General features: G+C 42.3%; 1 protein-coding gene and 3 non-coding genes across 5 annotated transcripts in view; 1 reads left to right on the top strand and 3 right to left on the bottom strand.

Moving 5' to 3' along the window:
- The first annotated feature begins 35,201 nt into the window (after positions 1-35,201).
- Positions 35,202-91,641, top strand: LOC142385515 (NLR family CARD domain-containing protein 3-like). Of its 2 annotated transcripts, XM_075472127.1 has the most exons (15): positions 35,202-35,285; positions 41,617-41,736; positions 43,195-43,314; positions 44,519-44,638; positions 45,824-45,943; positions 50,994-51,232; positions 51,948-53,778; positions 55,429-55,602; positions 61,105-61,278; positions 74,536-74,709; positions 82,001-82,174; positions 89,287-89,460; positions 89,604-89,777; positions 89,921-90,094; positions 90,241-91,641. In XM_075472127.1, the coding sequence occupies exons 1-15, from the start codon at positions 35,212-35,214 to the stop codon at positions 90,260-90,262; spliced, it is 3,864 nt and encodes a 1,287-aa protein (XP_075328242.1). In that variant the 5' UTR covers positions 35,202-35,211; the 3' UTR covers positions 90,263-91,641. The 2 variants fall into 2 exon arrangements, with proteins under 2 accessions (XP_075328242.1, XP_075328241.1); XM_075472126.1 differs by lacking the exons at positions 74,536-74,709; positions 82,001-82,174; positions 89,287-89,460; ... (1 more) ...; positions 89,921-90,094; positions 90,241-91,641 and adding exons at positions 56,482-56,655; positions 58,469-58,642 and having other exon boundaries at positions 61,105-61,297.
- Positions 91,642-142,731: 51,090 nt separating this feature from the next.
- Positions 142,732-142,803, bottom strand: trnah-gug (transfer RNA histidin (anticodon GUG)). Its single transcript has one exon. It is a non-coding gene; the product is annotated as a tRNA-His (tRNA).
- Positions 142,804-143,307: 504 nt separating this feature from the next.
- trnay-gua (transfer RNA tyrosine (anticodon GUA)) lies at positions 143,308-143,396 on the bottom strand. Its single transcript is given in 2 exon segments — positions 143,308-143,343; positions 143,360-143,396. It is a non-coding gene; the product is annotated as a tRNA-Tyr (tRNA).
- Positions 143,397-144,112: 716 nt separating this feature from the next.
- trnah-gug (transfer RNA histidin (anticodon GUG)) overlaps positions 144,113-144,179 on the bottom strand; it is a 72-nt gene continuing 5 nt past the window's right edge. Inside the window, exon 1 of the tRNA in view lies at positions 144,113-144,179. This exon is cut by the window's right edge and continues 5 nt beyond it. This is a non-coding gene — a tRNA (tRNA-His).

The raw sequence follows: 144,179 nt of genomic DNA, 5'->3' as shown, positions 1-144,179 counted from the left end.
CCACAGCTTGCAGGCAACTAAACGTCTCTTTAGCCCTTTAATGCATAGAGGTCACTACAGTGTACAACTGTTTAAAAGTGTTTTTTCTCTATATATGCCTGCAATTTTGGGCACTGCTGCATATAGTCCACTCTAGTGGAAGCTATTGCATCATCCCATACAAAAAAATCCCATTGGCTGGTCATTGCAATGGGAAAAAGTAGTCAGTGAAATCAAGATGGCCGACAGACAGGGAGAAAGACAAAACACCTCAGCTATTTCGGCTTCTACCTTCTACAAAAAGATACCAGTGCAGGTAAAAAAAATATAATTACATCAAGTAACATCTAAGGTGACATATTATGTAAATATTTTCCAAGTTTTGATTTTATATTTGGAGGAAATACAGATTAATCATCTGTCCACTCAATTGTACATCATGCATCACTAGCTATGTTTCAACTTGAATGCAATGTCAATTACTACCAACTTTGTTCTTGAAAATAATTCATATCCTAAAATGTTTTGGCTGTAAATGAACTTTATAATGTAATTTGAGGTTTTTCTATACATCCTTATATTTTTGTAGAGCTCAAAAAGACAGGCATGCAGGGTAATAGAGGAGTTTCCAGACTCAAGTGAGGAAGGCTGTGCTTCAGGTAGCAGTGATGAGGAATGGCTGCCAGTACAGACAGGTGCAAGCAGAGAAGTAGGATCAAGCAGTGATAGTAAAGGTGAGGAGTCTGGAAATGTTGCTGAGGGAGTTGAGGCTGAGGAAGGAGATGAAGCTGATGAAGGAGATGAGGCTGTTGAACCTGAGGGAGCACCACCTCCCAGAGCTCAGGGGAAAAAAGCAAAAGAAAAGAGTGTCAGAAATGTCTGGAAAGCTAAGGATAACCAGTTTGAGGGAGACCTGCCTCCTTTCTTAGGAGAGAGCAAGATGAATGTTGAGGGAGCAACATAGATAGATTTCTTCATGCATCTTTTCACTCAGGATATGATCGATGACATTGTATACAATACAAACCTGTACGCTGTCCAGAAAGGAAAAGACAAGCTGGCATTGACCTCAGAAGAGTTCAAAACATTTCTTGGAATTAATATGGTAATGTCATATGTCAGATATCCTAGATCCAGAATGTACTGGTCATCAGAGACAGGACTTCGTCTTGAACTGATAGTCAATGCAATGCCAGTGAAGAGATTCGAGCAAATTCTCAGTTACATGCACTTTGTTGACAACTACTCACTGGACCCTGAAAATGCTGACAGGTTTGTCAAAATCAGACCAGTCTTGGATGCACTCAAGGAAACCTTCCGCTCAGCACTTGATCCAGAAGAATTTCAGTCGGTCGATGAGATGATGATTCCCTACAAGGGACGCCTGTCTATCAAACAATATGTCCCCAAAAAACCCAAGCCCTGGGGAATTAAAGTGTGGGTGCGAGCAGGATCCTCTGGGTACATGTACAACTTTGAACCCTATCAAGGTTCAGCTGGGGGACGAGGTGAGATCAGTCAGCTGGGAATGGCTGGAGATGTAGTCATGCGCCTTTGTGAAGACATTCAAGACAAGAATCACAAGGTGTTTTTTGACAATTTCTTTTGCACCATTCCCCTCCTTCAGGCACTGGAACACCAAGGGATCTATAGCACTGGCACATGTAGAAGCAACAGGCTCCATGGAGCACAAGAAAAGCTGAAAAGAGAAAAGCAAATCAAGCAAGAAGGGAGAGGATCTGTCTCTGTCGTGACCAATGCGCGAAACATCACTGTCACACGCTGGTTGGATAGTTCAGTGATTCACATGGCCTCTTCCTGCACCGGCCTGTCCCCAACAGATGTGGCACAGAGATGGAGCAAGAAAGAGAAGCAAATGCTCAACATCCAAAGGCCATTTTCCGTGAAGCTGTACAATCAGCATATGGGTGGAGTAGATCTCATGGATCAATGTGTTGCCATGTATCCCCACCGACGCAGAAACAAACGGTGGTACATCAGAGTGTTCTTTCACTTCCTTGATGTCACAACTGTGAATGCCTGGCTCCTTTATAGAATGTCTGGAAATGAAGCGAAAGATCTGCTGCACTTCAAGGCGTCAATAGCTCGTGCTCTCATCAATTCAGGATCCGTGAAGATACACACCAGAGGCAGACCCAGTGCCACTCCACCACCGGCAAAACGGAGAGCAGTGTCTAAGGCCACCCCTGAGATCCGGTATGCCCCTGGAAACCACTGGCCCCAGCTCAAGGAAGCAAAAAACGCCAGCAGATACCAAGATGCTGCGTGCACACGAAGAACCAAGTACATCTGCATGCAGTGTCTTGTAGCTTTGTGCCCCGGATGCTTTGGCAACTACCATAGAAAATAGTCTCAGAAATGAGCAACAAGCATGATTTGACAGGAAATAGATACTATGAGAGAATATGCTCAGTTCAGAGACTTAACAGTTCAGAGACTTGACAAGAATACAGTATGATAAACACCAGTTACAGTCAAGATTCTGAATTTGTACAGTTCAGAGACTGTTACTTGTGTCACACTATCCTCCTCAGTTCAGAGAGAATATGTCTTTATTTCATAACCTTGTTTTACATCCCTAAAGATAAATAAAAACGCCTAGTGAAAAAAAAGTTTTATGTTTATGTTAACTTTTACGTTTATCAATAGAGCTCAAATAGAGAGGCCTACAGAGTAGTGGAGTAACCACCATTCCAACAGAATACCATATTACAACTGTATAACTAAATTACAACTATACCTATATAACTACCATGTTATTACATTGATATTTTTTTACAGTACAAAATGCATTAAGTACACTTGAGTGGACAGATAAATATTTCTTTATAGAATAAAGATAGAATTTTTTTTTTTTTCAAACCTTGTTTTACATCCCTAAGGATGTATAAAAACACTTAGTGAAAAAATCCTGACTGAGTTTATCATAATTCATGCATGAGAGGGTTAATGCGGCAACTATCACAATTAAGCAGATTATACCAATGAAGCAAATTATGACCATAAAGCCAGTTATAATAATGAAGCAAATCTGAGTGTAAATTAAAATACTACGAATACTCAAAAGTCAAGGGATGATATGAGTCAGAACCTTTTTTCTTTTCTTCTCTTTCTTGATTCACACAAACATCAGATTTCACACACACATTGACAGACAACAGAGACCGGTCCCACACACTCAAGTCAGTCGATAAAAGTTTTGTCAGTCACCGTTCAAATCTTCACATTTTTAAATTATCAATTTCTTTCATTTAGACTTTTAATTTTTCAGGAGATGTGGGTGTCGGCAATATATGGAATACAAAATGTGTTTTCCCTACAAGCCTTGTGATATGGTTTCTTGACCAAAGCAACAGATGCTGACGTGTACTTTACCAGCTTCGCTGTGACCTCTCAATAATAATCTCCTGTGGCCAATTACATAAACGAATTTGAATTTTCTTCTCAAAATGTCTTTATACTGAGGTCTCGGATAACTCCAAAGAGTTCTAAGCAGATATATAAAATGATATAAACATATATACTTAAAATGTGCTCCTCATAGAACTGGATTTTTTCATTTCAGAGTTTTTTTTGAAAGCCTGATTGATTCAATCGTTGAACTTTAATGTTCGCCAGTCAATCAATTATCAGTATTCGTTTTACTCCTTGACTAGTGAAAATAATTTTCACGTATGTTTAATGCGTCTAGTGTACCCCGTACTCCCGTCAGTGTTCCTCCCCCCCATGCATTGAAGGATGACTGATAGAATGCAAGAGCTACTATTGGTGGTCGCTCAACGACCTACCCGCTTCTTTACAGCTATTAATTAATCCAGTTTGAATTCATCCGATTCACAATTGGCCGGAGCGCAGCGACTATAGTCCTTCTTAATTACCAACAAAAAAAATACAATACAACACAATAGCCCGACCAGCTGCTCACAGCTGTCTGCTTTACAACTCACATCAGCTGCTGTTTACCCAATTTTATCTCAATTAAAACACTTGGCTCCCCTTGGCCCACAATTTCAACAATTTCAGCAGCCCCTCTGCGCAGAAGTAAACAATGGAAGGGCTTACCGTGTGCAGGATCCGTCTCTCTCCTGTGTTCTTTTAAATTTGGGGAAGCCGGAAGAAGCCGTCAGCTGTGCTCCACTAACCGAGATCAACTGCGTAATGGTAGGAACAAAATCCCACCTGCCGGCTTGTTACAGCCGATGTCGGTTGTCGGGGCACAGAGGACACGCTCCGCCGGGATCCAGATGCAAACTCTCACGAATTCGGGGTCACCATTATGTTGTGGAGAAATTAGAGTCGAATCCCGCGTTGGTCAGCCGTCCATTGGGGAGTTTATTGAACAAACCGTCACAGCAAAACGTGCATACAGAATGTACAAAATGTCCACCGTCTTCATTTTGTGACACCCCTTTTATACCGTTTTATCATAACAAGTGTACGTGGCCCTCTCTGGAGGCGCCTAGCTTTCGCAGTTTATCATAAACACGCTCATTCTAACTATCAACAATATTCTGAACCAGTCAACAAGGCACAGGATGTAACTAGGCCAGAAGTCATGAACAGGTCATGACATCCTTCTCCCACACAATCTCTTCAGTATATACCCAAATGTGGAAGGCAAATGAGGTCAAATTATAAAGGGCTTGCTTTCCAGGTAAAATGTGGCGGGATTTATGTCCACACTCCTCAGAAATCTTTTAGGTGCTCTTCTGGTGAGAGGCCTTAAACATATCACAGAAAATAATAATGGACTTACTGTGCTTTGTATGTTAAAATTCTCAGAATATTCCTTCCCTATTCTCACTTGTATTTTTCTTCCTTCTAAAATTTTTTTAATCCATTTAAACATGCAACCATTTATACCCATTCTTCTAATTTTAACTAATAACCCTTCTCTCCACATCATATCATACGCTCCTTCAATATAAAAAAATACTGCTACAACACTCTTTATTTACTTGAGCCTTTCTTATTTCATTCTCTAGACATATTACTGGATCCATTGTACTCCTCCCTCTCCTAAATCCACTTTGATACTTTGATATAAGTCCTTTACTTTCTATATAATATAACAATCTTTCATTTATCATTCTCTCCATTATTTTACATATATTGGATGTTAAAGCTCTTGGTCTACCATTTTTTATTTTTGGTTTTGATTCATCTTTTCCTGGCTTTCTAATTGGTATAACCACAGCTTCTTTCCAACTTTTTGGTAATTCTCCCTCCTCCCAAATTCTATTATACAATTCCAATCAAATATTTTTAGAAAATTCACTTAAATTACTTATCATTACATAACAAATCTGATCTTTCCTGGAGCTGATAATTTATATTTTTAAACTGCCCTATTCAATTCCATTATTGTAAATGACATATTCAATAAATCATTCGATTCGACCATTTTCTCCAATAACTCCTTATTTTCCAGAATTGTCTTTTCTCGCCCTACTACACTGATATTTTCAGAACTATGAATTCTAACAAACACTTTTCTCAACATCTCTGCCTTATCTTTATTTTTCACTGCTGTTGTTTCTCCATTATTTAATATTGGATATCCATTCACTCTTTTAATTCCTTTCATTCTTTTAATCACTTTTAACAGTTCCTATTACCTTCACTTGCAATTTTTTGTATTCATTCAAATTCTGAGGGCTATGATTTCTTTTTAATACTTTAAAGGCTTTATTTTGTTTCTTCAATAGCTGCAGTACATTCTAATGTCCACCATGGTACCAACTTCCTTTCCTTTTTCCCACCTTTTATCCTTATAGTTTGACTAGCCACTTCTACAATAGCATTACATATATAAAGATTAAAATCCTCAATACTACAATTTAAATCCACTTTTGGTATTTTTAATTCACTATTATCTGAATGAGCCCTGAATCTTCTAAATCTAATTATACCTGATGAGCAACAGCTGTGTCACCTCCACGAGGAGCTGATTTAAACCTCACAGGTGGGTTGGGATGTTGTTTGCTGACTGGAACAATGGGAGCTGTTGGAGTCCTGCTGATTTCTGTGCTGACGGCTTGGCTGGCCAAAGGTTTTGCATTTTGTCTGCTGTTTTTGGTGTTAAGTCCTAAAACTGGATTGTGTCTGTTGTTCTGTCTCACGATTAACATTTGTGCAAAATATGCTCTCTCCATAGGATCATGTTGGCCAATAGTTGGGATGAATCATGGAGCTGCCAGTGAGGTTCAGAAAAAGCAAAGCGGTAAGGACAGCTGTAATGTTTTAAAGCTGTAGGTTTTCATAGTAACTCAATGCCTTTTGTGTCATAGACTTGTCTTCAAGGAAACCCCTTGAACTTGTCCAGCCAATGGATTCCATGTTGGGGAAGAACTCAAAAGAAGGTATGCAAAATGAGTTTGAGTCTTCCTTGGGTGGTGAAACTTTATAAACTGCGTTTGAGCATTGACTGGAAAATGGTTTTCAGAAGACTTCTGTTTGAACAGTGACCCGTTTCAATCTGCTGCTGTCTACTTGACTTCTGCATAGTTGTATAGTACGTGTCAGGATATGGTAAAGCCCTTTAAAGCTTTGTCACACTGCAAGAAAAGTAACTAAACTGAGTTTAATGCCATATATTGGGGCAGGTCTGAAGTGTTTGCATTTTCTGTTTATGGCTAACTTGTCTATATTTCTTAATCCACTTTTGAACTTCTTTGCAGTCTTAATGGAAAGCAAAGAAGTTAAAGCTGCTGCATCCATTGGCGACATGAAATATAAGCAAGCTGAAATCTCACAAGTAAATCAGAAGGCTAAAAGAGAAGTGAATGTTTCTCTGGCTGTCGCCGCCAATCCGACAGAAGCTGCCGCAGCAGTGGCGGTCGCGGCCGCCAATCCGACAGAACCTGCAGTGGCGGTTGCGGCCGCCAATCCGACAGAACCTGCAGTGGCGGTTGCGGCCGCCAATCCGACAGAACCTGCCACAGCGGTGGCCGCCGCCAATCCGACGGAAGAAGCTGCCGCAGCAGTGGCGGTGGCCGCCGCCAATCCGACGGAAGAAGCTGCCGCAGCAGTGGCGGTCGCCGCCGCCAATCCGACGGAAGAACCTGCCGCAGCAGTGGCGGTTGCGGCCGCCAATCCGACGGAAGAACCTGCCGTGGTGGTTGCGGCCGCCAATCCGACAGAACCTGCGGTGGCGGTCGCCGCTGCCAATCCGACGGAAGAAGCTGCCGCGGCAGTCGCCAATCCGACGGAAGAAGCTGCAGTGGCCAATCCGACGGAAGAAGCTGCCGCAGTAGTGGCGGTCGCCGCCGCCAATCCGACAGAAGAAGCTGTCGTCTGAGGCGGCTGTCATGAAGCTGTCTAACTTGCCAGCCTGAACCTCTTTTTAAATAAAACGGTGGTATTGTATAATGTGTGCTGCTGAAACCAATTCTTTGGCTCCAAATAATTTATTTATTCGTCTCGATGGAAGGGTGGCTGTCGAAGGCCTAAGGAAGGGAACCAGGGAGAAACATCTGATGTTTGGAAATGGATTTAATTTGGAGGGAACTATTTGGAGCTGCACATTCATAGATGCAGCTACTCAAAATGATGGCTCTGTACAGCCAGTTGCCAGCAGGGTCCTATCCAGTTTTCAGCCAAGTAACACCACCCCCAGCCATAACAAAGTAGTAATGTCCTTAATCAAGGAAGTGAGCTGCAATGCCTTTTCTCCACATGGGGAGGAGCAGTGACTGAAGCTAAAACTGTGTACAGCTGTCTCTGTATTTTTAGTTTGTCTCATGGAGTCATCTGAAAGTAAAATATTATGCCAGAACTCCTTTTTAAATGGTGATGAAGATGTAGGCGCCTGCAATGGTTTTTACTTCTTGCTTCTGAAGAGTGCAGACGTCTCTGCTTCCTCCTGCTGCTTACAGCTTTATTCACTTTTAAATCATTCTACTTCTTTCCACAAGTCTTGGATATAATTTTATGAGGTACAATGTGATCGACACCTCCACCTCTCGGTGTCTAATGAATGAGTTAATGCAATAATAACAAGTTGACTCGCCCAGCCCTGTTTAAAATAATGGATGAAAGTAAACTAAACCCAAATTAATGAAATAAAATACAGCTAAAAGGTAGGTATTGAGCCTCTTTTTAAAAACAGCAGCCCTGAGGTTCTGTGGCAGGTCCATAATAATGGAAGGACGTCTCAACATAAGTTTTTGTTCCAACTTTAGGAACAACTAAAAGGCCGGTACCAGAGGACTTCAGGGTCCACGAGGGCCAATAATTTAAAAGCAGATCAGAAAAACAAGATCATTAAGACATAAACAACTGAAAGAACCTTAAAATCAATCCTCAAACGGACGGGGAGCCAATGCAGCGGTTTTAAACCTGGTGTCATGTGTTCCCGCCCTCTGGTCCTCGTCAGCACATGTGTAGCTGATTCTGTAGTAATTGTCGGTAAGAAATACTTTTTTTTTGGAAGACAAGAGAGCAGGGCATTGCAATCTATTCTACTAGAAATAAAAGCATGCATCAGCACCTCCGTGCTGGCAAGAGAGAGAAATGGGTGAACTCTGGCAATATTTTTAAGATGATTAAATCCTGTCTTACATTTCTATTACATTCTATTTCTGTGGGCTACAGAGATAATTGGCAATCTTTCTGGAGAAAACCTGGTCTGATGAGGAGAGACGGCATCCATCCCACTTTGGAAGGAGCAGCTCTCATTTCTAGAAATATGAATTTATTTGCCACCCTAAAACATGACAACCCAGGGCTCAGACCAGGATGCAGAGTTGTAGTCTTACACACTTCTCTGCAGCTTCCCACCTGCTGCTACCCACCCAATCAATTAACACAAAAGGAGCAAATCCTCTTGGGAAAAAAAAAATTATTAAAACAAAAACTTTAACTGAACAAAAACATCAAACTATTAAATGTGGTTTGCTGAATATCAGATCTCTCCTTTCCAAGTCTCTGTTAGTGAATGAGTTGATTTGTGATCATCATATTGATATATTTTGTCTTACAGAAACCTGGCTGCAGCAGGAGGATCATGTTAGCATTAATGAAGCAACTCCCTCTGACTGTTTAAATGTTCACGTTCCTGGAACCACAGGCAGAGGAGGAGGAGTGGCAGCTATCTTCACACCCTTGATCTTGTGCTGACTTATGGCATTGAGAGTGAACAGTTAACAGTGTTCCCTCATAACCCTGTCTTATCTGACCATTTTCTGATAACCTTTGAGTTTACATTACTTGACTATACAGTTTCTGAGAAGAAATTTACATATAGAAGGTGCCTATCAGAGGATGCTGTAACCAGATTTAAAGAATTAATTCCATCATCCTTTTCTTCACTGCCATGTGCAGATATGACAGAGGACGACTACCTAAACTTTACTCCAGCAGCACTTGACTCTCTTGTTGACGATGCGTACAGCACTGGACAATGTTGCCCCTCTGAAAAGGAAGGTAATCAGTCAGAAGAGGTTGGCTCCTTGGTATAATTCACAGCTGCGTGCTTTAAAGCAGACTGCAAGAAAGCTGGAGAGACAGTGGCGTTCCTCTAATTTAGAAGAGTCTCAGTTAGTCTGGAAAGATAGTTTAATAACGTATAAGAAAGCCCTTCGTAAAGCTAGAACTGCTTATTATTCATCATTGATAGAAGAGAATAAGAATAATCCCAGGTTTCTCTTCAGCGCTGTAGCCAGTCTGACTAAGAGTCCGAGCTCTGCTGAGCCAGGTATTCCTTTAACTCTCAGCAGTGATGATTTCATGATCTTCTTTATCAATAAAATTGTTTGTATCAAAGAGGAGATTGATGGAGTCCTTCCCACTATTATCAGTGATGTATCATCAAGTACAGCAGCTTTAGAAGTATCTTTAGAACCTGATTTATATTTAGACGGCTTCTGCCCAGTTGATCTCTCTGAACTAACAACAGCAATAGTCTCTTCTAAACCATAAACTTGTGTTTTAGACCCAATCCCAACCAGACTGTTCAAGGAGATATCTATAAAACCAGATGAACCCAATAGGTTGGTCAGACTACAAGCATGTCTTAAAGACATAAAGACCTGGATGACTCAGAACTGTCTGCTTCTAAATTCAGACAAAACTGAAGTCGTTATCTTTGGACCTGAGCGCTTCAGGGATAAATTGTCTAGCTATATAGTTACTCTAGATGGTATTTCCTTTGCTTCTAGGGCCCCATCCACACGTAGCCGGGTATCTGCTAAAACTAATATATTTTTCTACGTGTGGACCTGTCATCCACATGAAAACGCATAAAAACGCATCGTAAACGAATGTTTTTAAAAACTCCGGGCAAAGTGAAGATTTTTGAAAACTCCGTTTATGCAGCTGCGTGTAGACAGAGATAACCGGAGTTTTGCGTTTTCGAACGTCACAATATGCGCCAAAACAACAACAAATCTGCTTTAAAGTCTAAAGTGCGACCTTTGTTTACTGAAGAAGCATGGATGCCTTGAGAATTGTAGTGGTTATTATTGTGCAGGCGCTGTTTGCTGCCTTGATTTTACACGCCCAAGTCGTACTCCCAGAGGAATGGCGTGACAATTTTGCATGTCCCGGTCCTCACTCCTGTCGCTGTCGGGATTATTACGTCCTCATATCGAGGAGCAGTCCACTGTCATGCGATCACCTGTCAGTGTGCTCAAAAAAGTTGCGTGCACACTTTATTATTTAGCTGACGAGGGCAGATTGCGCAAAACAGCAAATGCATTTGGGTTGTCAAGACAGGTGAAAACGCAGATGTTCGGTTATGTGTGGAAGGTGTTTTTTTCGAAAACGAGGTAATGTGGATACAAATTATTTTATAAACGGAAGGGGGGGGAATATTCGGTTTTAAAAATACCCAGCTATGTGTGTACATAGCCTAGTTCTACAGTGAGGAACCTTGGAGTTATTTTTGACCAGAATTTATCATTTGACTCGCATATAAAACAGGCTTCTAGGACTGCCTTCTTTCATCTTCGTAATATTGTTAAAATCAGGAACATCTTGTCTCAGAGTGATGCAGAAAAACTAGTCCATGCATTTGTTACTTCAAGATTGGACTACTGTAATTCTTTATTATTGGGCTGTCCCACATATTCTCTAAAAAGCCTTCAGCTGATCCAAAATGCTGCAGCCAGAGTTCTGATGAGAACTAACAGGAGAGATCATATTTCTCCAGTTTTAGCTTCTCTTTATTGGCTCCCTGTTAAATTCAGAATAGAATTTAAGATTTTTCTCCTTACATATAAAGCTCTTAATGACCGAGCTCCATCATTTCTTAAAGATCTCATTGTAAGATATTTTCCTAACAGAGCACTTCGTTCCCAAACTGCAGGTTTACTTGAGGTTCCCAGAGTTTCTAAAAGTAGAATGGGAGGCAGAGCCTTCAGTTATCAGGCCCCTCTCTTGTGGAATAAGCTGCCAGTAAATGTCCGGGAAGCAGACACCCTTTCCACTTTTAAGACCAGGCTTAAAACTTTCCTTTTTTATAAAGCTTATAGTTAGGGATGGCTCAGGTGATCCTGAAACATCCCATAGTTAAGCTGCTATAGGCCCAGACTGCTGGGGGGCCTCATCTGTCACACCTTTCCTCACTTTACTCTCTTTATGTATATGTGACATTATTGTGGTCATTAACTCGTGTTTCCCTGTTCCAACAGATATCCTTTTAATGGTGTTACAGTGCCGCTGCCGCCCCCCCTTTCTGTCTTCTCAAACCCCAGCTGGTCGAGGCGGATGGCCACCCTTCCTGAGTCTGGTTCTGCCAGAGGTTTCTTCCTGTTAAAAGGGAGTCGTTTCTCTCCACAGTCGCCTCAGGCACGCTCAGGACGGGAGATTGGACCGAAAACAAAAAGTTTTCAGTTCAATCTGTTGGTTTCCTTAGCTAGGAAATTGTTTTTGAATTGGCTCTATATGAACGAATTGGATTATTTTATGAATAATTATGATTACAATTAATTGAATTCCAATTGGCTTGAATTGGACTTTATTATCTAAGTGCCTTGAGATGACATTTGTTGTATTTGGCGCTATATAAATAAAAATGAATTGAAAATGAAAATGAATTAAACCCAATGTACCGTCTTCTAAGTGTGCAGCACTGCTTCAACACAGAACTCTTAGAAATAAACTTCCTAATAATTCCAAGTCGGTCTGTGAATTCGTATGTGTAGTCCACTGATAGTGGATTTATGGCATAGCTTCAGGTATAAAACCCTGGATTATACTCAAGGGCAATACCAAAGCTGTCTATGTATACAGTATATGACTATATAATGAGGTAGAAGCAGTCAGCTGTGGTGTAGCTCACAGTATGTATAGCTACAGTACAAAATAAAACCTAAACATAACTAGTAGTTACCTTAAAGTTTACTGCTCTCACACCAGAGGTACTCTTACAGTACATGATAACAGGATTTATACTCTCGAAAGATCTATTTGTTGTACTAAATCACGGGACAGTATGACAAATGCGTACTTTTAATGCAAAACAGGATATCACCAAAAATGAAAACTTCAGACAAAACTAGACATCGAGCAGAGCTGGAACACAAAACTGACAAAAAACTCACAAGAAGGGAACAACAACAATGAGGCTCTGGCTATGAAAAAAGGAAACTGAGAGGATTCATATTGAGGAGGCTGATGATTAACACAGGACAGGTGGTGGTCTTTGGCTAACTTAAGCCAGTTTTACAGGCTGAGCAGAAAACAAGAGTATAACTGAGTAAATGGAAGAAGACAAAAGGACACGAAACAGAGATCCAGCATGACCCAAACGGAACTAACCCAGATTCCTGAAATCAAAATGACCAAGTATGACAAATGGAAGCAAAAACCCACAGGCTGTGACATACAGGGTATATTTTAGAAATACACTAAAACTTTTTTCTTGAGTCCACTTAGTAAAATTTGTTTAAAAATTAACGTTCTTTTATTTTGCCAAGGCTTTCCCAGCTTTCTTATCTTACCAATCAGCTGCAGGTTTGACTGAAAGATCTGCAGGAACACACACCAACACACGAGTTTGCCCGCGTGTGGTGGTTGTAGGCCGTTGTGAGTGTGTGAGTGTGTGTGTCTGTGCACGCGTGTGTACGTGTTTGTGTGTGTGTGTGTGTGTGTGTGTGTGTGTGTGTGTCTGTGCACGCCTGTGTAAGTGTTTGTGAATTTATGAGCGCACGATATTATAAGTGAATGTGTTTACGTGCACGCGCATGTGCTACAAATACTGAACCATTGATATTTAGCAGCTCCTCAACAGACAAAAGAGGAAATACAGAATGTTCCACATGTTTCTAAATCTCAGCTCTGATATTAATCTGAGCATTAAACATCTCAGAGTGCACAAAAGGCAATACGCTTGACTTTAGTAAGAATACACCCTCTGCTATGTTACAAACACATGCATGATTGTAGATCCTCTGGATGAGAGAGCTGCAGAGATATTCCTGCCGAGGAGTTAAAATTATTTTAGAGTTATTTCCAAGACTCAGCAGGTTAACTTAATACTTGAACCCGATCTCAGTTTTTCCCCCTTTAAAACCTACTAGCAGGTCCCACTAGTGAAGTGGACAAGTGATGTGTTGGACCCGTGATGATTTGGTTTCGTTTCCTTGCCATGGAAAAGTGAGACCAGCTGTTGTGATGGAGGCTAATAATGCACGGCAGTGACAGCGGGCACTGCTGTAGCCTCAGATGATTGTGTTTGGAATTAACACAAAAGACGTACTCAGGGGGACCAGAAGGACATGAGAGGACCGAGACCAAGACGCAACCAATTCCGGGGGCTCCCGTCCACAACACAAGCCTGACTTGCGAGTGGCGGAGCAGACGCTTCCAGCCACAGCCTCATACTGTACGCATGGAAAGAGCCTGACTGCTGTCCCGGCAGCCGAGACTCAACGCCCATCTGCCATCAGCCTCTCAGCCTGCTCCCTGAGGGAGGGGAGCCACAACCTCCCAACACAAAGCTGTTGATATCTCTGGGTCCTATTTATAAACTTTTGCCTCTGACGTTTAATGAGTGTTATGACGTATAAATCACGTGTCATGCACGTGTTTTACATTGACGTGCATTGACGTGTGTCGTTGAGGCATTATCATCGTGAGCTCTTTGTGACGTATTAGAACCGAGGTTACCATGGAGACCTTCAGACCAAATCTCTGTCACACCCTTCACACTCCCAAGCGAGAGAGGAGGGGCCCACAGTGACACCCATCCCGAGTGCTTCACTGCGCAGCAAATGTGTCAGTGTTATTTTTTTTAGTGTTGGTGTAAATTAACAGGGGTTACTATTCATTTTACTCAGAATTGATCAAAATGAACTTCCCCTGCAGTTCTTTCCTGATAGTGAAAGAACTCCGTCGTTCTGAGAATCACTCTGGATTTACACTCAGAGTCAGCACTCAGACTGCAGTCACACTTGTCTTCCAAGTCTCTTCTTTCTACGGTAAGTTAAGTTTCGGTCGATAAAACGTTCTCTTTTTTAATGATTTTAGCGATTTTTTTTGTTTGTTTTATGTGGTTGACTTTGGCCTCTAGCTACCTAGCGAAGTTGTCTAGCTAGCTAACGTTAGCTTAGCTCGCTAGCCCTGGCCAACACTGCGCTGGACCAAGGTTTAGCTAACATTAGTTCCTCAAATTATTAAAAGTATCTTGAAAGGAAAGGCTTTTTGAAACAGCATTTCACCTTCCTTCATCACGTCAGTGTCATGTGCGTTCCCCCTCTCTCGGCCCCTGCTTCCTGTCTGTCTGAACTTTCCTATCCATTAAAGGCACAAAAGAACTCAAAAAATTTCTTTAAAAATAATAAAACGTGTTAATGCGCGACAAAATATTTAACGGCGTTAAATAATTAATACGGTAACGCGATAATAACAAGTTAACTTGCCCAGCCCTAGTTTTTATTTTGAGGAATTGACTAGTTTTTATTTGGTCTCAGTCTTAGCTTTTCAGGTTTTAGGAGAAGGCCTCTGTGAGACCTCTGAAGATGACATTTTTCCCCTTTTAGTTGCATCCCATAATGTTCCCATCAGTCCTCATCACGTTTCCATTCACTCTTATCTACCTGAGGGTCATTTGTACCATATTGAGCTGAGGCCTTTTCTTCCTGCAACTTTAACATCTCTAACTAAAACTAAGCTGATGTTATCTGACATTCACTTTAATTTTAGTTTTTGTATTATTATTGTAGTTTTTATTTAGCTCTCATTTTTGGAAATAATATCATTTTTATTTTAAGTTTCTGTTTCTTAAATTATTTTTTTCCCTGCTAGTTTTAGTGAACTGTAATAACCCAAGTGCACATAAATACAATTTGCAGTTTTTGGAGGAATGACCTTTCTCTTTTTTCAGGAGGGTCCCTCCGGTGAATGTGCGAATCCTCTACGCACTTGGGATTACAACACTGTTCCCTAAATTGAAGGACCCTGATTCCAAGAAAGGCTATGTGAGTATAAACAGTAATGCATCCCCACAGGGCCGCTGACAGGTTTGGCTGGGCCCGGGACAAAATTCTCTGAATGCCCCCCCCCCCCCCCCCCCCGTAGCAACCCACCCACCTCTACTTTCCCAGTCTCTCATTTATTGCGGATAAACCAAAAGGATTTTTTACCACTTTGCCTGGATATGGATATGGACTGAGTGGAGTTATGGCTTTCAAAATCCTACCACAATAAAACTCACGCTATTTTATTCATTTAGAGCTCATAAACTGCACATTTCATCAACCATTTTTCACTTGACCAAGGGAGTCATGTTAAGGGTACTTTTATTTATTGCCAGACCCGCGTGTATGTCCGCTGAACTTTCTGAGAATGTTCGGGGAACAAGGCGGAGCCCATTCATCTGGCGAGTGTCAAGTTAAATCAGTCTAAACGAAAGTTACAGGCTACCCCAAAACGTCACGTTTATAACCCATTCGTTACATTCAACTCTATCTAAATGGCAATTTCACACGTTGCCATGTCTATACTGGCTTATTTGAAACAAAATAAGGTTAAACCAGAGCCGCGTTACACTGGCTGTCATTCAGCTGACCGGGGATGATTCTCAAATCAATTCAGCCTGATTGGAGTGCGTGCCTGAAACATTTGGACATATTTGCAGACTAATGCATATTAGCATACTATCGCATATTCCTTTTTTTAATTTATTTTTTGGGCCCCCCCCCATTCCTGGGCCCGGGACAAAATACCCGTTTGTCCCCCCCTATCGGCGGGCCTGCATCCCCATACATTATGTGTTGTAAACTGTTTTTGTCTGTATATAACATCTATTGCAAGTCTGCCAGTCCTGGGTGAGGGATCCCTCCTCTGTTGCTCACCCCGAGGTTTCTCCAATTTTTTTCCCTATTAAAGGGTTTTCCTGGAGTTTTTCCTCAGTTGATGTGAGTCAATGTGCTTTTCTTTTTCAACAGGAACATTTCTATGGTCACCAGAGTGGTTCCGCCTATCTAGCGTGGAGGTTGAAAACTGTTCAGCGGAACTCTGCTCAAGACAGCAAGAAATCCAGGTCCACTTTCCAAGAGGGCCCCAAGACTCCACGCCGTATCCGTTCAGATGAGAAGCAGCTGGCTGGTGATGATTGCAGGGAGCCATATCGCTGATGAAACACTCAAGTGATACGACCCTTGTCAAAAATAAGATGAAGGCAACATTCCATCATACGGTGCGGTGCAGTTACATTGTTTTTAAAAATTCATCCATCCATTCATCACACAAAAATAAATGAATGTTGTGTACATTGATAGATCCATCCCTGAATTCATTACTTGTGTACATCTATCTATCAAGCTGCGCACATCCATTCATACAATCAGCAGTGTTGTGCCAGTTCACAGCTTTTCTGAACTAGTTCAAGTTCAGTTCATTTTACTTTTTTTGTGAGATATTCAAATAAATACTTTTTTCACACTACGAGCTAGAAATCACTATATGTTCTTTGAAACTGCTCATTGTAGACATTTGCTCATGACACTGCAATTGTGGGTTTCTTACCAGGTGATGAAACTTGCAGCAGTACAGACCAGGTAGACCAGTTGGCAGTGTCATTTGCGTTTGGGGTTGGCATGGGGTCTTTTTTCCCTTTCCTCCCTTATGACCCTCGAGGGCGTGCATATATGCATTCACACTGGATGGGATGTTTTAACTCAATGTGCCGTTTCAAATTCGAGAAGGACGTTGTTGATGTCCTAACTTGTTTTTGCTGCGCAGGTGGACATATCTTACACAGAAAAGTAAGATTTTTGCCGTCGGGGTTTTGGTTTGCAAGAGTGTAAAATTGTTTTAAATGTTCATAAGGAGAATCGGTGTCTGTCTCCGTGCCATCACTTCCACTAGTCTTTTTTTTTTAATTGCAGCGCTTTCACTCACTCTCGTCAATTCTCTCTCTCTCTCTCTCTCTCTCTCTCTCTCTCTCTCTCTCTCTCTCTCTCTCTCTCTCTCTCTCTCAGGTGGGGTTAAGTATGGAGACCTTCCTTAAAGAAACTGGTCCCAAACAGCCCTTTCTTCTCGGTGTTGAAGAAAGAAGCAACAGTATCCAGGATTTCTACATCATCCTGGACCAGAAGGCCATTCCCTGCAGGATGCAGACCCCAGTCGCTGCCTTTGATGAGCTCTTCAAGGCGCATTATGCTTTTGCCGTGTCGTATGATGATCGGCTGTCCAGCTTCTTCATCTTCATCCAAACCACCGTGTATGGCATCGACGTCGGCAAAGTGACAGAGAGTCCTCGGCTAAAAGAAATCAGAGCGGAGCTTCTTCACTGTGAAGTTTGAAGACCGGTACATTTTGACCAGAAATGCACACGTTACATTTGCAAGGTGCACCACACCAGTTGTTCAATGTTATTTAGACATTTGAAGTTTGAGCATGGATTGTATCCGGGAAGGTCTCTGCGCTTGAACTGTGGAGAGCCTGGTTGTTCATTTGTTTTTTGCACATATTCTGGTTACCAACGTCACCTATCTCGAGCACATAAAGACCGTGTTGATCCAGATCCCGTCAGCAGTTTTGAATTTGAGCCTGCAGCTGGACCTTCCACACCAGTGAATGTGGATCCTCCTGTGACGGTCACTACACAGGTTCAAGTTGAAAAGAAGAATATACTGGACATGTGCAGCTCTGTTATTGCTCAGGTTCAGCCTCAGGTGTTCCAGAGAGTCCTGTGCAGCGTTTAGTTGGCTCACTGGAGGAACTGCTTAATGACATCCATGCTCACACAAAGGAAGCTGTTGTTATTTTGTATTCTGATGCATCTAGAGAAACTTTGGATAGAGTTGAGAGAACCCTAAAAGGATGAGACCTTTAGAAAAGAAATGGAATATAGTAGAACCTGTAGAGCATGTTCTGGGTGTCCGTTTTGATGTAAGAAGAGATCGAATAACAGGCACGTATAGGCAAGTTCCGGTCAATGATAAGTTCATGTATGTACCTATTCAAGGGTCTCTCTCATCTATGTTTAGAATAGAAAAGAAAAGAAAAATACTTTATTCATCCCCCAATGGGGGAAATTCAAATTTGTCAAGTAGCTCAAAAAAATTATCAATATTTACAATGATTGTATATTAACAACAATAATAATAATACAATAATAAACAATTCTTATAAAAAGTACTACTACTAACTAATAATAATACAGTGGAAACCGCTTATAGTGGTCACGGATATCGTAATCAACCGCTTATATAGATCAAAAGGCTTGGGACAGAATCATTTCTATACAAATGCTGTTTAAATCATTTGTTTTATAGTAATCAAGAAATCCGCTTATAATGTTAATTTTTGGCCATTTTATGAATGTAAATGTGCAAAAATAATTTTAAAACTACGTGTAGCTATTTTATTTTTTACTCCCTTGATTCCTTCCTGGACGTCTGCTTCTGCCTCGCTAGCTAACGTAACGAGTTGACAGCGGGCAGCAAGCGTGCGAATCATGGCTGGAAAAAGGAAGTCATTTTCTCTGAATGAAAAACGTAGTCTCCTCGAGGCGTATGACAAATTACCAAAAACGAGCCAACGAGACGCTGCGGCGAAGCTTGGCATTCCTCAGGTGCTTTTCCCGGGCGCCGTCGTTTTCTTTCTCCGTCGTTAGCATTCATGACTGTCTCTCGTTGCTTAATTAGACTACACAAGGTAGCCTGAGGAATGCCAAGCTTCGCCGCAGCATCTCGGCTTGCTGCCCGGTGTCAACTTGTTACGTTAGCTAGCGAGGCAGAAGCAGACGTCCAGAAAGGAATCAAGGGAGTAAAAAATAAAATAGCAAAAAAAATAAAATAATACAAATTCGGTTTTAGTAATCAACCGCTTATAGTGTTCAAATTGGCTCTGGACCAACGTGATCACTATAAGCGGTTTCCACTGTACAGCCAATGTCCTCTGGGTGTGCTGTTCTATACACTGGGATACACTCAAAATCAGGTCAAGCGGTAAAGAAGGACTTTCAAAAAAAAGAGAGGACATGTTATTTAGACACTACTGAATGCAGATACACTGTTTGGTTTAGGCGGACTTTGGCATTGTCCTTGTAATATCCTACTGTCCGCGTAATGTCGGCACGTATTCAGGTGTAAAGTCCGTCCATACCATATAACCAAACACACACACACACACACACAGAGGGAGAGAGACTAGAAGCTCTACAGTTAGGACTTACTGTACTGTACATAAATGGATGCTAAAAAAGTTTCATTTTTGCCTATGAAATGTTTACAGTGTTTCTAATGATGTTTTGCCTTTAGTTGTGCCCTGCTGGGGGGTGGGGGTGGGGGGCACGCACATAAGCACTTTACCTTTGAAAAAATGTTTATTGTTATGTATCTGCTACAGCTTACATGTACATGTAAATGAACTGTTCAGTTTTCCAAGAATCTTTGAAATGTACCTACATGGTTGTAATAATAAATTTGTATTTTTATATTTATAAAAAATGTTGTCAGTGTTATTTTTGGTGCATTATACAATAGGATGACTTTTCATGGTGTTTGAGATGACACTGAAGCCAAAATAATTATGATCGAAGACATTTTCTGCTTGAAATGTTGCTTGTCACAAAAAGCCGATTTTCTCAGCTTTTTGTCAGAAATCAGCATTTTTAGTGATGCCCACCCATGTTCTGGAGACAATTACTAAAGAATGGAAATAGGTAGAAAACAAACGTTTTTTTCTGATGATAAAGGAAAGTCTGAAGTTTCTTTTGGTATGTTTGTTTTTGACATGGACATAGAACTCAATTTTCTATGGGTCTTGAAAAAACCCTCAAATGCTGAAAAAATCCTGGCACTGGGATGTTCTGAATTTGAAAATGGCTGGCACTCAATGAGTTAATAAAGACAACAACTGTTGCCTGGGCGTAGTCAACTCAAAAAACAAGTCTTCATCTGAACATGGCGATACAATTATAAGAACAACTATAGCCTATAAGAACAGCCTATACGTCCAATTTAACAACAGTGAGCCGCTTCACATGGCAAAAGTCCTCCGTTGTTTTAACACCACAAGAGGAACAGTCTATGTGGCATCATGCAGAAAAAGAATAGCATCCACCGTTTCAGGGGCAAGTCCAGTCCTCCTTTCTTCTATCACTCTTCCAGCTGCGCTAAAAGCGCGCTCGCTACTGCTACTGCTGGCCGGGACACTGAAGACAACGCGGGCCAGTTACGGCAATGTGGTCTCGTGTTGCTTCCACCAGCTCAGTAGATCCCTTCCATCAGCTTCCATGGTGGGGTTGAGGCTGAGGTAGACCTGGATTTCATCAGTATCCTGGTTCTCCTCTCTGACATTTTCCCACGCGTCCTCAAACTCTGCCAGTGCTCTCCTCTTTGGTGCGGGACCAGCAGCTGCCACTCGCACTGCGCCGGCCCTGCGTAAATCATAACACAATTAGGCTATTTATAAGGCCAAGGCCTATAGCTACATTAATAGGCTACAGGGAAAGTAGTTTGTTGGTCACGCCGGAGCGAAAAGTAAAAAGACAAATAGGCCAAATGTAATGGGCAATAATAGGCTAATAAAACAAAAATACCTGATTGTGTAGACTGCTCCTGCCGACGCGCATCCTCTCCCTCCCTGAAGCGCTTTATCTGGATTCTCACCTGTTGCTGGATGTCGGTCCTCTCAGCGAGAGAAAACATTCGTAGTTGGTTGAACTTTGGCCATAAAAAGATGGCAATTTTATGAAGTGGCTGGATTTAGATTTTTTTCATTAACCAGTCAAGGTGTCGTTGGCGGATGACAGCCTGGGAAGGAGTATCAATCACGTCTGGTTGGCAGTGGCTTTTCAGCTTGTTGGCCCAGAGAACGACAAGGTGCAGTGTTGGGTATTTGTCCCCTTCTAGCTCCTTTTGCGCGTCGCTAAATGGGCGCAGAAATTCCACCAGGAAGGCTAGAACATCTGGGGAGACATCACGCAATCGTGCGCTCTCACCACGGCTCTGAAGAAGCTCCTGCAGCTCTGCATGGACTGACTGAGTTGACTCCAGTGTGAGGAAGACTGTGCTATACCTGGTCTCTGCCATTTGTTCAACAGTTCTTGGCAGCTGACTGACCAGGCCTGACTGTTTTAGGTAGCGGACTAAAGCCTTGGCCGCCAACAAGGTCTCTGCTACTTCTGGGACTACTTCAGCCAGCTCATCTGTGTTTAAGGCATGTCGGAGGACTGTGTTATACAGGTGATCTTGACAGCAGGTGCCTGTATGGACGGAGAGCGGCCAACACGTTTGCGCCCTGGTCGGTTACCCAGACAACACGTTTGCGCCCTGGTCCGTTACCCAGACAACATCGTTCATAACTGATGCATCAAAGCCGAGGACTGTGACTAACTGCTGTTGAAGCTCTTTTCGGATATTATCTCCTGTTTCAGCATGGTTTGGGAAGCTTGTTGTGGTGAGTAGCTTGCTCCTGAGTTCAAATGTCGGTGTTACATAGTGACATGTGATAGCCATGTAGCTCATCTTACGGAAATCATCCGTCCACATAGCTGTAGTCATGCCAATATTTATGAGTGACATCATCTCCTTTATCTCCTCAACTGTCCCTCCTCTCCTTTCACTCGCCATAATTTTGCACCTTCGGGAGATTGTAGTGGGGTCGGGGAGAACTTCACTGGCTGAAATGCGGCCATATGTTGCACCGACATTTATAAAGTCTCTGAAACCTACTCCCGCAATAGTTTCAAATGGCCGAATGTCCATGCAACAGAAGTTCACACATTTTCTTGTGACCTCTGTTATGGTAAATTCGATGTCTGCTAACCACTTGTCTTTTAAATGACACCTTGTTGTAGACCCAATGTCTGCAGACCATGGGTCTGTTGATTAACACAGAGAGGGGGGGGGGGGGGGTAAGGTGATGGTTGAAGGATACACATCTGAAAATACAGAAACCCCTCCTCCTGTATAAATGCTTTTGATTGTCTCTGCCGGACGTCTTTCTTCACCATGAACGCTGACTGGTGCTGACTGACCCTTCTGCAGAAGAAAATAAACACGTGGCCGACCGGCAAAAACGACAGAGATCTCTATATTTCATTTCTCATCAGAGGTATTAGGAAACAAGGGAAGATTTTTCCACGACAAGATTCAAAGTCCCTGTTACTGAGTGGCATCAGAGTGCAGTTACCCAAACGTTTGCTCCATGTGCTCCATCCATCCATCCAAACAGCTGCAGGCTGACAAACAGAGTGAAAACAGAGATTAAATACACACACCAATAAATACAGAGTAAAAGAACTGAAGCAAAACAACCAGCTGACTGTCAGAGGAAGACATGATGAGGGGAGAAGAAGAAAAGCTCGAGTTAGCAGCTGTTAGCTGCTGTTTATTTCTATAATGAATATTTTTCATTGAAAAAAACAAAATAACCAAAATCATGACTCAGCATATGGGAACAGGGAATATTTTTAAATAAAAAAAATATCACATTTCTGAAGAAAAATACATTATTATACCCATAAATATAGGATGAAATTTACCTCCATTAATAGAAATGTAGAGTATTATGGTAATATATTCTGTTCCAGCACTTAGACTGATCCACTGGAGGAGTTTACTCATATTAAAATAAAACTAACAAACATAAATCATTAAAAATGTATCTGATACTTTGGGAGTCTTTGCTTGTTTGTCTTTGACGATTAATTCTTTGGGAAGCTTTTATTTTCTGTCCTCACCGGAAGTGATATCTAACTGCGTCTCTGCCAACTTAACAGCCTCTTTGCATCTGTCTCTATGCTTCCCTCTGGTGGCCATAAGCTGTAACTACACCCTCAGTCAGGATGAACATTGAAATGTGGGAAATCTTTCTAAAATGAGGTTTTATGATGGAAGAGAGCAGTCATATTAATACTTTAACAACACTGTCATATTTAGTTAATGCTGGAGTTTTACCACAGCTCACATTTCTCATCATTACTCAGTGAAGATGGAAAGTAGGAGCAGTTTCAAACCTGCACAGTAACTGGTAAAAACCTTTAAGGATGAAACTTCTCCTAAAGATTGTTGTACTTTGTCAGTTTGAATGTTTTACTGACAGCATTGTTGTCCCGTTGTGTCTGAAATGGAGGGAAATCTGTTCCAAAGTCATTTTGTTCATATGATGAAGGCAGCCAGCTGCAGTCTGCAGATTCAGTCTTTATGCTGTGAGCAGGGCGTTTCTGCCCTCTAGTGGCCACAGGTGGTATCTACAGAAAAGGTAAAGCTGGAGATGTTACAAATGACTGGCTACAAAGAGACTTAACGCTATTCGGTAGAACCATGTTAACCAAGGTTGATTCATTATCCAGATTAATTTATCCAGCATACTCCCTCGCCATCCCACCTAGAATTATAAAAGAAATCAATAGAATAAACTTTAATTTCATATGGAAAAATAAGGATCACTACATAAAAAATGGAAATTTGATAAAGGATTATGAGGATGCTGGTTTAAAAGCAATTGATTTTGAAATTATGAATAGTATATTGAAGATCAAATGGCTTCGTTCTTTCTTAAGAAATGATGATGAGATATGGTTCTCGCTACCTTCTCTTGTTTTTAACAAAGTTGGAGGTATTGATTTTCTGTTAATATGTGATTTTGAAATTTCAAAACTGCCCATAAAATTATCCAAATTTCATCAACAGCTTTTGTTAAATTGGAAATTGATGTTCAGGCATAATTTCAGCCCTCATGATGTACCGTTGTGGAATAATCGGGTAATATTGAATGGAAGGAAGTCTATGTTTATGGAAGACTGGATGACTAAACAAATCTGGTCTGTTAGACACATAATGGATGATAATGGAAACATACTTGAATTGAATGATTTTAATGCTAAATATAGCACAAGTTGCTCCAGTGAGACTTATAGGAAAGTCATACAGAATATCCCACAAGTCCTTATCCAATCAATAAAGAACAATATCTTGACCATTCCAACTCCAGATTTACATCAAATAAAGTTAGATGATTTGGACCTAGTAACTGAAAACTGTAACAATACATTTTTAAGACAGTATTCAGTAAACACCTTATATCCAGGTATAGCAAGAAGCTCATTCATTCTTAGAGATGATAACAAATCTGAAAAATCAACTATTCAGACAAAATACTTAAAATTCCCCCAAAATGTAAAGAAGTTCATTTCAAAAATATAAACAACATCTATCCCTCAAATGAATTTTTTTAAAAGAAGATTTAAATTTGTTGTAGAAAACTGTTATAATTGCAAAACAAATCTGGAAACAACAGAACACCTATTTTATGAATGTGAGACTGTCCAAAATCTGTGGAAATCTCTCCGTGATTTATTATCGTCCAGTTCCATAAACACGGATTTCTGCTCTTTTCAAAACATCCAAGTAGGTGTAATCCTCAAAGATAAAATGACAGAGTTCTTGGTAAATAATCTCATCATCATCATCACTAAATATTATATTCACAAGTGTCGATATGCCAAATCCCCACCTTCATGGCTTGCATTAAAAAAATGATATATTCTCCTTCCAAAAATGTCTGAAACATGTAAATAATCCCCATGCAGATAAATTATACACACTCATAGCAAATCGTAACCTGTCCTAACCCCCTGTAACTGTTTAGAATGGACTTACCTTTTCTTTACTCCTTGTTTTTTATTATTTATTATCCCCTTTTTTATTTTGTGCATTTAAGATCTTTCAATACTTATTTTTCTATAAGAGATAGCCCACACTACAATAATTTATTTTCTTTCAATTTTTACTATATGTGGAGGTGTGAACATGTGAAGTTAAAATAACACAAACTGTTTACTTTTGAGTATGTCATTGTTCTGTCTATGTGACATGTTTAAATAAATAAATACAATTTAAAAATTAAATAAAAAAACTTTGTCAGTTTGAATGTTTTACTGACAGCATTGTTGTCCCGTTGTGTCTGAAATGGAGGGAAATCTGTTCCAAAGTCATTTTGTTCATATGATGAAGGCAGCCAGCTGCAGTCTGCAGATTCAGTCTTTATGCTGTGAGCAGGGCGTTTCTGCCCTCTAGTGGCCACAGATGGTATCTACAGAAATGGTAAAGCTAGAGATGTTACAAATGACTGATACTTCCGGTGAGACCTTTCACAATAAAACGCTGTTAACGCTGTGCTGCACCTCACAGACGTAATATAAAGCTGTTTGATCTGTTAACAGCGGAAACTTGTTTTACTCAGGAGTGACTGAATGTAAATAAGTTGGTGGCCTCTTTGTGTAAAAGGCGCAGGTTTTTTCTTCAAGTGTATAAAAAGCTACAGTTAACGCTAGCTAGTTAGCAGCAGTTAGCTAGCATCTTTGTTAGCTCCGGTTATATTTAGTTTAAAGGTAGAATGAGTGAATGTGCTGCTAAAACGTGGCTACTTCATGTGACAGTAAATCTAAACAGAGCAGACTTTATAGTTCTCGCTGTAGCCTACCGTGGTACTGGTGATCTGACTTCCGGTTAAATCATGAAGCATTGATTGATGTAGCTGTGCGGTTTAACCGCTAGAGGGCAGTAATAACGGCCGTTTCATTTCCCAGCGCTTCTTCATGGCAGATATGAATGAATAAACACACACAATAAGGTCTGTGGAACACAAACATGATGCATGATGAACTTCTCCACTGTAACATGTGTTTAGGTAGAATTAAGACTCTTCTGAGGCTCCAACAACTTTCTGCTTTCAGCCTTTCTGCTGCACAGGATGCAGAAGCTGCAAACTCTCCTGAAAAACCTTGTTTTTAAAATGGAATTATTATTTTTCAGTGCTTTTGACAGTTCGGACTCTTTGAATATAAGGTGACTCAGACATATTGCATCATAATCAGACCTCTACGTGATGAAGGACACTGCTTGGCCACAGAGTTGGAAACATGGCTGCTGATGGAAACTGAAGTCTCAGCTTTTAACTCAACATGACACTTTTCTTTGGACACATTTCCCCTCCTGTGGGCTCATTCACTCCTTCAGCCATTAAGCTGCTGCGCTGCCAACATTTGGACACAATATAGATGCAGATGACTCTGAGAGCGTGTCCGACGGCTCAAATGAAAAGTTGATCTGTATGGATGGGGAATATTTTGCTCAGTTTAACTGAACGCTCACATGTAAAGTAGAAACACACAGTCTCATGTGAGGGAAAGTCAATAAGTGTCCCAGTTAGAATTCATTTGGACAAATAAAAATCATGGTATGAATGAATAAGCACTAAAGGCGTTGATCTGATACGTGATTGATAACAGTCGAGACTGATGGACAATCCCTGCACTTACACACATCTCAAGTAGTTTGTAAAAGGGGAATAAAAGGAACTTTAATCCTTTTCAATTCTCATATTGTTATGTTTTCATGTTGTTGTAGTGGCTCAGGTTTCTAGCATCTAATAATTAAGCTTTTAACTTTATTTCTCCCTGTCTCCAGCCTGTGAGCTTGTATTTGGGCCCTTCATTTCTCTTCCTTCACTCCTGAGTAAAACAAGTTTCCGCTGTTATCAGATCAAACAGCTTTATATTACGTCTGTGAGGTGCAGCACAGCGTTAATAGCGTTTTATTGTGAAAGGTCTCACCGGAAGTGTCAGTCATTTGTAACATCTCCAGCTTGACCTTTTCTGTAGATACCACCTGTGGCCACTTGAGGGCAGAAACGCCCTGCTCACAGCAGAGCCGTATATAGAGAGAGTTTGGCCAACTATGGGTTTGAACGTTTGAGCTATCCCGCTATGCTGATTGGTTCTGGGCTGGTCACGTGTTTCGTGGACGCCATGTTTGCTACCAATATTCATAGTTCATACAGCGATCCCCACAGTGAGCTATATCAGAACACTTCAAATACATTATTAAATTATTATTAGTTGTTATGCCAATATAATGCCACGCTGCAGTGCATATGGCTGTAGTGTAAGACCGGGTCAGGGGAAACAACTACACCGTTTCCCCCGTGACAAAAAACGGAGGAAATGATGGGAGATTAAGGTCAGAAGGAAGAACGCGACAGATTTCTCCGTGTTGTGTGAGGTAAATGTCATTTTTTTCTCTGACTTTTGTTAACAATTACTTAAAAAAATAAAGTCATAATAGCATTAATATATACCATGCTCTCAAAAACTCCTGACACCGCTTAAGAAATTAATTAAGTTTGAAGTTAGTCAAGCCTTATGCTAACCTGTAGCTAGTTAGAAAATTAGCAGCTACTGTCATAACATCAGTAATATAACTCGGATGCAATATAACACCTACTGTGAAAACGACGTGTGCATTTAATTCATGTCGATGTAGACAGCCACATTTCGGTAACACATAACTTTGCCTCAGTTACTAAGTTATTACTGTTATTCAGTAGTTAGTCATGAACATTTTGGATGTATTGAACTTGTGTGTATTTGGCCAATTTAGAAATGAGAGTTTTATTCATGCATGTGTTTGTGAAATAAGAGATGTCTGGTTAAGAATACATGATAACTTATTGATAGCTTTTGTAAATAAATTAGCATTTTTCTTTTATCTGCAATTCATTTACTTCCATTAAAAAGTCACTGTCATTTTCCTTTTAGGAGCACTTTGATGAAAAACAGTATGAGAGTGGCAGAGCAGATGGCCTGAGGAGACTCAAACCGAATGCCGTCCCAACCAAGTTCATCTTCACACCACCAGAGTGCCCCGAGAGACCCACCAAGCGCAGCAGGACAGAAGATGAACTGTGTCCCGGTGCACAGGAACACATACATGTTGACCGTTCCTATTGTTCTACGCAAAGCCATACATCTGTTGAAGTTCAAACAGGTAAATATGTTCAAGGTGTTCAAAGTGAGAACTGATTGAAGTTAGTCTATTTGAAAATGAGGTATCCCCATAAGGACAGGAGTGCAAAATGCAGCCACAAAGTTAATGTAACATGTACATAAATATCAATTTATTGGATGTTATAAATTCTTGCTTTATTTTATATGTAGGTATTTATTTCCACTAAAAGTGACAATGCTTTTGGCTAATCAAAATAATAATTGACACCATTATTATTCATTTTGGTAATGTTTACTAATGTTTATAATTGCAAACGTGAAGTCTGACCATGACTGATATTATACCATTAAATCTTTCTCACTCTCTGTGCAGTCTGAAAACAATTATACTGAATTGATAGTGTCCAATTCAACCCATGTCTAGTTAGCTTGCATACATGTTTCCACATTTAACGAGTGTGTGTGTTCTTTTCTTCTGATTCTTTTTCAGATATTAGAGTTGACCATGACCAGTTGGATCTGATGGACAATGCATGCACTGATAAGGCTGTAAGCGGGTACTGAAGAAGGCCAAAGACATTGGGCTACATGTGACAGCAATAACATCAGACATGGGTGCTTCAAATCGTGCACTTTGGCTAAGTTTTGGCATTGTTTGCTCTAAATTCAGTAGGACAGTAAACAAAGTTTCCCGTCCCATGGAAGAGGGCAGGTTTCTGCATTTCATTGCTGATGTTCCCCACATCATCAAAAATATGAAAGCGGCACTTGTCAATGGAAATGACATCATTTTAGGGAAGGAGGTTGTTGAGAAGTTTAATTTAACATCAAACACAGTCACTGTCAAGCATGTCAAAATGCTCCACGATTTTCAGCAAGACAAAGACCTGAAGCTTGCCCCAAAACTGAAGGAACACACACTGACACCATCCCACTTTGGTAAAATGAAGGTGTCCAATGCCTTACACTGTTTCAGTCATTCAGTGAGTTCCACACTGCGCTACTTAGTGCATTCAGAAGGATTTGACACAGATCTTCTTACCACAGCGTGGTTCTTAGATTTTTTCAACAGATGGTTTGATCTCATGTCAGGTAAACGCCCTGTCTGGCACTGAGCCAGGTCAACCAGGATTCATACCAAGCTGCACTGTCACATCTGCGCTCGGCCATATGGGGGATGAAGAACATATCTATCGGGGCAAAAGGCCATTGGAAACCCGTACTCGTACTTTCCGCATCATCAATTCTGGATATTCAGGCTGAGCTTCTCTCGCAGGGCTTTCCATTCGTCCTGACATCTCGGTTCTCCCAGGACTGCCTGGAAAACCTCTTTGGCTTATTAGGATGAGAAACCCAACACCTACCGCTCTTGAATTTAAGCAAGCACTCAAAATCATAACCGTTGCACAGTTTTTGAAATGCCCCTCAAAAGGTAGTTACCAAGAAGATGGTGGTGCTTTTCTTGCTGAGTTCCTTGATCAGCCAGGAAATCATGCCATTACTCTGCCTGTAGATCTGGAGCTGCAGCACCTTCCATCATTTTCAGGGCTAGTAGATGCAGAGAGGAGCAGCCTGCATGATGCTGGCGGGTACTGTATCAATAAAGTGGTAAAACTGAAAAAACTGTCTTCAGTGTGTGTGAATGCTGTGAAGGATTCTGCGTCAGGTTCAGAGGCTCACAGCTCTGAAAGAATTCAAGGAAGGCTGCTTGGTGTTCTGCACAGATGTCTGCTGGGAGCTATTTGAAAAGGCAGAACAGCTGTTTAGGGCCAGTGAAGACCACTTTGCTGGTAAAGAGAATCTTCTACTGACACTTGTAAGTCAAACAGAGCATCTCATGCAGCACATCCATTTACCAACCTGTCATGGTATCAAACACCATCTTTTAGTCCAGTTTTCCACTACACGGTTACACTTTCATGCTCGGAAGCAGCAGGGACGAATCCCTAAAGCTAAACTGAACAAGTCAACGGGAGCACTAGGGAGCAAAAGCATGGCAAAGCTGAGATGATAAAGTGTGAAGTGAACAGCTTGTTTCTGATTGTTGATTATTACATTGCACTTTCACATTGACCCTCCAGGAGAAGAACATATTTACTTGTTTGTGTGTGTTAGTGTTTTTGAATTTAGTCTAATGATTTATCTGCACATGTAAGCATAATATAGCCTACTGTAGCCATCAAAACTAGAACATATTGAACTGATTTCATATTGCACTGGATGTTAGTGATTGTTTGAACTCAATCTAATGAGTTATCTGCATTTGTAAGCATAATATGGCTATCAAAAAATAACAAATTGATCTGTTTTTTATATTGTACTGGATGTTAGTATTTGTTTAAATTAAATCTAATGATTTATCTGCACTTTTAGGCCCAACAGCCTAAATATATATATATATATATATATTATCTTTTATATATCTACTTGTATAGGTCTGTTAGGCCTAATGACTCCCATTATTTTATATAGCACTTTGCATGCCTTATGTTTCAATGAATGTGTAAATATGTGAGAATTCTATTGCACTCGCTCCCTGCAGAACAAACAAAACTTTCATCAATTTTGATACATTTGATACAACTGTGTGTGTGTGTTTTTTTTGGGGGGGAGGGGTGTGTGTGAATAATACTAATGATCATAATGATCACAAACAGTAACACAAGTTTTATTTGTATTATTTCTATTTCTATTATAATTATAATTCAATGAATAATTATTCTATATATTCTAATTCTAGATATTAATAATTCCTCTGTTACGGATGGAGATGTGACTAAGCTGACTACAATGCATGTACAGTACTTTTAAGATATTTAAGGTAAGTAGAGGCTGGGATATTAAATGTGACCTGTTTTAGAGATATTGCTATGTCAAATTTGCAGTAACTACAATATCCAACCTAATACCAAGGCATTGAAGGCATTTTTCTCAGTTTCAACACAGACGTAGTTACTACACTTTGCCTTTGTAGGGCAGTATAGGCCTATCACATTTTCTTCAATTGCCTTTTTGAATGCACTGCCTTACTTAAGGCAACAACACGGAAGGCAACGCGAGTTAGGTCCTGTGTTAACAAGAACCTCTTTTAAGCTAACTCCTTGTATACGAACGATGTTCTTAATGTTTGAGTTCATATGTAGGGATCTTGATAATACTACAAGCGAAGTTTGATGATATATCGAGCCTTAGTTGTATTTTAAAATCAGCAATTCTGACATATGCGGCCCATAGGCTTACGCTGTGGAATCTTCGCCGTTGGTAGCGAACATGGCGCCCATGATTCGAGTTGATCGAACTCTCTCTATATACGGCTCTGGCTCACATTATAAAGACTGAACCTGCAGACTGCAGCTGGCTGCCTTCATCATATGAACAAAATGACTTTGGAACAGATTTCCCTCCATTTCAGACACAACGGGACAACAATGCTGTCAGTAAAACATTCAAACCGACAAAGTACAACAATCTTTAGGAGAAGTTTCATCCTGAAAGGTTTTTAGCAGTTACTGTGCAGGTTTGAAACTGCTCCTACTTTCCATCTTCACTGAGTAATGATGAGAAATGTGAGCTGTGGTAAAACTCCAGCATTAACTAAATATGACAGTGTTGTTAAAGTATTAATATGACTGCTCTCTTCCATCATAAAACCTCATTTTAGAAAGATTTCCCACATTTCAATGTTCATCCTGACTGAGGGTGTAGTTACAGCTTATGGCCACCAGAGGGAAGCATAGAGACAGATGCAAAGAGGTTGTTAAGTTACCAGAGACGCTATTAGATATCACTTCCGGTGAGGACATAAAATAAAAGCTTCACAAAGAATTAATCGTCAAAGACCAACAAGCAGTGGCATAGTCTACGTTGAACGCAGGTATACGGTTTATACCCACCTCTTTTTTGGGGGGATTTCCGTATACCCACTTAAAATTCGTTTTTCAATATTTAGAATAGCACAGCCACGTTTCATCAACTACCACTTCTCATGGAAGCCTTGTTATAATTTAACAATACAATGACAACACTTCAGAATAGCATTCATTCGGAAATTGCGGCAGTCAGTCAATCTCCCAGGGATTCACTATCAGTTGTTTGACAATAACGTCCCATAGAAACTCTTCTTCTTTGTATTAGTTGAAAGCGGTGATTCTCTAACGCACAACAGCGCCCCCTATAGGAGTGGAAGGTGGAAAACTAAAATGGATGTGTGTGTATATATATATTAGTAGTAAATATCACGATGCAATTTTGAAATTAAATTGACTGATTGGATTCATCATAGCATATAATTGTCTATTTTTCCAGGCTGCCATGTTTTGCCCTTTCTGCAGCCAAGATCTGGGGACAGTTCAAGTGTGCTGTCACTCATGTGGCAAAAATGTCCTGTTCTGGATGGACCTGATGAATCATCTGAGAGAGAAAGACATCTCTTCAGTGGGAGCCATTGGATACTTTGATCAGTTCATTTTTGGGGGGAAATCTCTTTATAAAGATGTGGAATGGAAAAAATGTGTTTGATCAGGAATAAATTCTGTCTAAACAATAAGATCAAGGAAGTGTCTTTCAAAATTAAACACAAAATATATCCATCAAAAATTGTTTTAATTTTAGGTCAATTTCATATCCACAAAAAGGAAATGGACTGACAGAAAACCAAATTTTACACTTTTTTTTAAATAACTATATCAATGCAGCACAGACATTAATGGTGTAGAAATTCCCAAGACTGTAAAAACTTATTGAATTAATATGTTTTTCTTTACAGTGATGCAATTTCTATACATGATGCTTCTATACTCTTTGTACATTTATACTTTTATATTGTTTTCTTCCCCCGGCTAAAAAAGAGAAAGTTTGTGCTCTTCCTGTCGCTGCAAATAAATAATCAGTTAATGTGGAGAATGTGAAATACAGTGGGGTGCGAAAGTTTGGGCAGCCTTGTTAATTTTCCTGATTTACCTTTATAAAGCATTGATTGTTTGGATAAAAACATTCAGTTAAATATATCATATAGGGGACAAACACAGTGATATTTGAGAAGTGAAATGAAGTTTATATGAATTACAGAAAGTGTGCAATAATTGGTTAAACAAAAGTAGGCAGGTGCATAAATTTGGGCACTGTTGTCTTTTTATTGATTTCAAAACCTTTAGAACTAATTATTGGAACTCAAATTTGGTTTGGTAAGTTCAGTGACCCTTGACCTCCATACACAGGTGACTCCAATTATGAGAAAGGGTATTTAAGGGGGGCAATTGTAAGTTTTTCTCCTCTTTGCATCTTCTCTGAAGAGTTGCAGCATGGGAGTCTCAAAACAACTTTCAAATGACCTGAAAACAAAGATTGTTCACCGTCATGGTTTAGGGGAAGCATACAGAAAGCTATCTCAGAGATTTCAGCTTTCAGTCTCCACTGTGAGAAACATTGTGAGAAAATGGAAGACCACATGCACAGTTCAAGTCAAGGCTCGAAGTGGCAGACCAAGAAAAATCTCGAATAAACAGAAGCGAAGGATGTTGAGAACAGTCAGAGTCAACCCACAGAGCAGCACCAAAGACCTACAACATGATCTCGCTGCTGATGGAGTCACTGTGCATCGTTCAACTATTCGGCGCACTTTACACAAGGAGATGCTGTATGGGAGAGTGATGCGGAGGAAGCCTTTTCTCCGCCCACATCACAAACAGAGCCGCTTCAGGCATGCTAAAGCACATTTGGACAAGCCAGCTTCAATTTTGGAATAAAGTGCTGTGGACTGATGAAACTAAAATTTAGTTATTTGGGCATAACAAGGGCCGCTATGCATGGAGGAAAAAGAACACAGCACTCCAAGAAAAACACCTGCTACCTACAGTAAAATTTGGTGGTGGTTCCATCATGCTGTGGGGCTGTGTGGCCAGTACAGGGACTGGGAATCTTGTTAAAGTTGAGGGACGCATGGATTCCAATCAGTATCAGCAGATTCTGGAGACCAATGTCCAGGAATCAGTGACAAAGCTGAAGCTGCGCCGGGGCTGGATCTTCCAACAAGACAACGACCCTAAACACTGCTCAAAATCTACTAAAGCAATCATGCAGAGGAACAAGTACAACGTTCTGGAATGGCCATCTCAGTCCCCAGACCTGAATATTATTGAAAATCTGTGGTGTCACTTAAAGAGAGCTGTCCATGCTCGGAAACCATCAAACCTGAATGAACTAGAGATGTTTTGTAAAGAAGAATGGTCTAAAATACCAACAGCCACAATCCAGACTCTCATTAGAAGCTATAGGAAGCGTTCAGAGGCTGTTACTTCTGCGAAAGGAGGATAAATATTGAGTTAAGGTTTTATTTTTGGTGCCCAAATTTATGCACCTGCCTAATTTTGTTTAGACAATTATTGCACGCTTTCTGTAATTCATATAAACTTCATTTCACTTCTCAAATATCACTGTGTTTGTCCCCTATATGATATATTTAATTTTTTTTATCCAAACAATCAATGCTTTATAAAGGTAAATCAGGAAAATGAACAAGGCTGCCCAAACTTTCGCACCCCACTGTGTATATATATATATATTTTTTGCTTTAATTTGAAACTGCATTCATTTAATTGTTAATTTAATTGAGATTTAAATTTTATGTTATTTCAGGAATGTATTGAATTTATTTCTGTGTTAATTAGTTTTTTCCCTGTATTTATTTCTGCATAATGTTCCCTTCTATTATACTGATCTATTTATAATGGGCTGTTATTGGGACAATAACTACGGGGAGAAATGGGAAATAACTGAAGTAAATACATCTATGAATGAAATCTGTTTGAAAAATGAATAAAATAATGCATGACGAGGTCAAAATAAGATAAATAAATAAATAATTTTAAAGGAATAAGGATCAATATGATGTAAGGGAGAATCAAACTGAAAACTGAGGGACTTTAACACACTTAATGCAGTTGACAATTAAAACAGAAAATCCCAGCGCGCTCACACACCCACGCACACATACATGTGCACGCGGCCCACTTGATTTCCAGTAAATGCTCGGCAGGAGAAATGAAACTAAAGTGTGCAGGCTCCATTTTGAGTTAACAGCAGCAGGGTCAGCATCAGGGTGAGTGTGAACAACATTCTTCTTCTATTCCTCCAGAGTCTGAGTGCGTTTAGAGGCTGAACTCGGTTCGGTTCATCTTCCACACAAACTGCTTTTATTGAACTGTGGAGTCTAGCCCCTTTCACACTGCCGAATAACCCGCGTTTAATTCGCGAATTTAGCGTGTCCGCTGTTGCGTTCACACTGCCGACCCGGGCTGCCGCGTCAACTCGACTCGCCTTTCGACCCGCGTCGGACCCTAGTCTTTTTGCCGAGCCGAGTTTGATGTGAACGCAATCGACGCGGGTCGGACGTGGGCGTGACGTGAGGAGTTTAAAAGACAGAATGGACAGCTGATTCAGAACAACAGCGACAGGTGAGGACAAGTTTTACTCTGTTTTAGCCTACATCAAGTTGGAGACATTTTTTAATATGGCCAACTGGGGAGACAAGGAGGTCCGCGAGCTCCTCAGCCCCCGAACAGAGGACGTTATTTTCCGCCACATTTCGGGACGGTGAAAGATGGACCTCTGCTGAAAGGGCTGGCGAGAAAGATGGGAGAGCGCGGTTTCCCACGCAGCAAGACGCACCGTAAAGTAACATCTCCATGAACTGCATTGCAAAAACGAGTTCTCAAGGTGTCCCGCCATCGTTTGTTTAAAAAATTTGATGCAGACAGGTGTATTTCACCCTACCTCCGACGCATGGCTTGTGCCTACGTCATTGTACACACCCAGCATTTTATGTGTTTCGTGTGACGCTCTGCCACTAGGCAACTCCCCCTGAACTCGGCTTCAGGCGACACGGGTCACCCTGACACGCCAAGCGTTCACATTGCTCGACGCGGGTCGAAGGTGCAATTTGGACCCGCTAAGGTAGCGGGTTGCAGTGTGAAAGGGGCTTATGTGAGGGTGTTACTTCCGGCTCGGTGAGACTTTGAACAGAGGAGAGACACTCTTTAATTTGACATGTCCGTTCAGATAACTGAACATTTATCTCCTTACAAACACATTTTAGCGTCTTTTTATTTTTAATAGCATGTTGAAATCTCCTCATCTCTCGTGTTTCCTCCCACACAGATAAATATGTCGTATTCAACACTTTAAACATTAATTGTTTGAGTTGAAACTGCGCGCACCCCGCTGGAGCGCGCGCGCTGCGCTGTGACCAGAACAAGCGCTGCTTGTCTTATTTAGTTTAGATCTTATTTTCCTCCGTGTTTGGGAAATGTAAAGTTCAGACATCCCAAGTTCCAAAAACTAATTTCAGGGCAGTGGCGTGCACACATAGACATCAGGTGGTGCTGAAGCACCACTACCTCTGCCCTTTATCAACGAAAGTGCCCTTTTGTAACTTCGTTGTTTTTATTTAGAAATTATTATTATTAACATTTTACTGAGGCCGGTTTTGAAATGATCTTTTGAAAACCTGAGCGATTTAAAAACGACTGAAAACAATGCCCCGAAATGAGCCACCTCCTCGCGCACACCCGACCTCTGTCTCTCTTCCTTTGTCACGTGAACTCGCGCGGTCGCGCGCAGGGCGCACCAGATGCGCTGCAGCAGCACAGCAGCTTAGCAAGGCAAGGCAATTTTATTTATAGAGCACAATTCATACACAAGGCACTAAAATCATTAAAAAGAAATACATAAAATAATAATAATAAAAAATAATAAAAATGAAAAAAAACATTAAAAAATAATCATTAATTCATTCATTTAAAAGTGAAGAGTGCAGATAAAATACTTTCAGGTGTAATATACACAGCTAAATAGAACTGTTTTCAGCCTGGATTTAAACATTGTCAGAGTTGAGGCCTGTCTCACATCTTCTGGAAGACTGTTCCAGATTTTAGGAGCATAAAACTGAAACGCAGCCTCACCTTGTTTAGTCCTGACTCTGGGCACCAGCAGGAGACCCCTCCCTGAGGTTCTCAGAGCCCGAGTTGGTTCATATGGCTCTAACATGTCAGAGATGTACTTTGGCGCTTGTCCATGAAGAGACTTGTACACAAGCAGAGCTGTTTTAATGTCTATTCTCTGAGCGACAGGAAGCCAGTGCAGAGACCTGAGCACTGGACTAATGTGGTCGTGTTTCCTGGTTCTAGTCAGGACTCGAGCAGCAGCGTTCTGGATGTACTGCAGCTGTCTTACAGCCCGTTTAGAGAGCCCAGTGAGCAGGCCGTTACAGTAGTCTAGCCTGCTGTAGACAAACGCATGGATCAGTCTCTCTAAGTCTGGTTTAGACACTATTCCTTTGATTCTGGCAATGTTTTTTAGATGGTAAAAAGCTGCTGATGTTACAGTTTTAATGTGGCTGTTAAAGTTCAGGTCTGAGTCCAATATTACCCCGAGATTTCTAACCTGATTATTAGGTTTTAGAGAGAAAGTCTCAAGGTGACTGATAACACTTTCAGGCAGGTGGCAGGCAGGCTTCTTCTCCCGTGCCCCACCAGCCAGGTAACATACAGATCAAGTAAAATCGTACCGTTTTCCCTCTAAGCCCAACGTGTAATCACTTTGTTGTGAAGTAAAATCTCATACAAAGTCTCATACTGTCTCATAAAGTCTCATACAGCACCAAACAACTAAAAGTTTTTAGCCGACTGGTCACCTGATAAACTAGTTTAACGCTCTAGCCCAAATAAAAAAATACCCATCTGCCTTCATGTAATGACAACAGTCAGTAGCCTATAACTCCTTCTCGTACTTTTTGGTCTCTTTATTGTCTTTGTCTCTGTCTGTATATTGATTTACTAATTGCAGCAGAATGCCAAGAAAGGAGAGGCTGAAGAGAGAAAAGGTAAAGGAGCTACAGCAGGCAGCCCAGGGAAGCAGCTCTCTACTTTCCTGGATGAAAGCAAAGCAGCTAAGTAAGCAATTAAAGAGCAGCTAAAGACAGAACTAAAGGTCTTCCACTCCAGCTTTACTTCAAAGAACCTACAAGAAATACTTTCAATACTGAGGGGAAACAATGGCCAGCTGATCTTTCCTGCCTTTGTCAAAATGATCCAAATATATGCAACATTACCAGTGACGACTGCTTCAGTTGAAAGATCATTTTCCAAGCTGAAAATCATCAAAAGTAAACTAAGAAGCCTGTGTGGTGAAGAAAGGCTCTCTGACCTTCTCTTGCTTGCCATTGAAAAAGACATTGGGATAAATCACAGCGAGGTCATTAACATCTTTAAAGACATGGCACCAAGGAGGAGGCTGCTTTAGAGAAGTACACTTTAATTTCATTCAACATGTGCGTGTCATTTTTTTTATAATACAGTGGAAACCGCTTATAGTGGTCACGGATATAGTAATCAACCGCTTATATAGATCAAAAGGCTTGGGACGGAATCATTTCTATACAAATGCTGTTTAAATAATTCGTTTATAGTGATCAAGAAATCCGCTTATAATGTTCATTTTTGGCCATTTTATGAATGTAAACATGTGCAAAAATAATTTTAAAACTACGTGTAGCTATTTTATTTTTTACTCCCTTGATTCCTTTCTGGACGTCTGCTTCTGCCTCGCTAGCTAACGTAACGAGTTGACACCGGGCAGCAAGCGCGCGAATCATGGCTGGAAAAAGGAAGTCATGGAGGAGCATGTGTCCGAGGATGGGTGCTGGAGAGCGGATTGAATGCACGTGTGACCGCTGGAAGCTCCAGGCTGGTTCTTGTAAGATGGGAGGCCGGTGTTCATTCGATTTCTCCTACTTGTCGAGAATTGCTACTTTGTGGTTTTGCGCATGCGCCGAGCCGATTTTCTAAGTTTGGTTTTCACGCCAAGTAGCACAAATCGACAGAACACCGGCACGGAGGAGCATAGATCCGAGCAGGGGTGCTGAAAGGCGGATTGAATTCAAACTTTATTTTCTGACTTGTAAGAAAAAAAATGCACCGGCGGCACAGCAGAGAATAAGTAACGTACTGTATTTGAGTTAGCCTACAGTATGTCTGCGCACTGCGCAGTACTGTAATTAAACTTGCATGATAATAAAATTCAGTAAATGCTGAAGCTATCCGTTTTATTTAGTTTTTCTCATTGAAAAACGATACAAATGGCATTTAGATGATATTCTCCATAAAAAATAAGTGAAATACCTGTACTGTAATACAACTTCGGTTTTAGTAATCAACCGCTTATAGTGTTCAAATTGGCTCTGGACCAACGTGATCACTATAAGCGGTTTCCACTGTATAGTCTTCTACGTGCGCTAAAAAGTGCCCTTTTTCCCCCCCTGAGCACTTGCCCCCCAAATGTCTGTGCACGCCACTGAGGCTGACGCTCATGGGAAATGTCGCTGACCTTTATTACTCTGATCACATGACAGTCGTTTGGACTTTTTAGGAAAATATTTGCAACTTATCTCCATGAAAATATGAAATATTTGTTTTAAAAGTTGAGTCGCAGTTATGCCATTCTTGTTTTTGCTTCATATTGTAGAAATAAACGACAGAAATGTGATTTCTGATCAACGTCTTTGGGTGATAAGAACTCCCAGCTGCTGAAAGAGGTTTGAATGATTTCATGGTGCAACAGACAGAATCATTTTCCATCCAGATGTTCAGAAGCGTCTTTGAGCTGCTCTGTGAGCGCCACAAACACACTCAGCTAACATGAACTCACCTGATTTAATGTAAATCAAAGGGGGCGGAGCTTCAGACCAGGCGAACCAGTTGCATCAGATCATGAAAGAACACAAACACACTCTTTGTTAGAAACTTATCATGTATATTACCTTGGTGTCAGGTCAATTTGAGATCTTTCAGTTACATTTACTCTTGCTGTTTTACCGTTGCTCTTTAACAGAACTTTAGACGAGCTTCGTCTTTGTTCACCTTGTAAAGACACTTTGAAGGTAACAATAAGCGGACTTATTTACCTGCGGTGAGTCCTGGCTGAGTTGATAAATGTGTCCTCCCCTCAGACGGAGAAGATATATATACATGTTTCTAAAGCTTCAACATGTTTTTTCTCATTAGCAGGTAACTCAGGTGAACTCATTCTAACCTCTGAACTCCCTTTGGAAAAATGAAACTACAATATAATAAAACTACATCTCCCAATGAGTCCTTGACAGCAGCTGTGGAGGCTGACGTTCATGGGAAACTGAGTTGAACTTTACTGTTCTGCTCACATGACAGTAGTTTGGACTTTTCTACAACATATTTGCACTTTATCTGCATGAAAAGACACGAAGGGGATGATCACACAGTGTGTAGAGTGTGAGCTGTCAGAGAGGAAGTGGAGACACTTTGAATGACGGCTGGATAAAGCTGCAGCTCAAACCCTGAGTGTGACGTTGCTGTGTGTGAAGACACTTAAATTAACATGTGAGATATGAATGGGAGTGTCAGCGTTGGAGCGGGTGCTAAAAGCTGACCTTTGAGCGCTATAAACTCATAAACTGTGATGAGCTCACCTGATTTCCTGTAAATGAAACAGGACAGAGGTGAACCAGATTCAGACGTTCAGGCTCCATTTTGAGTCGACAGCAGCAGGAGGAAACCTGACGTCAGAATCAGGTGAGTGTGAACAACCTTCTTATTTCACTGTCAGAGTCTCTGAGTGGGTTTCCTCTCTGTGGACTGCAGAGGAAGGAGAAGCAGAACTCAGCAGCTTGTTTCTGGTGTTGAAACGAAGCTGATCGGACTGCTCTGATACAAAGAACTGATCCAACTCAGGTGTAAAACCATCAAGTTCAGATCGTTTCAGCTTTCTGACTCACTGCTTAGTTCAGATTGTTTCAGCTTTCTGATTCACTCTTTAGTTCAGATTGTTTCAGCTTTCTGATTCACTCTTTAGTTCAGATTGTTGGGTGTGAGGCAGCTGTTGGTCTGACTGATGAAGAAGGCAACAACTTTTATCCTCCAGCAAAGATTTTCTTTCCTTTGGCGGCCATTTTCTCTGCTGAAGCTGCGTCACTGCTGGGGAACGCGTTGCTATGATCACCACTTTGAGAACCTTTCTGTTCCTGAATCCTTTCTACAGATTATGAGACGTCTCATCAGAAGCTGGATCATTACTGAAGGAGTTTACTGACAGAATGAGTGAATGAACATGTAGATAACACACAGATAAACGCAGTGAAGCTGATGTGTTTTAATCAGGACTTCAGAGCAGCTTTGGCAGCAGTAACTCATCTGTAAATCCAAACTCCACAAAGCTGCATCAGCTGATCAGCTGGGTCAGCACAAACTGAGTCTGACGGCTTGGAGGAAAGAAATGACGTCTCCTTTCTCTAAAGTTCTTTCTGACGTGGAACAGAAAGAAAAGCAGGAGGTAAAAGCTTGTTTCAGTTTGGCTGTGAGACTTGAACAGAGGGGTTTGTCTTCATTCTTTTCTTCTCTCAGACTGACTGAAGTCCAGAAGATGGACAGAGCAGAGTCTGCAGCATGCAGCGGTCGCTCTACGAACAGGAACCCATCCAGACCTCCAGAACTCAGTGATGGACCTGGACCATCAGACACAAAGTAAGACAACTGCTCCTGAAGGGGGGGTCAGCTTATTATCTGGATATATCACCATGGCAACGTATACAGCAAACCCAAACAGGGTATGAAGCAGGTTGAACATATTCCGGATATATTTTGGTTATTTAGATTAACTACCAATCAGATCAGTCTGAGCAGCGTCAGGATGCAGGTCATCAACTCCGTTATTCTGAGACATGCTTCATGGTTCAGACTCCTGATCAGGTGGCAACAGTCAACAAAACACACAGAGGTGGAGTTCAGAGGCTGTAACACTCACTGCTGCAGACTAAATAAATGCTGTTTTATTCTTGTCTGAGTTTGGTGACCCAGGCTAAAAGTGTGTTAAAATTTTTTTTAAAACGGATTCTTCTGAGCTACATACACAGCAACAATCTCCTGCAGGTGCAGAACATGATGTTAAACAGGAAGTAACAAACCGTCATTTAAAAAGGAAATCCTTTCTCTCTTTTAAAATGTCTTGACCAAGATAGGCAGCAGCTCAGGGTTCTATGAAGCAGGATCAATATATCCAGTTTATCTGTCTAAGTGATCTGGTTAACTAACCCAAACCATGGATATCTGACACACCGCGGTGAGGTCAAGTGGCTTTTTGTCTCATCATTTCCTGTTTTATTTTGAAAGGTTAACTCTCCTCTCGTTTCAGGTCACTTGCCCTTCCTCTCGTGTTCCAGTCTGATTGTCGTATGAATGATTCCACCTGTTCCCTATTATCACTGTGTGCATAAGAGTCTGCGTCTCCCCCCGTCTTGTGCCAGTGTGTCGTATCTGTCCGATTGATGTGCATCACTCTCGCCTTTGTTCCAAGCCTGACCACAGCCACGTTTTCAAGTATTGCATTTTGGTATTATTCCTCTTCAAGAGAGGTTTTTTGATCATGTTTGATAAATTAGTCCTGTTAAAGTAGCAGGAGTGACTTTTAGTTAAAATTTTGATAGACCCTTTTGTTTGTTCCTCCACATAGTGGAGTGATTTTGATTTCCTTGATAAATTTTCATAGATATACTTCTCTGATTTTGGAGAAGTGTATAACTATTTATATATATATATATATATATATAAAATTATATAGCCTGTTTTGTTTCTCTCTCTGGAGACTCTTGATAACATCTGCTCCTACAATAAAAGCTTTGGATATAACATCTCCTGCTCCTGCGTCCTCCATTCCCTCGGTGTGACAACCAAGTGGTACTACAATGCTAGTTATCCACTCTATAAGTGAAAATGTTTTCTGACTCTGTTTTACATGTGCTCCTTCAGGTAAAACAGGTGGAGTTGGCATCAGCTGACTGATCAGAATCTATGAATCTATCAGCTGCTGCAGACAAAGCAGGAAGGGAAGAAGACAAAAAGGAAAAAGAATACCAGCAGCTGATAATGTAAAGATATAAATAAATACTTTTAGGGTGTAGAATATTTCTTGGTTTGTGTTTGCAGAGGTCAGCACCACAGACAGAGAGCAGAGTCTCCAGGATCTGACTGTCTGTCTATGAAGAGTGACCGGTCCAAAGGAGGAGCTCCAGACTTCAGTGGTGAACCCGGACCCTCAGACACAAAGTAAGAGAACAGAAACAGAGATTTCAGCATCTTCCGTGATCGACTTGTTGCATAAATGAATAGATAAAGAACAAATTAATTCAGGGTTAATATCATAAATATATAAATAAAGGATTAAATCAATGAAACAAATAGAAAATTAAAATGTCAGGTTAAATAAACAGGTTTTAACACAGTTAAATGAAGGCAGAAATATCAATTTATTTCACAGTCGGTACATTAATAACAGAGTAAAAAGATCTGTACCTTTATTTAGTAGCATTTATTGGTATATTCATGTTCTATGTTATCATATATATATATATTTATGTTATTTTGAAATGAGGCAGCTTCAGTTCTCCATATTAGAGATTATCAGGAGCAGAAACAGTGAAACAGCTGAGTGTATTACAGGAGTGGTAAATGTTGCCTGAAGGGAAATGATGTCACTGCAGCATCAATCATTAGCAAGGATCAGCTGTTCTTATAGATAACATAATAAAACATAAATAATCCGACAAACATGTAGAAAGTTGAAGTGGAGCAGAGAGGAAGGTGTGGTAGAAACTTTCAGAGGTCTCCGTCAGTGGGTTGGGGTGTTGCTTCTGTAGCTTAGCAACAACTTAGCTGATGATGTGACACACAGCGTCAGCAGCTAACTCAGGTGAACTCTCTCAGTAGACAACATGGACAGAAGCTCACAGCCAGCAGTTCAACATCTGGGGTGCAGAGACGCTGCTTCTCAGTGACATGTCCAGGATTACAGCATCTGTTGTTAACCAGCTCTGTGATCCTCCTCCTTTCCTGTTAGCGCTCTGTCTGCAGTCTCTGTCTGATATGAGTCACAACATGTTTATTTGAGCAGAGAACACCCTGACCTCAGCCTCAGCAGACAGTATGTGGTGTGGATATGATATGGATTAACTCTCACAGATGAAGAATATCTCCTGATATCTTTATTAGTTCCTGGTCACTGCAGAGAAACTCAGAGGGTCAGAACCCTCCAGAGGTTCCTGGTCTCTGTGGAAGGTTCCTGCAGAGGAAACGTGGCCTCTGATGTCAGTCAGATAGAAAAGCTGTAATGTGATCTAAGAGGACTGTTCCACAGAGGAAAGCTTCTGATTCTCTGCAGCAGTTTGTGTGTTCACAGCTTCTTAAATGGTTTTAATGAGAGAATTTCTCAGAGATTGATGTGATATGAATAACAACATGTTTGTGTTTGCAGAGGTCAGCACCACAGACAGAGAGCAGAGTCTCCAGGATCTGACTGTCTGTCTATGAAGAGTGACCGGTCCAAGGATATTCAGGCAGACTTTAGAAATGAACCTGGACCCTCAGACAGAAAGTAAGAGAACTGAAACAGAGATTTCAGCATCTCCCATGATCTTCTTGTTGAAAAAAAGGACAAATTAATTCAGGGTTAATATCATAAATATATGAATAAAGGATCAAATCAATGAAACAAATAGAAAATTAAAATGTCAGGTTAAATAAACAGGTTTTAACACAGTTAAATGAAGGCAGAAATATCAATTTATTTCACAGTCGGTACATTAATAACAGAGTAAAAAGATCTGTACCTTTATTTAGTAGCATTTATTGGTATATTCATGTTCTATGTTATCATATATATATATATTTATGTTATTTTGAAATGAGGCAGCTTCAGTTCTCCATATTAGAGATTATCAGGAGCAGAAACAGTGAAACAGCTGAGTGTATTACAGGAGTGGTAAATGTTGCCTGAAGGGAAATGATGTCACTGCAGCATCAATCATTAGCAAGGATCAGCTGTTCTTATAGATAACATAATAAAACATAAATAATCCGACAAACATGTAGAAAGTTGAAGTGGAGCAGAGAGGAAGGTGTGGTAGAAACTTTCAGAGGTCTCCGTCAGTGGGTTGGGGTGTTGCTTCTGTAGCTTAGCAACAACTTAGCTGATGATGTGACACACAGCGTCAGCAGCTAACTCAGGTGAACTCTCTCAGTAGACAACATGGACAGAAGCTCACAGCCAGCAGTTCAACATCTGGGGTGCAGAGACGCTGCTTCTCAGTGACATGTCCAGGATTACAGCATCTGTTGTTAACCAGCTCTGTGATCCTCCTCCTTTCTTGTTACCGCTCTGTCTGCAGTCTCTGTCTGATATGAGTCACAACATGTTTATTTGAGCAGAGAACACCCTGACCTCAGCCTCAGCAGACAGTATGTGGTGTGGATATGATATGGATTAACTCTCACAGATGAAGAATATCTCCTGATATCTTTATTAGTTCCTGGTCACTGCAGAGAAACTCAGAGGGTCAGAACCCTCCAGAGGTTCCTGCTCTCTGTGGAAGGTTCCTGCAGAGGCCTCTGATGTCAGTCAGATAGAAAAGCTGTAATGTGATCTAAGAGGACTGTTCCACAGAGGAAAGCTTCTGATTCTCTGCAGCAGTTTGTGTGTTCACAGCTTCTTAAATGGTTTTAATGAGAGAATTTCTCAGAGATTGATGTGATATGAATAACAACATGTTTGTGTTTGCAGAGGTCAGCACCACAGACAGAGAGCAGAGTCTCCAGGATCTGACTGTCTGTCTATGAAGAGTGACTGGTCCAAGGATATTCAGGCAGACTTTAGAAATGAACCTGGACCCTCAGACAGAAAGTAAGAGAACTGAAACAGAGATTTCAGCATCTCCCATGATCTTCTTGTTGCATTTGGATTTTTTTAAACTCAGCTTTAATATTGAAAAGAGCAAAAATATCCAGTTAAGAAGGTTAGCACGCTGACCTTCCAGCTGCCCCATCAACAAAGGACAGAAAGTCATGTGATCTGATTTGATCAGCAACAACTCAGACCAGCCTGTCAATAGGACAGCTGTTCTGAAGTCTTTGGGAAGTGAGGTTCCAGTCACTTCTAGCTGCTTCCAGACATCCAGTAAAGTAAGACAGCAACATTTGAGTTCTTTTAAATCTTTGAGAACAGTAGAAACTGCAGCCCAGTGTGGGCCACAAGAAAGGAAACAATCAGCTCAAGTCAAACAGAGGATTCAAGTTTAACACTCCATGCTACTCTGTGCAATGTATGGAGAGTTCACTCAGAGGCACAGCTGACCGTGAGCTGCCCTCAAGATGCCGTTCTGTCTTTAAATGAAATAAAATCCTGCTTAATTTACAGATTAGTTACATGAAACAAATGAACAGATGACTTAACTGCTAACCTGGACAGTATCTGTTTAATAAATGACCAGGCTTCTTTGCAGTAAGAAGATGGTGATCAACATATTCAGGATTACTAAAGTCTGGATCATAGAGTTCTACAGAAGCTAAAGAAATGTCTTCTAATATGTGTGTTTAATCAAAGTAAAACTCAGTGATAACTTACTTTGTTCATTTACCCACACTTTGTGGGACCAACTGAGCTTAAAACAAATCAGCCACACTTCACCATGACAGAACCCTCCAGAGGTTCCTGGGCCCTCATTCATCATTAGTGCGTAGAATCCCTTCTGAGGCTACGTGCCCACGACAACGCTCTGAAGCATAAACGCAGATGTCCGTTTTTTTCCTCCACAATTTATCTGCGTTCTCACGAGCGCTTGGGGGTGGATATCTGTCTATCCATGGGAACAGGGAAAACGTATAAAACTCGCAGTTTGCCGATGTAGTATGCACGCCCGGACGTAGGTGGCAGTAGCAACAATACCTTTGGTATTGTTATATGAGTTATATTGTTATATATTAATAAATATGAGAAATGCCTGTTTTGTGGCTACTTCCTCCGCGTCAGTTGGAAGAAAATGGCGAAGCGCGGCGGCAACAACAGTACGCCTTCAAACTTTGTTTGGACAGATGATGAGGTCCAGTTGCTCCTGAACACGACACTGAACTACAAAGCCAGGAAGGCAGTGGATAATGTGGATTGGGAGAGTGTCCAAAATAAATATAGTGAGATATGGGAGTCGTTCATGGAGAACTACCCACTTAACGTGTGCAAAAAACGCACTTCTGCGTTTTGAACTGTTCTTACGGCGACGAGAGGTTGGATCGTTTTCAAGATCTCCACTCTGGAGGGCGTTTGCGTTTTCTCCGTTTTGAACTCCTAAAAACGCCGTCGCCGTGTGCAAGATAGGCACATCTGTCTAAATGTTCTGCGTTTATCTGTCGTTACCGTTGTCGTGGGCACGTAGCCTAAATCCTGTCGTATGAGTGAAATTTAGAATGTGCCCAAATACAAAAAAATCGGCATTCATCAAACGTTCTTAGACAGATCATACGCACACCGGTAGGTAATCTTTAATGATAAATACCACACCTGACAGTTCACCTTGCGCGGGCACGAGCAGACTAATTTGCATCATGGAACGCCCCCAAGTAACCATATATGGTACCAACATTCCCTTTAAAAGCCACCGGAACTTGCTTGCTTGCTTGCGCTTGACTCAGAGCGCGGATCTCGAAAACACATGAGAAGCAATACAGAATCATACGCTGCGGACAGCACAGCTTTATGCCAATTACGCACACAGGCTCCACACCTCCACACATGCATCGCGTCTGCAATCATAACTCATTAGGGGAAATCACATTTTGCCAATATTTTAGAGACCCCCCAACATTTCCCAAATCATGTTTTCGGGGGGTCTCGTGTCAGTTTCAGGGGGTCTCGGATCCCCCGAGTCCCCCCGTAGTTCGAACACTGAATATAACCGATGTTGCAAACATGCTGCGCAACACTCACCAATAAGCCATCCATCTTCAACAGCTCCTTCTTGTAAACGAAGGCCCACGGAGCTGTTCTGCAAAATAAAGGAATCGTGCGTCCCCCCCTGGCCATCGGGCAACGACATTGAGAAGCAGCATATCACTGTCGCATATAAGCTGTACATTAATGGAGTGCTTCCCATTCCTATTCACGAAGTTGTATTCGTGCTGTGATGGTGCTTTTAGTGCGACGTGAGTGCAGTCTATTGCTCCTATGACGTTGGGGAACTGCGCGATACCATAAAACCCTAATGTCTGCCTGGCGTGGACCCCCATAAGGGAATCGAATGTAAGTCGGGGCCAAAGAAATAATCGCATCCAACACAGTGGGCAGAATTCGGCTCATGGACGGCTGAGAAATGCCGCATCGATGGCCCCAATTCACGGCAGAGGTCGAGCAATATATGTTTTGGAAATCTGAACCTGCTTAGAAGCCACTCACTACTTTCTGCCAATAAATCTGCACGCTCCCTAAACACGCGCTCCCTCCGTAGCGCACGGTTTTCCAGATCCTCAAGCAATGCAAGATGGGCCATGTTGCGTTCTGAATGGCATGTCCTACGTGTGCCTTTTATACCCATATCAATTCAACTAGGCTGATTATTGTCAGGTCTTCTGGTGAAACAATTATTGTTACACTCTGAATGAAATGCAATGAACGCCAGGTAGGTATAATGCACCGTGCTTTGGAATTGCATAGGCTACGCGGACCCAAATGCCGTCAGACATACTGTAATGCAACAATTGAATGAACATTGTAATATTCCCCTGTGCAGCGATCAACACCATTTGCTGTTTCGTAATTCTACCACTAGGCAATGTGCGTAAGCATGGTCAAAACTGTGCGTAGATTTAGGCACATTTCTAAGTTCAAGTACATGTTCATAAATCCCACACTTTGCTCAGGAATGATCGCACGCACGACTTTATTTTTGGATGGTTTATAAAGTGGTGTGACGTTTCTGCAGTGTTGTTATGTGCTTTGGGCACATTAGTAATTATTTTGGTAATTAATTAGTTTACGTTCATTGGAGGCGCTGTTGGTCCGCCGATAAATAGGCTGGGTTTCGACATGTCGGGGAAATTCCACTTCCACCTTGCCGCTCGCTTCCGCTCGCTCCATCACCAACGGGAACGCGCCTTGACGCGGTGCGCGCTCGTCCAGTCGCGGTAGGCCGCAGCTGACGTATCCAGCCTGTCATGCGGTATTTTTGGTTAGTCTTTGTTTGTTCGTTTTTCTAGTTAGGATTTTGGCCTGGTGGGACCGGTTGTCCTGGTTTCGATCTTTCTTTTGCATTAGGTTCCTTTTTGCTTTAGTCCGGTACTCGTAGGGGCTTCGACGGCCCTGTATAGGGTTGGCCCCCTGCTGTACCGTTTTGTTATATTTGATCGGCTCACCAGGTCCAACTTTTGTTAATACTTTTGGGGTTGTGTTTTTTCTTTTTCTTTCTTTTTTTGGGGCACGGGAAAACTGAGGGAAGTTTAACTCTCTTTTTCTTCACAGAAAATCAAAAGCAGCTGAATCAAGAACTAAAGTTCCAGAGAGTTTAATAATAAAATATATATTTTTGTACCCTCAATCTTGTCTCGTGTCCTCCAAATATGTTGTGCCTTGGTGGCCGTAACAAGTGTGCAAGTTGTTGTTTTACGTGGAAGGTTTATTATTGCCCATTGGCCACCACGTATTTGGTTAGCATGACAGGCTGCGCAAACAGCGCAATCGCCGCACAGGGAGCGCCGATTTGCACCTGTCTGTGTCCTACTGTCAGTATTTGACAACCTCTAGCAATGGGATTGCGCTTCAAATAACCCGGAGTTCCCCTTTAAGTTCAAGAGTGGTAGGTGTTGGGTTTCTCATCCTAATACAGCCAAAGAGGTTTTCCAGGCAGTCCTGGGAGAACCGAGATGTCAGGACGAATGGAAAGCCCTGCGAGAGAAGCTCAGCCTGAATATCCAGAATTGATGATGTGGAAAGTACGACAGCTGACTGCACGGGTTTCCAATGGCCTTTTGCCCCGATAGATATGTTCTTCATCACCCATATGGCCGAGCGCAGATGTGACAGTGCAGCTTGGTATGAATCCTGGTTGACCTGACTCAGTGCCAGACAGGGTGTCTACCTGACATGAGATCAAACCATCTGTTGAAAAAATCTAAGAACCACGCTGTGGTAAGAAGATCTGTGTCAAATCCTTCTGAATGCACTAAGTAGCGCAGTGCGGAGCTCACTCAATGACTGAAACAGTGTAAGGCATTGGACACCTTCATTTTACCAAAGTGGGATGGTGTCAGTGTGTGTTCCTTCAGTTTTGGGGCAAGCTTCAGGGCCCTCAAGCTTCAGGGCCCTCAAGCTTCAGGGCCCTCATTTATCAGGACAAAATGTCCTGATAAAGAGGTTAACCTGCTGCTGTCTCATGTTGCCATGGCAACAGATGGGAGAACAGCACTCAGTGTGATGTCAAACCAAGATGGCTGCGCACAATCTGACGTGGCCCAAGTTTTTTACAGGAGGGTAGATGCTGCCTGCTCAGGCGCACTGGCTCTCACAGAACTTTTTCTTTTAGATTCTGATCATTTCAAGTTTAGTTGAAATGATTCTAAACTCTACTTCCAGTTCAGGAGCAACATGGACCCTGAACAGGACCACGTGTTCGTCAGTGATGTCAGTACACTTATTGGCTCTTTGTGATTACTAAAGAGTTTATTTATTTCTTAATTCTAAAAATAGCAAATGTAGAAATGGTTAGAATTAATTTAAAATCTAATGAAATGTTTTCTGTAGGGCAGCAGCAGTAATATTCACACAGTGAAGTCAGCACATGAACTGAATATTGATCCCAATGTAAAATGCTGCTGCAGGAAGGGTTGAGTTTGTATTCACATAAAAACAGAGTTCATGCCAAAGGGAGTTATTTTAAAGTTATTTTAGTGATGAAGACATGTGTTGACAGAGGGCGGAAGAGGAGCGGTGTTTGTGAGGAGGAGCAGCTGTCCTGCTGTGCTCTGTGTCAGGGCGTCCTGAAGGATCCGGTCTCTACCAGCTGTGGACACTGGTTCTGCAGACAGTGCATCACCTCATACTGGGACCAGTCTGCTCCCTCAGGAGGCTCATACTGGGACCAGTCTGCTTCCTCAGGAGGCTCCTCCTGTCCCCAGTGTGGAGAAAGATCCAGAACCAGAGCTGCACCAGGTCAGATATTTCTGTTAACCCGTTACTACCTGATGCATCACGTGTGTTTTTACCTCATGAAATCAAGTTTGATTTTACACAAAGCTTTGGGTCTGATGGTTTTAATGCAGACACATTGTGGTGTCAAACAGAACAACAACAGTTGTTAGGACCTGACTCACATGGACACAACAGAAGAGACACACCATGAATTAAAGTTAGAGAATCATTTTAATAACTATCATCAGACTGAATTTATACGCCAAATCCAACCTTCATATCACGAGGTGTGGAAATCAGTTAAATCAGAGGTGGATCATATGAGTTGAATTAAACTAAACGAACACAATGACCAAGATGGCAGCACATTGTGTAGAAGAGCAGAGTGATTAGACTGAAATCAGGACTAAAGGAGCCAAAGTAACACAGAAGGAGCCACAGGTGTCCTAAATCACAGAAATCACCTCCCAGCAGGACAGACAGACACTCGTTAATACCACAACCAACCACAAGAGGACCCACGGGGTCATCACAAAGGTCATCAGGAACATCATTTAACATCAGCCTTGTTTTCCTGTTTACTGATCATTTTACTGAGAGGTGGAAGGAAAAGAAAAGTTTTCTGTGTGAAGCCAAAAACATGTTCAACTGGGGTCAGAAAGATAAAGAAGAACAAGTCCTGATGAATTGAATCTACTGTGTTTGTGTTTGGTCTCATTTGTTCTTTGGTCAGCAGATGCTGGTCTGCAGGAGGTTTTAGGTGAACATAAGATGAGTCTGAGGAGGAGATGTGAACATGTGACTGAAGGAAGTGATGGAACAGGAGGTGGAATCCTCCTCAACAGGATCTACACTGTGCTCTACATCACAGAGAGACAGAGTGAAGAGGTTCATACCCAGCATGAGGTGAGGCAGCTGGAGGCGGCTTCCAAGATCCAGAGCCTCCATGACACTCCAATCAGGTGCCACGACATCTTTAAAGCCTTACCTGAGCAACAGGGAGCCATCAGAGTGGTTCTGACCAACGGCGTCGCTGGTGTTGGAAAAACCTTCTCAGTGCTGAAGTTCACTCTGGACTGGGCCGAGGGCCGGGAGAACCAAGATGTCAGTGTGGTGATTCTGCTTTCCTTCAGGGAGCTGAACCTGATCAGAGAGGAGCGGCACAGTCTTCTCACGCTGCTCCATGTTTTCCATCCAACATTACAGAAGCTCCCAGCAGAGCAGCTGGCCGGCTGCACACTTCTGTTCATCTTTGACGGCCTGGATGAAAGCAGACTGTCTCTGGAGTTCAGCAACAGGGAGGTTGTGTCTGATGTCACACAGAAGTCATCAGTCAGCGTGCTGCTGACAAACCTCATCAGGGGGAACCTGCTTCCCTCGGCTCTCGTCTGGATAACTTCCCGACCTGCAGCAGCCAATCGGATCCCTCCTACGTGTGTTGGCAGGGTAACAGAAGTACGAGGCTTCACTGATGCCCAGAAGGAGGAGTACTTCAGGAGGAGATTCAGAGATGAAGAGCTGTCCAGCAGAATCAGCTCCCACATCCAGGCATCCAGGAGCCTCCACATCATGTGTGGAATCCCAGTCTTCTGCTGGATCACTGCTACAGTTCTGGAGCACATGTTGACCACAAAGCAGAGAGCAGAGCTGCCCAAGACCACCACTGACATGTACTCCCACTTCCTGCTGGTTCAGACACAGAGAAAGAAGAACAAGTACCACCAGGGACATGAGACGGGTCCACAGGAGCTGACGGAGGCTGACAGGGACGTTCTTCTGAAGCTGGGGAGGCTGGCGTTTGAACATCTGGAGAAAGGAAACATCATGTTCTACCAGGAAGACCTGGAGCAGTGTGGCCTGGATGTCACAGAGGCATCGCTGTATTCAGGAGTTTGTACAGAGATCTTCAAAAGAGAGTGTGTGATCTTCCAGAAACCAGTTTACTGCTTTGTTCATCTGAGTGTTCAGGAGTTTCTGGCTGCAGTCTACATGATGCACTGTTACACCAACAGCAAGAAAAAAGGGCTGAAGAGCTTCCTGGGATTCACCAACAGGAACACTGAGGTGCTAAAGAGCTTCCTGGGAGAAGACTACAGTGACTCATCTCTGGATGACTTCCTGAAGAGAGTCATGGAGAAATCCCTCAACAGTAAAAATGGCCACCTGGACCTGTTTGTTCGCTTCCTTCATGGCCTCTCTGTGGAGTCCAACCAGAGACTCTTAGCAGGCCTGCTGGGTCAGACACAGAACAGAACACAAATGATAAAAAGAGTCATCAACAACCTGAAGGAGATGAGCATGTCTAACATTTCTCCTGACAGAAGCATCAACATCTTCCACTGTCTGATGGAGATGAACGACCTCTCAGTTCATCAGGAGATCCAAAAGTTCCTGAAGTCAGGGAACAGATCAGAGAAGGAACTCTCTGAGATCCAGTGCTCAGCTCTGGCCTACATGCTGCAGATGTCAGAGGAGGTTCTGGAGGAGTTGGACCTGGAGGAGTACAACACAACAGATGAAGGACGAAGGAGACTGATTCCAGCTGTGAGGAACTGCAGAAAGGCTCGGTGAGTTGTGTTCATTGACTTCATGAGTCAGTGTAGATTAGTAGTTTAGTTCCCTAAAAGCCTTTTCTGCACATGAACACCAGAGATGTTCTGGAGATGTTTCCCATAGTTGCTGGTCACATGTGCTTCACAGCAGCAGACTTACTGTTGGAGGCAGGAAGCCAACATTAACCTGCTGTTTCCACTGTTTCCCATGTGGGCCGGCTTTACACCCACATGGCCAGTCCCCAACACATCCAGAAGCTAAGAAATCTGGCCAGTTTCTGAAATCACCACATAAAGAATGTTTCCATGCCAACCTGACTCACAGGAGAGAATATTTGACAGATTGGGCACAGCTCCCAGCTCACTGGAAATAATGCAACAGAAATCTGTGGGAATATGTTGAAAGAAGTATTTTGGGGGTTTAAAGTTTTACTGAACTGGATCATTAAAATAAAGGTAAATTCTGATCATTGGATCAGCAGAAGGTTTTATGTGTGAGCTGCCTCAGTCAGGTTATTTCATCGTTGGCTGTTGGAGGTATTGATTGTGAAAACTTTGGCTCAACAGTCTCTGCTGTCATATCTTTTACTTCATAATGTGCCGCACATTTTCAATGGGAGACAGGTGTGGACTGCAGGCGGGCCAGTTTAGTTCCTGCACTCTGTTACTATGAAGCCACGCTGCTGGCACACCTGCAGAATGTGGCCTGGCATCGTCTTGCTGAAATAAGCAGGGACGTCCCTGAAAAAGACGTTGCTTGGATGGCAGCATATGTTGCTCCTGTTTGGAGCTTTCAGCATTAATGGCGCCTTCACAGATGTGCAGGTTACCCACGCCATGGGCACAGCCCCACACTATCACAGATGCTGGCTTTGGAACTTCGCTCTGATAACAGTCTGGATGCTCCTTTTCCTCTTTAGCCCGGAGGACACGACGTCCATGATTTCCTTTTATATATACAGATTAGATATATTAAGACATCGATCTGCAGTGAAATGTAGACGCCATCATCTAAGAAGACGGCATGAACTGTGGCCTTTGCACAGAATGTAAATGTACGAGTTGGAAGTTCAAAGCGTACAGCATACAGTGTTGGAACTGATATCTACGGAGACATAATGATGTTGCTCTGTGGCAGCTTTCAGACCCACGGAGAAGCTAACTGGTGCTTAGAAGCTTCTTAGAGTGGATTCTTCCTGTATATGGGTTTGAACAGTCCCAGCTGACAGTGGTTAGCAAAGAGATCGTCTTTCAGCTGTAAATGTTCACTAAGCTGAACTTTTTATAAAGATTTTGGAGTCATATAAAATATGTAAGAATGTAAAAATGGTTTTCTGAACAAGACGTCTTTATTCTGATTTTGGGATCAGATCAGACATGTTTTCAGTCTAAATGTGACACCACATTTCCTTCTTTATCTGCAGATTAGAGAAAATAATGAAGAACAGTCTGTTTAAAGGTGCTCAGGTCTGAGAAGAGATTAATGGTGTCGTGTCAAACACAGGAAGATGAGATGAGATCAATCACAGATGTGAAGAACAGATGTTCATGAGCGGACATTACATTCACATCACTGTGTTCAGTTAGAATATGAGTTCAGTTAGTGTTTATAGTGCAGATTGTCTGATTTTAGTAGAACTGACTTTACATTTTCTCTCATCACAGACTTGCTGGTTGTAAACTCTCAGAGTCTGACTGTGAAGTTGTGGCCTCTGCTTTAAAGTCCAACCCCTCCCATCTGAAACAACTGGACCTGAGTAACAACAACCTGTCGGATCCAGCAGTGAAACATCTGTCTGCTGGACTGGAAAGTCCAAACTGCAGACTGGAGACTCTGAGGTCAGTTCACTGCAGCTCTTTTAGTTCTTCTGTTTTAGTTTAAAAGATTTAGTGATGTGTGGAAGTATCCAAATATTCAGTGTTTCCACATGTCTGAATTAATCTTCCCTTACATCTTTTTCACCTGCCAAAGCAATTCTTTCCTCACTTTCAGAGAATGAAGCAGAGCTGTTTCCACAGAGGCTGAATGAAGGAGACATTTGTACGCTCAGCAGTTTATCAGAGAGCAGTAACTCAGATTTAAGTTGAAGAAGAACAGATCTGTAGCTTCAGCTTTGTAGCTTCAGCTTTGTAGCTTCCTGCTGGAGATGGGGGAGGTCTCCCAACCATCAGCCTCAAACTCCACTGATTCTGATAGTTAGTCAAAGCGTCCATCAGCATCCATTAATCAGCCAAACTGATCAATCAGTCCACCTCTGGATGGTTCCAACACTTTTCTAAGGCTCTGTAATGTTTGGACTGACTGAGATATTCAAACACAACAAGTCACAGTAACAAGTTCTGCTGCTGTCGACTCTTTAAAGAAGTTTGATTCCATGATTCCATTAAACATCACTGCACCATGTTTTTGTGCCTTTAACCTTCAATAAAACAGTGAACCTGATCTCCATTTCTATCAGTTTGTTCCCATTTGCTCCAAAGTTCCTCCTGACGTTTGTTTTCTTTGAAACTTGAATCATTTGGCTGCACAACATGAGTTTGTATGGATGGAGCCACTGGTGGAGCTGGCAGAGTTTAAGAGCTGAAGTCACTCCGTCTTTATTGAAGCAGCAGCATGTTGTCATTAATATTAATGAGAGCTCTTTTTCACTTGTTCTGTTTGACTGTTTTAACCTGCATCCTGTTGGCTTCAGCTCACATGTTTTATTCTTTATTCAGATTGAGGAACTGCAGTTTGTCAGAGATCAGCTGTGCTTCTGTGGTCTCTGCTCTGAAGTCCAACCCCTCCCATCTGACAGAACTGGACCTGAGTCTGAACATCATCAGTGACACTGCAGCGAAGGAGCTGTGCAGCTTTCTGCAGAGTCCTCACTGTGGACTGAAGACTCTGAGGTCAGACACCATGTTTTAGTTGTTTGTTCAGATTAATATGATGTGAAAGTTGTGCTGGTCTTCATGGTAAAGTCTGTTTTCTTCTTCAGTGGTTTAGTTGATGAAATGATGATTCATTAAATAATGAGAAAACACACTGAATCTGTCAGACAGAAACAAATCTAGAATCACTGGCTGATGCTTCTAGAGCTCCAGAGTTGGTGAATATGTCTGGCTGAAACAATAACAACAGTTTGGAGCAGCAAAACTCCAAAAGCCCGTTAATCAGCTGATACTAACAAACTCCCCTCCAACACTGTTGGAAATGAACAATCTTTGACTTGGTTAGAAAGCAGCTTTCATCACAGCAGCAGTTATCTTCAGTCAGATTCATTCATGATGACAAAATCCAGCCAAAAAGCTTCTCCCACTGATAACTGAAAGGAAATCACTTTCAGTTGAGCTTTATTTCATGAATTCTATCAATAATTCCCTCTGTTACACAATGTCAAGTCCAACTGAAAGTGATGCTGACATTTAGTGACTGTGAGGAAAACACAAAGAAGAGTTTATCAGAAGAAGAATAACATGATTGGACGATGGATGGAAGAAAAGCTGTGAGCAAACTTGTTGCTAGGTAACAGCAGATGGAAGGAGGCTGTGAGTGTGTGTGAGCAGCTTTTATATCAGGTGAGAAATGTGTGAAAACATGGAGCAGAGTCAGTGTTTGATAGCTGTGCAGCCAAAGAGAAGCTGAACAGGTGAAGTGCTGCGACCCTGTGCAGGTGAGCCCAACACAGACACAAAGGATGATCACTGAGCTGCCATGAAGGAGGGAGGCAGGGACTGCTTCATCACTGCAGATACATGCTGTTCTGTTCCCCTGCTGGCTGTGTGGGAGCTGTTCCCACCTGTTTTATTCAGTAAGAGCTCAGAGTTGCTGTGAGCAGCATGTGAGTGAATGCAGGCTGAGAAACAGCAGATAAGAAACATGAAGCTTCATCAGTTTCTCTGAGGAACAAAAAAACAGATTCAAAGTGAAAAAAAGTGCAGCAGACGTTTATTTCAGTTTAATGTAAAGTTCATTCTTCTTTCATAGTGTTTTTATTTCCACTTTAGTCTCATTTCTTCATATTTGAGATGTTTTCTGTTTTCAGATTCAAACTTTCTGTCAGATTCTGAACTTTTTTCCACCTTCTGATCCGTTTTGTCACTTTCAAACTTTTGCTGCTGACCAGCTTTGAGAGCCAGGACGTCAGCTGACAGGGGGGTTAAATCCTGACTGCCAGAATACCTGACTGATTCTGATAGTTAGTCAAAGCGTCCATCAGCATCCATTAATCAGCCAAACTGATCAATCAGTCCACCTCTGGATGGTTCCAACACTTTTCTAAGGCTCTGTAATGTTTGGACTGACTGAGATATTCAAACACAACAAGTCACAGTAACAAGTTCTGCTGCTGTCGACTCTTTAAAGAAGTTTGATTCCATGATTCCATTAAACATCACTGCACCATGTTTTTGTGCCTTTAACCTTCAATAAAACAGTGAACCTGATCTCCATTTCTATCAGTTTGTTCCCATTTGCTCCAAAGTTCCTCCTGACATGTTTGTTTTCTTTGAAACTTGAATCATTTGGCTGCACAACCTGAGTTTGTATGGATGGAGCCACTGGTGGAGCTGGCAGAGTTTAAGAGCTGAAGTCACTCCGTCTTTATTGAAGCAGCAGCATGTTGTCATTAATATTAATGAGAGCTCTTTTTCACTTGTTCTGTTGGACTGTTGTAACCTGCATCCTGTTGGCTTCAGCTCACATGTTTTATTCTTTATTCAGATTGGAGCGCTGCAGTTTGTCAAAGAGCAGCTGTGCTTCTGTGGTCTCTGCTCTGAAGTCCAACCCCTCACATCTGACAGAACTGGACCTGAGTCTGAACACCATCAGTGACTCTGCAGCGAAGGAGCTGTGCAGCTTTCTGCAGAGTCCTCACTGTGGACTGAAGACTCTGAGGTCAGACACCATGTTTTAGTTGTTTGTTCAGATTAATATGATGTGAAAGTTGTGCTGGTCTTCATGGTAAAGTCTGTTTTCTTCTTCAGTGGTTTAGTTGATGAAATGATGATTCATTAAATAATGAGAAAACACAGTGAATCTGTCAGACAGAAACAAATCTAGAATCACTGGCTGATGCTTCTAGAGCTCCAGAGTTGGGGAATATTTCTGTCTGAAACAATAACAACAGTTTGGAGCAGCAGAACTCCAAAAGCCCGTTAATCAGCTGATACTAACAAACTCCCCTCCAACACTGTTGGAAATGAACAATCTTTGACTTGGTTAGAAAGCAGCTTTCATCACAGCAGCAGTTATCTTCAGTCAGATTCATTCATGATGACAAAATCCAGCCAAAAAGCTTCTCCCACTAATAACTGAAAGGAAATCACTTTCAGTTGAGCTTTATTTCATGAATTCTATCAATAATTCCCTCTGTTACACAATGTCAAGTCCAACTGAAAGTGATGCTGACATTTAGTGACTGTGAGGAAAACACAAAGAAGAGTTTATCAGAAGAAGAATAACATGATTGGACGATGGATGGAAGAAAAGCTGTGAGCTAACTTGTTGCTAGGTAACAGCAGATGGAAGGAGGCTGTGAGTGTGTGTGAGCAGCTTTCCATCAGGTGAGAAATGTGTGAAAACATGCAGCAGAGTCAGTGTTTGATAGCTGTGCAGCCAAAGAGAAGCTGAACAGGTGAAGTGCTGCGACCCTGTGCAGGTGAGCCCAACACAGACACAAAGGATGATCACTGAGCTGCCATGAAGGAGGGAGGCAGGGACTGCTGCATCACTGCAGATACATGCTGTTCTGTTCCCCTGCTGGCTGTGTGGGAGCTGTTCCCACCTGTTTTATTCAGTAAGAGCTGAGAGTTGCTGTGAGCAGCATGTGAGTGAATGCAGGCTGAGAAACAGCAGATAAGAAACATGAAGCTTCATCAGTTTCTCTGAGGAACAAAAAACCAGATTCAAAGTGAAAAAAAGTGCAGCAGACGTTTATTTCAGTTTGAATGTAAAGTTCATTCATCTTTCATAGTGTTTTATTTCCACTTTAGTCTCATTTCTTCATATTTGAGATGTTTTCTGTTTTCAGATTAAAACTTTCTGTCAAATTCTGAACTTTTTTCCACCTTCTGATCCGTTTTTTCACTTTGAAACTTTTTTTTTTTTTTTTTTTTTACCTTTATTTATCCAGGAAGGTCCCATTGAGGTGTGAAACCTCTTCTCACAGGGAGTCCTGGCCAAGACGGCATATGCACATGCATAAGACATAAAGACAAACAAATATTAGACAAAGGCTAGTAAGCCAGACAGGCAAGCACTAAAAAAAGGAAAAAAAGTGAAAAGAAAAGCAAACACACAACAGACAGGAATACAGGGGACCACAAAAGACACAGAATGACATAAAAAAAAAAAACAATAAAACTGATAACCTAAAAACAGTGACACTCCTCTACCAAAGTTGTATTCAAAAGATTTTTAAAAGCATCTATAGAGGGGACAGATTCCAAGTTTAAGATATTTTGGAGGTTATTCCAAGCATATGGGGCATATGAACTAAAAGAAGTCTTGCCTAGTACAGTACGTACAGTAGGAATATTTAACATTATTTTATTTCCTGACCTAGTGCCATAGGAACTGGTTTGGTGTGACAACAGACAGTTGATGTATGATGGGAGTTTACCAACCAATGCCTTCGCAATAAAAATGAGTGAATGGATTTTTCTCCTGAGTGGTAGTGAAGTCCATGATACCATTTCATATAGTGTGCAGTGATGTGTTCTCATGTTTGCATTAGTGATGAAACGCAGCGCTGCTGACCTGCTTTGAGAGCCAGGACGTCAGCTGACAGGGGGGTTAAATCCTGACTGCCAGAATACCTGACTGATTCTGATAGTTAGTCAAAGCGTCCATCAGCATCCATTAATCAGCCAAACTGATCAATCAGTCCACCTCTGGATGGTTCCAACACTTTTCTAAGGCTCTGTAATGTTTGGACTGACTGAGATATTCAAACACAACAAGTCACAGTAACAAGTTCTGCTGCTGTCGACTCTTTAAAGAAGTTTGATTCCATGATTCCATTAAACATCACTGCACCATGTTTTTGTGCCTTTAACCTTCAATAAAACAGTGAACCTGATCTCCATTTCTATCAGTTTGTTCCCATTTGCTCCAAAGTTCCTCCTGACATGTTTGTTTTCTTTGAAACTTGAATCATTTGGCTGCACAACATGAGTTTGTATGGATGGAGCCACTGGTGGAGCTGGCAGAGTTTAAGAGCTGAAGTCACTCCGTCTTTATTGAAGCAGCAGCATGTTGTCATTAATATTAATGAGAGCTCTTTTTCACTTGTTCTGTTGGACTGTTTTAACCTGCATCCTGTTGGCTTCAGCTCACATGTTTTATTCTTTATTCAGATTGGAGCTCTGCGGTTTGTCAGAGATCAGCTGTGCTTCTGTGGTCTCTGCTCTGAAGTCCAACCCCTCCCATCTGACAGAACTGGACCTGAGCTACAACAACATCAGTGACTCTGCAGCGAAGGAGCTGCGCAGCTTTCTGCAGAGTCCTCACTGTGGACTGAAGACTCTGAGGTCAGACACCATGTTTTAGTTGTTTGTTCAGATTAATATGATGTGAAAGTTGTGCTGGTCTTCATGGTAAAGTCTGTTTTCTTCTTCAGTGGTTTAGTTGATGAAATGATGATTCATTAAATAATGAGAAAACACAGTGAATCTGTCAGACAGAAACAAATCTAGAATCACTGGCTGATGCTTCTAGAGCTCCAGAGTTGGTGAATAGTTCTGGCTGAAACAGTAACAACAGTTTGGAGCAGCAAAACTCCAAAAGCCCGTTAATCAGCTGATACTAACAAACTCCCCTCCAACACTGTTGGAAATGAACAATCTTTGACTTGGTTAGAAAACAGCTTTCATCACAGCAGCAGTTATCTTCAGTCAGATTCATTCATGATGACAAAATCCAGCCAAAAACCTTCTCCCACTAATAACTGAAAGGAAATCACTTTCAGTTGAGCTTTATTTCATGAATTCTATCAATAATTCCCTCTGTTACACAATGTCAAGTCCAACTGAAAGTGATGCTGACATTTAGTGACTGTGAGGAAAACACAAAGAAGAGTTTATCAGAAGAAGAATAACATGATTGGACGATGGATGGAAGAAAAGCTGTGAGCTAACTTGTTGCTAGGTAACAGCAGATGGAAAGCAGGCTGTGAGTGTGTGTGAGCAGCTTTCCATCAGGTGAGAAATGTGTGAAAACATGGAGCAGAGTCAGTGTTTGATAGCTGTGCAGCCAAAGAGAAGCTGAACAGGTGAAGTGCTGCGACCCTGTGCAGGTGAGCCCAACACAGACACAAAGGATGATCACTGAGCTGCCATGAAGGAGGGAGGCAGGGACTGCTTCATCACTGCAGATACATGCTGTTCTATTTCATCCTTACTGACCGCCAGAGGTGGTTCTTTCAAGCACTGAATGATACATCTCGCGCATGCGCAGGTCGAGTGTTTATACCAACAACGTCACTCGTGACCCCCTGCTGACCCCGGAGAGCCTATATCTTCCGGCAACATCAGCAGGTCGGTTCCTTTCATCTTGTCGCTCGCAGGTATTACCGCGTCTGCATATGAGACGAATTTCCAAAACCATTTTATTACTTCATTGTTCGCTGCTGGTGGTCTCGCGACGTCCCGTCTAAGCTGCGAGCTGCTCGCCCTTCAGAGACCGCAACGAACTGCGGAGAGGTCTGTAACCTGGTGTTTTCCTCGGCTGATGAAGTGTATTGCCAGCTGTTACAAGCGCCGGTCTAGGCAGCGTGCTCGCTCCTTCTCGCGGTGCTGTGCGCCGCACGTGAGTAACAGTCTGTTTATAGTTACGTTGTCGGCGAAGGCTAATTGCTAGCCCTCTCCCGGCACTGTGACCTGCCTATGTTAAAGCGGCCAACTCGGTTGTGCCGGTTTGTTCTTTGTTGCTGCTATTGTTCTGCCCCTCTCCTGGTGTAAGGCGGCGTTTGCGCCCCCCGCTCCCAGCACAGGCGGCCTATAGTGGTTGTCGGTGAAGGGTCCGTTTGCGGCTCCCTCTCCCGGCATCCACCTATAGCTAATAGAACTTGCACTAGCCCCTCTCCTGGTGACGGCGGCGCGTGCGCCCCCCGCTCCCAGCACAGGTGGCCTATAGTGGTTGTAGGTGAAGGCACCGTTTGCGGCTCCCTCTCCCGGCATCCACCTATAGCTAATAGAACTTGCACTAGCCCCTCTCCTGGTGACGGCGGCGCGTGCGCCCCCCGCTCCCAGCACAGGTGGCCTATAGTGGTTGTCGGCGAAGGCACCATTTGCAGCTCCCTCTCCCGGCATCCATCTATAGACAGTGTATAAATACAGCAATAGCCCCTCTCCTGGTGACGGCGGCGTTTGCTGCCCCCCTCTCCCAGCATCCATCTATAGTTGGATTAATAATTACATACATATTTCACAGAAATATATTGTGTATATATATATAGAGCTGGTGGTCCCAACATGGATGACAACCACTCCTGCTCGGCCTGTATGGCTCCTCTACAGCTTGAGGATGGCCATGATCTGTGTCCCTCGTGCCTTGGCCTCGGACATCTTAGGCAGGGTCTTTCAGACGAGTCCTGCATGAACTGTGGTATCTTGCCTCATGCTGTCAGAGCTGCTAGGCTGGCTGAGGTAGAGCGCCTGTTGGGCCCTCCCTTGTCTCCCCAGTTGACCCCCGACCAGCGGCTGGCCCCGGTTCGGTCTAGCCGACCCCGGCGTCGGCCTGCTGAGACTGCAGGCCACACCTCCGGGAAGAGGGCTAAGGGGTCTGGGCTTACTTCCAGAGTGGATCAGCTGACAGCGGAGCTTGACCGCATGAAGTCCCTTCTCCTGGCCCTCCAACCTGGGGCTGGGGCAACCCAGCCAGGTGCCCTTGTTCCTCCGACGGCCTCCTTAAGCGGGCCGGAGGAGGATGCGTTTTCCATAGCAGCTTCGGCTACTATGTTTCAGGACTACGCGTCAGGCGTGTTCCCGGGAGACGAAGCCTCCCGTCCCTCTGCAGCGGGCTCCCTTTCTTCAGCCCGTAGCTCTGCGGGTGGTATCGAGGACTGCTCTATGGGAGCCGCCATTCGTACGGCTCTAGCCAGGCTGCAGCTGGACGTGCCGCAGGCTCAGCCAGCTTCGGCCAGTGCCTTTTTCAGGCACTCCTCACCCCCCGCTGAATTAACTGTGCCTCCATCAGAAGAGTATCTGAGGGAATTACAGACATTCTGGAGGGACCCTAGGGCCCCTACCCGTCCGACAGCTGATGCTCGGACCCTGGCAGCCATGCAGGACGCATCCAAGTTCGGCCTGGACCGCATGCCAGCGGTTGAGCCCACTATAGCCGCCCTGATCGTCTCACCCGATGAGGCTCTGAGACAGGAGGCGAGGTCCTCGCCCCCAGTGCCGGCTTACGGATGATTTGCTGTCGAGGGCCTATGAGGCGGCGGCACGCATGGCTTGCATGGGTAATTCCATGTCCCACCTGCTGCTCGCACTGTCATCATCCCTGCAGGAGACTGAGCTGGACACTTCTGTCCACAGTGTTACTGACGCCTCTCTACAGGCCTTTGCACTGATGTCTAGGGAGTTGGGACGGGTAATGGCAACTCTCGTTCAGGCTCGCCGCCAGGTTTGGTTGGCGCAGTACCCTCTCTCGGAGGCCTGCAGAAGAACCCTCCGCAGTTTTCCGGTGGAACCGGGGGAGCTGTTTGGTTCCGCGGCTCTGGAAGCCCTCGAGCGCACGGTCCAAGCTGGGAAGACCCGACAGCAGCTGTCTGAGCTTCACAGAAGCGTGCCGCCGCCTGGCAACCCTAGGGGCCGTCCAGCTGCCCCACAGCGCGGCACCCACTCACAGGCCAGGGGCCTCCCTCGGCCCCAGTACTCACGCCCACAGCCTGCTCAGCGGCAGGCGCAGTCCTTTCGGGCGCCTGAGCGACTGCCCCCTGGGCAACCTCAGGTCTCACGTACTGCCCGTCGTGCCCCTGGAGCCTCTAGAGGTCGGGGGCCCGACGCTGAGGCCACGGGGCCGACCGTTGGCTTTTTTTCCCAGCAGCAGCTCAGCTACTGGGCTGCTTCCACCAGGGACCCGTGGGTTCTTTCCACCTTGACCCACGGGTACAAACTTCAGTTCCGACGTCGGCCCCTGACCATGGCCGAGTCAGGATGACTGTCATCCGCGACCCGGCGAAAGCCCGAGCCCTCGCCCAGGGGCTGTTCGTCCTCCTGGGCAAGGGTGCCATTGAACCGGTAGATCCCCTGTTGCACCCCGGGAGGTTCTACTCAACTTACTTTCTGGTAGCAAAGAAAGATGGCGGATTCCGACCTATCCTCGACCTCAGGAACCTCAACAGGTTCCTGAAGGCCTTGAGGTTCCATATGTTGACCACTGCAGAGGTTCTGCGTACGGTCTCCAGAGGGGAGTGATTTACCTCCATAGACCTGGAGGATGCCTACTTTACCGTTCTGTGGCGCCACACCATCGGCAGTTTCTGCGATTCGCCTTTCAGGGGCGTCATTTCCAGTTCAGGGTGCTCCCGTTTGGTCTCTCCCTCTCCCCACGGGTGTTCACCAGGTGTGTGACGGCAGCCCTCTCGCACCTACAGTCGCGGGGCATGAAGATCTTGCCGTATCTGGACGACTGGCTCGTCTGTGCGCCGTCCCAGTCTCAGGTGGCCCTCGACACGACGTGTCTTCTTTCCCATGTGGCCCGTTTGGGCCTCAGGGTAAATTTTACGAAGAGTGGCCTGGCCCCATCACAGAGCACGGTTTTTCTTGGGGTGACCCTTGATGCGGTCACCATGACGGCCTGCCCGTCGCCACGGCTGGTGGACGACATCCTCCGCCGCCTCCTCCCGTTTCGGAAAGGCAGGCGGTTCCACTACGTGGAGTTCTTACGCGTCCTGGGGACACTGACAGCTGCGGCTGCCGTGGTCCCTTTAGGATTGCTGTCGCTGCGTCCCCTCCAGAGGTGGTTGCACAACTTTCATCTGGATGCCAGGAGACACCGGCACAGGAGGCTCGCAGTGTCCCACCGTTGCCTTCTTGCCCTGGCCCCGTGGAGGGAGCGTCCGTTTCTCCTCCAGGGCATGCCCATGGGCTCCATTGCATCCCGTCGCGAGACAGTCACGGCGGATGCCTCCCTCTCGGGGTGGGGCGCCGTGTGGCGCCTCCCTTTCTTGAGGGGCCGACATGTACTTGTGCGGTCGGACAATGTTTCGGCCGTCTCCCACATAAACCACCAAGGTGGCACCAGGTCTGCACTGCTGCTGCAGGCATCCCGGGACCTCCTGCTGTGGGCAGCACCACGCTTAGCCAGCCTAAGGGCAATGTATTTGCCCGGGGAACGCAACCAGACGGCAGACTTGCTCTCCCGTTGCAAGCCTCCGCCGGGGGAGTGGCAGCTTCATCCGGAGGTGGTGCTCAATATCTGGACCACCTTCGGCAGAGCAAACGTGGACCTCTTTGCCTCAGAAGAGTCGACCCGTTGCCCCCTCTGGTTCTCCCGGACAGAGGAGAGCAGTCCACTGGGCCAGGGTGCTCTTGCCCACGACTGGCTAGAGGTTCTCCTCTATGCTTTCCCGCCGATCCCTCTGATAGTCCCTACGCTACAGAGGCTCCTCCAGCAGGGCCACAGGCTGCTGTTGGTAGCCCCCTTTTGGCCAGGGAGGACGTGGTTTCCACTGCTGCACAGGCTCTGCAGCGGTTCCCCGTGGCGCCTCCCCGACAGGAGGGATCTCCTGTCTCAGTGGCAGGGTCGGATCTGGCATCCCGACCCTTCCCGCCTGCAGCTGTGGGTCTGGCCACTGCAGGGCCCGACCCGCTGCTGACTGAGTGCTCTGGCGATGTCTGCCATACCATCCTAAACGCGAGGGCACCTTCTACCCGGGCGCTTTATGAACAGAGGTGGCGGCTGTTCGCTACATGGTGCTTGGACGGAGGTTAGGACCCTGTGCACTGTCCTGTCCCTAGGATTCTGGAGTTCCTCCAGTCACTCCTGGATGACGGCCGGTCCCCCGCTACCCTGAGGGTGTATGTGGCGGCCATTTCCTCTTGGCATGCTCGAGTGGATAACGGCACGGTAGGGAGCCACAGATTGGTGTCCCTTTTCCTGAAAGGTGCACGGCGGTGCGCCCCCCACGAGTGCGGCGCACCCCGCCATGGGATCTGCACCTGGTGCTTGGCGCTCTGTGCTCGCCTCCCTTTGAACCCCTTGCTCAGGCAGGGCTGAGGTGGGTCTCCGCCAAGACTGCCTTTCTCCTCGCTATCGCATCAGCGAAGCGCGTCGGGGAGCTGCATGCTCTGTCGGTGAGCGACTCCTGCATGAGGTGGAACTCGGATGGCTCGGGGGTTTCCCTATGGCCAAACTCCGCCTTTCTCCCGATGGTGCTGTCTTCATCGAACCTCAACAGACCTATCCACCTGGCACAGTTTGTTCCCCCGGAGGGGGAGGACAGGTTACGCCTACTGTGCCCTGTGCGGGCTCTGAGAGCCTACGTGGCCGCGACTGCCGGTATCAGGCAGTCGGACCAGCTCTTCCTCTGCTATGTTGGCCCTCGGAGGGGCTGTGCGCTCTCTAAACAGCGACTGTCCCACTGGGTGGTGGACGCCATCACCCAGGCATATAAGGGAAGTGGGCACCCCCCGCCAGCTGGGGTGAGCTGCCACTCCACCAGAGCTGTCTCGACCTCATGGGCAGCCCTACGGGGCGTTCCCCTGGAAGACATATGTGAGGCAGCATCATGGGCGTCACCGAGTACCTTCTCCAGGTTCTATCGAGTGAATGTTGCCACTCCCCACCCGTTGGCTGTGGTCCTACTGCCCGACTCTGCTGCTTCCTCTCAGTGAAGTGAGTAGGTGCTGGATTCCTCGTGACTTTTCTGGTATGAGTCATCCAGTGCTTGAAAGCACCGCCTCTGGCGGTCAGTAAGGATGAAATAGAACGAAAGTTACGTATGTCACTACGGTTCTATGAATCCTGGATGACCGCCAGAGCGTTCTGTCACTCAGAATCCTCGTGTACTCGCGACAAGATTCTGTAGGAACCGACCTGCTGATGTTGCCGGAAGATATAGGCTCTCCGGGGTTAGCAGGGGGTCACGAGTGACGTTGTTGGTATAAACACTCGACCTGCGCATGCGCGAGATGTATTATTCAGTGCTTGAAAGCACCGCCTCTGGCGGTCATCCAGGATTCATAGAACCGTAGTTACATACGTAACTTTCGTTCTGTTCCCCTGCTGGCTGTATGGGAGCTGTTCCCAGCTGTTTTATTCAGTAAGAGCTCAGAGTTGCTGTGAGCAGCATGTGAGTGAATGCAGGCTGAGAAACAGCAGATAAGAAACATGAAGCTTCATCAGTTTCTCTGAGGAACAAAAAACCAGATTCATAGTGAAAAAAAATGCAGCAGAAGTTTATTTCAGTTTGAATATAAAGTTCATTCTTCTTTCATAGTGTTTTTATTTCCACTTTAGTCTCATTTCTTCATATTTGAGATGTTTTCTGTTTTCAGATTCCCAAACTTTCTGTCAGATTCTGAACTTTTTTCCACCTTCTGATCCGTTTTTTCACTTTCAAACTTTTGGACTTTAGGACGTCAGCTGACAGGGGTGTTAAATCCTGACTGACAGAATAACAGAGGAGGCTTAAGAGACCCCCATCATGCTGCCTTCAGGGACTGTGGGAACTGCAATCCTTTCTTAGACACCTCCTCCACACTAAATTTCCATGAGTGCTGGTGAAAATAACCTGCAGCACTGACACACTTTGTTAATGTCAGCTTTTTCTGTCAGCACTCAGCACAAATCACAGTTGCTCATCGTACATGATGGACAGCAGCTTGTTCAGAGTCCTTTTCTCTGCATCTGATTTTAAGGACTCCAGGGGCCTCATGTACAAAGACTTGCGGGGATTTCCTACTGAAACATGGCGTACGCTCAAACCCAAATGCCCTCCAACGTCGGATGTACGAATCTGTGCGCACGCATTAATCCAAATACATTTCGTTTGGACATCCCAATCAACGTGGAATTGAGCGCACATGTCGGAGCACCCGACTCCTCCCTGTCCACGCCCCTACTTAAATACGCAAATCATATTTAAACGAGCCCTGCACCTGCGATTCCCCTCTGTGTACGGTCAGAAAATAAAGAAAAAAGAATGAATAAGACGGGAAAAAAGAAGAACTTCACGGAAAGCGAGATGTCGGTGCTACTTTCTGAAGTGAAGGCCCGCAAAAATGTGTTCTTTGGCACGCTGTCCTCCGGCAAACACAAGAGGAGTGGGTGGGAGAGCCTGAGGCTGTCAATGCTGGGGGGTCTGAGAAGCCACACAAGCAGAGGTGAAGAAGAAGTGGTCCAACATTAAGGTGGATGTGAAGCGGAGACTGGCTGCGCACCGCTGCAGTGTGGCCAAAACAGGCGGGTGGGGGGGGGGGGGGGACCGACTCTGTTTGAACAGAGAGTCGGGGCAACTATGGGTGACACTGCTCTCTCTGGGGTGGTGGGAGCTCATGTGGGCGACTCTGATTACCCCCAAGCTAAATACCGATGTTTTTGTATAACTTACAACAGCGTGTTCATACAGTAACGTGCAGAAGTGCGCCGGGGAAAAGTCGAGGCTGATTAAGACATTTCACACTTTACGCACGGGGTTATTAACATTTGCCCACAGAGACGAGGGGCTTGTTAGAAAGATCTTAAACTGAAGTTTAACCAGCAAAAAACAGCAAGGAACTAACTTTAACCACCGACTAATATATATAATATAATAATGATGCTGTGAAGACGGGATAGAAGTTGGGGGCGCACACACTCAATGCGCGTCACGGGGAATAATATTAGGACAATTACAAGAATGAAGTTACTCACCAAGAAGCGACCCATCGCGCACAGTGCCACCCTGTAAGTCTGTTTACAACGATGCTGTTACTCAGAATGTATGAATCGTGCGTTGAACCAGGGCACCTCACCACAATGTTGGTTAATTGCATTTACGCATCACATATGATCTGATGAAAATATGTATGAAAATACATATGATGAATGAAAATGTTCCCTGTTAACATACAAATGCATCATGTGATGGCGCTTTTATAGCAATGTGTGCGCAGTCGATAGCTCCGATTACAAAACCGGCTCTCGCTTCAAATTGAGCTTTAATGTTGGCCAGTTGGGAATTTGATATACGTGGCTGAGATGCGGATAATTCTGTCCCACGCGGCTGGCATGGCTCGGCTCAGGGTAGACTGGCACAGTCCCAATCGGTTGGCCAGCTCCCTCTGGAATGCCCCGGTTGCTATAGGAACCCCAGTGTGCACATCACCTGTGGGCACAGGCAGCGCATGGCTCCTCGCTGTGTTGCGCTCCAACGCCGGCCGCAGCTCTGCGCACAGTTCCAGGAGGACTTCCCTCAAAACGGCTAATGAGTAATCAGTCGCCATCATGTGCCAGCTAATCCTCTCTGTTGTAGTGAACACACGCTCTCTTCGAATTGCACCATTTGCAAAGTCTTCTAATACTGCTAAAGCAGCCATTGTTTTTAATGGTATGCATTGCACCACTTTGCGCTGCTTTTATATCCACTCGTGTAAATGGAGACACATGGGTGTATTAATTGTTTATCAGTATTAATTTTTCATCTATCTCAAATGTGCACATCACTGTCTGAGGACTAATTGTTTTCACATTTATTTATTATAACAGTTTCCCAGCATCACCTTAGGTGTCGCCAAAGAATCAGCAGCTGCAGAAAAGTGCGTACGCCAGCCCTGAAGCTGCCGTGAGGCACCGCACAATTCCACGGTCTTTTCATTCTTGATACATCTGATCGTTGACGTGAAAAGGTGCGTACGCCACTATTTTGTGCGTATGCACGCTTTGTACATGAGGCCCCAGCTCTGCAGCAGCCACAGAGCCAGCTTTCCTCAGCAGCCTGTCCAGTCTGCTGACATCTCTCCTCTTAAAGTTGCCTCCCAGCACACCACGGCATATAAGAGAAGGCCAGCCACTAAAACATGAAGAATAACAGAAAAGAGAAGATTTGATATCAAATCAAAGTTAGCTTCAAACTAAAATCATCTCTCTTTTAGTTCTTGTGTTTTAGTGTAAATGATTTAGTGATGCGTGGAAATATCCAAATATTCAGTGTTTCCACATGTCTGAATTAATCTTCCCTTACATCTTTTTCAACTGCCAAAGCAATTCTTTTCTCACTTTCAGAGACTGAAGCAGAGCTGTTCCTTAGAAAAATCATCCTGGTAAAAAAACATTTTTTTTAAGTCATAAAAGGAGAGAAAACACTTTAGATCAGAAGTAAAAATGGAGCAGCTGAAATGTAGCTTTGACTCACCTTTCTGGGTCCATCTAAGAGATCTTTGATCAGTAAAGTTTGTAAAGCTGGATGAAGATTAAACTGCAACCCAAACTGACAGATCTGCTGGTTCTGCTGCTCATTTGAACATGACAAATGTGCAGAGTTCAGTCACTTTAACTACAATGACTCAGTCTCCTTTGGGTTTTAGCCTTCACCCAGTAATTAGTGACAGACTGGAGGAAATGGCAAAGCACTGACTCAGCACTTTCTTCTAAACATGAAGGATGAAAAATCACCAAAGTTGAGAGGATCACATGCTAAAAGAATCCATAAAAAAGTGTGCAGAAACCAGAGTGGAATTCAGAATTACACCAAAGAAGAAGAAGCTGTTTGATTTGTGTTTAAAAATGTAAAAATCCAGAAGTAACAGATGTGCAGCAGAGCCCTGCCAGCACAGAGAGATGGTGCCACCTCTTCAGAGGGCTGTGCTACAAGGACAGATTGATGGCTTACCGAGGACTGTTGGGCCTAAAGTCAGTCAGAGTTTTCAGTGTCAGATCACCATGGTAACAGGTGGTGATCATGACCTGCTCTGAAGCAGGTTCTGTTCAACATTTCATCTGAAGTTCCGAACAGAAAGGCTCCACCCATTCACTGATGAATTTCCAGATGTCCCAGATTAAAAAGATAAACACAGTAAATCATTTAAATGTGGTCAGGCAGAAGTGATGCATTGTTGTTTATTTCTGACATTAAAACCAAACTCAAAAATTGTTCTGATCAATGTTAAAAATGTCAGATTGTCAGCCATAACTGACAGAAAATCCATGATTCAGCTGCACAATAACAGGTCAGAGTGCAGCAAGTTGAGTCAGTACTGAGGAAGTTTGACCTTTTTAATCATCCCATTTAACCAGAATGGAATAATGTTTTCATTAGATTTCATTTTCCAGAAAAGTTTGATTTTTTTTTTTTTTTTTTTTTTTCTCTAAAATGTGACAGAAATAACTTGACAGTGTTTCACGGACCAACGTCAAATGTTGACTTTAATGTAGAAAGAGTCATAAAAGGGAGAGAACCATGTTCACCATAAGCCATGGTTACACTATCAGGCCACTGGAAGCTCGTCCAACTTTCAACCCAGTGCTTTATTGTAGCCCAGGGACTAAAGCTCCAAGTTATAGACCTCTTTTTGCATTTTAACCGTGTGGCAACTAGTTCTGAAGTAAACCCACCCACCCAGTTAGCTGACGACACCACCGCTGTAGGACAAACGATGACGAGCCGGCCAACAGGGAGGAGGTCCAGCACCTGACCCACCGGTGTCTCCACAACAATCTGGGCCTAAACACATCCAAGAATAAGGAACTTATTGTGGATTTTAGGAGATCCAAGAAGTCCATGCTCCCCTCCCTCCATCAGGGGAGAAGAAGTCAAGAGGGTGGAGAGCTTTAAGTTCCTCGGAGTCCACATCTGGGCTAACCTGACCTGGTCCACCAACATCTCCTGGCAGGTGGAAAGCAGGGCAGCGCCTTTACTTCCTCAGGGAGTTAAACCAGGCCCACCTCCCTCATCACCTGCTGGTTAACCTCTACATGACCACCATAGAGAGCATCCTGATGGTGGAGGAGGAGGTTCTAAGAAGGGATGCAGCTGATACTGAGGTGAATAGGCCAGTTATAGAGAGAAATATGGAGCGGAAAGCTAGAGTTGTGGCCTAGGGCAAATAGCAACAAAGAATGGGAGGCAGTCAATAAAGATTTGTTGATAATATTAGATAGATTAGGAGGAAATACAAGCGATAGGCTAGAGAAGATGGGATATATAATTTACTCCTATGGTGTAGAAAGATTTGGGGTGCAAGAAATAGGGTTGAAAGAGTACATTTAGTTAAGTCTAGACGGCAAAAAGAGATGGAGAAATTGGTTAAGGAGTTGATAGATCACTGCTCTATATAGGGAATTATTCACTGAGTGGTTCATTTTTTCTTTAGTGCAAGTTTCTTGTGTTTACCTTAAATCCAGTTGCAAAACATAACAATAAAATGTTTTATACAACCAGACCTATAGGAGATATGGGGATGTGCAACACCCTGATGCAAATGTACGACATTAGCTTCCTCCAGGTTAAAGCTATGGTAGGTAATCCTAGAGAGCTAGCATGAGAGCTAGCAAGATTCGAAAGTGTCCCCTCCTCTAAGCTCCCCCCACCCCCCCTTCCCATTCCGTCAGTGCTTCATCCAAAGCCGGTAGAACCGCGTGCGCACACGGAGCAGGGAGCCGACAGAGGGGGGCGTAGGCAGAAACAAGAGGCATCTGATTGGTTTTTTGTAGGCGCTCCAATCCGAGATCAGCGGCTTTTTCTCAGTCCTGCAGCTGCCACAGAGGTCTGATTATTTTCGTCCCTTTTTCTAAATACATCTTGTATAGATTTCTCTCAGGATACACGGACCATTTCACCCAGTATTACAAAATGTGTTTCTGAACAGGATTACCAACCATGTCTTTAAGGATTTTAGAGAAAAAGAAGGAAAATGTCTGTTTGGTTTGTCTTTCTTTTACTTTTGTAAAGCTGTTGTTTTGTGTTGACTCAGTTTTTGCTCTACTTCCATGTTCTGTATTCCAGTCATGTTTCTAATGAAATCAGCTCCTCTTCTGTATCTTGTTAGCTTTACTTCCTATTTTATTTGGGAGAACTTGCTTCACGTTTGTATCCGGTTCAGCTGTGCTTCTCCCTCATGTTTTCCTCCAACTCCTTATTCCATTTCTCAGTTTCCACAGAGGCTGAATGAAGGAGACATTTGTACGCTCAGCAGTTTATCAGAGAGCAGATTCTCAGATTTAAGTTGAAGAAGAACAGATCTGTAGCTTCAGCTTTGTAGCTTCAGCTTTGTAGCTTCCTGCTGGAGATGGGGGAGGTCTCCCAACCATCAGCCTCAAACTCCACTGATTCTGATAGTTAGTCAAAGCGTCCATCAGCATCCATTAATCAGCCAAACTGATCAATCAGTCCACCTCTGGATGGTTCCAACACTTTTCTAAGGCTCTGTAATGTTTGCACTGACTGAGATATTCAAACACAACAAGTCACAGTAACAAGTTCTGCTGCTGTCGACTCTTTAAAGAAGTTTGATTCCATGATTCCATTAAACATCACTGCACCATGTTTTTGTGCCTTTAACCTTCAATAAAACAGTGAACCTGATCTCCATTTCTATCAGTTTGTTCCCATTTGCTCCAAAGTTCCTCCTGACATGTTTGTTTTCTTTGAAACTTGAATCATTTGGCTGCACAACATGAGTTTGTATGGATGGAGCCACTGGTGGAGCTGGCAGAGTTTAAGAGCTGAAGTCACTCCGTCTTTATTGAAGCAGCAGCATGTTGTCATTAATATTAATGAGAGCGCTTTTTCACTTGTTCTGTTGGACTGTTTTAACCTGCATCCTGTTGGCTTCAGCTCACATGTTTTATTCTTTATTCAGATTGGAGAACTGCGGTTTGTCAGAGATCAGCTGTGCTTCTGTGGTCTCTGCTCTGAAGTCCAACCCCTCCCATCTGACAGAACTGGACCTGAGCTGGAACACCATCAGAGACTCTGCAGAGAAGGATCTGTGCAGCTTTCTGCAGAGTCCTCACTGTGGACTGAAGACTCTGAGGTCAGACACCATGTTTTAGTTGTTTGTTCAGATTAATATGATGTGAAAGTTGTGCTGGTCTTCATGGTAAAGTCTGTTTTCTTCTTCAGTGGTTTAGTTGATGAAATGATGATTCATTAAATAATGAGAAAACACACTGAATCTGTCAGACAGAAACAAATTTAGAATCAATGGCTGATGCTTCTAGAGCTCCAGAGTTGGTGAATATTTCTGTCTGAAACAATAACAACAGTTTGGAGCAGCAAAACTCCAAAAGCCCGTTAATCAGCTGATACTAACAAACTCCCCTCCAACACTGTTGGAAATTAACAATCTTTGACTTGGTTAGAAAACAGCTTTCATCACAGCAGCAGTTATCTTCAGTCAGATTCATTCATGATGACAAAATCCAGCCAAAAAGCTTCTCCCACTAATAACTGAAAGGAAATCACTTTCAGTTGAGCTTTATTTCATGAATTCTATCAATAATTCCCTCTGTTACACAATGTCAAGTCCAACTGAAAGTGATGCTGACATTTAGTGACTGTGAGGAAAATACAAAGAAGAGTTTATCAGAAGAAGAATAACATGATTGGACGATGGATGGAAGAAAAGCTGTGAGCTAACTTGTTGCTAGGTAACAGCAGATGGAAGCAGGCTGTGAGTGTGTGTGAGCAGCTTTCCATCAGGTGAGAAATGTGTGAAAACATGGAGCAGAGTCAGTGTTTGATAGCTGTGCAGCCAAAGAGAAGCTGAACAGGTGAAGTGCTGCGACCCTGTGCAGGTGAGCCCAACACAGACACAAAGGATGATCACTGAGCTGCCATGAAGGAGGGAGGCAGGGACTGCTGCATCACTGCAGATACATGCTGTTCTGTTCCCCTGCTGGCTGTGTGGGAGCTGTTCCCACCTGTTTTATTCAGTAAGAGCTCAGAGTTGCTGTGAGCAGCATGTGAGTGAATGCAGGCTGAGAAACAGCAGATAAGAAACATGAAGCTTCATCAGTTTCTCTGAGGAACAAAAAACCAGATTCAAAGTGAAAAACGTGCAGCAGACGTTTATTTCAGTTTGAATGTAAAGTTCATTCATCTTTCATAGTGTTTTTATTTCCACTTTAGTCTCATTTCTTCATATTTGAGATGTTTTCTGTTTACAGATTCAAACTTTCCGTCAGATTCTGAACTTTTTTCCACCTTCTGATCCGTTTTTTCACTTTCAAACTTTTGCTGCTGACCTGCTTTGAGAGCCAGGACGTCAGCTGACAGGGGGGTTAAATCCTGACTGCCAGAATACCTGACTGATTCTGATAGTTAGTCAAAGCGTCCATCAGCATCCATTAATCAGCCAAACTGATCAATCAGTCCACCTCTGGATGGTTCCAACACTTTTCTAAGGCTCTGTAATGTTTGCACTGACTGAGATATTCAAACACAACAAGTCACAGTAACAAGTTCTGCTGCTGTCGACTCTTTAAAGAAGTTTGATTCCATGATTCCATTAAACATCACTGCACCATGTTTTTGTGCCTTTAACCTTCAATAAAACAGTGAACCTGATCTCCATTTCTATCAGTTTGTTCCCATTTGCTCCAAAGTTCCTCCTGACATGTTTGTTTTCTTTGAAACTTGAATCATTTGGCTGCACAACATGAGTTTGTATGGATGGAGCCACTGGTGGAGCTGGCAGAGTTTAAGAGCTGAAGTCACTCCGTCTTTATTGGAGCAGCAGCATGTTGTCATTAATATTAATGAGAGCTCTTTTTCACTTGTTCTGTTGGACTGTTTTAACCTGCATCCTGTTGGCTTCAGCTCACATGTTTTATTCTTTATTCAGATTGAGGAACTGCAGGTTGTCAGAGATCAGCTGTGCTTCTGTGGTCTCTGCTCTGAAGTCCAACCCCTCCCATCTGACAGAACTGGACCTGAGTCTGAACATCATCAGTGACTCTGCAGCGAAGGAGCTGTGCAGCTTTCTGCAGAGTCCTCACTGTGGACTGAAGACTCTGAGGTCAGACACCATGTTTTAGTTGTTTGTTCAGATTAATATGATGTGAAAGTTGTGCTGGTCTTCATGGTAAAGTCTGTTTTCTTCTTCAGTGGTTTAGTTGATGAAATGATGATTCATTAAATAATGAGAAAACACAGTGAATCTGTCAGACAGAAACAAATTTAGAATCACTGGCTGATGCTTCTAGAGCTCCAGAGTTGGTGAATATTTCTGTCTGAAACAACAACAACAGTTTGGAGCAGCAAAACCCCAAAAGCCCGTTAATCAGCTGATACTAACAAACTCCCCTCCAACACTGTTGCAAATTAACAATCTTTGACTTGGTTAGAAAGCAGCTTTCATCACAGCAGCAGTTATCTTCAGTCAGATTCATTCATGATGACAAAATCCAGCCAAAAAGCTTCTCCCACTAATAATTTAAAGTAAATCATTTTCAGTTTGGACCTTTTTGCTCCACTTAATTTATTTAAATGATGAATTAGCTAAAAGTAGAAAAGTCCTGGGGCGGTCGGTGGCGTAGTGGGTTGAGCAGCCGCCCCATGTAGAGGCTACAGTCCTCGCTGCAGCTGGCCCCGGTTCGACTCCCGCACCGACCTGCCCTGTGCTGCATGTCTTTCCCCTCTCTCTGCCCCCTGCTTCCTGTCTCTCTCCAACTGTCCTATCATCAAAGGCATAAAAAGCCCCAAAAATACTTTTTGTAGAAAATTCCTGCAGCAAAAAGGGTTTTTTGCAATACCTCCAAATTTATAACAACGGCAAGTTTATAGGCCAGACAGAGAGAATGCCAAGCTACCACCAAACCACCAAGTTCCTTTTTATTCTTTATTAGAAATTCCGTTTCCATGTGGGACTGAATGTGAAGCTGAATGAAAATGATAGCATTCAGCTTTGGTAGCAGACATTGAGATTTCTCCCACTGGGTCTCCAGTGGAACGTGGTGGAGCAGCACAGATGTTGGCCTTCAGGCTCCAGTCACCCACCCTCCGTCCCTCTCAATTTCTTTTCTCAAATCAATCTCTTCAACCTCACATCTAATAATAAGAAACTTAAAGTGTTTCATGAAAGCAACATATTTCTGTTTCTAAGGCAACGCTTTAGTCCAAATTCTGATTGTTTTCAGCACAAAATCATCCTTCTTCATCCACTGACATTGAACAATGTGTTCTTCTCTCTGGTTTGTATCAGAACATTCCAAGAAAAACAAGGTATCAGGAGGAGGGAAAAGGCATTATTCCTTCTTTTTTTGTCTTAAAAGAAGACAACTGTAAGTGTGCAAGGTATTTTCATACAAAGTAACTGACTCTAAAGACACAAAAGCTGGTGTAACACCCTCCCCATTATCATCAATGACCCTAAGAGGGAGGAGCAGAGACGGGTGGGCCAGAGGAGTGTGAGGTGAGGACAGAGAACAGGGAAAAGAATGATCTTTATTCATTTAAAATGCTCTCATATTTTCTTTAAAACTGAATCTAGTATCACCAGATCGAGGCAGTTTATAACTGAAGATTACTAAGTGTTTCAACACCTCGGTGTTCACATTGAAGGCATCAAGCTTATTCATGTTGTTTTTTCTGCATAACTCTCAAATTCTAATGGATATAGATACATATTTGCTGTACAAAGCTTTATTGAAAACTTTAAAAATTCACTATTCAGAAAAATGTGACACCCGTTCAGCTAATTGTGTTGTGCAGTTTCAAGTCAACGTGTATTTTAATCTGGCAACAACTGGCCTCTAAAGATGGTTCTGGATTGAGAATATTGTCATAGAGCTGTTTGTTCCCCCATTTTACAACATAATCAGGCACCCATTTTTACCTCTGACCCTCTCCAGTCCATCAGGACTTAACTGAGGGGTTCAGTGGGAACTGACTTTCATTCCACCTTAATTATTCCAAATGTAACTGCATCAAATTATGAGAGAATTTATAAAACTGTCATTAACCGTGTTGAGTTGGTTCCTTTTTGGGGGTTTCAGCTAAAGTGGTTTCAGTGCTTCCAGAATGTTCCCTAAATAAAACCTTACTTGGATTTTCAGAAGTGAACTTGAATTTATTTCCATACTTTTAAAGATGTAATCAGAAGATCTCAGACAGTTTGCAGATCTCTAAGTATTCATTTCACCACGTAAGCACAGAACATTATCAGAAAGTATAAGAGAATCCCACAAAAGTTAAAGAAATTCATTCTAATTGTAATATTTTTCATTTATTTCTTCAAACAAACACAAAAACTGAATAAAAAAAGAAAATATGGAGAAATCAAAATAAAATGAAGAAATAAATGATTTGGAGGGATTAAATAGATCAACATTGCAAAGGAAACTAATACAGGAATAATAAATCAAAATTAGAAAATTAAATACATTCTAATTGTAAAAATGTATTCAATTCAAAACTGAGTCACAAAGTAAATAAATAGCAAGATTAACACAATTAAACCAACAAACAATAGAATTAAGGCAGAAAAATGACATTCTTTATCTTAGTTTAGGCACAAATTCTGTTTTTTCTTATTATTTTAGTTGAATTTATCATCTTACAAACTAATTTATTGAACTATTCATATATTTTGTATATATTTCAGATTATGGCTGTTTCAGTCCTCCATAGAGGAGAGCCCAGAAGTAACAAGTGATCACCTTTTTTTTTTTTTTTTTCCAATAACACCGTTAACCCATAGTCTCTAATGTTCACTGTTACGGCCCGGCTCCTGAACATAAAATGGAGACGAACAAAAGGGGTTAAACAAGCTGTTCATTGTTAAAACCCAGCCCGCATTAACTCTCAGCACACACATCAAGCAGCATGAGTGTTGGGAGTCCACACGGTAAACAGGAGACTCTGGGGTCAGTTCCCTGCCTGTAAATATAGTATCATTTCTATGTAAAATCTATAAAATGTCTTTTTGTTTCCTACATTTCAATTTTGAAAATCAGAAAAATCTGAAAATTAAAATCTGAAACTGAAGGAAAAAGAATTCAAACACGAAAAAACACATAAAATAAGATTTGAAATGAAAATGCATCAAATAATCTACAATCAAATAACATCAGAGTAAAATCATCTGTTTTAACTTTGAATGAAATTTCTTTTTAAAGAATAAGACTTGACTTTCAGTTTCAACTGATGGAAAACTCATATAGCGACCCAGTTAACCCTTTAGGCGCCAAGATTGTTTTTTGAAAATACTGGATTTTGACATTAATATTTCAAAAGCTGGTGGCTGAAAGGGGGTGAAAGATAGATGCCTACTGTACATTAGAAAAATGTTGCCCATGATCCATAGTTTATGTGGGGTATGAAATTATTGATCTAATTTGCATATTATGACGTCATCAGATGGCAGCCATTTTGAATCTCATTATGTTCAGGAAATATTGGAATTGAGTGATTATGAACTTGTTTTTTTAAAACTTTTTTTTTCTTTTTGTCTATTTATCATCATCTATAATGATCAGGGAACAGGAAAGCAACAATAAAACAGAATAATGTAGTAAAATATTACTATATCATCATTACCATATAGTAGGAAAACACATGCGAAAAGTTCCCTATATTTTTTCAGGAAATGGTGGATATTGACTTGATGTTTGAACTTATTTTCTTTTACCATCATTCATAAGGAGGAAACCAACAATAAAACAGGATAAAGTGGTAAAATACTGTCATCATTAGGCTACCATAGGGTAGGAAAACACATGCAAGAAGTGGAAGACATTGAATTGATTTTTTTTTTTTTTTAACCTGTTTAACCTTATTCAAAATGATCAGGAATGAGGAATACAATAATAAAACAAGTGGTAAAATGTCAGGATCATTGCGCTGGCGGATAGGCAAAGCGCCGCGGCACCGGGGGCTGGATGGAGAGAGCGCATGCTAAAGATACCAGACCCACTTCTCCCACCCCTGATTCCTCGACCAACACCTCTACGGACACTGCGACCGCGTTCCCCACTACCACCCACTCCATTGAGGCTGGATAACGGCAGCGAATGAGTTGGAGTGTGTGTGTGTGCTTGGAGAACAGCCTCGCTTCGCATGCCGGCACCATTGCCTTCGGAAGTTTCACCGTGGGAAGCATGAGTGCTCGTCCGATCCTCCTCCTCATGAGGTAAAAACTCTCCTTCGGAGTCGGAATCGGCAAATAGCATGCTCAATACTTCCGCACGGTTCAACTTCTTACAAGCCATGGTGTTAAAAACTCACTAATAGTTCGCTGACAATAAAAATTCGACTCACACGTCTCTACAGAAAAGCTCTGAAAAACTGCTTCCGTCTGAGCTCGCGCGGCTTTTTTGCACTGCCTTATAAAGACACTGTGAACGACAAAATGACTACAAAATGACATGAACTTGGTCTTGTTTGAAAGGGTAACATGTTTGCCAACTAGTGGTAGGAGGACTGAACACCTTATAGCCCGTTTAGTTTATCTACAGACTGTTTTGTTTATGCTGACGTCATGTCGCAATTCTGCGACTTTGGCGGTTAGAGGGTTAAACTCCATGTAGAAACAGCTTTGGTAGCGAGCATCTGTACTGATCTGCTCTTTAGTCCAGTGTTTGGATTTCCTGAAGATGAGTCTCTAAGCTGAGCTGCTGCCTGCTGTGTTTCTGTCTGCTTCTACATCATGTGACTCTGATGGAAGCTGTGATGTTTAAAGACTGAATGGAAACACTGAACTTAACACTCTGACTCCTCCTTGACTTCAGCTTTGTAGCTTCCTGCTGGAGATGGGGGAGGTCTCCCAACCATCAGCCTCAAACTCCACTGATTCTGATAGTTAGTCAAAGCGTCCATCAGCATCCATTAATCAGCCAAACTGATCAATCAGTCCACCTCTGGATGGTTCCAACACTTTTCTAAGGCTCTGTAATGTTTGGACTGACTGAGATATTCAAACACAACAAGTCACAGTAACAAGTTCTGCTGCTGTCGACTCTTTAAAGAAGTTTGATTCCATGATTCCATTAAACATCACTGCACCATGTTTTTGTGCCTTTAACCTTCAATAAAACAGTGAACCTGATCTCCATTTCTATCAGTTTGTTCCCATTTGCTCCAAAGTTCCTCCTGACATGTTTGTTTTCTTTGAAACTTGAATCATTTGGCTGCACAACATGAGTTTGTATGGATGGAGCCACTGGTGGAGCTGGCAGAGTTTAAGAGCTGAAGTCACTCCGTCTTTATTGAAGCAGCAGCATGTTGTCATTAATATTAATGAGAGCTCTTTTTCACTTGTTCTGTTGGACTGTTGTAACCTGCATCCTGTTGGCTTCAGCTCACATGTTTTATTCTTTATTCAGATTGGAGTTCTGCAGTTTGTCAGAGATCAGCTGTGCTTCTGTGGTCTCTGCTCTGAAGTCCAACCCCTCCCATCTGACAGAACTGGACCTGAGTCTGAATACCATCAGTGACTCTGCAGCGAAGGAGCTGTGCAGCTTTCTGCAGAGTCCTCACTGTGGACTGAAGACTCTGAGGTCAGACACCATGTTTTAGTTGTTTGTTCAGATTAATATGATGTGAAAGTTGTGCTGGTCTTCATGGTAAAGTCTGTTTTCTTCTTCAGTGGTTTAGTTGATGAAATGATGATTCATTAAATAATGAGAAAACACAGTGAATCTGTCAGACAGAAACAAATCTAGAATCACTGGCTGATGCTTCTAGAGCTCCAGAGTTGGTGAATATTTCTGGCTGAAACAACAACAACAGTTTGGAGCAGCAAAACTCCAAAAGCCCGTTAATCAGCTGATACTAACAAACTCCCCTCCAACACTGTTGGAAATGAACAATCTTTGACTTGGTTAGAAAGCAGCTTTCATCACAGCAGCAGTTATCTTCAGTCAGATTCATTCATGATGACAAAATCCAGCCAAAAAGCTTCTCCCACTGATAACTGAAAGGAAATCACTTTCAGTTGAGCTTTATTTCATGAATTCTATCAATAATTCCCTCTGTTACACAATGTCAAGTCCAACTGAAAGTGATGCTGACATTTAGTGACTGTGAGGAAAACACAAAGAAGAGTTTATCAGAAGAAGAATAACATGATTGGACGATGGATGGAAGAAAAGCTGTGAGCTAACTTGTTGCTAGGTAACAGCAGATGGAAGGAGGCTGTGAGTGTGTGTGAGCAGCTTTCCATCAGGTGAGAAATGTGTGAAAACATGGAGCAGAGTCAGTGTTTGATAGCTGTGCAGCCAAAGAGAAGCTGAACAGGTGAAGTGCTGCGACCCTGTGCAGGTGAGCCCAACACAGACACAAAGGATGATCACTGAGCTGCCATGAAGGAGGGAGGCAGGGACTGCTGCATCACTGCAGATACATGCTGTTCTGTTCCCCTGCTGGCTGTGTGGGAGCTGTTCCCACCTGTTTTATTCAGTAAGAGCTCAGAGTTGCTGTGAGCAGCATGTGAGTGAATGCAGGCTGAGAAACAGCAGATAAGAAACATGAAGCTTCATCAGTTTCTCTGAGGAACAAAAAACCAGATTCAAAGTGAAAAAAGTGCAGCAGACGTTTATTTCAGTTTGAATGTAAAGTTCATTCTTCTTTCATAGTGTTTTTATTTCCACTTTAGTCTCATTTCTTCATATTTGAGATGTTTTCTGTTTTCAGATTCACACTTCCTGTCAGATTCTGAACTTTTTTCCACCTTCTGACCCGTTTTTCCACTTTCAAACTTTTGCTGCTGACCTGCTTTGAGAGCCAGGACGTCAGCTGACAGGGGGGTTAAATCCTGACTGCCAGAATACCTGACTGATTCTGATAGTTAGTCAAAGCGTCCATCAGCATCCATTAATCAGCCAAACTGATCAATCAGTCCACCTCTGGATGGTTCCAACACTTTTCTAAGGCTCTGTAATGTTTGGACTGACTGAGATATTCAAACACAACAAGTCACAGTAACAAGTTCTGCTGCTGTCGACTCTTTAAAGAAGTTTGATTCCATGATTCCATTAAACATCACTGCACCATGTTTTTGTGCCTTTAACCTTCAATAAAACAGTGAACCTGATCTCCATTTCTATCAGTTTGTTCCCATTTGCTCCAAAGTTCCTCCTGACATGTTTGTTTTCTTTGAAACTTGAATCATTTGGCTGCACAACATGAGTTTGTATGGATGGAGCCACTGGTGGAGCTGGCAGAGTTTAAGAGCTGAAGTCACTCCGTCTTTATTGAAGCAGCAGCATGTTGTCATTAATATTAATGAGAGCTCTTTTTCACTTGTTCTGTTGGACTGTTTTAACCTGCATCCTGTTGGCTTCAGCTCACATGTTTTATTCTTTATTCAGATTGAGGGGCTGCAGGTTGTCAGAGATCAGCTGTGCTTCTGTGGTCTCTGCTCTGAAGTCCAACCCCTCCCATCTGACACAACTGGACCTGAGCTGGAACACCATCAGTGACTCTGCAGCGAAGGAGCTGTGCAGCTTTCTGCAGAGTCCTCACTGTGGACTGAAGACTCTGAGGTCAGACACCATGTTTTAGTTGTTTGTTCAGATTAATATGATGTGAAAGTTGTGCTGGTCTTCATGGTAAAGTCTGTTTTCTTCTTCAGTGGTTTAGTTGATGAAATGATGATTCATTAAATAATGAGAAAACACAGTGAATCTGTCAGACAGAAACAAATCTAGAATCACTGGCTGATGCTTCTAGAGCTCCAGAGTTGATGAATATTTCTGGCTGAAACAATAACAACAGTTTGGAGCAGCAAAACTCCAAAAGCCCGTTAATCAGCTGATACTAACAAACTCCCCTCCAACACTGTTGCAAATGAACACTCTTTGACTTGGTTAGAAAACAGCTTTCATCACAGCAGCAGTTATCTTCAGTCAGATTCATTCATGATGACAAAATCCAGCCAAAAAGCTTCTCCCACTAATAATTTAAAGTAAATCATTTTCAGTTTGGACCTTTTTGCTCCACTTAATTTATTTAAATGATGAATTAGCTAAAAGTAGAAAAGTCCTGGGGCGGTCGGTGGCGTAGTGGGTTGAGCAGCCGCCCCATGTAGAGGCTACAGTCCTCGCTGCAGCTGGCCCCGGTTCGACTCCCGCACCGACCTGCCCTGTGCTGCATGTCTTTCCCCTCTCTCTGCCCCCTGCTTCCTGTCTCTCTCCAACTGTCCTATCATTAAAGGCATAAAAAGCCCCAAAAATACTTTTTGTAGAAAATTCCTGCAGCAAAAAGGGTTTTTTGCAATACCTCCAAATTTATAACAACGGCAAGTTTATAGGCCAGACAGAGAGAATGCCAAGCTACCACCAAACCACCAAGTTCCTTTTTATTCTTTATTAGAAATTCCGTTTCCATGTGGGACTGAATGTGAAGCTGAATGAAAATGATAGCATTCAGCTTTGGTAGCAGACATTGAGATTTCTCCCACTGGGTCTCCAGTGGAACGTGGTGGAGCAGCACAGATGTTGGCCTTCAGGCTCCAGTCACCCACCCTCCGTCCCTCTCAATTTCTTTTCTCAAATCAATCTCTTCAACCTCACATCTAATAATAAGAAACTTAAAGTGTTTCATGAAAGCAACATATTTCTGTTTCTAAGGCAACGCTTTAGTCCAAATTCTGATTGTTTTCAGCACAAAATCATCCTTCTTCATCCACTGACATTGAACAATGTGTTCTTCTCTCTGGTTTGTATCAGAACATTCCAAGAAAAACAAGGTATCAGGAGGAGGGAAAAGGCATTATTCCTTCTTTTTTTGTCTTAAAAGAAGACAACTGTAAGTGTGCAAGGTATTTTCATACAAAGTAACTGACTCTAAAGACACAAAAGCTGGTGTAACACCCTCCCCATTATCATCAATGACCCTAAGAGGGAGGAGCAGAGACGGGTGGGCCAGAGGAGTGTGAGGTGAGGACAGAGAACAGGGAAAAGAATGATCTTTATTCATTTAAAATGCTCTCATATTTCCTTTAAAACTGAATCTAGTATCACCAGATCGAGGCAGTTTATAACTGAAGATTACTAAGTGTTTCAACACCTCGGTGTTCACATTGAAGGCATCTAGCTTATTCATGTTGTTTTTTCTGCATAACTCTCAAATTCTAATGGATATAGATACATATTTGCTGTACAAAGCTTTATTGAAAACTTTAAAAATTCACTATTCAGAAAAATGTGACACCCGTTCAGCCAATTGTGTTGTGCAGTTTCAAGTCAACGTGTATTTTAATCTGGCAACAACTGGCCTCTAAAGATGGTTCTGGATTGAGAATATTGTCATAGAGCTGTTTGTTCCCCCATTTTACAACATAATCAGGCACCCATTTTTACCTCTGACCCTCTCCAGTCCATCAGGACTTAACTGAGGGGTTCAGTGGGAACTGACTTTCATTCCACCTTAATTATTCCAAATGTAACTGCATCAAATTATGAGAGAATTTATAAAACTGTCATTAACCGTGTTGAGTTGGTTCCTTTTTGGGGGTTTCAGCTAAAGTGGTTTCAGTGCTTCCAGAATGTTCCCTAAATAGAACCTTACTTGGATTTTCAGAAGTGAACTTGAATTTATTTCCATACTTTTAAAGATGTAATCAGAAGATCTCAGACAGTTTGCAGATCTCTAAGTATTCATTTCACCACGTAAGCACAGAACATTATCAGAAAGTATAAGAGAATCCCACAAAAGTTAAAGAAATTCATTCTAATTGTAATATTTTTCATTTATTTCTTCAAACAAACACAAAAACTGAATTAAAAAAGAAAATATGGAGAAATCAAAATAAAATGAAGAAATAAATGATTTGGAGGGATTCAATAGATCAACATTGCAAAGGAAACTAATACAGGAATAATAAATCAAAATTAGAAAATTAAATACATTCTAATTGTAAAAATGTATTCAATTCAAAACTGAGTCACAAAGTAAATAAATAGCAAGATTAACACAATTAAACCAACAAACAATAGAATTAAGGCAGAAAAATGACATTCTTTATCTTAGTTTAGGCACAAATTCTGTTTTTTCTTATTATTTTACTTGAATTTATCATCTTACAAACTAATTTATCGAACTATTCATATATTTTGTATATATTTCAGATTATGGCTGTTTCAGTCCTCCATAGAGGAGAGCCCAGAAGTCACAAGTGATCACCTTTTTTTTTTTTTTTTTTCCAATAACACCGTTAACCCATAGTCTCTAATGTTCACTGTTACGGCCCGGCTCCTGAACATAAAATGGAGACGAACAAAAGGGGTTAAACAAGTTGTTCATTGTTAAAACCCAGCCCGCGTTAACTCTCAGCACACACATCAAGCAGCATGAGTGTTGGGAGTCCACACGGTAAACAGGAGACTCTGGGGTCAGTTCCCTGCCTGTAAATATAGTATCATTTCTATGTAAAATCTATAAAATGTCTTTTTGTTTCCTACATTTCAATTTTGAAAATCAGAAAAATCTGAAAATTAAAATCTGAAACTGAAGGAAAAAGAATTCAAACACGAAAAAACACATAAAATAAGATTTGAAATGAAAATGCATCAAATAATCTACAACCAAATAACATCAGAGTAAAATCATCTGTTTTAACTTTGAATGAAATTTCTTTTTAAAGAATAAGACTTGACTTTCAGTTTCAACTGATGGAAAACTCATATATCGGCCCAGTTAACCCTTTAGGCGCCAAGATTGTTTTTTGAAAATACTGGATTTTGACATTAATATTTCAAAAGCTGGTGGCTGAAAGGGGGTTAAAGATAGATGCCTACTGTACATTAGAAAAATGTTGCCCATGATCCATAGTTTATGTGGGGTATGAAATTATTGATCTAATTTGCATATTATGACGTCATCAGATGGCAGCCATTTTGAATCTCATTATGTTCAGGAAATATTGGAATTGAGTGATTATGAACTTGTTTTTTTAAAACTTTTTTTTTCTTTTTGTCTATTTATCATCATCTATAATGATCAGGGAACAGGAAAGCAACAATAAAACAGAATAATGTAGTAAAATATTACTATATCATCATTACCATATAGTAGGAAAACACATGCGAAAAGTTCCCTATATTTTTTCAGGAAATGGTGGATATTGACTTGATGTTTGAACTTATTTTCATTTTTTTGTCTTTTACCATCATTCATAAGGAGGAAACCAACAATAAAACAGGAGAAAGTGGTAAAATACTGTCATCATTAGGCTACCATAGGGTAGGAAAACACATGCAAGAAGTGGAAGACATTGAATTGATTTTTTTTTTTTTTAACCTGTTTAACCTTATTCAAAATGATCAGGAATGAGGAATACAATAATAAAACAAGTGGTAAAATGTCAGGATCATTGCGCTGGCGGATAGGCGCGCCGCGGCACCGGGGGCTGGATAGAGAGAGCGCATGCTAAAGATACCAGACCCACTTCTCCCACCCCTGATTCCTCGACCAACACCTCTACGGACACTGCGACCGCGTTCCCCACTACCACCCACTCCATTGAGGCTGGATAACGGCAGCGAATGAGTTGGAGTGTGTGTGTGTGCTTGGAGAACAGCCTCGCTTCGCATGCCGGCACCATTGCCTTCGGAAGTTTCACGGTGGGAAGCATGAGAATCAGAAAAATCTGAAAATTAAAATCTGAAACTGAAGGAAAAAGAATTCAAACACGAAAAAACACATAAAATAAGATTTGAAATTAAAAATGCATCAAATAATCTACAACCAAATAACATAGAAGTAAAATCATCTGTTTTAACTTTGAATGAAATTTCTTTTTAAAGAATAAGACTTGACTTTCAGTTTCAACTGATGGAAAACTCATATATCGGCCCAGTTAAACTCCATGTAGAAACAGCTTTGGTAGCGAGCATCTGTACTGATCTGCTCGTTAGTCCAGTGTTTGGATTTCCTGAAGATAAGTCTCTAAGCTGAGCTGCTGCCGGCTGTGTTTCTGTCTGCTTCTACATCATGTGACTCTGATGGAAGCTGGGATGTTTAAAGACTGAATGGAAACACTGAACTTAACACTCTGACTCCTCCTTGACTTCAGCTTTGTAGCTTCCTGCTGGAGATGGGGGAGGTCTCCCAACCATCAGCCTCAAACTCCACTGATTCTGATAGTTAGTCAAAGCGTCCATCAGCATCCATTAATCAGCCAAACTGATCAATCAGTCCACCTCTGGTTGGTTCCAACACTTTTCTAAGGCTCTGTAATGTTTGGACTGACTGAGATATTCAAACACAACAAGTCACAGTAACAAGTTCTGCTGCTGTCGACTCTTTAAAGAAGTTTGATTCCATGATTCCATTAAACATCACTGCATCATGTTTTTGGGCCTTTAACCTTCAATAAAACAGTGAACCTGATCTCCATTTCTATCAGTTTGTTCCCATTTGCTCCAAAGTTCCTCCTGACATGTTTGTTTTCTTTGAAACTTGAATCATTTGGCTGCACAACATGAGTTTGTATGGATGGAGCCACTGGTGGAGCTGGCAGAGTTTAAGAGCTGAAGTCACTCCGTCTTTATTGGAGCAGCAGCATGTTGTCATTAATATTAATGAGAGCTCTTTTTCACTTGTTCTGTTGGACTGTTTTAACCTGCATCCTGTTGGCTTCAGCTCACATGTTTTATTCTTTATTCAGATTGTGGGACTGCAGGTTGTCAAAGATCAGCTGTGCTTCTGTGGTCTCTGCTCTGAAGTCCAACCCCTCCCATCTGACAGAACTGGACCTGACCTACAACACCATCAGTGACTCTGCAGCGAAGGAGCTGTGCAGCTTTCTGCAGAGTCCACACTGTGGACTGAAGACTCTGAGGTCAGACACCATGTTTTAGTTGTTTGTTCAGATTAATATGATGTGAAAGTTGTGCTGGTCTTCATGGTAAAGTCTGTTTTCTTCTTCAGTGGTTTAGTTGATGAAATGATGATTCATTAAATAATGTTTTATTCTTTATTCAGATTGAGGGGCTGCAGTTTGTCAGAGATCAGCTGTGCTTCTGTGGTCTCTGCTCTGAAGTCCAACCCCTCCCATCTGACAGAACTGGACCTGAGCTACAACAAGCTGAAGGAATCAGATGTGAAGGAGCTGTCTGATCTTGTGGAGAGTCCACACAACAAACTGCAGACTCTGAGGTCAGACACCATGTTTTAGTTGTTTGTTCAGATTAATATGATGTGAAAGTTGTGCTGGTCTTCATGGCAAAGTCTGTTTTCTTCTTCAGTGGTTTAGTTGATGAAATGATGATTCATTAAATAATGTTTTATTCTTTATTCAGATTGGTGTACTGCAGGTTGTCAGAGATCAGCCGTGCTTCTCTGGTCTCTGCTCTGAAGTCCAACCCCTCACATCTGACAGAACTGGACCTGAGTCTGAACTACCTAAAGGAATCAGATGTGAAGGAACTGTCTGATCTTGTGGAGAGTCCACACAACAAACTGCAGACTCTGAGGTCAGTAGAGGGTTGGAGGACCATGCAGCTCTCAGCTGTATTTTATTAGACTTTATTTATTATTTATTATATTTATTAAAGCTGATGACAGATGAGGATGCTCTGAAACACTCGTTTATCTCCTCTCTTCTTTCTTATCTCTACAGATGGGAGCCATCTCTTCAGTGATGGTGATGAACAGGACGATGTGAGCTGAGAGGAAGAAGCAGCAGCAGCTTGAGTGCAGAGAGACTCTGACTGGATGATGATGTATATTATGTTGATGTGTTTATATTCTGTGTTTTTCTTCCTTTGGAATAATAAAGTTAAAGTTGTTAGAAATGATCAGTAATGAAATGATCAGTAATGAAATGATCCATAAATCCAGCTGCCATCACTACCTGCAGTTCCACCTGAAATTAAAGAAAAGCCAGTGTGTAAAATCTGTCACCTGTTTTATTCTCTTTGCTTCCAGCTTGACCTGGTTACATCTCACTTTGTTTGATTCTGATGGATTTGATAAACACCCATCAGTGGAAATGAGAAGCTGTCAGTGTGATTGCCTTCTTTTATGATTTTATTGCCTTCCTGTGATTTGATGTAGCTGTACAGCACTTTGAATTGCCTTGTGTATGAATTGTGCTCTAGAAATAAAATTGCCTTGCCTTGATTCAGTCAGAGACGAGCAGCTTTAGAGACAACTAAACTGAATGAAATGTGGGGACCTGGAAGGAAGATCTTTCTCTCTTTTCACTTTGGATGTTTTCATCTGAAGGTTTTTGTACAGGCTGCAGGGATCATTTCTCCCTGTGGAGACCAGACTTCCAACACCTGCAGCAGTAGGTGGCTGAATGATGGAGTTTAACTTTCTGTATCTGCAACTCACAGCTGCTCTGTTTATTCACAGCTGAGAAATCATCTTCCTGGGGATGACCATAACCTTTATAAACATCACCATTATCTTTATTAATATCAGGAATCAGTCTGAATGTTTCTGGTTCTTTCTTCTGGTACCAGAATACATCACCATTAATGACCAACTCTCCTGCTCAGTGTTAACCGGTCCTGAATCAGCTCTGCTGCCATGGCAACCAGCGCTGTAGAGACACAGACAGACAGATGAAGTGACAGTGTTTGCTCCAGGTGGAGTTTGCTGGCTCCTGATTGGCTGGAAACACTCACCTGAACACAGACAGCACAGAGCAGCGGCTGGGAGGAAAAGCATTTTGTGCAGCGCTGCTTCCTCTGGTGAACCTGGGGAGAAGTGCCGCTCTGATGCAGCTCAGGCCAAACAAGGACGAGCTGTGAGATCAGAGCAGGGCCCCCCCGTGCTTTCTAACAGCTCCTCAGAGCTCCCATCAGCCCCTGCGGCCCACAGAGAAGTCCGCTGCTGCTGAGTGACAGCTCAGCTGAAGCTGCTGTGTGGTTTCATGCTCTTCATTTGAATCTGACGGCAGATGAAAAACAAATCGGGGTCACATGATGCACAAAGCCTAAAAAACATTCATGTTCCCACAAACACATTCAGCTTGGTGGTGAATTTAGTAACACACTCTGTTATCTGTTGTTTAACAGCTGGGATGAAAATGCACAACTACAAATCCACACAGCTCCTCAACTCTGATTGAACTCTTCAACGTGTTTGACTTCATTCAAACACATTGAACACATTTTATTTATTTTTTATTATTTTATTATATACTTATTATACACTTATTTATCCAGTGTTTTTCCTCATGGGGATCTTCCACACCGGGGACTATGCCCACTCGGTCTGTGGGGTCATTACTGTGGGGATGGCCCTGGTTCGGGGGGGCTGGGGGATCCTGCACTGCAGCCCTGGCTGTGGTGTGGATGCCGGCCTGCCCTGATCTGGGCGGTTCCCCGTGGTGGCGGCCTCTGTGGTCATTGGTGGGCTGGCTCCCGGTGTGGACAGATCCCCAAGATACCGTTACCTCACTTCAACGTCAAGCCAGATTTTAATGTTGATTTTAATGATGATTTTAATGTTGATTGTTCTTGATATTGATGTTGCTCATGTTGGGGGGGTGGTGGGGGTGGTATGTGTGCAGTGTGGTTGTCGGTGTGATGTCGTGTGTGAAATGATGCATGAATTTGATTATTGATTTTATTATGTAAAGCACTTTGTGCTGCTTTTTAGTATGAAAGGTGCTATATAAATAAAGTTTGATTTGATTCAATAATGGAGCTGAATTTCTATCGACTCATTCTTTTCCCACTCTGTCTTCTGACATGATGGATTTAGTTTGTTATGTTGTTCTTCATCGTGTTTCCATCATGCAAACAAAGTGCTGTCAGTGTTCAGCTCTCAGACAGTTCACCTTCAGTTCCACTGACACACTGATGCTGGGAATTCATTTTTATCAGTGCAGTCTGTCCTTCACTCACATGGTGGGAACCTGAGATTTCCTCTGACTCCCAAACACAACTACATTGCTGTCACTGTGCTGCTTAGTGTTCATACTGTACATATCTGAGAACATCCACAGGAAGAAACTTTATCATTTACATGTTGATTCTGTCTTTCAAAGTCAGATTTTTACTGGAATCCATGTTATACACTGTATGCTGACACGTAGAAATAATCCCATTCTGCTTGTAAGCAGCTCTTAATAGAAACAAGCATGACTACACTGTTATTACTGTATTATGTTGATGCATGAAAACAGCTGAACAACATACAATAAAGTAACATACAATAAATACATTATTACTGACCTGGACAATGATGCATTCAGGTTCAGTTATTGTTGTCCCATTTTTAATCACATATATATAAAGGATCCCTGCTTCTGTTTTCATTTACATCTCATACAGCATTCATACAACCCATGTTTGCCACCATTGCCTGGGCTCTATGAACATGTGTTGCATATTATTTACAGTTCAGATCATATAGCTGAAAAAGAGAGCAAAACAGCACACGTGATGACTGCTGGCTGAGAACAGAGCACCACTGCTTCTGAAATCACAACAAGTGATGTCATCGCTGATTATGACTTCACAGTTTTGCATGACATCACAGTGGAAACATGACATCAGAGTACATGTCATCACTGTAGTTTCTAAAAGCCTGAAAGACAAAGCGCCTGAAAAACAACACGTACTTAAAAAGTCATTTAGACAAAATGCTAAAAAACAACAAGCAGAACGAGTCAAAGCAGAATATCCTCTCCTGCACTTCTGTGGGGTGATATAGTAGATGAAGAGATTCTGGAAAATGAGTCTGAGGCTTTTTACATATTTCCCTTTGAAAGTGGCAAAGAGGAAAGTTGTGAGGAACCCGCCAACAGGCCAGAAGCTGTAACAGCGAGCTCAGAACACCATCAATCCCAGGTCTCTGCTGCTTCCAACACACCCAACAGAAAATCTGCTGTTGTTAGAGGAGCAGTCAGAGGTCTCTGCTGCTGCTGGGACTCCTCACTCAGAGGATGTCCAGCTCCTGCAGAATCATCCCCAGGCCTCTGCAGCTCAACACGGCAAGAGGAAGGTTACAGATTCAGGAAGCTATCCCACTCCCTCTGTGGGCAGCACTCAGAGGGAGGGGACTCCCTCTAAGGCAGTGGTTCTCAAACTTTTTTGGTCATTCCCCACTTTGAACAAGTGGGGATTTTCAAGCCCCACCTGCCGCCGTCGCCCCAACAAAAATATTGATAAATTACATTTCAACTCGATTGAACTAACACCAAGTAACATCATATTTTATAATGAATCAAAATCAATAACATCAAATAACACAAAGTTCAAAAAGAGAAAATAAAAGCGTTTAATTTGCAATCTGTGTAAAAAAACAAAAAAAACCCTCAAATGTATCCCTGCATTAGTGGCTGCAATGAGCCTGTTGTGCACTGCACAACTTCTCAAAACGTGGTTGCAGGCTTGAAACTGCCACTCTCAAGTCATGCTCAATGTTGAGCTGAGATCTGTGTTTTGTTTTCAGAGATGCCACAGCTGAGAAGCATGTGGTTGCATTGTGGGATTCTGTATGTAACTTTGTATGAGGCCATTTGTGCTTGACTGTTAACCGACGCGGCCTTTACCATGCGTTGCTCCTGCTGTCGATTTTCTTTTAAAGAAATCCAGTGGTTTGTTAACGTGACAGGGGTGTGTTATAGTGATGGGATACTCGAGTTTGTATGAGTCACTCACTAAAATTAATCGGGTTTTCGAGTCACTTGAATCAATCACCCAGAGTGTGCGCCACGGAATGTACAAACAAGTTCCAAACCACGTCCCAAATCATTGTGAAGAAGGCTAAAAATCCAGAAGTCTCCAAGGCGAAACATTTATTTTTCTTTCTTTCTCTCTAAATAAATTCAAATAACCCAAATAGCCAATAAATTAACATTCAGTGCGAAACAGTGCAATTGTAATAATATATAATTATATTAAAATTATAATAAAATGTATGAAACTGTGCACAAATAGAACATTTAAATAACCTAAACAATAGTGAAAAAATAATAATATTCTAACATTCAACACTGCACCATTAAAATAAGATAATTATGTACAGATTGTACAGATCTCGCTTCCTTCAAAATAAAGCCGGAAGGGAGAGGGAGCGAGGGAGCGAGCTGTGAGCTGCCTGTGAACTGTGAGTCGGGTATAAAATCATGAGTCCTGAACCGTGTGGAGCAGCGAGTTTACGAGGGAGAGCGAGTGAGCTGTGAACAGCGAGTCTTGAATCATGCGTCCTGAATCATGAGTTCTGAATCATGAGTCCTGAACTGTGCGGAGCAGAGCTGGCGAGTTTCTCGGGTATGGGAGGGGCTCTACAAGCTGGGAGGGAGCGCGAGCTGTATTAGCTCCGCTTCAGCCACAGAGCTAATACAGCAATTAGCTTTATACATTTACGCAATTGCAGTTAGAATAATAGTTGTGTGGCATGTCTCCTCTTAACAGTTAGCTAACAGTAGCAGCGGTGAGTCAGTGAACGAGTTAATGGAGACAATAACTCCCGGGCCACAAATGTATCCATGTTGCTCACAGCTACGCTACCTGCTACCTTGCTGTCCAGCCGCAATTAACAACCCGACGTCAATCATTGTTTTTGCACTTTAGTTCCAGGTTACGTTTTTCTCCCGGTCTCCCAATGCTCTCTCATAATTTTAGCTATTCATTATTACTTTGTTTGTGTGTGGGTGTTTTGTTTAGTGAATTATCTTTATTGTAAATAAAGAAAAGCATTTAAGATGGGCATAAAATTGAAAATTTCCTCCCGTTTGTCGCGCCCCACTTGCCATGTCTCCGTTCCCCACCAGTGGGGTGCGCCCCACACTTTGAGAAGCACTGCTCTAAGGCCTCTGCTGCCAACACCAGTTATGAATCAGAGAACTTTAAGGGGAATTTCTGCTTCCAGAGCAAAAGTAAAGTTTCAAGTAAAGGTTTAATTCTAGCAATCTGAAAACTCTTTGGTGGACTGATCAAATCCAATGTGGAGCTGTGGATTCAGGGGAAAACCTGCTTGAACAGTCACTGCATGAAAAGAGGGATTTGTGGATGTATAGCCGCTTTCGGATAGACCGTTCTAAGAAAGTAGTTATCAGAACTACCCTCCTCGAATTTCGTTCTGATAACTATCCTTCCCCAGCGGAACTGTTTCAGTCTGCATTCGCACATGAGTCGGGACCTGATAGGGACTGATGCGCCGCGCGCAGCCGTCTGCTTCAGTGACGTGTTAGCCGTTAGCCGTTTAGCGCTACATTCAAACACAAAACAAAACGGTAAAAGAGTAGAAAAAACACCACCAAGAAGCTAATATGGAGAGCGGGGAGGCCACTGTGTTTATGATCTGCATGATGGTGATATTAATCATGGACAATCACATCAGGCGTCTAATATCGAGGCTGGAAAAGCTCACAGAGAGAGTCAGGAGATACTTTTTTATTTCATGCAGGAAGAAAGGAGAGCAGAGCGCTGCAGACAAATGAGACAAAGTGTAAGTTAACTTATTAAACACCCACCGGTTGTGTCTGTGTCATATGAGGAGACATTTCAGCCGTGATAGAATTACATGGGGCGTAGCTACGACCACCACACACCTCCGTCAGATTAGTTCTATAGAACTATGAAAAGACCCGACCTCGGAGAAGGAGCTAAATAGTTATAGGAACTAAGGGAGAAAGCCCCGAGTTCCTGTATGTCCGAACACGGGAGAAAACGGCCCCGCGGATTAAAAGGTTATTAGAACTGCCAAAGGTTCCTACAGTCCGAAAGCGGCTTATGTGGCCCCTTACATGTCCGCATACGTTAAGCCCCTGCATTTGCGGTGGTAAAAGTGAAAACTTGGCCCAAGTTGTCGCAAATTGACCTGGCAACTGCTCCCCCATGCCCCCCTCCCCTCCCCTACTTAGGAGAGCCTTTAATATGTAAATGCCAGTGATCAGGTCAGGAGCTGCCACAGTCATTTTCAAGTGGGGTGGGGTGAGGTGAGGTGGGGGGTGGGCAGGCCTGTTTCTACACGTTCCTGACCGGCCAAGCTTGTTGCTGTGTTGTCTTGAAAAAGAAGAGGTGCACGCTGTCTGCTGGTGACAGGTGATGCATATCTGTTTTTTTTTCTCCCAAACACCTCTTTTGTAATACCGCTTTTTGTGGGCAAAATTCAAGGATTCAAGGATTCAAAGGTTTATTGTCATATGTGCAGTTAGAAACGTGTTTCCCTGAACAATGAAATTCTTTTCTTTGTTGCCCGCACTGGATGTTCAAATGTATAATAATAAAGATAAGATAAAGATAAAATAAGCATGCAACAGCAATATTCTAAAAGGTTTCTTAAATAAAATAGAAATATAGAAATAAAAATATAGAAATCTGGCCTGTATACATAATGTGCAGTAGTGCGCTCAGTGTTTTATTGTGTATGGCTTAATTCGGTGTCACAATGGTCACAATATCGCCGAGGTCTTTTCTTTGTCCTTGCAGAGTCCATTTTTGTGTCAAAACAGTGCAAATTGCCAGCTGTGGTCAGACAACATTAAATAGCAAAAGGACGGGAGATTGTCTCGCGAGTATTCCGTGTAATGACGTATACGCATATGATTGGTGGAGCTTAACGGCTCGCATAAGCTCTCGTTCAATCAACGTATGAGAAACATTGTGTCGTGCAGTGTAAACAAAAAGTTTAAGGAGCAGATCTGGCGGCAGAAAGGCAGACAGAAATCGCTGAGGTCCCGTGCTGTGAAAACTGCCCTGGTTTGCGGAATACAATGGCTGGAAGACGACTTGCTTTCAACTCCCCAGCAACTCTCTGCGGGTCTACAGGTTTGTGTGTTTTTTTCTACTTGCACATGACCATTTGATTGCTTAATTTTAGTCTTGTTGACACTGTACAGCACTTGGGACAGTTCTCGCTGATTTTAAATGTGCTGTATATTAAACTTACTTACTCACTTGCTTACAGGCAGATAAAATGAAAGTCCTGTTGAATGCTATGACCGGGATGTCTCGTATGGTGGCCAGCACTGTGGATACGGTCGTGGAGAGGGTTCTGGAGGGAATCGACCAGAGATTCGCTAGGTTGGAGGCAATATGGCCGTCGAGAACGGACTGGAGTTACATTCCAGAGAAGTTGAAGAGCGCACCCCCAAGAGAAGGCGGATACAGAATCCGAAAATCGCGGTAAGAGTAGGTTATTGACTGTGGCTTTAGGCTAAACTCAGCTTAATTTTGTCCATGACGTGAAAACCAGTGTGAGTTGCTGTATTTCGTGTTTTCAATTTATAGGAAGCAGTTCGCCGCCTGCATAACTCACCGTGGCATTATAATCCAGATCAAGGGTAAGAATAAGTGAATGTTCTCCCAATATCTGTCAAGACCAGAGAATGGAGGACGCAGATGCAGGAGGTTTAAATCCAAGACTTTTATTTAGAGGCGACAGATCGACCCGTTCCTCGTGAGAGAAGCTAAGAAGGGCTATGAAATATTACTCTAAGATTATACTTTCCAAAAGTGGAGAAGTATATCTCTATAAAAATTATCAAAACTCAAAATCACTCCACTAGCGGAGGAGAAATCAAAAGACCATGAAACTTTATGATTAAACTAAATATCACTCCTACTGAGGAGGAAAAGAAAAACCTCTCCTAAAAATCGGAGGAACTAAGCTATGAAACTTTTACCAACAAAAGGGCCACTCCACTCAGGAGGGAAAACAAAAGAGCTATAACAAAAATTACCTCTGTAACTCTTACAGGTTCTATATTATCAAATATTACTCTAGGAAAAACAAAAAAATCTCTCTTACGAGGAAATACCACTGGGAACTCGGAAACGGGTTTGGGGAAAAACAGGCTTGGAACGAACGCGAGGATGATGCTCTATACGGGGACAGATACAACACACTGGCGCAAGACAGTCGGAGACGCAGACTCTTAAGCACACAGGGGTAATGGGAAACAGGTGGAATCATTCATATGACAATCAGACTGGAACACGAGAGGAAGGGAAAGTGACCTGGAACGAGAGGGAAGTTAGTCTTTCAAAATAAAACAGGAAATGACGAGACAAGACAAAAACCCAACTTAACCTCACCACGGTGTGACAATATCTAGTTGAGTTGGACCCGATGTTACGTTACGTTAATGCCGTTTTTTTTTATTAACCATAGGCCTATTGTTTTTACAGGCTACTGTCACCTCACAATATGGATGTAACGAGTCGCTTGAAGGAGGCGGTGTCAAACAGTCCGAACTTCAGAGAGGTAGACGGGGACACTATCCAGGGTGAGCGGCGCTGACTTTTACCACGGCTGGCACTGATACTTTTAAGCACTGGTCATTTTATTCATTCCTCTTGTTTGTTTGTTTTTTATCTGCGTGACGGACCTGTGTGCTACAGGCGCGTCTTGAAGCCAACCCGAAATACTCACAGTCTCACCACAGCAGAGTGAAAGAGAGTAAGAACGTATACGCTGTCAATATGACTTTTGTTACTTTATAGACAAGTTGTCAATATGCTGTGCATGGATAGACTATGTTTTGATTATTTATTGGTTATTCCAACAGCTCCCAGTAGCCAGCTTCTGATCCAGGATGAGGACGTCTGACAACCCCCGCAGACCCTGCAGGGACCGGAGTAATGCGAAGAATGCGGATTCCAAACGGCGGCGTTTAGGCTTATTGTGTATATTGTAGGCTACAGCAGTGTGTGTATATAGTTTTCAATTCTTTATTATCAACATGGTTCTTATTACAATGTAAGCTATGTACATTGTGTGGTGTGGCAATAAAAGCGCTTTAAAAAAAAAGTTTCCTTTTTCATTTCCTCAATAGATTCACGTCATTCATGCCTGCATTCATAGCCTAGTCATAGTGCAGCTTATAAGAATGACGTGAATATATGAAGTACACAAACATCCCAGGAATATTAGTAATCATAATCACAATTATTAATCATAATTGCTAAATGATATGCCCATATAAAGTATGTATATATTAACCTTATTGGCCAATGGGCGGTCAGCTTTACAGGAGCTTTTTCATGTAATCACGTGCCTTTTTCGTCCAATACCAGCGAGGCCAGTGAGAGGTCCAGGCACTCTCACAGCGGGGTGCTAATCGCTGGGCCATTAGCACCCCGCTGTGAGAGCCCGCCGCGAGTCGGGTTCGTTTCCGACGATTTTCTCGCTCAACAAACTTAAAGTTTGTCTGCCTGCAAGCGCCCAGGTGCGTCCGAAAATTAGGCGAATTCGCGGATGTTCACTGCCGTCCACAGTGACACAAATCCCTCTTTTCGTGCAGTGTATCATATCACCACTTTCACTGTCTCGAAAAATCAATCAGTCGGTGCCAGTGCAACTAAAGAAACGCAACTATACACACGTATTGAACATGAAATTAAATGAGAGAGAACATGGTATTCATTAAAACTAATCAATACCTAACAAACATCCGATCTACACCCACATAGGACCAGACTCAGAAAAATGGGGGACAGGTAATAATGTTAATGATACAAATTATTGAAAACTCCTTTCAAAACAGTCAAGGACACTGTACAAACAAGATTATGCTGCCCTCAGTATATGTGCTGTGATACACCTTGGCAGTTAGACAAACTCCTTCCTAACATCACGACTCTGGAGACAGCTGTCCCTTGTCCACAGGTTTAATGACGTAAGAAAGAGTAAAACTAAAACACACAAAGACATAATGAATACAAATAAAATTGCTTCCTCTTTATACTTACATACACACACCATGTAAATATACAGATTCTTAAATCAACTAAAGTGCTTGTTTTTAACTGCTACCTTTCATGTATTTATTACCTTTTTTACCTGCAAAACCATTGTATTTTTAACATATTTTAACGTATAATCAACTATTTATTCACATTTCTTCCCTTACATGAATTTTAACAACAGTAACAGTAACTATAATGACTCAATAGACTTTCTGCATAAACTTCTCAAAAACGTTGACACAAAAATAATCTGTGAATCTGCAATCATTAATAACAATGAAACTACTTGATACATACCAACGATGCCATCAAAGAGCATAAGATGCAGGCAGATTCAACATGGTAGAAAAAACTAACAAATACAGCAACTCTGCAGCATGCTTCTCCTCACTTCCTGTTTATAAGCAAGGAAATAAGTCACCTGAAATTCGACATGCATTTCCTGTTTCAAAATAAAAGATTTACCGATTGTAACAAAACGCTCCCCGCCTGGCGTGGATACACGCCACTCAATAAAACCTTACATAGTTGAATTCACTGAGCCTCTGGGGGGAGAAGAAGCACTATCTCAGAAACAGGCCTAAGAAAAAGTTTAGTCACTCCTGTTCTTGTGACCTTGACTTCAACCTTTCTCACCTTCCCGTCTTCACTGGGGAAGGTCTGCATTACCAGTCCAAGAGGCCATTCATTTCTTGGTATTTGACTGTCCTTGAGGAGAACAACACTTCCTGAGTTGATGTTCGGACAAGTGGACTGCCACTTCTTGCGTGCCTGTAGTGTTGGGAGGAATTGCTTTAGCCACCTATCCCAGAAGGTGTTGGACAGGTGCTGGACCTGCCGCCACTGGCGCTTGTAGAGGTCTGAAACTCCAAAATCTCCAGTAGGAGCAGACAGGACATTCACCTTTTGGGTTAGAAGAGCAGCTGGTGTAAGTATGAATGAGTCCTTAGAGTCAGTTGTCACAGGAACAAGGGGCCTGCCATTTATAATGGCTGCTACTTCTGCCATGAAAGTCACCAGCACCTCGTGGGTAAGTTTGTCCTTCAGCTGAAGGAACATGGAGTCTAGAATTCTCCTTGCGAGACCAAACATTCTTTCCCATGTACCGCCAAAATGAGAGGCGTACGGAGGGTTAAAGGTCCAAGAGCAACCTTGACCTGACAGGTAAGTCTTCACAGTGATGTCATCAATGTTCGAGGGTATCTTCAACTCCTTGCAAGCACCAACAAAATTGGTGCCACGGTCCGAGCGGATGTGTTTCACAGGACCGCGCACAGCCAGAAAGCGCCTTAGCGCATTGATGATGCTGGATGTGTCAAGGGATTCTATGACCTCAATATGAACTGCTCTCACGCTCATACATGTGAAGATTACGGCCCACCGTTTACTGTGGGCATGACCTCCTCTTGTTCTACATGAAGAGACATTCCAAGGACCGAACACATCAAGCCCGACATTTGTAAAGGGAGGCTCTGTCGAAAGACATTCCGCTGGCAGATTAGCCATCTTTTGGATTGTAAGTGGGGCTCTAAGCCTTCTGCAGATTACACACTGGTGGATGATGCTGCTCACTTTTCTCTTGCAACCAATTATCCAAAAGCCAGCTGTACGGACAGCCCCTTCTGTAAACAGACGGCCTTGGTGATGGATGTGTTCGTGGTGATGCATGATGAGTAAAGTTGCAACCTGATGTTTGCCAGGAATAATCACTGGAGTCTTTTCACTCTGATCAAGGAGTGCATTGTGGAGGCGGCCTCCGACTCTCAGAAGACCGTGTGCATCAATTAGGGCTGTCCACGACCAAGGATTTTGTTGGTCGACCAGTGGTCGTCATTTACTCTGATTAATCGACTAATCGACCCCCCCCCCCCCCCAAAAAAAAAAAAAAACATTTGAAAAAAAATGTGATTTTTTTTTTTTTTTTTTTAAGCAACAACATTTACCTTTAATGCCCGGCTGCCGCATCTATGCGCATTTACCAAAATGTTTCCTGGTTCGTCTAAACACTAGGCCTATAGCCTACACAAAAATTAATTGACTGCTCAGTTCTTCTCTCAGTCGGAGAGTGAGAAAAAACCCGACGTTAGTGACCATTGGCTGACAAGCAGAATTTTACAAGCGCACAAGCCGGGTGCTTCAAGTGTGCCCTCTCTTTACACGGGCAAATTATTTCAGATTTTGACATTCTGAATGTCACAAAAAATAATCAGAAAGACAGACGGACTTTGAACATTCTGACCGCGATTTGGATCTCACCACGGTCCAATGGAGGATAACAGAAGACATAGTGTTGGTGCTGAAGCCGATGGTCACACTTACCGCGTTGCTTTCACAAGATGTTAATGCATCTCTCTGCTACGCTGCCCATGCTCATAAACATGAAAAGACGTCACCAAAATAAAATAAATAAACCTGTTGCTGCGCGAGGATGACAGCGCGGCCATGATCTGTGTGTGGTAACGGGGTCGGAAAGTACAGGCCACCTCTGTTCCAGAAGGCGCTCCAACATGCAGTGGAGTTCCATCTCGTGGAGACATCCTGGATGAGTTTGTGTTCAACAACGTTCTGTTGTATTTGTTTTTCAGTGAGAGCCGCTGTAGCCTTGGCACTTTTCTTAAAATGTCCAACAAGACGTCTGGCAGCTGCTATGACACGGCAAATGGGATCTTTTTTAAGAGCCGCATTGATGCACCGCTGCAAAGTGTGCCCTGCGCAACGAACTCCTTGGACGTTACCCCAGGACGCGCACTAACTGATCGTTCTGTCCTTGTGACACGAAATTACCGTTTTGATTTGTTTAACGTCTTCCTTTGTCAAGCCCTTCAAATTAAAAGTCCCGGGAGCCCTTTGACGAGACGCGGCTTTTTTTTTTTCCTGCGACCAATCAACCAATGGAATTTGGTCGACTGGTAATTTTTTTGGTCGACCAACGACCAATCGATTATTTGCCGTCAGCCCTAGCATCAATGAAAGGATCCAGATTTTTGAGAGAACTACTCCTTGGAATCTGCTCATGTTTTTAGATACATTTGATCTCTTCACTGTAGACTTCGTCTTGTACGGCTCGAATTATGGTGCGTGACGCTTGATCAGACTCCTCCACAGTGTATCCTGTTTTGCAGTAATGCCAGCCTTTGCAAGTCTTCTTCTTCAAGGTTGTGTTGAAAAAACGGGCTATGTGTATGAGGCGAGTAATGGCCCGAGTTAGAGACTTCCAGGATGAGAACTTTGAGAATCGATGGGAACCAAGCTGCTTGGACGTTGTTGTAGTACTCAAAGTGGACACTAGAGGGCGAATGTCTGGGTCTGAACTTGGGTCTACAAGTTCATAGGTGTTCTCCAAGGCACGTGTCTCTGGTTTGTATAGAGATTTGGGTCCACTCAGCCAGTTAGTGTCATTCAAATGCCCTGCGGTGACAGAACGTGTCGCGTGGTCCGCAGGGTTCTGTTCTGTTGACACGTAGCGCCACTGATCTGGGCGAGAGGACCTTCGGATACGTAATACCCGGTTACTTAAATAAACATAAAAGCGCCTGGTTTCATTAAAAATGTAACCCAGGACTACTTTGCTGTCTGTGTGGAAGTTTGTAGCATCGAGCTGAAGGTCTAGTTCTGCCGAAATTAAGTCCGCTAACTCCACTGCAAGCACCGCTGCACAAAGTTCCAGTCTTGGAATTGTTTGCTCAGGACGGGGGGTTAGCTTGGCTTTGCCCATTACAAATCCCACCTGGTTATTTCCAGCAGAGTCAGTCACTTTTAAATATGCAACAGCGGCGATAGCTTTCGTCGATGCGTCAGAAAAGACGCACAATTACCTTCTGACAGCTGCTGAGGGTGAAGTTGTTGTATAGGCTCTGGGAATCGAAAGTTGGGACAGTTCTTTCAAAGAAGCTCTCCAAGCTATCCATGCTTCCTCCATTTCTTGGGGCAAAGGCGAGTCCCAGTCACTGTTCTCAACAGTGAGTTCTCTCAGAATAGCCTTGCTTTGTATCGTGACCGGAGCTACAAACCCTAAAGGATCGTAGAGGCTATTGATTGTCGACCCCGTCGAGTGTAGGGTTTTACCTCATCAGAGACGCTGAAGTAGAAGCAGTCGGTCTGGAGGTTCCAATTGATTCCAAGGCTACGCTGCATTGGCAGCACATCTGCATTGAGGTCCAGGTCTTTAAGGCCTTTTGCACGATCTGCAGCTGGAAAGGCCTCCATGACCTCCTTGTTGTTTGCTGCGATTTTGTGCAGCCTTAGGTTTGATTTGGAGAGAACATCCTGCGTCTTTTTTAACAGGTTGACCGCAGCTTCGACTGTGGGCAGGGACTTCAACCCATCGTCTACATAGAAGTCACGCATCACAAAACGTTGAACTTCAGGGTCGACGTGGAGCTCACTGACCTGCACGGACTGATGCAGGCCATGAATAGCCACTGCGGGCGACGGGCTATTTCCAAAGACGTGGACCGTCATTCGATAGTCCACAATGTCTTTGGAGAGGTCGTTATCTTGGAACCATAGAAAACGTAGGAAGTTCCTATCATCTTCCCTTACTGAAAAACAATAGAACATCTGTTCTATGTCCGCTATAAAGGCGATTGCTTCCCTTCTAAAGCACATCAGTACACCGAGCAGTGTGTTGTTCAGATCAGGACCAGTCAACAGCACGTCGTTGAGCGACACACCGTTGTACTGAGCACTGGAATCGAAGACCACTCGAATTTGTTTTTGTTTTCTTGGATGGTACACACCAAATATCGGTAAGTACCACCGTTCTTCTTCCTTCCCTAGAGGAGGGGCTAACTTGGCATGACCGTTCTTGAACATCTTGTCCATGAAAATGAGAAAGTGGTCTCTCATTTCGGGCTTCCTTTCAAAGTTGCGCATGAGGGACTTGAGACGGTTCAATGCTTGTGGCCTGTTATTGGGGAGCTGTTGACGTGGGCATTTAAAGGGTAATGGAGCTACCCAACTGTTGTTTGCATTTTTTATTAGTCCATCTTCCATTACTTTCATGAACAAAATGTCCTGAATAGACGGAGCAATGTTGTTGTCCTCTTTGGTCTGCTTGAAGATGTTATGTCCTAGGCTGTCGACGTCACAGCTTGATGTCTCCTCAGGATGTCTCCTCAGGATGTGTTTGGAGGTGGTTTGTGATTTGGGTGTCACTGTATTTTTCCTTTACATGGAACACGTTAGGACACGGGTCAAAGAGAGTAGGACGTCCTCGTTCCGTGGTGTTTGTGTAGAAGGCGCTGACTGTCGGCGGTTTGTGAACGTTGCCCAAACATACATTACCCACGATGACCCATCCCAAATCCAACTTCTGAGCATAAGGTAGGTTGTGTGGGCCATTCACCTGTTTGCGGACTTTATTTACTCTGATAATGTCCCGACCCAAGAGAAGCATAATTTCGGCCTGTGGGTCGATATCTGGAATGAGATGTGCAACTGACTTTAGGTGTGCATGATGAAAAGCCGCATTTGGAGTTGGAATCTCGTCTCTGTTATTTGGAATATCATCACATTCTATGAGGCTGGGTAGTGGGATGCTGACTGTCCCATCCAGCGATTCCACAATGTAGCCACTAGCTCTTCTTCCCGTTGTTTCCTTTACTCCAGCACACGTTTTCAATGAGTAAGGAGCCCTTGGACTTTGATCATTGAATATTTTGAAGAACTGTGAACGAACTAGTGATCTGTTGCTCTGCTCATCCAAAATCACATATGTCTTCACTGCTTTGTTAGCGTGGCCTGCTGGATATACTTTCACAAGGGATATTTTAGAGCACGATCGGTCAGTCACTTCTCCACCACAGATATCTGTGCATTTGGTGGTGACATGGGCTTGTGAAGAGATATCCTGCTCCCCGCCATGCTCTGAAGCCGAGTCCATTCCTTACACCCCAGGGTGCATGTCCAGGGTGAAGCGCTGTGTGGTGTTTTTCACTTTTACATTCATAACATCTGACATTAAATGTGCAGTTCTTTGCAATGTGTGATGATGAAGCACAGCATTTGAAGCAGACATTATTCTCTCTTAAGAACGCCTTACGTTCTTCGATGAGCTTTTCTCTGAATGCACGGCATTTGTATAAAGGGTAAGGTTTTCTATGTATTGGACACAGTTTGTCACAGTCATCAAATTTCTTTGAGGGCTCCCTGGGATCAGAAATGGCTCTGGGAAATATCTCTGTTTTGTGAACATTGACTTCTCGCCGTCTGTTTGGCTTCCAAGCTGTTCTTTCTGTCCTGAGAGCCACATCTGAATGAGAGACAAAGTTGAAACTTGGGTCATTCTTGACACTGGCTTCCTGACTCACAAAGTCCACAAAGAAGGCAAAGGGGGGATATGGAACATGATATTGCCGCTTGTAGGATGCCCCAACTGACGCCCATTTTTCCTGCAGACCGAAGGGGAGCTTCTGTACAATAGGGTTGACACCTCTCGCCGTATCGAGGAAAGAGAGGCCAGGTAGATCTCCTTCGGCTTTGGCTGACTCCAGTTCCATTAAAAGATCACTCAGCTTTGTTAGTTTAGAATAATCTCGATTTGTTATTTTTGGAAAGGCGTCGATACGTTTGAACAGAGCATCTTCTATCACTTCTGCTGAGCCGTAAGATTGTTCAAGTCTGTTCCATATCATATCCAATCCCGCTACTGGATAGTTGATGTGTATTGCTCTTATGTGCTCGACGTGTTCTGCTGACTCTTTGCCGAGCCACTTAAACAGAAGATCCATTTCTTCGCTCGGTGTCAGGTCTAAACATCTGGTTGCGTTCTGAAAAGAACGTTTCCAGGCTCTGTAGTTTTGAGGTCTGTCGTTGAATTGAAGTAGGCCTGTAGCCACAAGCTCACGACGAGCAAAGTATCTCACGAAATTGCTAATGTTGGAGTTGTCATTATTGGAGTTTGTAGGTAAGCAATGTGATTTAAGAGCAGAATGACCTTTGTCGTGTTGAGGTCCAAGACCGTGCTCAGGAGTGGCATTGTGGTCATGAGTGTGAAGGGAAGTGATATTGACTTGGCCTGGATGGAAAGAGTTCGCTTCAGATTTGACAGCTGAAGCTGGAATTTTGTAGTCAGGGCTTGGGTTTCTTTTGGTTATGACACCATCATCAGGCGGCTGAGCATCTGTGTTTTGTGTTTTGGCTTGGTAGATCACATATTGTTCTGTGCGTTGTGCAGCTTCTAAAGGGGCGGAATCCAGATTTAACACAGAGCTATGTCTTTCACTATTTGCATCTACTGCAGCTTCAAGGGCCTCAGCTTCAGCTACGGCTGCAGCTGTCTCTTTTTTATAATTTAGCATTTCTATTGAGGCTTCCAGCTTAGCTTTTTCTAGCTTCAGGCTCATTTCCTCTTCGGCGTGTGACAAGCGTGCCTTTGCCGCCTCTGCTCTCGCCCTTGCTTTGGCTACTGCGGACCCCGTTGATGATGCACTCGAGGTTGTAGTGGAACATGTAGCACGGGACCGCGTCTTTAATGAAGTTGCGTTTACCCGATTTCTTTAAGTTGTGTTTTTTATTTTGAATAGTCACGTGGATAAGGCACTGGCCTCCTAAGTCAGGGATTGTGGGTTCGAGTCCCATCTGAGGTGTGTAGCAGAGTGGCGCAGCGGAAGCGTGCTGGGCCCATAACCCAGAGGTCGATGGAGGAAAACCATCCTCTGCTATGTATACATTTTCAAATCAAACTCAACATCTCTCATAAAAAAAACCTGGGTACACCCTGGACAGGCCGCCAGTCTATCACAGGGCCACATAGAGACAAACAACCATGCACGCTCACACTCACTCCTAAGGACAATTTTTAGATGCCAATCAACCTAACATGCATGATTTTTTTGGACAGTGGGAGGGAGCCAGAGTACCCGGAGAGAACCCACGCATACACGGGGAGAACATGCAAACTCCACACAGAAAAGCACCAGCTGGGTGTTGAACCTGGAACCTTCTTGCTGTGAGGCAACAGTGCTAACCACCACACCACCGTGCAGCCCAAGTTGTGTTTTTCATTTTGAATAGTCACGTGGATAAGGCACTGGCCTCCTAAGCCAGGGATTGGGGGTTCAAGTCCCATCTGAGGTGTGTAGCAGAGTGGCGCAGCGGAAGCGTGCTGGGCCCATAACCCAGAGGTCGATGGACCGAAACCATCCTCTGCTATGTATACATTTTCAAATCAAACTCAACATCTCTCATTAAAAAAAACCTGGAAAAGATGTAACATTCAGCAACCTCACAATTGACACTTGACCAACTCTGAAACCCTTTCTACACACTCTTAATTCAAACTTGTTTGGTGTGCTTACAAGTGTTCTCCAATGTCCACTTTTCTGATATAAGTAAGAAAAAAGAATTATTGTGTCAAAAGACTGAAATATTTCACTTTTGTTAAATGGATTAGAGGATCGTTTACCCGATTTCTTTAAGTTGTGTTTTTTATTTTGAATAGTCACGTGGATAAGGCACTGGCCTCCTAAGTCAGGGATTGTGGGTTCGAGTCCCATCTGAGGTTTGTAGCAGAGTGGCGCAGCGGAAGCGTGCTGGGCCCATAACCCAGAGGTTGATGGACCGAAACCATCCTCTGCTATGTATACATTTTCAAATCAAACTCAACATCTCTCATAAAAAAAACCTGGAAAAGATGATGTCATAGCATCACAATTGACACTTGACCAACTCTGAAACCCTTTCTACACAATCTTAATTCAAACTCGTTTGGTGTGCACGTGAGTGTCCTCCAATTTCCACTTTTTGATAAAAATAAGAAAAAATAATTATTGTGTCAAAAGACTGAAATCTTTCACTTTTGTTAAATGGATTAGAGGATCGTTTACCCGATTTCTTTAAGTTGTGTTTTTCATTTTGAATAGTCACGTGGATAAGGCACTGGCCTCCTAAGCCAGAGATTGTGGGTTCGAGTCCCATCTGAGGTGTGTAGCAGAGTGGCGCAGCGGAAGCGTGCTGGGCCCATAACCCAGAGGTCGATGGACCGAAACCATCCTCTGCTATGTATACATTTTCAAATCAAACTCAACATATCTCATAAAAAAAACCTGGAAAAGATGATGTCATAGCATCACAATTGACACTTGACCAACTCTGAAACCCTTTCTACACAATCTTAATTCAAACTCGTTTGGTGTGCACATGAGTGTCCTCCAATGTCCACTTTTTGATAAAAATAAGAAAAAATAATTATTGTGTCAAAAGACTGAAATCTTTCACTTTTGTTAAATGGATTAGAGGATCGTTTACCCGATTTCTTTAAGTTGTGTTTTTCATTTTGAACAGTCACATGGATAAGGCACTGGCCTCCTAAGCCAGGGATTGTGGGTTCAAGTCCCATCTGAGGTGTGTAGCAGAGTGGCACAGCAGAAGCGTGCTGGGCCCATAACCTAGAGGTTGATGGACTGAAACCATCCTCTGCTATGTATACATTTTCAAATCAAACTCAACATCTCTCATTAAAAAAAAACTGGAAAAGATGATGTAACGTTCAGCAACATCACAATTGACACATGACCAACTAAGAAACCCTTTCTACACACTCTTAATTCAAACTTGTTTGGTGTGCTTACTAGGGCTGGGTATCACTGCCAAGTTCCTGGATCGATTCGATTTCGATTCTTAGGGCTTTAAATCGATTAATCACGATTCGATTCGATTCGATCCGATCCGAATCGGTTCCATCTGCTCCTCTTGGCGCCAGGATTTAACCCCAAAATGTTGCATTTTGACATCAATATTTCAAAGGGCTGTGGCTTGACAGTGTTAACAGATTGTTTCATTATATTAGTAACACCTAAAGCCACCCAGTGGAAAGAAGTATTAGCAAGATTTTACACTATATTCAACGTGACAGCCTACTTAATTAAATACTTTTGTAGGAGCCATTTTAGTCTCACCTATAGGTAGGTTTTAGTGTAGTTTTAGATTTAGCCACTTGGGGGAGCACTTCACTTTTATGGTAGCTCACTTAGTTCTAGTTATAATTACAGGTGCCCAGAATTAGTGGGTTGATGACTGCTTGGACTGGGGAACACACGGTTCTTACCGTAGCCGTGTGGATTGGAACCAGCCAAGGCAGCACATTTTATGCACAATTTGCACAGAGGTGAACTTAGAATTTAAAACTTAATTTTCGGATTTTCTGCCTGGAACTGCACTTTTGGCTACGCGTCAGAGAACATCTCAAGTCAAAGCCAAGGCTAATAGGGTAGCGTGAGGCCTAGCCACCCTAGCCACGAGACTACTGGGGTTAACTTCAGAAAAAAAAAAAAAAAAAATTAAAAAAAAATAAATAAATAAAATAATCGATCTCATGCCCTACAAATCGATTTTACAAAATTACAATGAAATCGATCCAAAATCGATTTAATCGATTTTTTTACCCAGCCCTACTCACGTGTCGCAGGTGGTGCTAATTGAACGCTTGAAGAAAAGATTGGATTACCGGTAGGACAACGTTTTGGGCTAAACAAGCGATGCGGTTAGGCTTTCTTTTGGTGTCTGTCTTTTTGATACTCACTGATTAAACTGACAAAATTTTGCAGTGGATAGCCTGAGTAACTGGCATGCCGGGGGCCGCGGATGAGTTTTTCTTACTTGTGAGCAATGAAGTCGGCGGTGATATGAGTAATTTGTGGTTATTATCAGTATAATCACAACGTTAATGAGTGCGGCTCAGTTTGGCATTATTGTCAGTCTGTTAGAAAAACATTTAATTTTATTAAAATAGAAAAATAAAATGTATAGCCTGTAGCCTAGGCTGTAAAAATAATAGTCATTATTAAAGTAGCCGGCTAGACTTGATTGTGTAGCCGGCTATATGTACTGGCCGGCTACAAGGAAAGCCCTGATTATGAACTGGGAGATTTAGCATTAGCTGGTTGGAAGTCAGCACAGTTATGTCAGTTGAACTGCAGTAAAACAACAGCCACACACACATACACACGAACAGTGTGAACAGGGGTCTATCATTGTACCCTGCCAAGAGTGGGCTTATGTTTCTGCTCATTTTGAAAAAAACAAAATGTAATACAAAATTTTCTTTTAAGGTGTTTAACCATAATGTTACTGAAAATATGACTTTTAATTAGTTTTAAAGGGACTGCCAAGAGGGGACTTGGATCACTGAGCGATGTCTACCTATCAAAGAGTGGAGCTCCACATACTGCAGTGGAGCTGTCTGTGCCCATTCTTTCACCTAATGAGTAGTTTGTTTACAACAATGACTTTCTTGAGTTTCTTTCAAAATTGAATAGTTTAATTTTAGTATTATCAATATTTAAACAAGTCTCTGCAATACAAATATTAAGAAAAAAAATTATGGCCACATCTGAGAATAAATAATGCTTTGCATGCAATTCAGAGGTAACATGGCAGCATGCAATAATCAAGGTCTGCAGAATTAGCAACACAATTTACTTTATATAGACTTAAATGTAGATAAATTGTTCTTTCTTAATAAAGATAAGTTGCTCCTCTGTCTTTACTCATCCATGATTGCATTGCCTCTGTCATTCTTAGCAGTACAAGAGGGGACCTTCTGCAGTCTAAACTGTGGAAAAGATAAATGCTCTAGACAACACACTGTAGGTGGATATAATCTTGCATAGCTGGAATCTAACTAAGAGTTGAATTATTTTATTTTGACATGAATTACAGATCACAGATACTGTCGTCAAAAATGTTTCCTCAACATGGACAGTCTAAATGGCATATGCACTGATATTTTAATGGTGGAGTGACCTGCAGCCTTTGTCAGATCTAGCATAAAAGGATATCTAAAGCTCCATCTTATCAGTTCACCCACTCATTTAAATCTTGATGTGACTAAAGCGATCAAAAAAAAAAAAAAAAAAGAAAAGAGAAAAAACATGAATTAAATGTTATTCCATCTTTCCCCCAATGACAAAATCTCCATCTACATTTCTACTGGTACGACTTGTTTATTTTCCTCTGCAGAGACACAGAGAAAGAAACATACAAATGATAAAAATGACCAAACACTAAGTAATACCTTTCTGTTAGACCTTGAGAACTACTGTCAATTTATACATCTATTGACATGTTTTCTATTCTATTACCACCAATGTGTCACTCTATACCAGCAAAGAGGGGACTTGAGTCATTCTGTACAATGCAAATGGAAATCAACTTTTCTGTTTTAGAGCACAAAGTTCAAAACAAAATTTGACATATAAAGCCCTCTGTAGAGATTGTGCTGGTTTTGACAGAGGCTGTAGGTAACTTTATCAGGGACAGCAGGACAAAAAGCTACTCTGTGGCCACATAATATTCCATATGAACCCCTGTGGGACAATCAATTTTAATGTACTTGCATCCTAAATCTATAAGTATAGGAATGCATTTTATCTACTGTTCTGCATTACAGAAAAAAGGTCCACACTTGGTTTATATGGAATGACAGGGGTCCACTGTTGGCTGGTACATAATGACACAAGTTCCCATTGAGATAGCATGGAGCGACATACACACTCCAGCATGGGTGAATAAAGATGAAATTAACTAAATTGATCATTTTAAAGATAGATTTAGAATTTAAATTTAATACAAAAATAAATTTGTTTGGCTCCAGGCCATGTCAAACCCTGAGTTTAGTGAGTTTAGTTCTGAGTTGTTGTTTTTTTCTCATGACAACAATGCAGTCTGGAGTATAAAACTCCAGTAGTGTGAAAAATGAATGGACTGTAGAAATGTGTGTTGCAGTGGTTTAACATAGGTCTTTGTGATCTTTATTCACCCTCCAGGTGAATAATCTGTATCTCAGACAAACTGATGACCCTCTGTTCCTCCTATATTTTCCTATACATGTTAAATTGCTGTGCCAATACCTTGATGTCAGTAACTTTTTGATGGTTGACACCAGTGATGCCGGTAACGCGTTACTGTAGTCGGACTACTTTTTTCAGTAACGAGTAGTCTAACGCAACTACTATTTCAAAACTATTAGTCAGATTGAAGTTACTTATCTAAAACATCGTGCGTTACTATTTCTGCATTTCAGGGGAACATATATTTGGCTTTTGTCAACATATATTCACGATTATTACAACCATACATTTGTATTGAAATCATTTGGGATAATCTCGTTTTCTTATGAGTTATATCAGTGTCCGCGACGGGAGCGGGGTTCGCCTGAAGTCATTCGTTATTTTACATGATCTGTCCCACTAAAATGTTAAACACCAGCGATATCATTTGTTACATTTTATTCACTTTCCCTAATCATTTTAAATAAATACAGCAATCTAAACCACAGTTTTCATCTGTGCCTGTCACAGAGGATAGTAGGTTTAGCTATTCGTGCTAACTTTATAACATATAGCCACGTTTCAGGCAGTGCTATGGAGAGGGCTAGCTAGCTGTTTATCTTACCTGGTCGCAACTGATGACTCAAAGATGACTTGTTAACGTCTTTGTACAGTATTACATCTTCTATGATATCTGAATGTGTGTACGGGTGTTTATCTATGTATACTTCGTCAGTTGTAGCTTTGGGTAATCCAGTAACAGCTGCAGTTGTAGGCGAGTAGCATACAAACATTTCTGCAAAGCGACAGGTCTGACGATCAATCAGGTTTGTTAAAACTTTTATTGGTCAACGGGTGGATACAGCAAGATAAACGTGACATTTTTCGGTCAAAAACTTGACTGTCATACTGGCTTGGGCCCATAATTATCAGCAGGTTACGTGATATGACCGTCCGTTTGTCTGCATCACTGCGAGTGAATGACTGATGTTTTGTAAAACCACTCCTTGATGCTCTAATGCGGGACAACTACAGGTTCATTAAGATGTTCAATATAACTTAAGTGTTACCGTAATTCATAGATAGATGCAATCAGAGTTAAATCCATGGAGTCAAGAATGTCTATTGTATTTTGTTTTTTTAAAGAAGTGTTTATGTTAAATTGAGTCAAGAAACGCTACTTTATTTTTTATAAGAAGTATTTAAGTTAGATTTAATGAAGTCAAAAAAGCATTTAATTTGTAATAAGTATTTCAGTTAAATGAAGTGAAGAAAGAGTATTTAGATTTATTTATACTGTTTTTGTTTCATAAAACCACTTCTTGCTGCTCTAATGTTAGACAACTACAGGTTCAAGGGATGTTCAATATAGGTATTATGTATTACTTTTTTACGTAAGAGGTTTTTTATATTTTAAGTAAAGTCAAGAAAGACTGTCTTATTTTTTTTTTATTTAAAAAACATGTAAGCCTATTTCAAGAAAAAGTTTGCAAATGCCAGTGTCATTTTTGATGTTCCGGTTAAAATGCATGTCAATAAAGTGAGTATTGGCAGAACTGGTAGTCATTTTCATGTTATGGGGGCGGGAGATCAGCCTCTGCTGAAAGTAACTAAAAGTAATCTAACTTAGTTACTTTTGAAAGCAAGTAGTCAGTAACTTAACTAAGTTACTTTTTAAAGAAGTAGCCAGTAGTCAGTAGTCGGATTACTGTTTCAAAGTAACTATGGCAACACTGGTTGACACACTGTATCTACAATAATGACATTACCGGTGCTACTTTATAACAAATGTTTGTATTAAGTTTAGATGAATATCTGCTTATTAGAATTACCAGTTTTGCTAATGTCTTCTTTATACACTGATGCTGGAGTGTGCATGTCGCTCCATCCTGTCTCAGTGGGAACTTGTGTCATTATGTACCAGCCAACAGTGGACCCCTGTCATTCCATACAAACGAAGTGTGGACCTTTTTTATACAATGCAAATCAACAAATAATTCCTAGAATTACAGATTAGCAACAAGGTTTATTGTAAATTTGATTGAAACCCTATTTTACATTTTTTTTAGCATTTCATCAAATCAAAAGAAATGATCTTAATGTTAGGGTGAATTTGCGGAATGGCTTAGATGATCTTTTCTAAAATGGGTACAAAAAATGTATGAATGAATGAATGAATATTTTATTTTCATGTCGTGCCACTATTGTGGCCCACCTCATATGGGATTACAAGACACATTTACTAAGAACATCAAAAACTGGATAATCCTTCCTGTTGCCCATACCTGCCAAAAGAGGTACATAAAATTTTATTTCTGAGGTACAGTACAGGAGGGCCCGTTGCTTCCCTCATGACCAGGACACTTGTAGATATTGTAGTTGTTGTTTTTGATCACCAGTTACATGTATTTGGATGTGATGATGAAGAACTAAGTATATTATTTTTATATTATAAACAACACTGTTGTTTGTGACATAAGAAGTGTTTTGTGGGCCGCTTCAGAATTTTTTTAGTTTTTTAGTTTTGTGTGCCACTTCAGATACAGATTTCCCCTCACAGGAGTATGCATATTTTCTTCCAGGCAGGAAGCCTCTTATTTCTATCCTTCTGATTGTTCTTATTTTGTTTCATTTTACTGCATTGTTATATCTAGACAGTCGTTATCATTTCTTATAACTTTTGTTTAGAGCCAGTCAGGTTTCAGTAACAGTCAGACTCTGCCCCCAAGTTGACTGATCCAGTCAGATATCAGCAGGACTTGTTTCCTTCCTCTTTGACGGCACGTCAGTTTATCTGAATGCCATATTGTTTCCTTGCTTGCTCTCAGGTTGTCTTCTTTTTTACATGCAGACCCTGACTTTTAACTTGAGGATATTATTTCTATGCTTTCTTTATCTTTCCTCTTTGACCTCTACCCCACGTTACAAAGAGAGCATAGAAACTCTTGCATCTTCCTTTCACAGTTGGTAAGAATCAAAGGTCCCCAAAGCAAACCCTTGAGATTCTATAGGAAAGGCTTGGGGTCATTTTTGACCCCGCTTGTGAAAAACTGGGGTAGTGATACAAAAACTGCAATTTCTTAAAATGTATAAAAACATTTAAAATAAATCAAATGGCCTCAAGTCACAAACATGTTTTATGAGGAATACCTGGAATATGGAATTGTAAAAACTTTTAATTTCAGAGATTTTGAAGAATAACAACCCTTGGGGTCATTTTTGACCCCACTTATGCATCTAATGGTTAAATCTGGCTTTGCAAATGATTATGACTTTCCTGCACTTGAGCATCCTTACAACCTCCAATGACTTGTCCTTGATAGTTACCTGCAGCCTCTCTTGTAACCAGCAAAACAGGAAGCAGAGTTTTAAAGAGAGTTTTATGTGTAGAATTTTGTTTGGACAATGGTAGCTCATGTAAATGCCCTATGACAAAATATGGTTTCCCTCTCCAGATACACAGGGCATTAAACAACTTAAGAAAAAAAATCATCAAACACTTGACCATTCTTTTTTTTTAAAAGTGGATTATTGCTTGTACTCCAAAATATATTTTCCAACACACTACAGTAGTTTTGTCTCTCAGTCAGTCTTATTTGGATAATGTTGGCTGAACTCTGACGCACAACCTGGAAAGGCCTAACGACCATCGTCAACTGTGTGAAACCATCCCCCACACTGCTGACAGTCAAGGACTGACACAGGTAACCTGGCACAGATTAACATTCCTCAGTTCACTCACTTCTCAGAAGCCACTTCCACAATTCTGCCTTAAAATTAGGATCTGTTAAATACGAGTGACTTCACTACTTCAATGTAGAGGAAAGTTTTGTGTCCACATCATTGGCTTCCTTAGAGTGAATGGAATAAGCCAATGACATAACAAGAAATTAATAGAAATGAAACTGACATGATGGAATACCTGATGACAGCTTTACAGTCATCTTTGGTCAATTAATAACACAAATATGAGCTCTTGAAAGAGTTTTATGTAACATTGTTTGTGTATATGTAGGTCATTTGATTTGATATTTCAATTGCATTTCATCATATTCACCTTTTTTCCACAGACTGTTTTCCCCTTCTACTAAACACGTTTTAGTACTGAATTATCAGTGTTTCCATCCAACAGTATTTTATATTCAAAGATAAATGATTGAAGAAAAAAAGAAAAGAAAAGAAGGTTCAGCCAATAAATATTAATGAGCAGCGTGTGTAATTGTTTCTGAGGTATATTTCATGCAGGTACTTTTTTCCTTATTTTAACAAACTTGGCCCTATAAGTAGACCATTCTGATTATACAAAACTGGGAAATGTTTACATCTATTTCTAAAGAACGTCTGAATTACACACTTGAAAATCGGGTGTGCCAAGAATTTTGACGGTGACTGTACAGTCTCAGGGTATGTCATAAAAAAAAAAGTTTTGGATGCAAGTGTGTGACATAAGAAGAGTTTTGTGGGCCGCTTCAGAATTTTTTTAGTTTTTTAGTTTTGTGTGCCACTTCAGATACAGATTTCCCCTCACAGGAGTATGCATATTTTCTTCCAGGCAGGAAGCCTCTTATTTCTATCCTTCTGATTGTTCTTATTTCCAGTGGCGTAACTCCCATTAGGCAAACCTAGGCATTTGCCTAGGGCCCCAACCAAATCTGTCTTTTATAGGGGCCCCCAAATCTGACCGTCCCAGCCAAAGTAAATACACAAAAAAACTAATGTTAATTTGTTACTTATGTAAAGTAAAAAAACATATTTCTATGAAAAAAAACAGACATATCAGCATAACACCGAACTAATGCCTAAATAATAATTGTCCAAGCACACATGCCCCCATCCATTGTGCATTGGACTAGTCCAGAATATGATGACGTAGCAATGTGCGACATAACGTGATTTCAAATCAAAGCGAGGGAACTGAATGCGACTCGGTGAAAAATGAAGCGGAGTTATGATAGTGGTAATGCTAAAAGAAAGAAACGGACAGAGAACAAAAGAATTGCAGATGCACTGCTGAAAAAATGAGAGAATGAGACCTGATAAAGGGCAGGAAAAGCACATGAAGAAGAGATGAGTGAGACAGGTGTGAAGCAGAGGAGCTTGAAGGCAAACCAGGGACACAGATGAAGAGGAACAGGGATACAGACAGAGAAAAAGAAGATAGGGAGAAAGAGAGAAGGTAATCATTCAAAAAACATTGATACTTGACTTGGATATTTATTTATAATGCTATATTTATTTATAATGCTCCATGATTGACCAGAGGTCCGTTTCACGAAGCAGGTTTAGTGAAAACTCTGAGTTGGTTAACCCTGAAATCAGGGAAACCCTGAGTTTTCCGTTTCACAAAGGGAGGTAACTCAACCCCGAGAAAGAGGGGTAACTCTAGCCTGTTTCACAAAGAGAGGTAACTTAACCTCTCGCTCAGTTACCGTAGTAACAGACTGTGAGAAACTCTCAGACGCGCGAAACTACCAGGGCGGCACAGGGTGGCAGCCGCCACCCCTGAAAAGGGGTCTGCCATCCCAGTGCGAGGGAGTGTTTTTTTTTTTTTTTTTTTCAATGCGAGTGAGAGCGTGCAGGCAATACAATAACTCGTGCACCATGCGCGTTTCGACTGCGCCGGCACGAGAGAGAGAGAGAGAGAGAGAGAGAGAGAGAGAGAGAGAGGGGTGTGAGAGGTTGCTTGTGAAACCTGTGCGCATCTGTCCAAAGCGATGCTCTGCTCAGGGCGACTGCTTGTTAAGGCTGATTCATACTCGGCGCGACCTCGCTCATACTAGCTGGTCGCAAATGGCGCAAACGGTCAGGTGTCCCAAAATTCCGCCACGCCCCCCGTCGCAAGCTAGAAAATCCTCCGGCGGCGCAAGGGCGCGCACACAACTTTTTTTCTGACTTTGCGCGCGCTCCACCGGAAACAGCTGACCAAGAAAAAGAAAAAATGAACACTGCAGAGACCGCGGTGACTGAGAGGATGCGCCTCTACAAACATCTGTACGACACGTCTATGAAGTTACACTGGGACAACGTTGTCCCAAAGGACAACGTTTGACAAAGTTTGTCTTGTTGCAAAGGACGAACATTCCACCTTCTCTTCTGTTTTTGCCGCAGCTGCTTAGCTCTGAGATACATATACAGTTCTACACCCAGAGTAAATTCATTCCGCATCAGATGTGCCAGCCTCTGCTGACGTGACACCACAGGTGGCATTGTGTATGCTTTCTTCGTATGCTTTTCAGCTTGTTTCCTCAACAGTGACGCCCGGTGGTCTGGAGAGAACTGCAAATGTGACGCATACTCGGCGCAAACTGCGCTTATGAGCTGAAGGAACTGTGAAGGGGCTGGCGCTTTCGATGACGTCATTAATGGTTCTCGAGCCAGAACAGTTGCGCGTTTGCGCCGAGTATGAATCAGCCCTTAGAGGGCGCGCTGATTGGTTTAGTCAGCAAAATAAGCCAAAAACGTTCGGTGTGGGAGGGCTTCGATTTACACTCTGACAGTCACCTAAGTTACCACTCAAAACTGTGCATCCTGCCAAATGGCAGAGGGTGAATCCTCGAGTAAAAAACGAAAATATAAGACTCATTTTACAGCAGAATATACTAAAGTATACCCATGCCTAGTGAAGGTGAAGAATGATGACACCGTGCGAGGTGCACTGTATGCAATAGTGACTTCAGTATTGCCCACGGCGGACTTAATGACTGTAAAATATGTGGAGGTAGGTGAACGCGCCATCATCTGCATTTTATTTCTGTAGGTTAAATGCTGTTATAAAATAAAGCAAAACGTATCAAAGACTTATTTGAAGTATCAATACACATTTAGTTACTAAATTGTGTAGGCCTGTATCTAACTAGCCAGCTACAGTATCTATCTATATCCAGCCTGTCTAAGCCTTTAAAAAAAAAAATTAAAAAAAATCACAAAATACTTTGGCAGGCAGGCCTTTGAGGGAGGGCTTTACTTCTAGGATAATGCTGGAATTTTGTAAAGTGCTGGGAAGTCCTCAAATTTCTAAATCATTCCTATGGCTTGATTTTGCTTTCAAAGCAAACACTGAACCACTGTTATTCCTGTCCACACACAAAATCTTTTTGTTGGTCCTTTCATTGGTAAATGTAAATGGTGGTTTTACTCATGTCCATTTTGTATTTTAGTTCTGTTAAGCATAAGATCATTTTGTATCTCTGGCTGTGAAAACATTATTTCATTTTCACATGTAACTTACTTGAGTCATGGAAATTCTAATCTCTCTCTCTCTCGTTTAATCTGAATAATAAACATATAATTTTGGCAAATGCTGGAGAAATCTGAAACTGATTTTACTGTGGAGAGTTGATACCATTGTTAGTGGCAGTGCAGTATTGGTTTATTGCAATTCTTTAATCTCAATTTAAAGTAAGGGTATTGGGATGGTAATTTGTTTTATGTGTGTATTTAAAAAATGAGGGCCCCATGTCTATATTTTGCCTAGGGCCCCAAAATGGCTAGATACGCCGCTGCTTATTTTGTTTCATTTTACTGCATTGTTATATCTAGACAGTCGTTATTATTTCTTATAACTTTTGTTTAGAGCCAGTCAGGTTTCAGTAACAGTCAGACTCTGCCCCCAAGTTGACTTAAGGGCGGATTATAGTTCTGCGTCTATCGTCTTGACGTGTTGCTTTGCTCTGGTCGCGAACCACTTTTCATGTTATGGTTCTGCAACCTCGGTCTGGAATTTCTCGGGACGCACAGCAGTTTCCCCTCGCGAGAATTTCGGTGGGCGGTGACGAGAACTTCGGCGGCGCCGGCGGAAGTGTTTATCTTTCAAAAAAAAAAAAAGTGTATGCAAGATATGGATCTGGAGTTGCTCGACATCGAAGAAGAACAGCTTCTTTTATTGGAGTTGGCGAAAATGCAAAGGAGGAAGCCACACAGACAACCGGAAAGGCACACCGAGGACCAATCACAGCCGCTTTTGTCTGCGCACTTCCGTTGGTGGTCTGCGTGCGTCTGTCGCGTAGTCAGGATTTTTCTGAGGTGCACGACAACGCGCGCAGAGCCTCTTACTTAACATTTTGTTGCAGCTGAAGAGGAGTCCAGCAACTCAGACGCAGATGTCCAATCTGAGGGGACTGCAACCAGAAATCAAAAAGGTACATTTTTCCACTATGTGAGCTGTAGTAATGGTAAAGAAAAATCTGGCCACTAAACACAGTGTTTTTAAATTATTAAATTATTATCATTATTATTATTAACTATTAATTATTATTGTTAAATCAGTTGAATCTCATGTAAACATTTTATTCCTATGTGTTTAGAGGTTAGAAGGTTAATCGTTTGTCGTTACCCCATGTATACTACACGATGAGAGACGCACGATTGAGCCAAAACTTGGTCCGATCTCCAAAATAGTCGCACGAGTGAAAGTCTTGTCTACATCGGGCCAAAAATAGCACAGTGCATGCCCAGCTTTAGGAGGCCAGTGCCTTATCCTCGTGACTATTCAAAATAAAAAACACAACTTAAAGAGATCGGGTAAACGATCCTCTTATCCATTTAACAAAAGTGAAAGATTTCAGTCTTTTGACAACAATAATTCTTATTTTTTACTTATATCAGAAAAGTGGACTTTGGAGAACACTCGTGAGCACACAAAACTAGTTTTAATTAAGAGTGTGTAGAAAGGTTTTCAGAGTTGGTCAAGTGTCAACTGTGATGCTATGAATGTTACATCATCTTTTCCAGGTTTTTTAATGAGAGATGTTGAGTTTGATTTGAAAATGTATACATAGCAGAGGATGGTTTTGGTCTATTGACCTCTGGGTTATGGGCCCAGCACGCTTCTGCTGCGCCACTCTGCTACACACCTCAGATGGGATTTTCGGCTCTTTTTCGAGATGCGGCTCTAATGGCTCTTTTTACTGTGGAGAGCCGGCTCTTTCGGCTCCCAAACGGCTCCCCATATATATATTTTACATTATTAATTAATTAATAGCTTAAACCTAATTTTATAACATTTTGTTTCATTATTGACATTGTTAAGCACTTATGATGAGTAAAAATGCTGCATAACAGTGCTTTATAAATACATTTTTTATTATAACCAATTAAATTACCACAAAATAGCACCACTTCCACAAAAATAACTTAAAATAAATTAAACAGTTATAAATACAAACACCCACCACAATACCAAAACGTATCAAAGCAGCTTCATAACAAAAAAGGTGCCACAATACAAATATCAAATACAGTGCTATTCAATTAAAGTATAAAACTATGAAGGATAAAAAAGACCATGTGAACAACACCAGTTTTGAACTACTAGGCCTAGAGATGGAGAACTCACTGTATTACAAATACTCACCACAGTACGAAAAAGTATTAAAGCAGCTTCATAACAAAAAGGCACCATAATACAAGTATCACTTTCAGTGCTATTAAATTAAAGTATAAAACTATGAAGGATAAAAAACATGTGAACAACACAAGTTTTGAACCACTAGAGATGAAGAACTCACTGTATTAAATACAAATACCCACCACAGCACGAAAAAGTATAAAAGCAGCCCCGTCACCTTATTAATTGAAAGCTGCGTGTGATTAGTCAGATGTGTGGAGCACACGCTTCCATGAGGGCAGTGGAGACCGAGGAAAAAAAACTCTCCGTCTAGCACTGGCAGAAGCAGAGCAGAGTGAGGGGGGGGGGGAGAGACAGCGAGGTATGAAGGACAAAAAAAACGACGTGGGGACAAAACTGTCGGCTCTGTGGCACTTGCAGAGCACAAGCGAGACAGCGAGATACTGAAAGAAAAAAAAAACGGCTCCCAAATAGGATCCCAAAACGGCTCCCATTGTGGAGCCAGTTCCTGTCGTTCACTTCAAAGAGCCGGCTCTTAGAGCCGGATCGTTCGTGACCGACACATCACTAGTCTGAGGCAGATACACTCACTGACCCTGTGGACTTCGGGGTCCCGGGCTGCTTGGCCGTGAGTCATGTACAGTCTGTGGGAGAGAAGTGTGATATGATCTGGACTGTGAACAAGGTTGTAAAGCCACGAAAAACCAAGTGACAATGTCAGTAGAGATTGCAATAAAGTAATTTACACTTAATTACATGTGTTTCTCTTAGTCAATGATTTGTATTGAACCAAAATGATAGAAAGCACCTCTCTGCCGCCTGCTGTCCAGGAGCAGAGCCACTCGGCTTCCTCGGTGCTCTCCACGGTCCTCCTGATGCCCGCGCTTTCTTCCTAGCCTTATGGGTGTAGCTAAATGGTGAAAGAGAAATCCATATTCTTCATTCAGCCCATGGAATGTATGTTTAATTCTGGTGCACAAAATAATTACTATTTTGTACCTTGAAGGCTTCTTGTCCATGGCATGGAGGGCTGTGTAGCGGTGGACTATTTCCTCCTCCTTGGCTGACAAGGCTGTGCTACATGCAACTCAGAATCCTACACTCACAGTTTTCTCCAGAATAGTGCAGATATATATTGTTCAATAAATAAATCCACATGCTGCAGTGGCTTATCAGGACTTAGTAAATCATTTCACCTACCTTGTGGAATCCACAGGAGCACAGAAGGCATCCCCCGAACAGATCCTTTGTGTGGTTCTGCAGGGGACAAGCATCAATTTTCTTCAGGGCTCTTTTCCACTTCTTGGCCCCTGGACGTTTGCCAGTAGAGAAGTGGTATTGGCCCTGGGCACATTTTACACAGATGTCCCTCCAGTAAGCATCAGGTTTCCCTGTCTTAGTCATCTGCAAACATTAATAAAACAGGTTAATGTAAAGCTAGGCTATGTGTACAGAGGGTATGAATTCATCCCCCTTTCACAAAAATAGAATCATTATTATCTAAATGTGGTTTCATGTAGGGATGTTTGAGGTTGTTTGATTTAAAATTGGGCGAAACAAAAGCAATTGCACTTAGGACAAGTCAAATTTAGGGTTGGAGTTATTACAATCTCTTCAGTATATACCCAAATGTGGAAGGCAAATTAGGTCAAATTATAAAGGGCTTGCTTTCCAGGTAAAATGTGGCGGGATTTATGTCCACACTCCTCAGAAATCTTTTAGGTGCTCTTCTGGTGAGAGGCCTTAAACATATCATTGACAATCACAGAAAATAATAATGGACTTACTGTGCTTTCTATGTTAAAATTCTCAGAATATACCTTCCCTATTCTCACTTGTATTTTTCTTCCTTCTAAATTTTTTTTAATCCATTTAAACATGCAACCATTTATACCCATTCTTCTAATTTGAACTAATAACCCTTCTCTCCACATCATATCATATGCTCTTTCAATATAAAAAGATACTGCTACAACACTCTCTTTATTTACTTGAGCCTTTCTTATTTCATTCTCTAGACATATTACTGGATCCATTGTACTCCTCCCTCTCCTAAATCCACTTTGATACTTTGATATAAGTCCTTTACTTTCTATATAATATAACAATCTTTCATTTATCATTCTCTCCATTATTTTACATATATTGGATGTTAAAGCTCTTGGTCTATAATTTTTGATTTTGATTCATCTTTTCCTGGCTTTCTAATTGGTATAACCACAGCTTCTTTCCAACTTTTTGGTAATTCTCCCTCCTCCCAAATTCAATTCCAATCAAATATTTTTAGAAAATTCACTTAAATGACTTACCATTACATAACAAATCTGATCTTTCCTGGAGCTGATAATTTATATTTTCAAACTGCCCTATTCAATTCCATTATTGTAAATGACATATTCAATAAATCATTCGATTCGACCATTTTCTCCAATAACTCCTTATTTTCCAGAATTGTCTTTTCTCGCCCTACTACACTGATATTTTCAGAACTATGAATTCTAACAAACACTTTTCTCAACATCTCTGCCTTATCTTTATTTTTCACTGCTGTTGTTTCTCCATTATTTAATATTGGATATCCATTCACTCTTTTAATTCCTTTCATTCTTTTAATCACTTTTAACAGTTCTTCTTACCTTTGCTTACAATTTTTTGTATTCATTCAAATTCTGAGGGCTATGATTTCTTTTTAATACTTTAAAGGCTTTATTTTGTTTCTTCAATAGCTGCAGTACATTCTATTGTCCACCATGGTACCAACTTCCTTTCCTTTTTCCCACCTTTTATCCTTATAGTTTGACTAGCCACTTCTACAATAGCATTACATATATAAAGATTAAAATCCTCAATACTACAATTTAAATCCACTTTTGGTATTTTTAATTCACTATTATCTGAATGAGCCCTGAATCTTCTAAATCTAATTATACCTGATGAGCAACAGCTGTGTCACCTCCACGAGGAGCTGATTTAAACCTCACAGGTGGGTTGGGATGTTGTTTGCTGACTGGAACAATGGGAGCTGTTGGAGTCCTGCTGATTTCTGTGCTGACGGCTTGGCTGGCCAAAGGTTTTGCATTTTGTCTGCTCTTTTTGGTGTTAAGTCCTAAAACTGGATTGTGTCTGTTGTTCTTTCTCACGATTAGCATTTGTGCAAAAATATGCTCTCTCCATAGGATCATGTTTGCCAATAGTTGGGATGAATCATGGAGCTGCCAGTGAGGTTCAGAAAAAGCAAAGCGGTAAGGACAGCTAAGAAATGTTTTAAAGCTGTAGGTTTTCATAGTAACTCGATGCCTTTTGTGTCATAGACTTGTCTTCAAGGAAACCCCTTGAACTTGTCCAGCCAATGGATTCCATGTTGGGGAAGAACTCAAAAGAAGGTACGCAAAATGAGTTTGAGTCTTCCTTGGGTGGTCAAACTTTATAAACTGCGTTTGAGCATCGACTGGAAAATGGTTTTCAGAAGACTTCTGTTTGAACAGTGACCCGTTTCAATCTGCTGCTGTCTACTTGACTTCTGCATAGTTGTATAGTACGTGTCAGGATATGGTAAAGCCCTTTAAAGCTTTGTCACACTGCAAAAAAAGTAACTAAACTGAGTTTAAGGCCATCTATTGGGGCAGGTCTGAAGTATTTGCATTTTCTGTTTATGGCTAACTTGTCTATATTTCTTAATCCACTTTTGAACTTCTTTGCAGTCTTAATGGAAAGCAAAGAAGTTAAAGCTGCTGCATCCATTGGCAACATGAAATATAAGCAAGCTGACATCTCACAAGTAAATCTGAAGGCTAAAAGAGAAGTGAATGTATCTCTGGCTGTCGCCGCCAATCCGACGGAAGAAGCTGCCGCTGCAGTGGCAGTTGCGGCCGCCAATCCGACAGAACCTGCCGCAGTAGTGGCGGTCGCCGCCGCCAATCCAACGGAAGAAGCTGCCGCAGCAGTGGCGGTCGCCGCCGCCAATCCGACGGAAGAAGCTGCCGCTGCAGTGGCGGTCGCCGCCGCCAATCCGACGGAAGAAGCTGCCGCTGCAGTGGCGGTCGCCGCCGCCAATCCGACGGAAGAAGCTGCCGCTGCAGTGGCGGTCGCCGCCGCCAATCCGACGGAAGAAGCTGCCGCTGCAGTGGCGGTCGCCGCCGCCAATCCGACGGAAGAAGCTGCCGGCGCAGTGGCGGTCGCCGCCGCCAATCCGACGGAAGAAGCTGCCGCTGCAGTGGCGGTCGCCGCCGCCAATCCGACGGAAGAAGCTGCAGTGGCGGTCGCCGCCGCCAATCCGACGGAAGAAGCTGCCGGCGCAGTGGCGGTCGCCGCCGCCAATCCCACGGAAGAAGCTGCCGCTGCAGTGGCGGTCGCCGCCAATCCGACGGAAGAAGCTGCCGCTGCAGTGGCGGTCGCCGCCGCCAATCCGACGGAAGAAGCTGCCGCTGCAGTGGCGGTCGCCGCCGCCAATCCGACGGAAGAAGCTGCCGCTGCAGTGGCGGTCGCCGCCGCCAATCCCACGGAAGAAGCTGCCGCTGCAGTGGCGGTCGCCGCCAATCCGACGGAAGAAGCTGCCGCTGCAGTGGCGGTCGCCGCCGCCAATCCGACGGAAGAAGCTGCCGCTGCAGTGGCGGTCGCCGCCGCCAATCCGACGGAAGAAGCTGCCGCTGCAGTGGCGGTCGCCGCCAATCCGACGGAAGCTGTCGTCTGAGGCGGCTGTCATGAAGCTGTCTAACTTGCCAGCCTGAACCTCTTTTTTTTAAATAAAACAGTGGTATTGTACAATGTGTGCTGCTGAAACCAATTCCTTGGCTCTGAAGAAGTTATTTATTTGTCTCGATGGAAGGGTGGCTGTCCAAGGCCTTCCTAAGGAAGGGAACCAGGGAGAAACATCCTGTGATGTTTGGAAATGGATTTAAGTTGGAGGGAACTATTTGGAGCTGCATATTCTTATAGATGCAGCTACTCAAAATGATGGCTCTGTACAGCCAGTTGCCAGCAGGGTCCTATCCCGTTTTCAGCCAAGTAACACCACCCCCAGCCATAACAAAGTAATGTCCTTAATCAAGGAAGTGAGCTGCAATGCCTTTTCTCCACATGGGGAGGAGCAGTGACTGACGCTAAAACTGTGTACAGCTTAGAGTATGGCAGCCCAACGGGCCCAGTCGGAACCCGACGGGCCGGACTCGGACAAAAAATTAGAATGTCTTGTCGGGCTCGAAAGCAAGCAGACATCGTGAAAATTATAAACAGCCAGAGGACAGGTTTGAGTTCATTGCAAATGTCAGTTTTTGTGATAAACATAAATAATTGAATATGCGTAAATGAAAATGTTGTTAGGCTATTCGTGCCTCATGCCGTGCAGCGTGCATCTGTGGTCTGTGCATGCTTGGTGCGCACGCACGCATATCGAACATTCGAACAACTTTACATTAAACACGTGCGATCAGTGCAGCCGAGCTCAGTTGGCTGGAAGTGATATGGAGGACATTAAAAGAAAAATAGCTTCTGGAGAACTGAAAGTCGTGGAAAATGAGAGGGGGAAATGTTTTATAATGGATTATGGTGGATAATGGTGCGCTGTCAACAATGTGTATTTACTGATTAGGGTGCGCCGTCTTGCGTTGGTCACTGTCTCGGGCTTCCGGCGGGCTCGGACACAAATATTTTAATCTCGGGCTCGGGTCGGATTTGAGAACTTTTTTGTCGGTTGAGGGCCGGGCTCGGACAGAAAAATCCGGCCCAAGCCAGGCTCTAGTACAGCTGTCTCTGTATTTTTAGTTTCTCGTGGAGTCATCTGAAAGTAAAATATTATGCCAGAACTCCTTTTTAAATGGTGATGAAGATGTAGGCGCCTGCAATGGTTTTTACTTCCTGCTTCTGAAGAGTGCAGACCTCTCTGCTTTCTCCTGCTGCTTACAGCTTTATTCATTTTTAAATCATTATACTCTGTCTTGGATATAATTTTATTCCTTTTCTTTAAATTGTATATTTGTAAACGGTATTAGCCCTCCTGTTTACAAAAAGAATCAAACAGAACAATGTCTCCTCACCCTGCAGTATCAGTGAGCAAACCCAGCATGATCCGTTGATTCCAAATAGAATGTGTGATGAATGAAAACAAATGGCCCCAAAACTCAGCCAAGGGCTGACCAGATTATCAGGAGAAGCCCAAATCCCACAACCAAGGTGAGGACTACAGAAGCGATCGACACCTCCACACAAAAAGGAATAGACACCATTCTAATCGGGGACTCTATAACACAGCATGTCAGAATGGCAAAGATGGAAAATATAACTTTTTCTGATACATCAGTCAGGGAACTGATAGATATTTTGCCGACCATTCTGTCTACTCATCCAGATGGCACGAGGATCATGGTCCACACAGGGTCTTTTGATATTCTGAGAAGGAAGACTGGCTCTGAGATCCTGAAGAAGGATTTTTCTCTGCTGTTGGAGAGACTGTGTCACTATAGAGCACACCAGGTCTCCATTTCTGGCTCCATTCCTACTGTGGGTAATGGAATTGAACTTTTCAGCAGACTTCTTGGCCTAAACACATGGTTGTCAAATGCATGCATCGCCCATGGGATTAAGTTCATTGATAACTTTAATATCTTTTGGAACTATAAGGAGCGTTTCAGACCTGATGGCATGCATCCAAATCGAACTGGATGCAGATTACTTGGTGCACACTTACGTCATGCTGTTGGGACGGCAAACCCAAACATGACTGTACAGATTAGACTGAAGGACACAGCAGCGAGGATGTCTCTATCCCAGCCAGGACTCCAGCGACCACCATCAACCGAGAAACGCAGGGCACCCCCTCCTCCTCCTCTTACATCATCTGTCCTGGCAGAGCAGGACACAAGGGGATGTGCAGGATGTTCAAGGAACAGCAGAACATCCAGAGTTCAAAACAAAGATAGCACTGTTCAGAACAAAGATAGCATGCCATGATGCGTTCAGGGTCCCTGCTATAGTAGTCCTACTACTGACAGCTGTTCTGAGAACAAGCTGGGGCCCAATAGGATTCCTGTATTAGTTAGTAAAAGAAGGAATAGAAAACAGTCAGCCTGCTGGGTGAATCTATCTAATCTGTTAACGGTACCACGTACAACTCAGAATACATCAGAGACCAGTGTAAACTCCACAAAGCTAGCGGCACTTAATATTAGATCTCTGTCTAATAAGTCACTGTTAGTTAATGACTTCATAATTTCACACAATTTAGATTTTCTTTTTCTGACAGAAACATGGTTAACAGAGAGCACAAGTGCTACTGTTCTTAATGAAGCAGCCCCCCCAAACTTTAGTTTTATGGATAAATGCCGAAATGGGAGGAAAGGGGGGGGGGGCTGCCTTATTTAAAGATACATTCCAGAGTAAAGAGATCTCATTTGGTGAATTCATTTCTTTTGAATATCTTAGTTTTATTTTAAAGGGTGTTCCTAAAATCCTGTTCTTAATCATTCACAGATCTCCAGGATACTGTGTAAGTTTTATTGATGAATTTTCTGAATTATTGTCTGTTACCTCGACTGATTTGAACCATTTCATCTTGACCGGGGACTTTAACATTCACATAGATATTATGACGGATGATAATGCCAAATAATTTTCTTCTGTGCTGGACATGTTTGGTTTGTGGCACCATGTAACAGAACCTACCCACCTTCAAGGTCACATTCTGGACCTGCTCATTTCTAAAGGTGTTGATATTTCTTCTATTGTGGTTATTGATTTGGCCTTGTCAAATCATTTTTGTATTTTATTTGTTTTATTGATCACTCAGTATGTTCAAACAACCAGCTTCTCAGTCAAGAAGAGGTACATCAATGAGAAAACAAGTGCTCAGTTTAGGGAGGCCATAGCTATGTTACCAACAATGAGCGCAGAGTTGGTTGAAGGACTGCTGGATCATTTCAACTTGAAAAATTTGAATGTAATGGAAGCTGTTGCACCAATAAGAATCTAGAGCACCTTGAGCAACCAGAAAACACCATGGAGAAACACCACTACGGTCAAAAACCTGAAAAGAGAATGCAGAAAGCTGAACGTAAGTGGAGGAAAACAAAGCTTCAGATTCACTATGAGTTGTACAAAGAAAGCCTGCGTAGTTATAAAAATGAGCTGTGCAAGGCCAGACAGCTGCATTTATCTGAAATGATTAATAAGAATGTCAACAATTCTCCAACTCTGTTTGCTATGGTTGAAAAACTCACAAATCCTCCTAAACAATCAAACCCAGACCTCCTCTCCACAGAGAAATGCAACGAATTTGCCAACTTTTTTAGCCAAAAAATCAAAACAATTAGACAAAACTTTAAACTAATGTGTCTAAAACCTAGAAATAACTCTGATGTTATGTCACAATTTAATTTTGTTTATTTAAAAATCCTAGAGGAAACAGTTTAGCATCTGAAATCAACAACTTGCACTCTGGACATAATACCATCCGACTTTTTAAAAACTGTTTTTACCTCAGTAGAAAGTGATCTCCTACAAATAGTTATCAGCTCACTTGCATCAGTGAGCTGATATTCCTTCCCTATTCTCACTTGTATTTTTCTTCCTTCTAAAATTTTTTTTAATCCATTTAAACATACAACCATTTATACTCATTCTTCAAATTTTAACTAATAACCCTTCTCTCCACATCATATCATACGCTCTTTCAATATAAAGAAATACTGCTACAACACTCTCTTTATTTACTTGAGCCTTCCTAATTTCTGTCTCTGTTTGTTGGAATCCACAGAAAACACCTTCAGAAGCTTCAATACATTCAAAACAGTGCAGCCAGGGTTCTATTGAGAGCTCGTAAATCTGACCATATTACACCTATTCTCCATGATCTGCACTGGCTTCCTGTCACTTACAGAATTCAGTACAAAATTGCTCTCATCACCCATCAATGCTTAAACGGAACCTCACCAGATTATCGGAAGGACCTTCTCATTCCACATTCATCCACCAGATCTCTACGATCACAAGACTGCAACCTCCTCCACCTTCCTCGATCCAGATTAAGGACCATGGGAGATCGGGCATTCTCTGTGGCTGCCCGCCGTCTCTGGAACTCTCTAATGAAAAGTGCGTTACAAATTTGATTTTTTTATTATTATTATTATTATTTCATTCTCTAGACATATTACTGGATCCATTGTACTCCTCCCTCTCCTAAATCCACTTTGATACTTTGATATAAGTCCTTTACTTTCTATATAATATAACAATCTTTCATTTATCATTCTCTCCATTATTTTACATATATTGGATGTTAAAGCTCTTGGTCTATAATTTTTGATTTTTGGTTTTGATTCATCTTTTCCTGGCTTTCTAATTGGTATAACCACAGCTTCTTTCCAACTTTTTGGGAATTCTCCCTCCTCCCAAATTCAATTCTAATCAAATATTTTTAGAAAATTCACTTAAATGACTTACCATTACATAACAAATCTGATCTTTCCTGGAGCTGATCATTTATATTTTTAAACTGCCCTATTCAATTCCATTATTGTAAATGACATATTCAATAAATCTTTTGATTAGACCATTTTTTCCAATAACTTCTTATTTTCCAGAATTGTCTTTTCTCGCCCTACTACACTGATATTTTCAGAACTATGAATTCTAACAAACACTTTTCCAAACATGTCTGCCTTATCTTTATTTTTCACTGCTGTTGTTTCTCCATTATTTAATATTGGATATCCATTCACTCTTTTAATTCCTTTCATTCTTCTAATCACTTTTAACAGTTCTTCTTACATTCGCTTGCAATTTTTTGTATTCATTCAAATTCTGAGGGCTATGATTTCTTTTTAATACTTTAAAGGCTTTATTTTGTTTCTTCAATAGCTGCAGTACATTCTATTGTCCACCATGGTACCAACTTCCTTTCCTTTTTCCCACCTTTTATCCTTATAGTTTGACTAGCCACTTCTACAATAGCATTACATATATAAAGATTAAAATCCTGAAAACTACTATTTAAATCCACTTTTGGTATTTTTAATTCACTATTATCTGAATGAGCCCTGAATCTTCTAAATCTAATTATACCTGATGAGCAACAGCTGTGTCACCTCCACGAGGAGCTGATTTAAACCTCACAGGTGGGTTGGGATGTTGTTTGCTGACTGGAACAATGGGAGCTGTTGGAGTCCTGCTGATTTCTGTGCTGACGGCTTGGCTGGCCAAAGGTTTTGCATTTTGTCTGCTCTTTTTGGTGTTAAGTCCTAAAACTGGATTGTGTCTGTTGTTCTGTCTCACGATTAGCATTTGTGCAAAAATATGCTCTCTCCATAGGATCATGTTTGCCAATAGTTGGGATGAATCATGGAGCTGCCAGTGAGGTTCAGAAAAAGCAAAGCGGTAAGGACAGCTGTAAGAAATGTTTTAAAGCTGTAGGTTTTCATAGTAACACAATGCCTTTTGTGTCATAGACCTGTCTTCAAGGAAACCCCTTGAACTTGTCCAGCCAATGGATTCCATGTTGAGGAAGAACTCAAAAGAAGGTATGCAAAATGAGTTTGAGCCTTCCTTGGATGGTGAAACTTTATAAACTGCGTTTGAGCATCAACTGGAAAATGGTTTTCAGAAGACTTCTGTTTGAACAGTGACCCGTTTCAATCTGCTGCTGTCTACTTGACTTCTGCATAGTTGTATAGTACGTGTCAGGATATGGTAAAGCCCTTTAAAGCTTTGTCACACTGCAAGGAAAGCAACTAAACTGAGTTTAATGCCATACATTGGGGCAGGTCTGAAGTATTTGCATTTTGTCTTTTATGACTAACTTGTCTATATTTCTTAATCCACTTTTGAACTTCTTTGCAGTCTTAATGGAAAGCAAAGGAGTTAAAGCTGCTGCATCCATTGGCGACATGAAATATAAGCAAGCTGAAATCTCACAAGTAAATCTGAAGGCTAAAAGAGAAGTGAATGTTTCTCTGGCTGTCGCCGCCAATCCGACGGAGGAAGCTGCCGCAGCAGTGGCGGTCGCCGCCGCCAATCCCACGGAAGAAGCTGCCGCAGCAGTGGCGGTCGCCGCCGCCAATCCCACGAAAGAAGCTGCCGTGGCGGTTGCCGCCGCCAGTCCGACGGAAGCTGTCGTCTGAGGCGGCTGTCATGAAGCTGTCTAACTTGCCAGCCTGAACCTCTTTTTTTTAAATAAAACAGTGGTATTGTACAATGTGTGCTGCTGAAACCAATTCCTTGGCTCTGAAGAAGTTATTTATTTGTCTCGATGGAAGGGTGGCTGTCCAAGGCCTTCCTAAGGAAGGGAACCAGGGAGAAACCTCTTGTGATGTTTGTAAATAGAGGAGCAGTGACTGTTGAAGCTAAAACTGTGTACAGCTGTCTCTGTATTTTTAGTTTGGCTTGTGGCGTCATCTGAAAGTAAAATATTATGCCAGAACTCCTTTTTAAATGGTGATGAAGATGTAGGCGCCTACAATGGTTTTTACTTCCTTCTGAAGAGTGCAGACGTCTCTGCTTCCTCCTGCTGCTTACAGCTTTATTCACTTTTACATCATTCTACTTCTTTCCACAAGTCTTGGATATAATTTTATTTGAGGTACAATGTGATCGACACCTCCACCTCTCGGTGTCTAATGAATGAGAGATAATAACAAGTTGACTCACCCAGCCCGGTTTAAAATAATGGATGAAAGTAAACTAAACCCAAATTAATGAATGAAATAAAATACAGCTGAAAGCAAAACTAAAAAGGTAGGTATTGAGCCTCTTTTTAAAAACATCAGTCTCTGCAGCCCTGAGGTTCTGTGGCAGGTCTATAATAATGGAACGACATCTCACCAAAAGTTTTTGTTCCAACTTTAGGAACAACTAAAAGGCCGGTACCAGAGGACTTCAGGGTCCGCGAGGGCCAATAATTTAAAAGCAGATCAGAAAAACAAGACCATTAAGACATTTATAAACAACTGAAAGAACCTTAAAATCAAACGGACGGGGAGCCAATGCAGCGGTTTTAAACCTGGTGTCATGTGTTCCCGCCCTCTGGTCTTCGTCAGCATGTGTAGCTGATTCTGTAGTAATTGTAGGTAAGAAATACTTTTTTTTGGGAAGACCAGAGAGCAGGGCATTGCAATAATCTATTCTACTAGAAATAAAAGCATGCATCAGCACCTCCGTGCTGGCAAGAGAGAGAAATGGGTGAACTCTGGCAATATTTTTAAGATGATAAAATCCTGTCTTACATTTCTATTACATTCTATTTCTGTGGGCTACATAGATAATTGGCAATCTTTCTGGAGAAAACCTGGTCTGATGAGGAGAGACGGCATCCATCCCACTTTGGAAGGAGCAGCTCTCATTTCTAGAAATATGGACGAATTTATTTGCCACCCTAAAACATGACAACCCAGGGCTCAGAGCAGGATGCAGAGTTGTAGTCTTACACACTTCTCTGCAGCTTCCCACCTGCTGCTACCCACCCAATCAATTAACACAAAAGAAGCAAATCCGCTTGGGGAAAAAAAAATTATTAAAACAAAAACTTAAACTGAACAAAAACATCAAACTATTAAATGTGGTTTGCTGAATATCAGATCTCTCCTTTCGAAGTCTCTGTTAGTGAATGAGTTGATTTGTGATCATCATATTGATATATTTTGTCTTACAGAAACCTGGCTGCAGCAGGAGGATCATGTTAGCATTAATGAAGCAACTCCCTCTGACTGTTTAAATGTTCACGTTCCTCGAACCACAGGCAGAGGAGGAGGAGTGGCAGCTATTTTCAGATCAGGGTTACTAATCAGTCCCAGACCCAAGATTAGTTTGAGCTCTTTTGAATATCTGATTCTCAGTTTTTCCCACGCAAAGTGGAAATCCCAGAAACCTCTTGTGTTTGTTGTTGTGTATCGTCCACCTGGCCCTTATTCTGAGTTTCTGTCTGAATTCTCAGAGTTTTTATCCCAGTTAGTGCTGAGTACAGATAAAGTCATTGTAGTGGGTGACTTTGATAATCATGTAGATGTTGAAAATGACAGCCTGAATATGAACTTTAATTCTATATTAGACTCTATTGGATTTTCTCAGAGTGTTCACAGAGCGACTCACTGCCTTAATCACACCCTTGATCTTGTGCTGACTTATGGCATTGAGAGTGAACAGTTAACAGTGTTCCCTCATAACCCTGTCTTATCTGACCATTTTCTGATAACCTTTGAGTTTACATTACTTGACTATACAGTTGCTGAGAAGAAATTTACATATAGAAGGTGTCTATCAGAGGATGCTGTAACCAGATTTAAAGAGTTAATTCCATCATCCTTTTCTTAACTGCCATGTGCAGATATGACAGAGGACGACTACCTAAACTTTACTCCAGCAACACTTGACTCTCTTGTTGACAATGCGTACAGCACTGGACAATGTTGCCCCTCTGAAAAGGAAGGTAATCAGTCAGAAGAGGCTGGCTCCTTGGTATAATTCACAGCTGCGTGCTTTAAAGCAGACTGCAAGAAAGCTGGAGAGACAGTGGCGTTCCTCTAATTTAGAAGAGTCTCAGTTAGTCTGGAAAGATAGTTTAATAACGTATAAGAAAGCCCTTCGTAAAGCTAGAACTGCTTATTATTCATCATTGATAGAAGAGAATAAGAACAATCCCAGGTTTCTTTTCAGCACTGTAGCCAGTCTGACTAAGAGTCCGAGCTCTGCTGAGCCAGGTATTCCTTTAACTCTCAGCAGTGATGCTTCTTTATTAATAAAATTGTTTCTATTGGAGAGAAGATTGATGGAGTCCTTCCCACTATTATCAGTGATGTATCATCAAGTACAGCAGCTTTAGAAGTATCTTTAGAACCCGATTTGTATTTAGACAGCTTCTGTCCAGTTGATCTCTCTGAACTAACAACAGCAATAGTCTCTTCTAAACCATCAACTTGTGTTTTAGACCCAATCCCAACCAGACTGTTCAAGGAGGTTTTCCCATTAATTGACACTTCCATATTGGATTTGATCAATCTGTCTTTGTTGACAGGATATGTACCTCAGACTTTTAAGGTTGCTGTAATTAAACCTTTACTTAAAAAACCTACTCTTGATTCAGAGGTGTTGGCTCATTATAGACCTATATCCAATCTCCCTTTTATGTCTAAAGTTCTTGAAAAAATAGTTGCAGCTCAGCTTTGTGATCACTTACACAGAAATAATCTGTTTGAAGAGTTTCAGTCAGGATTCAGAGTGCATCATAGCACAGAAACGGCACTGGTGAAAGTTACCAATGATCTCCTCTTAGCCTCTGATAGCGGACTTGTGTCTGTGCTTGTCCTGTTGGATCTCAGTGCTGCATTTGATACGGTTGATCACAGTATCTTATTACAGAGACTTGAACATGTTATTGGGATTAAAGGAACTGCATTAGGCTGGTTTAAGTCATATTTATCTGATAGATTTCAGTTTGTTCTTGTAAATGAAGAATCCTCCTCACACACCAGAGTAAGTCATGGAGTTCCTCAGGGTTCTGTGCTTGGACTGATTCTTTTCACTTTATATATGCTTCCATTAGGTATCATTATTAGACAGCATGGCATAAATTTCCATTGCTATGCTGATGATACTCAGCTGTACTTATCTATAAAACCAGATGAACCCAATAGGTTGGTCAGACTACAAGCATGTCTTAAAGACATAAAGACCTGGATGATTCAGAACTGTCTGCTTCTAAATTCAGACAAACTGAAGTCATTATCTTTGGACCTGAGAACTTCAGGGAGAAATTGTCTAGCTATATAGTTACTCTAGATGGTATTTCCTTGGCTTCTAGTTCTACAGTGAGGAACCTTGGAGTTATTTTTGACCAGAACTTATCATTTGACTCGCATATAAAACAGGTTTCTAGGACTGCCTTCTTTCATCTTCGTAATATTGTTAAAATCAGGAACATCTTGTCTCAGAGTGATGCAGAAAAACTAGTTCATGCATTTGTTACTTCAAGATTGGACTACTTTAATTCTTTATTTATGGGCTGTCCCACATATTCTCTGAAAAGCCTTCAGCTGATCCAAAATGCTGCAGCCAGAGTTCTGATGAGAACTAACAGGAGAGATCATATTTCTCCAGTGTTAGCTTCTCTTTATTGGCTCCCTGTTAAATTCAGAATAGAATTTAAGATTCTTCTCCTTACATATAAAGCTCTTAATGACCGAGCTCCATCATATCTTAAGGATCCCATTGTAAGATATTTTCCTAACAGAGCACTTCGTTCCCAAACTGCAGGTTTACTTGAGGTTCCTAGAGTTTCTAAAAGTAGAATGGGAGGCAGAGCCTTCAGTTATCAGGCCCCTCTCTTGTGGAATAAGCTGCCAGTAAATGTCCAGGAAGCAGACACCCTTTCCACTTTTAAGACCAGGCTTAAAACTTTCCTTTCTGATAAAGCTTATAGTTAGGGATGGCTCAGGTGATCCTGAAACATCCCATAGTTAAGCTGCTATAGGCCCAGACTGCTGGGGGGCCTCATCTGTCACACCTTTCCTCACTTTACTCTCTTTATGTATATGTGACATTATTGTGGTCATTAACTCGTGTTTCCCTGTTCCAACAGATATCCTTTGAATGGTGTTACAGTGCCGCTGCCGCGGCCCCCCCCCCCCCCCCCCCCCCCCCTTTCTGTCTTCTCAAACCCCAGCTGGTCGAGGCGGATGGCCACCCTTCCTGAGTCTGGTTCTGCCAGAGGTTTCTTCCTGTTAAAAGGAAGTCGTTTCTCTCCACAGTCGCCTCAGGCACGCTCAGGGCGGGAGATTGGACCGAAAAAGAAAAATTTTTCAGTGCAATCTGTTGGTTTCCTTAGCAAGAAAATTGTTTTTAAATTGGCTCTATATGAACGAATTGGATTATTTTATGAATAATTATGATTACAATTAATTGAATTCCAATTGGCTTGAATTGGACTTAATTATTTAAGTGCCTTGAGATAACATTTGTTGTATTTGGCGCTATATAAATAATGGCATCCACCAGGCATCCAGAGCCCAGCTGCACATCCACATCTGTGGCTGCTCCCACCGCCTGGCCTCCTCGGTCCAGCTGCTCCTCCACCTCTGCAGCAACTCCCACCACTAGCCCTCCTCTGTCCAGCTGCACCCGACCCCCATCTCTATGGTTGATAGCAACATCACTCCTGTCGCCATCCCTCCGCTACAACCTCTGTATCTAACTATAGAGGAGGTTGGTGCTGAGCTCAGGAGACTTAAGCCAGGGAGGGCTTCAGGCCCAGATGGAGTCTGTCCAAGGCTTCTGAGGGACTGTGCTGGTCAACTAGCAGTCCCTCTTCAGAGGCTCTTTAATATGAGCATTCAGATGGAAAAAGTCCCGGTGCTGTGGAAAACTTCTTGTCTCATACCGGTGCCCAAATTAGGGCAACCGGTGGAGCTGAATGACTACAGACCGGTGGCTCTGACATCTCATATCATGAAGACCTTGGAGGGACTTCTTGTTCGTCGCATGAGATTGCAGGTTGCTGAGGCTCTTGACCCCCTCCAGTTTGCCTACCAGAAACACATAGGAGTGGAAGACGCGATTCTGTACATGTTGCATCGGGCATATGCTTATCTGGATGTGCCTGGTTCATATGTGAGAGTCATGTTCTTTGACTTCTCCAGTGCCTTCAACACCATACAGCCTCCCATACTGAATGACAAGCTGCTCGGTATGGGTGTGGCCCCCTCACTGACATCATGGATTAGCTGCTGCAGTGAGAGGCTCATCTCTCTGCGCTGCAGGACTGAGAGGTTCAGAAGGTCCTTTGTTCCCACAGCCATAAGGCTTTATAACAGTGACTGCTAAGTTCTTCTCAAATTGATTGATTGATTTTTATTTATTTGTTTATTTTGCCATTTAGGCATTTATTATTATTTAGTTCGTAGTAGAATTATTATTGTTGTTTTATTGTTGTTAATTCAATCATTGTAAATATTTAAAAAGAATTTTGAGCTACTTGACGAATTTGAATTTCCCCCATTGGGGGATAAATAAAGTATTATTCTATTCTATTCTATTCTATTCTATTCTATTCGCAAGAATGATGCCTGGGCCCGCCGACAGTATCACTAAATTTCCCTTTAAGCGGTCAGAATGGCCGAGCGCCGAGAGGCACTGGGCAGGTTTTGGGAATCCCCAACATTACATCTCCACTGGGATGATTTTCTTAGGATTCATTGCATTAAGGCTTTAACACTGCACGAAAAGAGGGATTTGTGTCACTGTGGACGGCAGTGAACATCCGCGAATTCGCCTAATTTTCGGACGCACCTGGGCGCTTGCAGGCAGACAAACTTTAAGTTTGTTGAGCGAGAAAATCGTCGGAAACGAACCCGACTCGCGGCGGGCTCTCACAGCGGGGTGCTAATGGCCCAGCGATTAGCACCCCGCTGTGAGAGTGCCTGGACCTCTCACTGGCCTCGCTGGTATTGGACGAAAAAGGCACGTGATTACATAAAAAAGCTCCTGTAAAGCTGACTGCCCATTGGCCAATTAGGTTAATATATGCATACTTTATATGGGCATATCACTCAGCAATTATGATTAATAATTGTGATTATGATTACTAATATTCCTGGGATGTTTGTGTACTTCATATATTCACGTTATTCTTATAAGCTGCACTATGACTAGGCTAATGCAGGCATGAATGACGTGAATCTATTGAGGAAATGAAAAAGGAAACTTTTTTTTTTTAAAGCGCTTTTATTGCCACACCACACAATGTACATAGCTTACATTGTAATAAGAACCATGTTGATAATAAAGAATTGAAAACTATATACACACACTGCTGTAGCCTACAATATACAAAATAAGCCTAAACGCCGCCGTTTGGAATCCGCATTCTTCGCATTACTCCGGTCCCTGCAGGGTCTGCGGGAGTTGTCAGACGTCCTCATCCTGGATCAGAAGCTGGCTTCTGGGAGCTGTTGGAATAACCAATAAATAATCAAAACATAGTCTATCCATGCACAGCATATTGACAACTTGTCTATAAAGTAACGAAAGTCATATTGACAGCGCATATGTTCTTACTCTCTTTCACTCTTCTGTGGTGAGACTGTGAGTATTTCGGGTTGGCTTCAAGACGCGCCTGTAGCACAGCACACAGGTCCGTCACGCAGCTAAAAAAAACAAAACAAGAGGAATGAATAAAATGACCAGTGCTTAAAAGTATCAGTGCCAGCCGTGGTAAAAGTCAGCGCCGCTCACCCTCGATAGTGTCCCCGTCTACCTCTCTGAAGTTCGGACTGTTACACCGCCTCCTTCAAGCGACTCGTTACATCCATATTGTGAGGTGACAGTAGCCTGTAAAAACAAAAGGCCTATGGTTAATAAAAAAAACCTGCATTGACGTAACGTAACATCGGGTCCAACTCAACTAGATATTGGGAGAACATTCACTTATTCTTACCCTTGACCTGGATTATAATGCCACGGTGAGTTATGCAGGCGGCGAACTGCTTCCTATAAATTGAAAACACGAAATTCATTTTTTTAAATAAAGCAACTCACACTGGTTTTCACGTGATGGACACAATTAAGTTGAGTTTAGCCTAAAGCCACAGTCAATAACCTACTCTTACCGCGATTTTCGGATTCTGTATCCGCCTTCTCTTGCGCTCTTCAACTTCTCTGGAATGTAACTTCAGTCTGTTCTCGACGGCCATCTTGCCTCCAACCTAGCGAATCTCTGGTCGATTCCCTCCAGAACCCTCTCCACGACCGTATCCACAGTGCTGGCCACCATACGAGACATCCCGGTCATAGCATTCAACAGGACTTTTATTTTATCTGCCTGTAAGCAAGTGAGTAAGTAAGTTTAATATACAGCACATTTAAAATCAGCGAGAACTGTCCCAAGTGCTGTACAGTGTCAACAAGACTAAAATTAAACAATCAAATGGTCATGTGCAAGTAGAAAAAAACACACAAACCTGTAGACCCGCAGAGAGTTGCTGGGGAGTTGAAAGCAAGTTGTCTTCCAGCCATTGTATTCCGCAAACCAGGGCAGTTTTCACAGCACGGGACCTCAGCGATTTCTGTCTGCCTTTCTGCCGCCAGATCTGCTCCTTAAACTTTTTGTTTACACTGCACGACACAATGTTTCTCATACGTGATTGAACGAGAGCTTATGCGAGCCGTTAAGCTCCACCAATCATATGCGTATACGTCATTACACGGAATACTCGCGAGACAACCTCCCGTCCTTTTGCTATTTAATGTTGTCTGACCACAGCTGGCAATTTGCACTGTTTTGACACAAAAATGGACTCTGCAAGGACAAAGAAAAGACCTCGGCGATATTGTGACCATTGTGACACCGAATTAAGCCATACACAATAAAACACTGAGCGCACTACTGCACATTATGTATACAGGCCAGATTTCTATATTTTTATTTCTATATTTCTATTTTATTTAAGAAACCTTTTAGAATATTGCTGTTGCATGCTTATTTTATCTTTATCTTATCTTTATTATTATACATTTGGACATCCAGTGCGGGCAACAAAGAAAAGAATTTCATTGTTCAGGGAAACACGTTTCTAACTGCACATGTGACAATAAACCTTTGAATCCTTGAATCCTTGAATTTTGCCCACAAAAAGCGGTATTACAAAAGAGGTGTTTGGGAGAAAAAAAAACAGATATGCATCACCTGTCACCAGCAGACAGCGTGCACCTCTTCTTTTTCAAGACAACACAGCAACAAACTTGGCTGGAGTTGGAGGTGATGGTGATGAACGTGTAGAAACAGGCCTGCCCACCCCCCACCTCACCTCAACCAACCCCACTTGAAAATGACTGTGGCAGCTCCTGACCTGATCACTGGCATTTACATATTAAAGGCTTTCCTAAGTAGGGGAGGGGAGGGGGGCATGGGGGAGCAGTTGCCAGGTCAATTTGCAACAACTTGGGCCAAGTTTTCACTTTTACCACCGCAAATGCAGGGGCTCAACGTATGTAAGGGGCCACATACATCCACAAATCCCTCTTTTCATGAAGTGCAATATACCCTCACATTGTCCAGCGCAAAAGTCCAGCCTTTTTGTTTGGGTTCTTTTTTTGTCAGGTCTATCCATCCATTCATTTGGCACACGATTTTCATCTTCTGTTGTTAGGATGTTTATACTTTGGGTGTGGCGGTGTGTGAAAACCCTCCCTTTAGAAGAGCTAAAAAACACAGAACATATGCGGCCTTGGCGACTCATTAAAAATATCAGACCTTTTATACGGGACAGAGGCCTGTAGACAAAATTATTTTCTTAAAAGTTTAAGAAAGCTAAGTTGAAAGTGGGATCTTTTTTCAGCGATGCAAACAAATTCGGTCGGGGGGTTGCCGTGACCCGGATTCGAACCGGGGTTGCTGCGACCACAACGCAGAGTACTAACCACTATACGATCACGGCCGGTTGTGGGTTTTCTTCGTGTGTGGCTTTGATGTGATCCGAAACACCTTCGTATCCCAAGGATAGCAAATGTAGCTCTGCGGCATGTGGCTGGCAGCCATGTTTTTTTTTTTGTGTTTGGAGCAAAATCATTGACAGCAGAGATAAAGAGGAAGACGAGCTTTCCTTACGGTGTGGGGTCAGCCACATGTGTTGCAAGACGACACACTGTGAGGTATCTTTGGGACGTAAGTGAGCTGGGATACCCAGGGAGTAGAAGGTTTAAAGCGATCCTGTTCTATAGCAGTGGGAGAAGTGAGAGACTAAAACCAGCGTGCCGAGCTAGCCAGGAGTTGATCCTAGACTCTTCTGATCCGTAGTCAGACACGTTATCCATTGCGCCACTAGCCCTTAGCAAGTTCGATAGAGAGTGGAACAATCTTTCGTAAAACAGCATATTCCAAAAGCTTTGAAAGGATTGACGGAGTTGGCCAAAAGAGCCTCTGTATACAAAAGCTTGGCACATCCTTCGAGCCGGAATTGAACCAGCGACCTAAGGATAGCAGTTGTTGGGCACCTACAGTCCTCCGCTCTACCAACTGAGCTATCGAAGGGAGCAAAGCCAACATCCTTTTCATGAATCCTGTATGAATGCATGTAACCAGGATTAAGATGCGTATCATGGGACACCTGCAGTTCTCTGCTGTACCAAATGAGTTATGGAAGGGAGCCAGGGGCTTGGGCCTGTTTATCAGTTAAATAAACACAAAAAGTGATTAGAAACCATCAGTTTCAGATGCGTTTCAGATCAAATCAGCCTCAGTTTCTGTCATGCATTTAGTCCTTACAAAAACATATCTGGCATCTATCTGGGAAAGTCTCCACATCGTCCAACACAGATGTTGATCCTCAATATACCCTCACATTGTCCAGCGCAAAAGTCCAGCCTTTTTGTTTGGTTCTTTTTTTGTCAGGTCTATCCACCCATTCATTTGGCACACGATTTTCATCTTCTGTTGTTAGGATGTTTATACTTTGGGTGTGGCGGTGTGTGAAAACCCTCCCTTTAGAAGAGCTAAAAAACACAGAACATATGCGGCCTTGGCGACTCATTAAAAAGGCACTATTTCTCATTGGGGCCTGTTTGATACTTTGACCCCTTTTATGCTCTTTCAATGGGCAGACCTTCTGCATTTGTGCTGTTTGATTCTTTCAGACCTTTGATACGGGACAGGGGCCTGTAGACAAAATTATTTTCTTAAAAGTTTAAGAAATCTAAGTTGAAAGTGGGATCTTTTTTCAGCGATGTAAACAAATTCGGTCTGGGGGTTGTCGTGACCCGGATTCGAACCGGGGTTGCTGCGACCACAACGCAGAGTACTAACCACTATACGATC

Source organism: Odontesthes bonariensis, chromosome 8 (genome assembly GCF_027942865.1).
Source record: "Odontesthes bonariensis isolate fOdoBon6 chromosome 8, fOdoBon6.hap1, whole genome shotgun sequence".
NCBI lineage: Eukaryota > Metazoa > Chordata > Actinopteri > Atheriniformes > Atherinopsidae > Odontesthes > Odontesthes bonariensis.
Note: the sequence above shows the minus strand (reverse complement) of the source record. Positions and strands in the feature narration are given on the sequence as shown.

What these genes read in the sequence shown, in the direction of transcription:
- LOC142385515 (XM_075472127.1), top strand. Translation starts at nt 35,212, where the DNA reads ATGCTCGGCAGGAGAAATGAAACTAAAGTGTGCAGGCTCCATTTTGAG. An exon ending in CAGAACCAGAGCTGCACCAG is followed by an intron (nt 51,233 to 51,947) that starts GTCAGATATTTC and finishes TTTGGTCAGCAG; the next exon opens with ATGCTGGTCTGCAGGAGGTT. An exon ending in TGTGGACTGAAGACTCTGAG is followed by an intron (nt 61,279 to 74,535) that starts GTCAGACACCAT and finishes TTCTTTATTCAG; the next exon opens with ATTGGAGAACTGCGGTTTGT.